This window comes from Heterocephalus glaber, unplaced genomic scaffold (genome assembly GCF_053883595.1).
Source record: "Heterocephalus glaber isolate CG9 unplaced genomic scaffold, H.glaber_assembly_v1.0 deba00001781, whole genome shotgun sequence".
Taxonomy (NCBI): domain Eukaryota; kingdom Metazoa; phylum Chordata; class Mammalia; order Rodentia; family Bathyergidae; genus Heterocephalus; species Heterocephalus glaber.
The window spans coordinates 11,763,610-11,907,788 of record NW_028258467.1 but is presented as its reverse complement, the minus strand read 5'-3'; the positions used below and the strand labels follow the sequence as shown (position 1 = coordinate 11,907,788).

Below are 144,179 nucleotides of genomic sequence, written 5' to 3'. Positions count from 1 at the left end.
CTTTAAAAGATACTAGGCATTTTTGAAGCCACCCTCTCCTTACAGTGGATATAACATTCAACATAGCAATGGTTTTATTGCTTAGTTGGTTATTTAAAAATGCATAGTAGGTAATCTTGAAAAGCTTTATATGGTTTACTTCTGTGTCCTTAAGTCAACCCTCTGAGGCAGATACATTTATTCTCATTTTGTAAATGAAGAAACAAAACCTTGATGTGACAGGATTGACAAAAGTACACATAATTATTAGTGATAATCAAATGTCATTTAGAAAGATAAAATAGATTTACCAACTAATTTCTCAACCAAGGTAAGTTGAAAGCTGGCATACCTGATCACATCATTTTTCTGCTTTATATCTGTACAACTGTGAAAAGTTTAAAAAGCACTCAGACATCTGTTTCGTTTGTTTTGATGATCTGTAAGACAGATACTTGGAATACTCGATACAAATATGAGTTACAGAGGACACAAGTCTGATGGACCTTCTTTAGACTGTACTTGCCTGAGAACTTAAGACGTGGAATTTCATCTGATAATGTCTTCATTTATTTAGTGTACGTATGAAGCAGAGAGAGAGAGACGGACAGACGACTGACAGCGACTCTTTCTTTAAATCTTACAGCTATCAAGTGAGAGAGGCAGGAAACACATCTTCTTCCAGGGTGTCTCTCATGTTATTTGGTCAAGTTGTGAGAAGCAGTTCAACCTTATCTAAAGCAATTTGCTATTTGTTTTATAATTTTTTCTACAGAATCTGAAGCATCTATAAGAAAGCTCTACAAATTCTTTGATAGTAATACTGTAGGACAGTTACAGGGGACAAGCTTACTTTAATACTGATTGGGTTTTTTTAGATCCTATTTGTTTTAGCACCTAAAAATTGAAATTTCTGCATGTGAAAAATGAATGTACAAAAAACATACACAATTATAGCAAGTCTAAGATTTACTGAAAATATTTTTAAAATATATCATTTGTACTTTCTACTCTGAAAAAATAAGTGCCCCAATTCTAGTTTAGCAACATTATTCTTATTGCTTCAGTTGAAAAAAATTACAATAGCTGAGTACAGTGGCACATACCTGTAATCCCAGCTACTTAGGAAGCTAAAGCAGCAGTACTGCAAGTTTGAGGCCAGGCTAGGAAACATAGTGAGACCCTGGCTCAAAATTTTAAATGAATGAATAAATGAATAAATCAATGACTGAATGCATGAAAAATTGAAAAAAAAGTTTAAAAAGTAAACTACTTCCTGAAAGAAAAGAAAATAAATTTAATGTATTGCATTATGTAATTTCTTAACATTAGATATTAGGAATTAAAGTTTGTAAACAGTAGAACTGAATACCAAGTAAAATAAAAATACAGTTAATTTCAAGCATTTCAAAGAACCAAATATTGTATCCCTTTTAGACTGCCTATTTTACTGTGGCTTAAAATAAACATACTAGATAACCATCACTGCCCTGTTTGTACTATTCTATGCAGAATAATAGAGCCCAGTGCAAATAAACCCTCCTTGAATTCTCAATACTGCCAAATCTATTTTCTTTTAATTTTTGATAGAAATATAAACCCTATCAAAATAGGAATGATGAAGCATTTCCCTTAATCATAGGATATTTAAATCTATCTTTCCTATGATACTGAATTTCAATTATGGCCTGTTTTCTATTTCATCTGTTTATTAACTAATTCTTACTAGAAGCTTAATGCCTTGTGCTCATAGTATGGAACATACTACATTAAAACTTGACTAGATATCTCTTATTTGCTAATTCAAATTCAATCCTAGGATCACAATTTTGCTTTTTTGTTTGTTTCTTTGTTTTATAGCTATATCCTTAGTACTTAATGTGAGACAGAGTAAATAGCTAATAAAAATAGCTGAACAAATTTAATTTAACTTATAGTGATGCTTGTGTATGATTCTAAGATCACAAAAGTGATCACTAAAAATAAATTTTATTCCAGTCAAAATTTTAATTTTGAAATTAACAGTTTATATAGTTAGAATATAATTTTTGTTTTCAAAAGATTTCTCATCCTTATGGACTACTGTTAAAAATGCACAGTATTTTTTGAAAGGCCCACAGCAGTGTCAGAATTATAATCAGACTATAATTATACATGTAGATAGTGGTCCATTTTCCTCAGAGTTTTGTATTTTTAAGGAAAAACAAAAAATTAATAAAGTCAGTAGTGTTCACATAATATTCTGATTTTGCTTGGCAGGTTGGTTCATTTGAACATAATCTCACAACTGATCTTCTAAGCCACTTGCTATTTGTACAGAAAGTGTTCATGAAAGCACTTAATGAAGTAATACAAAAAGTCTCTGGTAAGATGACTTATTTCCTTGTAGTATAGGTACAAGATTTTATTTTCACTGGCTACATGATGTTCCATAATGAAAAGTACAACTTGATTGACATAAAAGTAGCAAAATCAGATTAGACATATCAATTGATCATAAAGTAGGTTGAGATTTTTTCAGATTTATTTTTATTCTTATTATTTACATAGGAAAAGTACCAGTTAATTATAATTTACTTGAGCCAACAGAAAAGATGGTCAACTTCAAAATAAGAATCATATACTTCTTATTTAGTCCTACATGGTGTTATGTTTGTTATGCCTCATAAATACTCTTGAATCTCCTGAAGTGTACTCTTGCCTATAGAGCCATGGGAGGTAGAAAGAACTCTTTTGGCTTAATTTCACCCATCCTGTTAAACAATCTTTACTAGCAGTATACTAAAAAATCCTCAAAATGAAGTCATTATTTTCTGTAATATTTTTCTCTCTACAACAAAATTTATATTTCCAAGTAGAAGTTATATCTCTATATAAATTATCTTTATGAAGTATACTTTTATATGAAAGAAATATTATGGGGACAAGGAATTAGCTCAGTGGCAAAATGCCTGCCTCACAAGCACAAGGTCCTGAGTTCGATCCCTGATACCAGAAAAAAGAAATATTATAAATCTATTCAGTAATCATTTATTCACAACATAAAAATCATGTGACACCAAGCTAGATAATGAGAAAGCCACAAAGACGTGTGAATATAACAATTATCAGGCTTAGGGAACTTAACATTTTCATTGAGAAGGTTAGAAATTTGTACCTATAGTAATAGAAATTTTACAAAAGTGTGAATGAGTAAGCTAAAGGTTATGAAGAAGAGAAAATATTTCATGGATAGGATTACATTTATGATCTGGGAATGATTTGAACTGAGGCTTGAATACATTCTATTTTTGATGGTTGAGTGCATTTCAAAAGAAAAGGACAGTTTGAGAAAAGAAAATAGCAAGAAACTGGGAGAAAAAGACATATTTGTTCATCAAGAATGAGATATAACTTGTGGGAGTAAGGAGAAAATTATGAAGACTTGCCATAGGTGTTTTGAAGAGTGTTTTGGAGAAATGACAAAAGATGAAGAATTAGATTAGCAAGCAACATAGATACCTAATTGCATTCAGGAAAACACTAACGGTCCACTAAGTTACTGCTTGCTAGAATATGAAGATATTGTGGTTTCTGCCCTTAGGAATTCAGTCTAATCAGAGAGATAGATGATTATTACAGATAAGTAAAAATATATATACTTTATAGTAAATATCACCTGGGAAAGAAGGGATAAATTCTGGTAAGGATGCATCAGAAAGGGTTTGAATAAGCTTATATAATTAAAAAGTGAGTAGAACACTTGGCACATAGTAAGCATTCAGATATTAATTCAGTCTCCTTATGTGTTGGGATTGACACATTTTTTTTTAGTTGAGAAGGTAGGAAATGAATAAGAATAAAACATAAGTGAAGGTCCACAGTCCTTTAGAAAAGGGAGTTTAGAGAACAGGGATGTAGGAGGGCTATGGCTTAGAATTCAAAGGATGAAAAGCAGAAGTAGTGATTTGATGTTTCAGAAATAGCACTGACAAGTAAGGTAAACACTGTCTACTGGGAGAGTGAGTGTGAGAATTCCAAATGATGTGACAAAGAAAGTCATGTTGGTACAAAGTTAGGGAATCTGAGAAACATAATTTAAAACACCAAAGGCTTTTTTATTTGGTGGCAGTTGGACAGACACAACAGGAGCCAGATACCTGGGTATCGATAAGGTAATTATCCATGTAGTTTAGATAAGAGAGATGATTATGGACTTGAAATAGGATGTAGGGAGAAAAAATATATGCTTACAAATAGAAGAGAAGAAAAATAACCTGCATACTATGCATTTTAGAGTAGAATAATTGAAATAAGGTTCAAAAACACGGGTAAATTACTGAGCGTACATGGATGCATACAGTCTATACAGACACATGTTGTCTACCCATTCTTCCAAAATGTGAATATAAATATGAATATATTAAACAATGTGTTTTGGTTTTTTTGATCCCTGAATCTTGAATACTTTAGTTTCTGTCTCTTCATCCATATCTTCTTTCTCTTTCCTGTGTATTTATTCATCTTTATGTACATATGTCTTTTTCTTTTCTAAGGTCAAGTTTTATGTCCCTTTCCCAAAGAAAGGGTTTTCTTTGTCTTACTTTGAGTGTAACTTCTCTTAATTAGTGCCACTTTTTATAACTCTTTACCTGTTTTTTTTCTTTTTCTGTTGTGGTATAAAACTTAGAAGTGTATTTTTACCTAGTACTAACAATAAATTTTTGATTCCAATCAAAAATTTCAAGAGCCCATAAAAGACTCATTTCTTTCTCAAAAGAAACAAAACCTGTTTTTTAATCTTCGGTTCTTAGTTGTTTTTATACATTTGTGGTTCGTAATAGAAAAATAATTTTCATTCCATTCCACATATACAGGCTCCTTGAGTGATGCTAAACTCAACACATGGTGCAAGATTAATCACATTAAAAAGATGGAATATTTGAAAGATAAACACTCAAGAATGTTTTCAAATCAGGGGAAGAGAAATTATAGCTTAAAGCATTAGAACATTATTTCTCAAATACCACATTGCATGGGCAAAAAAATGTTGTGTTGACAGGAACTTTATCATCAAGGACACCTGCCACCAATATGTTTTAGTCCGCAGAACAAATATGTGCTGTTACACTGCTTATTAGCATATATTACATTTTTGTCATATTTTCACCTTTATTTTTCTTCCATTCTCGTTTGTACCATATTTAAATATGACCCAAAAAGTTCACATCATTACTTGCACAAGTTAGTCAAGTTTACATTTTTGTCTCAAATATATATTCTATAATGTCTAAGCACATATTTGGTTTAATTATGTGTATAATTTTTAAGTCTTTATAAAATGTTTTTGATAAATGTTTAAATACGCAGAATTATCTCTGTTGTATATACACCTATCTCGGTGAAATGTAACTTGGCTAAAGATCACAGTTGAAGATTGGATTGCCAGTATAAAGGAAATGTCTGTTTTAATGGGGATTTTTTTAAATGAACAAAATAATTTTTCTTTTAAAGAAATTTTCCCAAGCCCTCAGTTATTTAACCTCTTTTAGGTGGGGAGCTGCCTAATCCTCTCTGGAATGAACGTGATGGAACAGCAGATGAGGATAAACCTAAAATTCTCCTCTCTTCCTTGAACTTGCAGCTTAAGGTAACATTTAAATAATAATGATAATTTTGGAAGTATCTTCCTAATTGATTAATCTATGCTTGTCAAAATATTCATATAGCATGTGAATTATGAAATAGAAAAAAATAAAAATAAATTATAATCATATCAACTTAGGAAAAAGCTTTAACAATTGTTTATTCTTTAGGGCTTTTTTTCTGTTATGTTTTCTATCTTTCTTTGTTTTGTGGTACTGTGGGTAAAACCCAGGACCTCATACATGCTAGCAACACTCTTATCACTGAGCTACATCCCCAACCCCTCTGTCAGAATTTTTAAATGTGATATATTTATGCATTTTCATTTTTATATACCTTTCCATATCAGAATATTTAGATCAATTTTATTTCCTTGAACAGCTGTATCATATGTACTATTTAACTACTGTCTTCTGATAAACATTTGATTTTCCCAATTGCTTCTGTAATACTATGTACTGGAAACATGTACTAATAAAAATTTTCAAATTTACTCTGCAAGAAATATTTTGTATATTTGTCCAGTTAACAATATTTTAAAGGCTAGGAGTATAGCTCAGTGGTAGAGTGTTTACCAAGCATCCCAGGGGTCCTTGGGTTCAATTCCCAGTGTGCAGGAAAAAAAAACTGTACTTGAAACTTTAGGGTTCCCAATAATTAAAATATTAGTGTTCTTGAAAATAAAAATCAGCTAGGCATGGTGTCACATCCCTATAATCCCAGTCCTCAGAAACAGTCTGGGGATTATTGTGGGTTTGAGGCTATTGTAGACTACTTAGTTCATCCCTGGGAGACTCTGTCTCAAAAAACAAAAAAAGTAAAAATAATTGTTACAAAATAATTAACAGTTTTAAAAATTACAATTAGCATCCATTTTAGATATAAAAAACTAAAGTGAAATTTTATAGCTAAAAATGCTCTGCTAACATGAAAAGAATGCTGTCAGGTTAATCAGCCCTTTAGATGTACCCTATTGCTATACATGTGTAAAACATCAATATTGTATTTATGATATGTTGAAAGAAGATTGAATTTGAGTAAGTCTACATTATATTGATTGAAGATTCTTTTTCTTTTCTCCTAACATATCTACTAGGGTATTCAAGTAACAGCCACAACTCCATCCATGAGAGCTGTGAGATTTGAAACTGGGTTGATTGAACTGGAACTTTCTAATCTACTTCAGACCAAAGCATCACCAGGAAGTAGCAGCTATCTGAAATTATTTGGCAAATGCCAAGTGGATTTAAATTTGGCATTAGGACAAATTGTCAAACATCAGGTGTGTACAGAATATATTGATATTAGAATTGTTGCTTTTGAATTTTCATATTAATTTGAGCTACTTTAACTTACTTACATATTACTAGATTTACAAAAGTATTTGTATCTAAAATTTCTGATTTTAAATTCTGATGAAAACTCATTTTAAAAGACCTTTACATTTTAACATTTCATTGAGTATTGTAGCAGAATATTATTGTAGTTTAGTGCAACCACATGAAACTTCATCCAGTATGTTCACAAGTATTTGCTTGCAATTTTTTTTAGTTTTTTGAACACATTTTTATTGCAGTGCTTTCTACTAACATTAGTGAACACCTAAAATGTTAACTAATTTTATAGCTTAACTATAAAATATTTGCAAGTGTTACATATGATAATATGAAATATGTAAAAGACAGCAGTTAATGAGATTCTCTATTTTATAAAATTGAATTCAATTGTTTATTGGGAATTTTTAAATTTATTTTTTCTTTCAGTTTTCTTTTGCTAAAAATCTGTAAATTTTAGCTTTTTCCGCTCTTTGATTTGAAGAACCAATGTTTAAAATGCCAGTTACACTTTAAAAATTAAATGGGTACATTAAGATTATGTATAGAAAAAAATGAACAAAAATTTCTTGTTTTCTCTAAAAAAATGTTATTTTTTCAAATGGAAGCATGTTTTGAGAGGAGAGAGGATCGAATTGTTTTGACACATGTAATACATTGCCATTCAGAATAGAAACCTCATCCTAGCTTTTGTATGAACTTTATAATTTTATATTCACCTCTTGTTTGTTTATTGGAATTCTGGGGCTTGAACCTAGAGCTTCGTACAAGTTGAGGCAGGTGTTCTCCACTGAGCTACGTTCCCAGTGCAATATTTAACTCTCATCTAGCTTCACATTGTGTATTCATTTCAAGCATTTATGGTATAAAATATAAGGAATTTCACTGAGTTAAAATGGTCTGTAGTTCTTTGGGTGAACAATATAATTAGTCATAGTTAGTTTTTCTAATTAAAACATTTTCTGTTATTTGACTGATCTTTAAATTTCATTCTAGGTTTATGAGGAAGCTGGTTCTGATTTTGATCAAGTTGCTTCTTTTAAAACAAGGATTGGATTAAGGAATGCCCTTCGAGAAGAAATCAGTGGTTCTGCAGATAGAGAAGCTGTGCTTATTACCTTGAATAGGCCAATTGTTTACCCACAACCTGTGGCCTTTGATAGAGGTAAAATCAAGTTCATAACTGTTTTCTAGGATTTAGAAAAGCTTTGATAATGCTTAGTAAAAATTATTTGTAGTTTAATAATGTATGTGTTTGACAGGCAAATGTCTCCTAAACCTAAAATGTGAGCATTGCAAAACAACTTCCTGCTCAGGAACTTTATAAGTTATTTATATTCGAAAGTTATTTTGTTATCTACATGGGTGAATAGGAGTGTCAGATTCCAAATTTTAATTTTAATACTAAAGTTTTTGGTTTGGCTAATTTTCTTGTGTTTTGGCACTGTGTTTATATATTCATTCTATAACCATTAATTGTATACAGCCTAGAGTGGAATATAGAAATGGACAACAGAATCCTTACCCTCAGAGAACCTAGTCCAGGGGAAAAGAGACCAAAGTATAATATGAAGTGGAGTTAGAGATCCATATTCTGGAATATGAGGGAGTCTTTTAATTTCCTGTTCTTTTTAGAGGACAGATTCTTCATTTTGAGTTAGGACTTCACCAGAGAGACAATGAAATGAAAGCTTCTCTTATGTACCTGTGTATTTTAAGTGCCTAGAACAGTCCTGGGAATACAGTAAGAACTAACTAAACGTTTGTGAAATGAGAGAGAATATGAATAAATGTGTGTCAGTAATGATCTAAGAAAATATAGCAGCAGCTTTCATTATAGAAAATACTGGGACAGAAAACTGTATTAGATGGCTTTCCCCTGTAGTACAGTACCTGAAACCCACAGTATAAAGGAGGAGAAATAGCCAGGCATAGAGGTGTGTGCCTGTAACCCCAGCACTGAAGGAGCCTGGGGCAGGAGGATAACAAGTTCTAGTCCTGCCTAGACAACTTAGTGAGACCTTGTTTCAAAAAAAAAAAAATGCTGAGGGCTGAGGATGTTGCTCAGTGGTAGCGAGATACAGGGTTCAGTGTCCAGTACCACCAAAAGAAAATTAAAAGAGAAGTTTAATTTGGCAGAGGTTCAAGGGATTCAGTCCATGGACAACTGGCTCTAAAACAGAAACATCATGGCAGAAGGGCATGGCAGTGCAAAGCTGCTTAGTTTGTGGTGGCCAGGAAGAAGAGCAAGGGAACAAGAGTACCAGCGAGGAAGGGGCAAGGGACCAGAGACAGACTCCAAGGTCATGCCTCTTTGTCCCAGCCAGACACACTGAGAAGTGTGGTTTGCTAATTGCCCCAGGCAAATCCCAAGTGAAGCAAGTTGACATTCCACACTAACCATCACAAAGATGGGACAGATAGTCTAAGTAATATGCATTAAGCAAATCAGGCTAAGTCATTTTTTGAAGAAATTTAAAATTTGAATTGATAATAGACTTAGGCTGATGATTAGATGATAAGATTTTTTGTTAGAAAATTACTCTTTTAGCAATGTTTTGGATAATACTTAATTTTGCTATTTCCCGTGCATGATTTTCATTTTCATTTTACCAATGTTCATCAGCTTTCACAAGCTCCTTTTTATATTTTATTCAGTACTGGCAGCTGAACACAGGCCCCCCACACACACGTTAGGCAGGTGCTCAGTCACTGAGCTACATCCTCAGACCTTTTTCTTTTTTCTTCTTCAATAGGGCCTCACTAATTGCCCAGACAGGTCTCAGATTTACCATGTTCTTGCCTTAGCCTCCTGAGTAGCTGGGAGTACAAGAATGGACCACTGTGCCCAGCTCTCCTGCAGTTTTACTGAAACATGCTTTTACAGAAGAACTTTCTACTCCTGTTGTCTGTGACACAGTTCTTGCTTTTCCTCCTACTGCACTGAAACTTCCACTTTTATTTTCTTTTTAGGCTTCTCCTTCTATTGCTGCCAGGAAATGATAATGTTTTTTTAAGATTTCTTTCTTGTTAAGAAACTCATGTCTTTGGCCTCATTTTGTAACTCAGATTCTTTTAATATATATTCCTAACATTATGTACCTCTCCCTTATTATTCTTTTTTTAGTAGTACATGTTTGTAGTACATGCATTTTACAGTCATCTTGGGGAGTGAAAGTGGTAATAGTAAGCTCTATAAATAAGGCCAGGACCATGTCTGTTTTCATTTGTTATTCTCTTGTAGTGCTTAGCATATAATAGGCATTCTAAAAGTACTGATTGAATAAATGAACCTGGATTTTCTTCTTCCTATTGTCATTGTGCCATCACCTGTTTTCTGCTTCATTTTTCATTTGTTGATGAAAAATGTTGACTGTGTTCCCATAGATCTAATTGTAGTGCTATGGTTTTCTGGAAGTAATTTTTATTAATAAACAGTATTTTGCAGCTATTGAGGTTTGCTTACCATGGTAAACCATTTACAGTATTGGTTTTAATTTTCTTTCTACCCTGACTTAATTCTCAAAAGCTGTGCTATTTTGCCTGAATTATAAGGCTGCCTATGACAATTGGAATGAACAACGAATGGCTTTACATAAGGATATTCATATGGCAACAAGGGAAGTAGTAGATATGCTACCTGGTATCCAGCAAACATCAGCCCAGGCCTTTGGGACTCTCTTCCTCCAGCTGAATGTGAATGATCTGGGAATTTGCCTCCCTATTGCAAATACTGCACAGGTGTAAAAAAATCAAGTCATATTCCTTTTATTCCAGGATTAAAAGCAGACATTTCTACTAAGCATTTCTAAGGGTTTAAAGTATAGCAATAAACTTTTCGGGAAAAGAGTTTATAGCTTGAGTTTAGTAGATGGAGAGTAAGGTTGAACTCCTTCAGTGATTATCCATCTATAATTGACTCACATGTGACTCTTCTCTGACACACTATGATTCCTAATGGTGATAACAAGGGCTCCAAGGGCACACAGACGAGGTGAGGAGGAGGAGGCAGAGGGAAATAAGCAGGATAAGGATGTGCCGGGTATGGGACCTGATAGCTTGGATGGATGCAAATGAAATTGGGATGGGGAGTCAGAGGAGGAAGGATGGAGGGTGGAGGGCAAGGGGTTAAAAAAAGAAACAAGCTGTGGGATATACTCCCACTCCCCAAAACGATTGTAAACTGCATGTATTGCAAGCATGTACTAAGAAAATTTAAAAGTAAAAAAAATAAGCTTAGTGTTCAGAATCTTTTTGTTTTCTGTTTATTTTTTTGCACAATCATCTCTGGATTGGACGTGCTTTTATACTGTAACAGTGACAATGAAACTCTAAGTTATATGTATACCTAGATGCAGTAAGAATAGTTTCTTGATAGTTTAGGATGAATTCTCCAGAATTGCATGCACATGTGTACGAGCAAGAAAATTCTATGAACACCTTTCAGGTGAAAAAGTAACTGTTACGATAATCAAATACAGAAATTTATAATGTTATAATTTACCTTAAACAGCCTCTGACCAGTTAGGTGAATTTATTTTTTAGGCGAAGTTCTGTTAAGAAAAACTACTTTGAGGATGGACAACATCGGATGTGTTTATGTTTCAAGAATTAAAATGCGGTAGTTTTTAATGGCGGATAGGACTAAGAAGGTCATTACACACCAGGAGTGGGTGTGTAATCAGAGTGCCCCCCACAGCTAAAGCAGAGGCTAACTATAGAAAAAGAGATAATTAGCTCTTTGTAAGTTAAGAAAAAATGGACATGGCAAGTGCATTTCACTTGAGCAATTTAATTTTTAAAACTATCTTTGTAGGGGCCGGGGATTTAGCTCAGTGGTTCCAATTCTTACCGCGCAAGCACAAGGACCCAAGTTCGATCCCCGGTACCAAAAACAAAAACAACAACAACAAAAAAAACTATCTTTGTAAGCTATTCTATAATAAGGATATCAAAGTTTTACTCTTTTAAGACATTTGTTCCCATGAGTCCTATGAAAATTTCTAAATTTAAAATTTGACACCATTTGTTTTTCTGCTTTTTACTGTATTTTGCACTCTAATCACACTGGAGACCTTGACACTGGTTCTGCTTTGGTATTGACCATGGAAAGTACTCTCATCTCTGCTTGTTCTTCGGAGTCTCTGGTTAGCAAAGGACATTTCAAAGACTTTTGTATCCATTTTTCTGATGTCTTTGAGACATCATGGGATGACTGGAAACCTGAAATTCATGGAGATCTTGTGACAAATGCCTGTGAGTGTCTTTTATTTTCTGTATTGTGGTTTAGAATTTAAAAAAAACAAACCTTCATTTGTAAAACTGAAGGATATACAGATATAGGACTATGTTTACACTTTATGAAATACAGGCTGTTTTTTCTACCTAAAGGTAAAAAAGCATATTTCAGCAGATTGGGTAAGTAAACCAACAAGGCATTCTTTTTGGTGATAAAACCCTTAAAATTTTGCTTACTGTCACATTTTTTTCTATAATGGATTCATAAATGACTAGATAAAGTATCATTGTTCTATAAGGATCTTGAAAGAAAGGAATAAATAAATATATAAACCTAACTCAGGTTAAACATAGACTAGATTATAAATTTCCAGGACCAGGAACTCCAGCCTTAAAGTTGATGTGAATAAAACCATATATACAAATTTGTAGGAATACACAGTATAATGGGCAAATTCCTTGAATACTATATTCCTTAAGGATTGAAGATAACTGAAGCTGTGTTTATGTGCTACTTTGAAGGTAAAATGGTTTGTTTTTAATATTTAAAATGTATAACAGATTTGGTAATGCATCATTAATCTTAACATTAAAAAATCATTTGAGGAATTAAAAAGCTTGTGAACTCTCAGCCAAATTTGAAATCAAACACAGTAATAATTACTTTTTTAGAAGGTGGTATGCCATTGTTTATACAATTTTTTTCCTATTAGTAAAGGAAAATCTTTTTTACTTCTCGGCTTTCTTTGGGAACGTTCCGTTATTTTCATAATACAAATTGCACTTTGCGCATTCAGTGTTGACAAAACTTAAATGAAATTGTAGGTGAAATTCTTGGTTTCCATCTGTAGGGAAAGAAAAAAAATATCTTTTCCTTTTACCTTTTTACATTCTCTGTTAGGCCCCTGTAATAAAAGACAGAATAATGAGGAAAAAACATACAAATTTATTTGATACAAAGTGTGTGTGTGTGTGTGTGTGTGTGTGTGTGTGACATAGGACCCTTCATGAGGAAATGAAGACCCAAATAAATGGTTAAACCCGAGGTTTTACACTAGGTTTGATGAATAATAGTGAAGTCATAGTAAAATGTGAACAAAAAAAGGTTTGAACTAAGGGTAGTAAACTGAGGAAAACTTAGCAGGCCTGTTTGTTCGGGTTTTTTTCAGTGTCCCTTCCTTTCTCTTTAGAAACAAAGGTTCTTTCCTTTGGGGATAGAAAGGGCACCACTCACAGGAGTCTAATCTCCTTCAGAGGAAATTCAGAGTCCTTTCTTCATCTTCCGTTTCTCAGATTCTATCAGCTTAAAATATTCAGTATGCTAAAATGCTGTATTTTGGGGATTTATGTTGTGAACCCCATCAGATGCTTTGCATTTTAGATAATTCATAGGCAATACAGAATTTTTCTGAAATATCTTGTTACTAAAAAGATTAATACCTAAGTATTTGACTGTTATCAAAAGAAACAGCCTTCGTCAGAAATCATTTTACACAATAGTTATACATGTTTTTAAAAATCATTATATTTATATCTTTTTTCTTAATTAGAGGCAAAAAGGCAGAAGTTAATTTAAACATACTGAATTTTGAGGTAATGTCTTTTACATCATTGCATTAAAATAAATAGAATATAATTGGAAGGAAAAGAAATATGCCCTTTTCTTAATAGTTTATCTTAAATGAAAAGATACATAAGATGTAGGAAATAAAAAGTATGTCTCAGACTCAAAATCGAAAAGATGTATTAAAAGTGAATAAATAACACTCCAATGTACATTCTGCCAACAATGCAAAATGCTAACATGCTGATAGTTTTGACAATAAAAATAATTTATTTGAGCTTCAGAGAATACTAAACTGCCTACTTTTGTAACCTATTTATTTGAATTTCTTAGGGAGATCAGAAGAAAGATGGCAGAATAGTTATTTTACTGACATATTATATAAGAATTCTAGGGCCAGGGATTTAGCTCAGTGGCACCAGGCCTGCCTTGCGAGCACAAGGTCGTGAGTTCAATCCCCAGTACCAAAAAAACCAAAAACAATTCTAAATGATGAAATGAGCAAATTAGTTTACTAGTTTTTACTTTTAAATAGTAGTAAATTTACTTGGATATAGCCTACATTTAATACTTTTGACAGTAAGTATAGGGCAGAAAAATAAGGAATGATCAGATTATTCCTTAAAATTATTTTTTTGCAGTCATTTTAAAAATATGCCTTAGGGTTCCGGTGCCTGCCTCTGAAGCACAAGGTCCGGAGTTCGATCCCTGGTACCAAATATATATATATATATATATATATATATATATATATATATGCCTTAGGAAAAAGATGACTTCATGAAATTTCCTCTCTAGGCGATAATGCCTTTGGGGAAATGCAGTAAAAATTAGAAAAGATAGGTGTAGGAGCAGTTCAAAGGACGATGTAAATAGTAAAATTAGCCCCATTTCATCAACATGTTGACAGGCAAGCTATATAAACCATCAGAAGTTTGAGGGACTCCAAACTGTCTGTTAAAACCTGGGTAGCACTTGGTTATCAGAGCAGGAAAACTGCCATCCTGGATTTAGACCACTGGTTGGTCCACATCAGCCTTCTGTCTCATGTAGAGAACAGAAAGAGCCTAGCTCCTTTCCTAACCCTCATCTTCAAAGTCCAGATCTCCCAAAGATCTTAATCATGGCTCTTACTTCAGCATGGCTCTGTATTCTGTGGATTTATGTAATGATTTTTAATCTTGTGATATAATAATCTGTCATTTCTTGGGATGGAAAATAATGATTTTCTTTCCCCTTTTTACTTACTTCTTACTTGTTTTACTTGGCTTCGGAAGGTTTGTTTTTCATTCTGGCATTCCTCAATTCAAAAGACTAAATAAGCTTTATTTGTTGTAATTTATAACCACAATTATAAAGGTAAATTGAGGGTATCTTTACCCTAGAATCAGATCTGTTTTTTTTTAAATTTAGAACTTATATGTGGGACACAAGTACTATATAATTCAAAAATATAATTTAGATTTTAAAGTAATTGGTAATATCATTTTTATGAAAATACACATTAGAAATTATCACTTAATAACAAATACATCCTCACAAACTAAACTGTAGTATGTTTACATTGGAAGGATTTTTCTTTTCTGAAAAATTTCAAAGAAAAACAGATTTAACATCAAAGTAGCTAAAAAATGAATGGCAAGCCCAAACTTTACATTTGAATAACAATTTAGGAATCAGAGGAAGCTGTGAAAGGACATTTTCCTTTTAAGACTATATATTGTCAGATTTAGACTCACATTTTAATTTCCAGTATTACTAAGAAAAGTCTTAATTCTCTTTACATTTACTTTGTTTAAAAGTTATTTCAAGAATTTATTGGGTAGAAGTGCTGAATTCTATTAACCTCTTTTTGGAAGCTTAAATTAGCAGATTAAACTAGATGATATTACAATTTTCAAATCTAAAATGAGTAAACTATTCTAGGATAGATTCATGACCTTGAGATGCATGTGCCATTTTTTTCTCATAAAATGTTCTTAGTCAAGGAAAAGACAAAACTGATGGATCAGGTCTCTGACATAATGTAGTAGTTCTTAGTTAAAAGTTATTTTTAATATTTGCATTCTGAAAGTAGTACATTCATGATAGCACAAGTTGTCATAGTATCTCAAATGTTCATGGAAAACCATCTAGAATTTCAGTCAATCAGATGTTGTGACTCTGATAAGAAAACCACGTGGAAAAAGTAAACTAAAACTGCAGATTGCCAAGTTAAGGAATTTAGACTTGATTTTCCGGCAGAGGGAAGAACATTGAATGTTTTTGAGCAAGAAAGCAAATAGTGACACTATCAAGCAGACACCTTCAAGGATTAGTGAGGGGAAAGAAAAGAACCTAGGAAGCCAGTTAGGAGATAACTGTGGAAGTGATATCTTAACTGAGATGATAGCAAACAAATATTTAGTGTTCTTTTGTTATAAAATTGGGCAAGGTAAGCTAAAGCCAGGCTGTTAAGCACTCTTAAAACATTGAAAAGAGAGCTTCTTTTTCTCCTTACTGTTTGTTCACTGTTACTCTCTCCAATCTTAGCCTCAGTGCTCATCTAAGTAAGTTATCACAGAAAGCACCAAGGCCTACAGTCCCCAGTGATAGAAAATTGAAAAAGTTAGGAAACTTCCAGCAACACTATTAGAAAGAAAGGGTGGTACTGAAACAAATATCCATGTTGAGAAAGAGTTCATATGTCTCTGTCAGGGCTCTTTATTTGTAAGTGACAACAACCCAATGAAACTAGCTTAACCAAAAGGGGAAAGTTTTTAAAGGATATTTGTAGATTACAGTAAAGTTTAGGACTTGCTGTCTCAGGGAAAAGAAGGAGCCAGGTTATCCAGAAGCCCTCAGTGACTGGAGGAGTCAACGTCTCAGTTGTCAGCAGGATTCTTTCTAGCTCTTGCTTGTGCTCCTTCCTGGCTGCCTCATTATTCTTAACTATCTGACTAATTAATTAATTTTGACTGATGAGCTTCTTCCACATGGCAGGACACATGGCAGTCAAGAACTCAGAGCCTTATTTACCCACTCTCAGTTATCAGAGAAGGACTAACTTTTCTCAAATTCAGAGATGGATTTTTATTTTTCCAGCTTTGATTTTCACTTGAACTAGTTACATAATTAATTCTGGCTAATGAGCCAGGGCCATGGAATTTCTATTATAACCATGAGAAAGTAGATTAGTAGACTAGAGTAGGAGAGGAAATATGTAGTTCTTGGGATAAACAAGGGTGCTATATGGAAAAAAAACTATAGATGCCCAGTATACACATACAGAAATCATGCTCATTGCCTAATGTTTCTGACAGATCTAGCTGCAAAAATGTTAGTTGTTACATATGCCCATCGTACACTTTATCGTAATAATGTAAGATTATTTAAATTTCTAAACTCAGGACTATCCACTAAAGCCATGTCTTTATTTAAACAGAAAGTAGTAGTGCTGGAACCTGGATACTCAATGTGTTGTGGAGAATGTGTGGGATTGATGTCCACATGGATCCTAACATTGGCAAAAGGCTTAATTCCCTGGTAAATACCCTTACAATAGTCACAGGAGAGGAGTACATAGATGACATTGCTGACTTAAATTCAGTAAACATAGCTGACCTGATGAGGATGAAGTTGACACTATGTCTCCCACTATCCATACTGCAAGTAGCTCCCAATTGAAAGTTCTCTGGGCTGGCTTTTGTCCAGTCAGGGGTATAGTTAATTCAGTGTGATGTTATTTAGTATGTTCAGTCGCTATTGTGGAGGAAGGGGAAGGAGTAGTGTGGTTCCTTGGGTGTGCATTTCATGGTGTACTGTCTTCTAATTGAGCTCTGTGTGCGAGACCACTGCTAGCCAACTTAGCCCTTGACTAATAGATAATGAAATGATGCTAAAACTGGAGGGCAGTCATAGCTACCGACAGAGCCTATGCATGGGCGGATGGGGAGCGTGGTGGAAAGAGGAATAGGAAGAGGCTACTATGAAAATATTCTCAACTGAGGGTGTGATTATGATTGTGTAACTTTGAGAATATGCTAAAAAGCATTGAACTTTAAATTTTAAGTGGATGAATTTTATGATCTCTGAATCATATCTAAGAGATAATTAAAAATGAATCCTGAAAAAGCAAAGTATATATGCAAAATAAAGATCTATACTTTAAAAAGAAAGCTAATCTCTGCTTTTATTATGGTATTGATTTTTGAAAAGTTATTGTATACATTTTTAACTGTTGTACCATGAAATTGTCTTGCAGTTGAAAAGACATTTTTTAAAAATAGTAATATTACCGTTTATTATTTAGAATTCAGATGGAAGTTCAGTGAGTGGAGAAGGCCACAAGCTCACCTTTGGGCAGCGACTTATAAACCACCTGCTAGGGCTGAGGCACCCAAATCAATGCTACTCTGCTCCTACAGAGTATCTGTGTGGCTCAGAGATATGGGGTACCCCTCAGGCTAGCCAGTACCATTTGAAAGTATACAGAGCACACTCATGGGGAAACGTAGGTAGCAACTAATTAGATTCTGTATGAAAATGAAGGGATTTGAATCAATGGAGAATTCCAATCATCTTACTTAACATAGATGGCTTTGATTCCTGCATATTCTTTTTTTTTTGATTTAAGGTGTTAATTTTGTAGACTACATTTATTGTGTGAACTGACAATGGTATTAACAGATATGATTTCTGATTTTTCAGGAAGCTGTAGATTATCGCAGACAAGGAGCATCTTCTAGCCAGCCAGGAGAAGAACTTAGAGGAAGAAAAATTATGAAACATTTAGCAGATATCAGAGAACTAAATGAACAGGCCAAAGTAATAGATGATCTTAAGTATGTGTAACTTTTAGATATAATATAGTAATCTCTAAGCACTAAAATTATAGGGTGCTAAAATTGGATCTGGGGTAATATAAACTCTTTAGTAGGTCAAGGTCCAAAGAAATTTAATCATGTACCTGAGATCATAAGTTCATTAGTGGTAGTTAAGCCTAAAACCCTACTCCACCGTTCTTCACAGCTCCTCATTTCTGAGCAGTTTATGACCGACCTTATACCATATATGTAGTATGTATATATATATATATATATATATATATATATATATACACACACACATACTATATATATAAATATCTCTACTTGTGTAAATACATTTATACATATTGGCATAGGCTTATATAAATGTATGCATTAGCTTCCTAACAGTGTTTTTGAAATGAAATTTTTTAGAAGAGAAATAAGCATTTTGAGTTTGATGTTATCTCAATTTAATCCTTATATTTCTGTGAGGTAAGATGATATTATCCAAATGTGTTAGTTAATTTTCTCTCATTGTTGGGACAAAATACCCAACACCCAAAGTTAAAGGGGGAAATGTTTACTTAGCTTACATTTCTTAGAGGTTTCAGTCTATAATGGGCTGGCTCTGAGGCAGGGTGGTATGGCGTACAGGCAGCCTTGCAGAGGAGAAACAGTTCACGGAGCCAGAAGGTAACAAAAGCTACAAGAGCAATGGGAGGGGAGTTGCAGAGGAGAAACAGTTTCTGGTGCCCACAGGGTAGCAAAGGCACCAAGGCCTTAACAGCTTCTTTCTGCCCCTATTATTCAGTCTACTTAGGGCAGGTAGCACTCAACACTCTTCATCTTAGTGCCCTCAGGCCTTGCCACACCATAAATAAACTACACATTCCAAATTCAGGCATGTCTGAAGAAGAAAGCCCCATCTGGTCCACATGAGGCAGGGTGGGGGTGAGGGGTGGGGTGGATCTAAACACAAGCCATAACACCAAAGTCATTGATGAGAAAACTGGCTCAGAATAAACAGTTGAAATTGGAACTATGTGTCTGAATTCAAAGTTCATGCACCCTCTTCCATACCTGCCTGTCTCTTAGTAATTCTCCAGGACTGAAATAGGGGTAGAAGACAGTAGGTGGTGATCTTTTTTCTCTATCTGCTGCCTGCTCACTAATACTAATATGACCTTTGTAAGAATACTTCACAAGAATAAATATTCTTTTTCTAATCTTGGGAACTTCTATTTTCCCCAAAAGTTGATGATTATGTCTCATCTTTTTTGTTGTTGTCTTTTGTTTTTCTTGATTCTAATGATTGAACCCAGGGCCTTTGTACTAAGCTATGTACATCCCCAGTCCTATTTTTAATTTTGAGACAAGGTCTTTCTAAGTTATGCAGATTGAGCTTACACTTCTAATCCTCCTGCCTTATATTTTGTAATCTTCATACACCTATACCTGTGTCTTTGCATTCAAGGACTTTTTATAAATTCACGTACTTTCTACAGTGAAAAGTATTGCCTAAAAACTTGCCTATAAATTATCATACAGTGGTTTACATTTTCCTTTGGACTTACGCTACAATTTTCATTTTGTTCTGAGAGGAAAAGTGACTTTTAAAATGTATTGCTTGTGGCTTGTATTATGTTGAATTTAACATAAAGATATTTTTCTATACGCTATGTCTATGGTTTTCTTGAGATGGCTAGAGACACTTGATACAGAAATGGGTAAAGCATTTCCTCAAATACTGGGGTTTTTTGTTTGTTTTGTTTTTTAGAGTTTGACATACAGATAAGTGAGGCATACAGGACTCCAGCTAGCCTTGATCAAAAAAATCCCACACATAGGCATATAATAGTTAGGATTCCAGAAATCCAACAGAAGAACAAAATTCTACCAGAAGTGAGAGAAAAGAAACAAATCACATACAAAGGAAAGCCCATCTGAATCACAGCAGACTTCTCAATGCAAACCCTCAAGGCAAGAAGAGCTTGGAGGGATGTATTTCAAGCCCTAAAGGAAAACAGCCTCCAACCCAGATTGATGTACGCTGCAAAACTATCTTTCAAAATTGATGGAGAAATAAGATACTTTCACGATAAAGAGCACCTCGGGAACTTCATGAATATCAAACCGGCACTCCAAAAAATTTTAGACAATACCCTAGGAAAAGACAATGAGGATCACAACCCCAGGAAATCCAGCAGAATGAATTCACTGGGTGTGACAAATTAAACACAAAGGGGGAGAATCCAACAAAAAGGAAAGTCATGACAAAGCTTTTAAAACTTTTAACTTCATCTCCCTAATGAGTGTATAATTCAATCTTCTTATTGCACTGATTAGTATTTTTCTGATTCTAGAGTTGCACACCTTTCCTTGTGCTGTACTGGCTATTTATCATCTTCTTATGTCTACTTTTTAATTGGGTTGTCTATTAATGAGATCTAAGAATTCTTTATATATTCTGGTCATAGGTTATATGCATTGTAAATATGGTCTGTTTAAGGACTAATTTTCATTTTAATGATGTCATTTAAAGTTCTAAATTTTGAATCTCATTTATCAATTTTTTTCTTTTATTCATCATGTCTTTTGTATACTAGGTAGTTCTTGCCTACCCTGAATTCATAAACATTTTCCCTTATAGTTTCTTCTTAAAGTTTTATACATTTAGGCTTTCATATTTAGGTTCATAGATCCCTTCAAGTTATTTTCATGTATGGAAATAAAGGGTTGAGATTAGTTTTTTATATATGGGTACCAGGTGTTCTAGTGCCATTTGCTGAAAACACTCTCTCTCAGCTCTTGAATTGAGTTTATAATCTATAAAATGCTAATGTTAAATAATCTTTCAAAACTCAGTGCACCATATATGTGTGGTTCTATTTCTAGATTCTCTGTTTTATTCAAATTATCTATATGTCTTTCCTTACAACAACACTGCCTTGATTACTGTAGCTTTAGAAGTCTTAAAATTAGGTACTAAACATCTTCCAACCCTGTTTTTGCTTTTGTTTTTTTTTAAACTTTTCTAGGTCCTTTGTACTCCTACATAACTTTTAAATTTCAATAACCAATTCTTCACTTATAGTAAGTATACACAAACCTGAATTTTTATATATACCTTGTGTTTTTGAATCCTGCTAAATTCAAACACAAGATCTAGGGGCTCCTAGAGATTTCTTAGTATTTTCTCTGTAGATGATCATTTCATCTACATATAAAGATTTTGCTTCTACCTTGCCAATCCTATCCTAATTGTGTCATTTTATTGCCAGATTATTTTGGTGGGGCCTAGGTTTTAAAGTTTAATGGACAGATAAAGAGTAAGCATATCTGCCCTTGTTCCCCACCTTAGGGAGAAAGCATTGTATCTTCTCCATTCATATAAGGAGGCATTTTTTTCTGGAAGTATGGAGTACATGTCTTTAATCTGTTGAGAAGGTTCTGTTCTACTTCTAGTCTCCTGATAGCTTTTACCATGAACTGCTGTAGAATTTACTCCAATACTTTTTCTCCAACTAGTGACAGGATCTTATGGCTTTCTCCTTTCCTCTGTTAAAATGATGACTTTTGGGGGTGGATCTTCCAATGCTGAACCAACACTGCCATCCCTATAACAAAACCACCTTCTACATACTGCCAGATTTGACTTCTAATAGTTTGTTTTGTTAAACAAATTTCTATATATGTTCATACATTTTTCTTCTATTATCTTTATCCAGTTTTAGGATTAGCACAATGTTGATTTCCTAAAATGAGGGGAGAAGTGTTCCTTCTTTTTTCTGCTTTAATTGTTTGGTATAATTTATCAGTTAAAATGTATATGAGCCTGCTGTTGTCATATAGGTAGGTTTTCAAGCTAGGAATATACTTTCTTTAATAGGTGCTATTCAAATTTTATATTTCCTCCAGAGTTAGTTTCATTAATTTGTCTTCCAAGGCACTTCTTAGAAGTTGTCAAATTTATTTCAAAACAGATTTTTGAAATATGCTTTCTATATCCTTTAAATTCTGTAAAATCTGTGGTAATGTCTCCTAGATCTTGATATTGTAATTTTAAAAATATATAACTGATACTGTGTAACAGGAAGAAAAGGTCTAAAGGTGCAGAGGATGTTGGAGGGGTAGGGGAAAGGAAAAAAGAGAAAAGAAAAAATATGAGAAAAGGTAAAAAATGGAAACAAAATCTTTGCAAATAGGGAAGGGTGGAGGGTGAAGGGAGGGCAGCAGAAGGGGAGAAAAAAAAGAACCAAGAAACTCATGTAATGGTACAAGATCCCAATGATGAATGTAACTGTATTTTATACTGAGAATGTACCAATAAACTTAATGGGATAAAAGAAATTTTTTTTTAAAAAAGAAATTTTAAAAAATCTGACCTCCCAAATTTAAACACCCAATCCAAAAGTGGGCATCTGAAATGAACAGACATTTCTCAGACAAAGAAGTAAAAGCAGCAAATAAACATTTGAAAAAATTTTCAACATCACTGGTCATTCGAGAGATGCAGATGAAAACAACACTGAGATTCCACCTCACCCCAGAAAGAATGGCTGCTATCATGAAATCAACCAATACCAAATGCTGGTGGGGCTGTGGGGAAAGAGGAACACTGCTCCACTGCTGGTGGGAATGTAGACTGGTGCAACCACTGTGGAAATCAGTATGGAGATACCTCAAAGAACTAGGACTGGAAGTCCCATTTGACCCCGCTATTCCACTGCTGGGTATCTTCCCCAAAGAATTAAAAGAATCATACCACAGTGATATATGTGTACCCATGTTCATAGTAGCACAATTTGTAATAGCTAAAACTTGGAAGCAGCCCAATTATCCATCAACTGGAGACTTTTATAAAACAGAGTACTACTCTGACATAAAAAATGAGAAATTAGAGACATTTATAGCTAAACGGATGCACATTGAGGCAATACTCTAAAGTGAAATAAATAGGACACACGTGTAAATACCAAATAGTTTCTCTGGTGTGAGAAACTGAAAGTGTAAATAAGGACTAAGAGGTATAATAGATAATGTGAAATAGGAAGAAAAGGGGCAAAGGGGAAGGGGAAGTGGGAGGGGTATGAGAAAGGAAAGAAGGGAATGGAATTAATATGAGAAAATGAAAAAATGGAAACAAAGTCTTTATAAATAGGGAGGAATGGAGGGGTTGAAGGGAGGGCAGGGGAAGGGGGAAAATAAGAAACAAGTGAGATTATATGAAGGTGCAAATTTACAATGATGAATGCCATTATATTGTATACCTAAAATGTACCAATAAAATTAATTTGAAAAAAATTTTAAAAAAATAATTATTCTTACGGTTCTGATTTATAATGATCACATTTCTTTTGTTTCTACATATTTAACTTCTGCTTTAAAGAATGACAGTGTTTACTAATCAATATGATGATATATGTTCCTATTCGGTAAGGTTTCACTCTGAGTTTTAAAGTGTCAGTGATGGGACTTTCTGTGGTTTGACCTTTCACTTCCTTCCTTGTTGTGCCATTTCATATGTTCCTATGACCTTTCTTTCAGTTCAAAGTGAGGAAATTCAATTCAGAGAATTTAAAAATATTTAAAGTTATTTCTTTTTTTAATTGAGGGGGAAGTTGAAATATAAATCTCATTCATGTGTTCTCCTTTTACAACCAGTTTCCAAGGAGACAGAACTGGACCATTTGTCAGTAACTATTGAAGGTCCATCTCATTACTCATCAAATAGCGAAGGATTGTGTTCTGTGTTCAGTTCTCCCAAAACTCCTGGAAGCTTTTCATTAAACATTCCTTCCAACCTGAAGAAGCCAGGCGAGATGACAGTTTGTCTTCTACCAGTGAAGACTCTGAGAAGGATGAAAAGGATGAAGACCATGAGAGGGAAAGGTTTTATATTTACAGGAAACCCTCGTGAGTAACCTTTTTATTTTAAGATTCTTAGGTACTATTTCAGAAGCTAGAACTGAGCCTAAAGCTCTATCTGATTTATTATGTACAAAAATTTCTCTAAGTATGCCTATTTGAGTGAAAGAAAGTAAGAGACATCTCCATGATTTACTAATGTAATTTATATTCATATGGTATTATTATTTTTTAATTTAAATAGGTTTATTCAAAACACATTAGTTATTTCCCCAAGATAATCCTGGTTGAGAGAATGGAAATAAAGATGGGTTATAAGTTAAGATACAGAGAAGGCTGTATTCTTTTTTACCTTAAAATGTAACATATTGCAAGGAGACACAGGATAGTATAAGAAAAATAGTAAAGGAAAAGTGTTTAGCTGTAGATGAAGAATTTCAACAAACTCTTGAAAAAAAGAAGATGAGATGGTATTAAAAAAATAAGGAACATAAATGAAATCTTGCTCAGAATTTGCCCTCAAGAAAACCTGAAAACCTTTAAAAGAAATCTACTTAAGTGCTATTGTGACAATAACAGTAATATTCTAGCTATGGTAATGATGGGAAATTGGCTGACATGAGAATAGGAACTGAAAATTAGTCTATGAGAAACTGTCCTTGTCTTCAATCTTCTTCATTCTGAGCCGTGAGGATTCTTTCCTCCTTTTCTGAAACTGAAGCCCCTCACCTCTTGAATCTCTTACAGCAGCAAATTTTGATTTATTCCCTCATTTTTCTGGAATATATCCTCAAATGACTTTCTAAGAAACTTGGTGATACAAACCTTTTATTTTTTTAATCTCTAAATTTACTGTTCTCATTTTTGATTGAGCACATAATTCTAATCTAATAATCATTTCTTCTAATAAAGACTATTGCATTATCTTCCAGCATGAATATTTAGCATATCATGGTTATTCTTTTTAGTTCTGTAAATGTGACTTGCTTGCTTTTTTTTTTTTTTTGAATATTTTATGTCTGTTTCTACCTGACAATTTTTAGGGTTTTTAAAGTTATATTTATGTTCCTTAGTTTCACAGTGGTGTGTCTAGGTTTGGATCTTTTTTGAACAATTTTTCTAGGTAATAAAATGCCCAAACTGTTTTATTTGGCTATAGGAAATGTTGTTTTATAGTTATTCCAATAAATTCTCATAGTTTCTTCTTTTAATAGTAATCCCAAAAGTGAGACGTTTGCCCTCCTGGACAGATACTCTATCTATTTTTCTTATGTGTTCTACATTTCCTTTTTTTAAAAAAATTAAGTCTTGTTTATTGAGATAGAATTTACATTAGTGTAGCCTTCTTTTTCAAATGTACAATTTGATAATTTTTTTAATTTTAAAATTTTAAAAAGTTTTGATAAGAATATTTAGCATGCAGTCGTCCTTTTTACAGATACTTAAGTGGGTGATACAATATTATTATCTGTAGGCACAATATTTTATAGCAAATCACTAGAATTTATCCATCTTGCATAACTGGAACTTAATACCTATTTATTAGCAACCTCCCATGACAACTATGAATGTATTCTTTGCTTCTATGATTCTGACTATCTTAGCTACCCCATATAAGTAGAATAATGTATTTGTCTATCTCTGCCTTTTTAACCTTAGTATAATGTCCTTAGGCTCATTCATGTTAGCACACAGTACAGAATTTTTTCTTTTTAAAAGTTGAATAGATTTTCATTGTATGCATATACCATTTTTGGCCATTCATCTTTTGATAGATATTTAAATTTCTCCACACATTTTGTATATAATGGAAAGTGGGTAGAATGAATAAGGAAGTGCTGTCTTTAAGATCCTGATTTCATTGGTTAAATGCTATAAGTAGGGTTGTTGAATAATATAATTCTATTTGTAATTTTTTTGAGGAACATCTATATTGTTTTCCCTAGTGACTGCACCATTTTGGATTCCTACCAACAACAGACAGGGGTTCCATAATCTCCACATCTTTGCCAATACTTTTAAAAATAAATAATAGCTATTCCATTGTGTGTGAATCAAATGTGACTCCATTAGGCTTAGCATAAGGATCAGTTAGTATGAGCTAGTTGAATAATTTATGTGAATTTATATATTGAGAAAATTTATTCAACTTTCCATTTTACTACAAGATAATGATCAGTTGTGTTTTCTGTAGACATACATCTCATAAAAAAGCAACAGGCTTTGCTGCTGTTCATCAGCTATTTACAGATCGCTGGCCAACAACACCAGTCAACCAAAGTCTTACTGGCACAGCTACTGAGAAAAATGTTGATTTTGAACTTGATATATGGGTTGAAATTGATAATGGAAAATGTGTACACCACCCAACCATCCTTCTACAAGAACATGATATAAGTTTGAGAAGGTAAGAAATTGGTTGAAAAAGAACATATAAAAATATAGAACTTCATCTTTTAGAAATACTTATTCATATGTCTCTGAATTATAATAATCTTTTTCCGAATCCCAAAATGCAGTTTAAAAGGTATTTGTAGTCATCTAGTGATTATTTATATAACCTCAAATTAAAAAAAATAAATGCATAGTATTTTTGGTAACTATAAATGAATATCTGATGTAGATGTGGTAAATTTATTAATTAAAATAGTTATATCTTTGGAATTCTTTCAACAAACATAAATTGCTCGGGCTCTACCATTGTGTATGTTTCTGTTTTAAAGATTGTACAATTCTCTTGGTTATTGAGAGTTTTGATGAGATCTTAATGAAATAAGAAAGATTGAGAAACATTAGAATAAAATGATTTCTGGATGTAATTTATAACTTACCATCTGTTTCCATCATTAATTATACAGTGATATAAGCAGGTTTAATACTGGGTTATTTTTTTCCTTGAATTTTTGTTTTTCTTTCCTGATGAATGTAACAAAAAGTCATAGTTACAATTGAATGAGTGTGTGGAAATATAGGTAAAACAAGAATGGCAGAATGCTAGCAATTGTGGAAGCAGGGTAGTGAGTACAGGGGAATTCATTATACTATACTATTTACATTCTATTTACTTTTTATGATTGAAATACTTCATAATAAAGAGTTTTAAATGGTCTATTTGTCTTACACAGCTTTTATACAATGAGACAGAAATAAGACTAAAACTGTTGAAAAAATCTTTTACAAATGTAATAGTGTTGATAAAAATAATGACTATGAGGTTATAGTTAAAGCATAATAATCCATAACTGTTGGTAATTAGCTGGTGTTCTACCTATATAAAAGGTAGTTTCATTTGATGCAACCTACTATGTTCAGGTGAAACAGTTGGGACCTAAGGAAAGAATAAAGGTTGCTACCCTACATAGTTAAAAAACATCCAGCATTAGTATCACTTCTGCAAAGCATTAACCAGTCTAGATAGAAACACTGATAAGATTTTTTCAATTTTTTAAATGAAGGATTACTTTCTATTTATTGTATAAGCAAAAGTTTGCTGTTAAGAAGAGAGAAAGGGATCTGGGGAAGGAAGAAAAGGGAAGGTTGAGGGAAGAGGGAATAAAAATAATCAAGATATGTGATGAATGCAATTATTATGTATTGCAACCATATCTAAATAAAAAAACAAATAAAACATTTTTCTCTTCATAGGAGTTATGATCAAAGTTCCAGGAGCTTAGATCAAGATTCTCCTTCATAAAAGAAGAAATTCCAAACTAATTATGCTTCTACCACCCATTTAATGACTGGCAAGAAAGTGCCATCATCTCTACAGACAAAACCTAGTGACCTAGAAACAACAGTATTTTATATGCCTGGAGTTGATGTAAATGTAAATACCTAATTGTCTAGGATTAGTGTATCAATAATGGTGATTTTTATTTCTTATCATATATGTTCTTCTTTTGCTCCTTATACTATGAAACTTTCTAGGTTTTTTTGGTCTATGTAGCCATATTCTGAACATAAGAATATATATAGGTTGTCACTTCATTTATACAGCTTTTCCCTTGAAATCTGGCAAAAAGAAGTTAAGTGTTTTATATATGTGTGCATAGATGTGTATAGATGTGTGTCCAGAGTATACTTGTTAAAGCTGGCTTAGTGCAACTTCATTAAACAACCATTTTTTAAATTCTAGAATTATAAAACCTTGGGCTATTAATAGAGACAGTAGAAATGGATGCCGCCTGAATTACTGGAGCTGTATGGTGCCAGCCCTGAAACCTCCCCCATGGCCATAGATGTGATATGGTGGATCGACCCCATGTTAATTATTCCTGTTAGTGATTTTGAGCCATTTCAGATGAATCTCATTGGTCGGGTGCAGCCGTAACACAGACGGGATGCCGCCTCCATTACCAGAGCGGCATGGTGCCATCAAAGAATCATCCCCGGCGGGAATAGATGTGACATGGTGTATCAATCACATGTCATTTTGTCCTGTGAATGTTTTTGAGCAATATCAGAAGCATCCAATTAGCTGGGACGATCTGTAACACAGACTGGATGCTGCCTCCATTACTGGAGATGTATAGGGTCAGCCTTGAAACCTCCCCCGTGGCCATAGATGTGATATGGTGGATCGATCGCATGTTATTTTTTCCGGTTAGTGCTTTTGAGCCATTTCAGAAGCATCCCTTTGGTTGGGTACAGCCATAACACAGATGGGATGCTGCCTCCAATACCCGAGTGGCATGGTGCCATCAAAGAATCATCCCTGGTGGCAATAGATGTGATATGGTGTATCAATCACATATCATTTTTACTTGTGAGTGCTTTTGAGGCATTTTGGAAACATCACATTAGCTGGAGGTGGCCGTTCCACAGACACGATGAAACCGCCATTACCTGAGTGACATTGTGCCAGCCCAGAATTCTCACATGTGGCATTATATAAGATATGGTGGATCAAAAGCATGTTATTTTTTTCTGTGAGTTCTTTTGAGCTATTTCAGAATCAGCACTTAGCTGGGAGCGGATGTAGCACAGACCAGATGCCACCTCCATAACGTGAGTGGCATAGTGTAAGCCCGGAATCCTCCACCATGTCAATCGATGTGATATGGTGGTTGGAACGCATGTTATTTTTCCTGTGAGTGCTTTTGAGCAATTTTAGAAGCATCCCAGTAGCTGAGAGCAGCCATACAACAGACTGGGTGCTGCTTCCATTACCGGAGTGGCATGGTGACAGACTGGAATCCTCCACCATGGCAATCAATGTGATATGGATTGAACCCATGTTATTTTGTTATTTTTTTACTATGAGTGCTTTTACCCCATTTCGAAAGCATTCCATCATATGGGAATGGCCATACCACAGATCAGTTACCGCCTCCTTTGACCGAGTGGCATGGTGCCAGCCCAGAATCCTCCACTGTGGCAAGAGATGTGATTTGTTGGATTGATCTCATGTTATACTTTCCTGTGAGTCTATTTGAGCCATTTCAGAAGCATCTTATTAGCTGGGAGCGGCCGTCAATCAGACCTGGTGTCACCACCATTACTGGAGCGGCATGGTGCCAAACCAGGATCCTCTCCTTGGCAATAGATGTGATATGGTGGATCGAATGCATGCTGTTTTATCCTGTAAGTACTTCTGAGCTGTTTTCATAGAATCCCATTAGCTTAGAGAAGACGAATGACAGAGTGCTTGCTGCCTCTATCACCGCAGTTGCATGGTGCCAGTCCAGAATAATCCCCCGTGTCAGCAGATGTGATATGGTGTATCAATCGCATGTCATTTTGTTCTGTGAGTGATTTTGAGCCATTTCGGAAGCATCCAATTAGCTGGGACGATCCATACCACAGAATGGATGCCACCACCATTACTGGAACTGTATGTTGGCATCCCAGAAACCTGCCCCATAGACGTGCTATAGACTTGATATGGTGGATTGATCACATGCTATATTTTCCTTTTAGTGCTTTTGCGCCATTTCAGATGCATCCCATTTGTTGGATGAGGCCGTAACACAGACGTGATGCCACCTCCTTCACCGGAGCGACATGGTGCTATCCTGGAATCATCCCCGGTGGCAATAGGTGTGATATGGTGTACCAATTGCATATCATTTTTTTCCTGTGAGTGCTTTTGAACAATGTTGGAAGCATCACATTAGATATAAGCGGCCATAGCACAGACCTGGTGGCACCACCCTTAGTGGAGCAGCATGGTGCCAGATCAGAATACACCGCAGTGTCAATAGATGTGATATGGTGTATCAGTCGCATCTCATTTTGTCCTGTAAGTGTTTTTGAGCCCTTTTGGAACCATCCAATTAGCTGGTAAGATACATATCTCAGACAGGATACCCCCTCCATTACTGGAAGTGTATGGTGCCAGCCCAGTAACCTCCCCCATAGACGTGCCATAGAGGTTATATGGTGGATTGATCACAGGTTATTTTTTCCTTTAATGCTTTGGAGCCATTTTGGATCCATCCCATTTGTGGGGTGTGGCTGTAACAAAGACGTGATGCCGCCTCCATTAGCGGAACAGCATGGTGCCATAATGAAATCATCCCGAGTCAATAGGTGTGATATCGTGTATCAGTCGCATATCATTATTTCCTGTGAGTGCTTTTGAACAATATTGGAAGCATCAAAGTAGCTACAGGCAGCCATTCCACAGACCGGATGCCACTTCCATTACCTGAGTGGCATGGTCGAGTCCAGAATTATCACATGTGTCATTATATGAGATATAGTGGATCAAAAGCATTTTATTTATTTCTGTGAGTTCTTTTGAGCTATTTCAGTACCATCATTTTAACTGGGAATGGACGTTGCACAGAACAGATGCCACCTCCATAACCTGAGTGTCAAGGTGTAAGATTGGAAAACTCCACCGTGGCAATCTAGGTGATATTCTGGATGGAAAACGTTTTTTTTTCCTGTGATTGCTTTTGAGCATCTTTGGAAGCATCCCAGAAGCTGAAAGCGGCCATACGACAGACCGAGTGCTGCTTCCATAACCGGAGCAGCGTGGTGATTTACTACAATACTCCACCATGACAATTGATGTGATATAGTGGATTGAACACATGTTATTTTTCCTCTACATGCATTTCAGACATTTCAGATGCATCACCTTAAGTGGAAGCAGCTGTATCACAGAACAGATGCCGCCTCCATTAGCAGAGTGACAAGATGAGAGCCAAAAATCCTCTATCATTGAAATACATGTGGTATGGTATATGCATCGGGTGTTATTTTTTCCTTTGAGAGATTTTGAGCCATTTCAAAAGCAACCCATTAGCTGGGAGCGGCCTTACACCAGACCAGATGTCGCCATCATTACCAGAGTGGCATGGTGCCATCCCCAAATCCTCCAACGTGTCAATAGATGTCATATGCTATATCAAAAGCTGGTTATTTTTATCCTATGTGTGCTTCTGAGCCATTTCAGAAGCATCCAATTATCCGGGAGCCGCTGTACAGCAGACTGGATGTGGCCAACATTACTGGAGTGGCATGGTGATAGCCCAGAATTCTCAAACGTGGTGACAGATGTGATATGGTGGATAGAACGCATGTTATTATTACCTGTGATTTCTTTTCATTCATTTTGGAAGCATAAAATTAGCTGGGAGTGGCTGTACCATTCACTGGATGCCACCTCCATAACCAGAGCACTATGATGTTAGCCCAGAATACACCACCATGGCAATAGATGAAATATGGTGGATCAATCACATGTAATATATTCCTATGGGTGCTTTTACGCCATTTTGGAAGCATTCCATCATCTGAGAACTGCCATACCGCAGACCAGATGCCGCCTCCATTTCTGGAGTGGCATGGTGCCAGCCCAGAAACCTCCATTGTGGCAATAGATGTGATTTGCTGGATCGATCTCATTTTATATTTTCCTGTGAGTGTATTTGAACCATTTCAGAAGCATCCTATTAGCTGGGAGTGGCCGTCAATCAGACCTGGTGCGACCTCCATTACTGCGGGGCATGGTGCCAAGCCAGGATCCTCCCTCTTGGCAATAGATGTGATATGGTGGATCAAATGCATGCCATTTTATCCTGTGAGTGCTTCTGAGCTGTTTTGGAAGAATCCCACTAGCTTGGAGAAGCTGAATGACAGAGCACTTGCCACCTCTATTACCATAGAGGCATGGTGCCAGCCCGGAATACTCCCCCTTGTCAATAGATGTGACAATGTGTATCAATCTCATGTCATTTTGTTCTGTGAGTGCTTTTGATCCATTTTGGAAGCATTCAATTAGCTGGCACGATCCATACCACAGAATGGATGCCGCCTCCATTACTGGAAATGTATAATGCCATCCCAGAAACCTTCCCTGTAGACGTGCCATAGACTTGATATGCTGGATTGATCGCATGTTATATTTTACTTTTAGTGCTTTTGCGCCATTTCGGATGCATCCCATTTGTTGGTTGCAGCCGTAAATCATACATGATGCCACCTCCACTAGCAGAGCGGCATGGTGCTATCCTGGAATCATCTCCGGTGGCAATAGGTGTGATATGGTGTATCAATCGCATATCATTTTTTTCCTGCGAGTGCATTTGAACAATGTGGGGAGCAACACATTAGATGGGAGCGGCCATACCACAGACCTGGTGGCACCACCATTAGTGGAGCAGCATGGTGCCAGACTGGAATACACTGCCGTGTCAATAGATGTGATGTGGTGTATCAGTCGCATGCCATTTTGTCCTGTGAGTGTTTTTGAACCCTTTTGGAACCATCCAATTAGCTGGTAAGATGCGTACCTCAGACAGGATACCACCTCCATTACTGGAGCTGTATGGTGCCAACCCAGTAACCTCCCCCATAGACGTGCAATAGAGGTTATATGGTGGATTGATCACAGGTTATTTTTTCCTTTTAGTGCTTTGGAGCCATTTTGGATGCATCACATTTGTCTGGTGAGGCCGTAACACAGTGATTCCACCTCCATTAGCCGAGCAGCATGGTGCCATTCTGGAATCATCCCCAGAGGCAATAGGTGTGATGTGGTGTATCAATCGCATATCATTTTTTCCTCTGAGAGCTTTTGAACAATATTGGAAGCATCAAAGTAGCTACAGGCAGCCATCAACAGACCGGATGCCCCCTCCATTACCTGAATGTCATGGTGCAAGTCTGGAATTATCACACGTGTCATTATATGAGATATGGTGGATCAAAAGGATGTTGTTTTCTGTGAGTTCTTTTGAGCTATTTCAGTATCATCACTTTAGCTCGGGGCGGATGTAGCACAGACCAGATGCCACCTCCATAACCTGAGTGGCATGGTGTAAGATCGGAAACCTCCACCATGGCAATCGAGGAGATATGTTGGATGGAAAACTTGTTATTTTTCCTGTGATTGCTTTTGAGCAATTTTGGAAGCATCGCAGGAGCAGAGAGCGGCCATACGACAGACCAGGTGCTGCTTCCATAACTTGTGCAGCATCGTGCCAGACTGGAATACACCACCATGGCAATCGATGTGATATAGTGGATTGAATACGTGTTATTTTCCTCTACATGGGTTTGAGACATAACTGACGCATCCCATTAACTGGGAACAGCTGTTTCACAGACCAGATGCTGCCTCCACTGGCAGAGTGGCAAGATGAGAGCTGAAAATCCTCTATCATTGCAGTACATGTGGTATGGTAGATGGATCGTGTGTTATTTTTTCCATTGAGAGTTTTGAGCCATTTTGGAAGCATCCCATTAGCTGGGAACGGGTGTACAACAGACCAGATGCTGCCTCCATTACCGGAGTGGCATGGTGCCAGGCCCAAATCCTCCAAAGTGTCAATAGATGTCATATGGTATATCAAACGCTGGTTATTCTTTTCCTTTGTGTGCTATGTGAGCCATTTCAGAAGCATCCAATTATCTTTGAGCTGCTGTTCAGCAGACTGCATGTTGCAACCATTGCTGGAGTGGCATGGTGCTAGCCCAGAATCCTCAAACGTGGTGACAGATGTTATATGGTGAGTAGAACCCATGTTATTATTTCCTGTGATTGCTTTTCATTCATTTTGGAAGAATAACATTAGTTGGGAGTGGGCGTACCATTAACTAGATGCCACCTCCATAACCAGAGCACCATGGGGTCAGCCCAGAATACTCCACCATGGCAATAGATGAGATATGGTGGACCGATCGCATGTAATTTTTTCCTATGAGTGCTATTACACCATTTTGGAAGCATTACGTTATCTTGGAATGGCCATACCCCAGACCAGTTGAAACCTCCATTTCTGGAGTGGCATGGTGCCAGCCCAGAATCCTCCACTATGGCAATAGATGTGATTTGTTGGATTGATCTCATGTTATATATTCCTGTGAGTGGTTTTGAGCCATTTTGGAAGCATTCCATTAGCTTCGAGAGGGTGTATGACAGCCCTGGTGCCATCTCCATTAAATGAGCAGCATTTTGCCAAACCAGAATCCTCCCCTGTGGCAATAGATGTGATGTGGTGGATTGAATGCATGCTTTTTTTTCCTGTGTTTCTGATCTCTTTTGGTAGCATGCCAGTAGCTTGGAGCAGCCGAATGACAGACTTGTTGCCGCCTGTATTACCACAGTGGCACGGTGCCAGCCTGGAATACACACCCGTGTCAATAGATATGATATGGTGTATCAGTCACATGTCATTTTGCCTGTGTTTTTGAGCCATTTCAGAAGTATCCGATTAGCTGGGACAATCTGTACCACAGACTGGATGCAGCCTGCCTTACTGGAGCTGTATGGTGCCAGCCCAGAAACCTCCCCCATGGCCATAGATGTTATATGGTTTATTGATCACAATTTTTTTTTCCTTTTAGTGCTTTTGAGCAATTTCAGAAGCATCCCATTCTTCAGAGGTGGCTGTAACACAGATGTGATGCCGGATCTATTACAAGAAGGGCATGGTACCATCCTGGAATCATCTATGGTGGCAATAGTTGTGATATGGTGTATCAGTCGCATATCATTTTTTCTATGAGTGCTTTGAACAATTTTGGAAGCATCACATTAGCTGGAGGCGGCCATTCCACAGACTGGATGAAACCGCCAATACCTGAGTGAGATTGTGCTAGCCCAGAATTATCATACGTGGAAATTTATGAGATTTGGTGGATCAAGAGCACGGTATTTTTATCTGTGAGTTCTTTTGAGGTATTTCGGAATCATCGCTTTAGCTGGGAGCAGAGGTAGCACAGACCAGATGCCACCTCCATAACCTGAGAGGCATGGTGTAAGCCCAGAATCCTCCACCATGGCAATCGAGGTGATATGGTGGATGGAATGCATTTTATATTTTCCTGTACATGCATTTGAGGCATTTCAGAAGCATCCCATTTACTGGGAGTAGCTGTATCACAGACCAGATGCCACCTCCATTAGCAGAGCGGGAAGATGAGAGTCCAAAATCCTCTGTCATGGCAATACATGTGGTATGGTGGATGGATCACATGTTATTTTTTCAGTTGAGAGATTTTGAACCATTACAGAAGCATTGAATTAGCTGGGAGCTGCCATACAACAGACCAGGATCCATCGCCATTGCCGGCATGGCATGGTGCCAGGCCCAAATCCTCCTAAAGTGTCAATTGATGTCATATGGTATAACAAACGCTGGTTATTTCTTTCCTATGAGTGCATTTGAGCCATTTCAGAATCATCCAATTATCTGGGAGCTGCCGTACAACAGACTGAATGCTGCCATCATTACTGGAGAGGCATGGTGCTAGCCCAGAATCCTCAAACGTGGTGATAGATGTGATATGGTGGATAGAACAGATGTCATTTTTTCCTGTGATTGCTTTTCCTTCATTTTGGAAGCATAACCTTAGTGGGGAGTACCCGTACCATTGACTGGATACCACCTCCATAACCAGAGCCACATGGTGTCCAACCAGAATACTCCAACGTGGCAATAGATGAGTTATGGTGGATTGATCCCATGTAATTTTTTCCTATGAGTGCCTTTATACCATTTTGGAAGCATTCCATCATCTGACAACAGACATGCCACAGACAGGTTGCCGCCCCTGTTTTCAGAGTGGCAAGGGGCCAGCACAGAATCCACCATTGTGGCAATAGATGTGATTTGTTGGAATGATCTCATGTTATATTTACCTATGACGATTTTTCAGCCATTTCGGAAGCATCCCATTAGCTGGGAGGGGCCGTACCATGGACAGGGTGCTACCTCCAGTACTTGAGCAGAATGGTGCCAAACCAGAATCCGCCCCTGTGGACATAGATGTGTTATGGTGGATCGAATGCATGCTATTTTATCCTGTGAGTGCTTCTGAGCTGTTTTGGAAGAACTCCATTAGCTTGGAGTAGCCGAATGACAGAGCATTTGCCGCCCATGTTACTGCAGTGGCATGGAGCCAACCTGGAATACTCCCTCGTGTCAATAGATGTGATATGGTGCATCTATTGCATGTCATTTTGTCCTGGGTGTGTTTTAGAGCCATTTCGGAATCATCTAGCTGGGTGGGTCCATAACTCAGAGTGGATGCCGTCTCCATTAGTGGAGCTGAAAAGTGCTATCCCTGAAACCTCCCCCGTTTCCATAGATGTGATATGGTGGATGGATCAGATGTTATTTTCTCCTTTTAGTGCTTTTGAGCCATTTCAGAAGCATCCCATTCAATGGGTGCGGCTGTACCACAGACGTGATGCCCCCTCATTTACCAGAATGGCATGGTGCCAAACCGGAATCATCCCCGGTGGCAAGAGGTGTGATATGGTGTATCAATCACATATCATTTTTTCCTGTGAGTGCTTTTGAACAATTTTGGAAGCATCACATTTGCTACAGGTTGGGGTTCCACAGACCGGATGCCAACTCCATTACCTGAGTGGCACTGTGCCAGCCCTGAATTATCACACATGGCATTATATGAGATATGGTGGATTGAAAGCATGTTATTTTCTTCTGTGTGTTCTTTTGAGATATTTCAGACTCATCACTTTAGCTGGGAGTGGACGTAACACAGACTGGATGCCACTGCCCTAACCTGAGTAGCATGGTGTAAGCCCAGAATCCTCCCCCATGGCAATCGAGGTGATATGGTGGATAGAATGCTTGTTATTTGTCCTGTGATTGCTTTTGAGCAATTTTGGAAGCATCCCAGTAGCAGAGAGTGGCCATAGGACAGAACGGGTGCCCCTTCTATTACTGGAGTGGCATGGTGGTGGACTGGAATCATCCAACATGGCAATCGATGTGATATGGTAGATCAAACGCATGTTATTTTTTCCTGTACATGCGTTTGAGACATTTCAGAAGCATCCCATTAAGTGGGGGCAGCTGTATCACAGACCAGATGCCGAATCCATTATCAGAGTGGCAATATGAAACCCCAAAATCCTCTACTAGTGCAATACATGTGGTATGGTGGATGAGTTGCACATTACTTTTTCCATTGAGAGATTTTGAGCCTTTTCAGAAGCATCGAATAAGCTGGGAGCGGCCATACAACAGACCAGAATCCATCTCCTTTACCGGCGTGTCATGGTGAGATGCCCAAATCCCCCAAAGTGTCAATAGATGTCATATGATATAAAAAACGCTGGTTATTTTTTTCCTATGATAGATTTTGAGCAATTTCAGAAGCATCCAATTTTCTGGGAGCCACCATACAACAGACTGGATGCTGCCACCATTAGTGGAGTGGCATGGTGCTAGCCCAGAATCCTCAAACGGGGTGATAGATGTGATATGGTGGATAGAACTCATGTTATTTTTCCTGTGATTGCTTTTCATTCATTTTGGAAGCATACCATTAGCTGGGAGTGGCCGTACCATTGACTGGATGCCACCTCCTTAAGCAGAGCCACATGGTGTCAGACCAGAATACTCCACCATGGCAATAGATGAGATATGGTGGATCGATCACATGTAATTGTTTCCTATGAGCACTTTAACACCATTTTGGAAGCATTCCATCGTCTGGGGATGGACATACCACAGACCGGTTGCCACCTCCACTTTCGGAGTGGAAAGGAGCCAGCACAAAATCCTCCACCGTGGCAATAGATGTGATTTGTTGGATCGATCTCATGTTATATTTAGCTGTGAGTGTTTTTGAGAAATTTCAGTAGCATACCATTATCTAGGAGTGGCCGTACCAGAGACCTGATGCTACCTCCATTACTGGAGCAGCATGGTGCCAAATCAGAATCCTCCCTGGTGGCTATAGATGTGATATGGTGGATCGAATGCATGCTATTTTATCCTGTGAGTGCTTCTGAGCTGTTTGGGAAAAATTCCATTAACTTGGAGCAGCCGAATGACAGAGCGGTTGCTGCCATTATTACTGCAGTGGCATGCAGTCAGCCCGGAATTCTCCCACGTGTCAATAGATGTGATATGGTGCATCTATTGCATGTCATTTTGTCCTCTGTGTGTTTTTGAGCCTTTTTGGAAGCATCCAATTTGCTGTTTTGGTCCATACCGCAGATTGTGTGCGGCCTCCATTACTGGAGGTGAATGGTGCTATCCCTGGAACCTTCCCCGTGGCCACAGATGTGTTATGGTGGATTGATCATATGTTGTTTTTTACTTTTAGTGCTTTTGAGCGATCTGGGATGCATCCCATTTGTTGCGTGTGGCCGTAACACAGACGTGATGTCCCCTCCTTTACCGTAATGGCATGGTGCCATCCTGGAATCATCCCCAGTGGCAATAGGTGTGATATGATGTATCAATCACATATCTTTTTTTCTGGTGAGTTCTTTTGAACAATTTTGGAAGCATCACATTGGATACAGGTGGGGCTTCCACAGAACGGATGCCAACTCCACTGCCTGAGTGGCACGGTGCCAGCCCTGAATTATCACACGTGGCATTATATGAGATATGGGGGATTGAAAGCATGGAATTTTTTCTGTGAGTTCTTTTGAGCCATTTCAGACTCATCACATTACCTGGGATCGGTCGTAGCACAGACCAGATGCCACCGCCCTAACCAGAGTTCCATGGTATAAGCCCAGAATCCTCCACCATGGCATTCGAAGTGATATGGTGCATAGAACGCTTTTTATTTTTCCTGTGCATGCTTTTGAGCAATTTTGGATGCATCACAGTAGCTGAGAGCGACCCTACAACAGACCGGGTGCCGCTTCCATTACTGAAGCGGCATGATGTCAGCCTGTAATACTCCACCATGGCAATCTATGTGATATGCTGGATAGAACGCATGATATTTTTTCCTGTATATGCGTTTGAGACATTTCAGAAGTATCCCGTTAACTGAGAGCAGCTGTATCACAGACCAGATGCCGTCTCCATTAGCAGAGTGGCAAGATGAGTGACCAAAATCCTCTAGCATTGCAATACATGTGGTATGGTGGGTGGATCGCATGTTATTTTTTCCCATGTGAGATTTTGAGCCATTTCGGAAGCATCAAATAAGCTGGGAGTGGCCATACAACAGACCGCAGTCCATCTCCACTACTGGGATGGCACGATGCCAGGCCCAAATACTCCAAAGTGTCAATTGATGTCCTATGGTATAACAAACGCTGGTTATTTCTTTCCTATGAGAGCTTTTGAGCCTTTTTAGAATCATCAAATTATCTGGGAGCTGCCATACAACAGACTGGATGCTACCACCATTACTGGAGAGGCATTGTGGTAGCCCAGAATCCTCAAACGTGGTGATAGATGTGATACGGTGGATAGAACGCATATTATTTTTTCCTGTGATTGCTTTACATTCATTTTGGAAGCACAACATTAGCTGGGAGTGGCCGTACAATTGACTGGATGTCACCCCCATAAACAGAGCCCTATGGGGTCAAACCAGAGTACTCCACCATGGCAATAGTTGAGATATGGTGGATCGATCCAATGTAATATATTCCTATGAGTGCTTTTATGCCATTTCAGAAGCATTCCATCATCTGGGAATGGACATGCCACAGACAGGTTGCCACCTCCATTTTCGGAGTGGAAAGGAGCCAGCACAGAATCCTCCACTGTGGCAATAGATGTGATTTGTTGGATTGACCTCATGTTATATTTGGCTGTGAGTGTTTTTGAGAAATTTCAGGAGCATACCATTAGCTGGGAGCGGCCGTACCAGAGACCTGATGCTACCTCCATAACTGGAGCAGCATGGTGCCAAATCAGAATCCTACCCCATGGCTATAGGTGTGATATGGTGGATCGAATGCATGCTATTTTATCCTGTGAGTGCTTCTGAGCTGTTTTGGAACAATTCCATTAGCTTGGAGTAGCCGAATGACAGAGCGTTTGCCGCCCATGTTACTGCAGTGGCATGGAGCCAGCCCGGAATACACCCTCATGTCAATAGATGTGATATGGTGCATCTATTGCATGTCATTTTGTCCTGGGTGTGTTTTAGAGCCATTTCAGAATCATCTAATTAGGTGGGTCGGTCCGTAACTCGGAGTGGATGCCGCCTCCATTAGTGGAGCTGAAAAGTGCTATCCCTGAAACCTCCCCTGTTTCCATAGACATGATGTGGTGGATGGATCACATGTTATTTTTCCTTTTAGTGCTTTTGAGCCATTTCAGAAGCATCCCATTCAATGGGTGCGGCCATACCACAGGCGTGATGCCCCCTCATTTACCAGAATGGCATGGTGCCAAACCGGAATCATCCCCGGTGGCAAGAGGTGTGATATGGTGTATCAATCACATATCATTTTTTCCTGTGAGTGCTTTTGAACAATTTTGGAAGCATCACATTTGCTACAGGTTGGGGTTCCACAGACCGGATGCCAACTCCATTACCTGAGTGGCACTGTGCCAGCCCTGAATTATCACACATGGCATTATATGAGATATGGTGGATTGAAAGCATGTTATTTTCTTCTGTGTGTTCTTTTGAGCTATTTCAGACTCATCACTTTAGCTGGGAGTGGACGTAACACAGACCGGATGCCACTGCCCTAACCTGAGTAGCATGGTGTAAGCCCAGAATCCTCCCCCATGGCAATCGAGGTGATATGGTGGATAGAACGCTTGTTTTTTTCCTGTGATTGCATTTGAGCAATTTTGGAAGCATCTTAGTAGCTGACAGTGGCCATATGAGGGACTGGGTGCTGCTTCCATTACCGGAGCTGCATGGTGTCAGACTGGAATCCACCCCAATGGCAATCGATGTGATATGGTCAATCAAACACATGTTATTTTTCCTGTGATTGCTTTTGAGCAGTTTTGGAAGCATCACAGTAGCTGAGAGCGGCCATAGGACCGACCGGGTGCTGCTTAAATTACCAGAGCATTGTGTTGCCAGACTTGAATACCCCACCATGGCAACCTATGTGATATGGTGGATCGAACACATGTTAGTTTTTCCTGTACTTGCATTTGAGACATTTCAGAAGCATTTCATTAACTGCGAGCAGCTGTATCACAGACCAGATGCCGCCTCCATTAGTAGAGTGGCAGGATGAGAGCTCAAAATCCTCTACCATTGCAATACATGTGATCAAGTGGATGGATCGCATGTTATTTATTCTGTTGTGAGATTTTGAGCCATTTTGGAAACATCGAATTAACAGGGTTGGTCCATACCTCAGGTTGGATGCTGCCTCCGTTACTGGAGCTGAATGGTGCTATCATTGAAACCTTCCCCGTGGCCATAGATGTGATATGGTGGATTGATTGCATGTTATTTTTTCCTTTTAGTGCTTTTGACCCATTTCAGAAGCATCCCATTGGTTGGGGGTGCTCATAACACAGACATGATACTGCCTTTGTTTTCGGAGCAGCATGGTGCCATCCTGGAATCATCCCCGGTGGCAAAAGGTGTGATATGGTGTATCAATTGCATATCATTTTTCCTGTGAGTGCTTTTGAACAATTGTGGAAGCATCACAGTTGCTACAGGTGAGGATTCCACAGACTGGATGCCAACTCCATTACCTGAGTGGCAAGGTGCCAGCCCCGAATTATCACATGTATCATTATATTAGATATGGTGGATCAAAAGCATGTTATTTTTTTCTGTGAGTTCTTTTGAGCTATTTTGGAATCATCACTTTATCTGGGAGCAGACATAGCACACACCAGACACAACCACCCTAACTTGAGTGGCCTAGTGTAATCCCTGAATCCTGCACCATGGCAATCGAGGTGATATGGTGGATGGAATGCTTGTTATTTGTCCTGTGATTGCTTTTGAGCAATTTTGGAAGCATCCCAGTAGCAGAGAGTGGCCATAGGACAGAACGGGTGCCCCTTCTATTACTGGAGTGGCATGGTGGTGGACTGGAATCATCCAACATGGCAATCGATGTGATATGGTAGATCAAACGCATGTTATTTTTTCCTGTACATGCGTTTGAGACATTTCAGAAGCATCCCATTAACTGGGAGAAGCTGTATCACAGTTCAGATTCCTCCTCCATTAACAGAGTGACAAGATGAGAGCCCAAAATCCTCTACCATTGCAATACATGTGATATGGTGGATGGATCACATGTTATTATTCCATTGAGAGATTTTGAACCATTTTGGAAGCATCAAATTAGCTGGGAGTGGACATACAACAGACCAGATGCCGTCTCGATTACAGGCATGGCATGTTGCCAATCCCAAATCTTCCAAAGTGTCAATAGATGTCATATGGTGTAACAAATCCTGTTTTTTTCTTTCCTATGAGTACTTTTGAGCCATTTCAGAATCATCCAATTATCTGGGAGCTGCCGTACATCAGACTGGATGCTGCCACCATTACTGGAGTGGCATGGTGCTAGCCCAGAATCCTCACACTTGGTGATAGATGCAAAATGGTGGGTAGAACGCATGTTATTTTTTCCTGTGATTGTTTTTAATTCATGTGGAAGCATGACATTAGCTGGGAGTAGCCGTACCATTGATTGGATGCCACCTCCATAACTGGAGTGCCATGGTGTCTGCCCAGAATACTCCACCATGGCAATAGATGATATACGGTGGTTTGATCACAAGTAATTTTTCCTATGAGTACTTTTATGCCATTTTGGAAGCATTCCACCATCTGGGAATGGACATAGCACAGACCCGTTGCCGCCTCCATTTCCGGAGTGTCAAGGTGACATCACAGAATCCACCACTGTGGCAATAGATGTGATTTGTTGGATTGATCTCATGTTATAATTAACTGTGAGTGTTTTGGAGCCATTTCGGAAGCATCTCATTAGATGGAAGCAGCCATACCACAGACCTGGTGCAACCTCCATTACTGGAGCACCATAAGGCCTAACCGGAATCCTCCCCCATAGCAATAGATGTGATATGGTGGATCGAATGCATGCTAATTTATCCTGTGAGTGCTTCTGAGCTGTTTTGAAAGAATTCCATTAGCCTGGAGGAGCCAAACGACAGACTCGTTCCTGCCTCTATTACCACAGTGGCATGGAGCCAGCCCAGAATACTCCACCGTGTCAATAGATGTGATATGGTGCATCAATCGCATGTCATTTTCTCCTGTGAGTGTTTCTGAGCCATTTCAGATGCATCCAATTAGCTGGGTCAGTCCGAACCTCAGACTGGATGCCGCCTCCATTACTGGAGCTGTATGGTGCCAGGCCCGAATCATCCCCCATGGCCATAGATGTGATATGGTCGATTGATCACAAGTTATTTTTTCGTTTGAGTGCTTTTGAGCCATTTCGGATGCATCCCATTGGACCTATGCGGCCGTAACACAGACGTGATGCCGCCTCCATTAACGGAGTGGGATGGTGCCATTCTATAATTATCCCCGGTGGCAATAGGTGTGATAAGGTGTATCAATCGCATATCATTTTTTCCTGTGATTGCTTTTGAACAGTTTTGGAAGCATCATATTAGCTACAGGTGGGCATTCCATGGACTGGATGACAACTCCGGTACCTGAGTGACACAGTGCCACCCCTGAATTATCACACGTGGCATTATATGAGATAAGGTTAATTGAAAGCATGTTATTTTTTATATGAGTTCTTTTGAGCTATTTCAGACCCATCACTTTAGCTAGGAGCGGATGTAGCCCAGACCAGATGCCACCACCCTAACCTGAGTGGCATGGTGTAAGCCCGGAATCCTCCACCCTGGCAATCTATGTGATATCGTGGATGGAACACATCTCATTTTTTCCTGTACATGCATTTCAGATATTTCAGAAGAATCCCAATACCTGGGAGCAGCTGTACCCCAGCCCATATGCCTCCTCCATTAGCAGAGTGGCAAGATGAGACCCCAAAATCCTCAACCACTGCAATGCATGTGGTATGGTGGATGGATCGCATGTTATTATTTCCATTGAGAGATTTTGAGCAATTTCAGAAGCATGCAAATCGCTGGGATGATCCATCACACAGACTGGATGCTGCCTTCATTACTGGAGCTGTATGGTGCCAGCCCTGAAACCTCAACAGTGGCTATAGATGAGATATGGTGGATTGGTCGCATGTTATTTTTTCCTGTTAGTGCTTTTGAGCCATTTCAGAAGCACCTCATTTGTCGGGTGAGGCCGTAACACAGATGTGATGCCGCCTCCATTACTGAAGCAGCATGATGACATTCTGGAATCATCCCTGGGGGCAATGGGTGTGATATTTTGTATAAATCACATATCATTTCTTCCTGTGAGTGCTTGTGAACAATTTTGGAAACATGACATTAGCTGGAGGCGGCCGTTCCACAGACCAGATGCCACTGCCCTAACCTGAGTGGCATGGTGTAAGCACAGAATCCTCCACCATGGCAATCGATGTGATATGGTGGGTGGAATGCTTGTTATTTTTCCTGTGATTGCTTTTGAGCAATTTTGTATGCATTCCAGTAGTTGAGAGTGGCCATACGACAGACCTGGTGCCACTTTCATTACAGTAGTGGCGTGGTGTCAGAGTGGAATCCTCAACCATGGCAATCAATGAGATATGCTGGATTGAACGCATGTTATTTTTTCCTATACATGCATTTGAGACATTTCAGAAGCATCCCATTAAGTGGGAGCAGCTGTATCACAGACCAGATGGTAACTCCATTACCAGAGTTGTAAGATGAGAGGCCAAAATCCTCTACCATTGCAATACATGTGGTATGGGGGATGGATCACATGTTGTTTCTTCCATTGAGAGATTTTGAGCCATTTCGGAAGCATCCCTTTGGAGTGGCTGTAAAACAGACGGTGTGCCACCTCCATTACTGGAGTTCCATGGTGCCAAACCAGAATCCTTCCCCGTGGCAATAGATGTGATATGGTGGATAGAATGCATGCTATTTTTTCCTGTGAGTGCTTCCAGGCTCTTTTGGAAGCATCCCAGTAGCTTGGAGCAGCCGAATGACAGAGCATTTGCCACCTCTATTAACGCAGTGTCATGGTGCCAGCCTGGAATAGTCCCCCTTGTCAATAGATGTGATACGGTGGATCAATCGCATGTCATATTGTCCTGTGAGTGTTTTTGAGCCATTTTGGAAGCATCCAATTAGCTGGTATGATCCATACCACAGACTGGATGCTGCCTCCATTACTGGAACTGTATGATGCCAGCCCGGAGACCTCCCCCATAGACGTGCCATAGATGTGATATGGTGGGTTGATTGCATGTTATTTTTTCCTTTAATGCATTTGAGGCATTTTGGATGTACCCCATTCATCGTGTGCAGCCTTAACACAGACATGATGCAACCTCCATTACCGGAGCGGCATGGTGCCATCCTGGAATCATTCCCGTTGGCAATAGGTGTGATATGGTGTATCAGTCGCCTATCATTTTTTCCTGTGAGTGCTTTTGAACAATTTTGGAAGCATCACATTTGCTGGGAGTGGCTGTACCACAGACCTGGTGGCACCACCATTAATGGAGCAGCAAGGTGCCATACCAGAATACTCCCCCATGGCAATAAATGTAACATGGTGGGTCGAATGCCACCAATTTTATCCTCTGAGTACTTCTGAGCTGTTTTGGAAGCATCCCATTAGCTTGGAGCACTCGAATAACAGAGCGGTTGCCGCCTTTATTACCTCAGTGGCATGGTGCCAGATCAAAATACACCCCCATGTCAATAGATGTGATAGGCCATATCAATCACATGTCATTTTGTCCCGTGAGTGTTTTTGAGCCATTTCAGAGGCATCCAATTAGCTGGGAAGATGCTTACCACAGACAGGCTGCCACCTCCATTAGTGGAGCTGTATGGTGAAAGCCCAGTAACTTCCCACATAGACGTGCCATAGACATGATATGGTGGATTGATCAGATGTTATTTTTTCCTTTTAGTGCATTTGAGCCATTTCAGAAGCATCCCATTGGTCAGGTACAGACGCAACACAGATGGGATGACACCTCCATTACTGGAGCGACATGGTAGCATCCCAGAATCATCCCCGGTGGCAAAAGATGTGATATGGTGTATCAATCACATATCATTTTTTCATGTGAGTGCTTTTGAGCCATTTTGGAAACATCACATTAGGTGGAGGTGGCTGTTCTGCAGACTGGATTCCAACTCCATTACCTGAGTGGCACAGTGCAAGACCGGAATTCTCACACGTGGCATTATATGAGATATGGTGAATCAAAATCATGTTTTTCTTCTGTGAGTCCTTTTGAGCTATTTTGGAAGCATCACTTAGCTGGGAGAGGATGTAGCACAGACCAGATGCCACCTATATAACGTGAGTGACATGGTGTAATCCTGGAATCCTCCACCATGTCAATCGATGTGATATGGTGGGTGGAACGCATGTTATTTTTCCTTTGTGTGCTTTTGAGAAATTTTGGAAGCATCCCAGTTGCTGAGAGAAGCTGTACAACAAACCGGGAGACACTTCCTTTACAGGAGCAGAGTGGTGCCAGACCGGAATCCTCCACCATGGCAACCGATGTGATACTGTGGATTGAACACATGTTATTTTTTCCTGTGCATGCATTTCAGACATTTCAGAAGAATCCCATTACCTGGGAGCAGCTGTACCCCAGCCCATATGCCTCCTCCATTAGCAGAGTGGCAAGATGAGACCCCAAAATCCTCAACCACTGCAATGCATGTGGTATGGTAGATGGATCGCATGTTATTCTTTCCACTGAGAGATTTTGAGCAATGTTGAAAGCATCCAAATAGCTGGGAAGATCCGTACCACACACTGGATGCCCCCGCCATTACTGGAGCTATATGGTGCCAGCCCTGAAACCACCCCCAGGGCCATAGATGAGATATGGTGGATTGATCACGTTATTTTTTCCTGTTAGTGCTTTTGAGCCATTTCGGAATCATACCATTGGTCGGGTGAGGCTCTAACACAGACATGATGCCACCTCATTTACTGGAGCAGCATGGTGCCATCCTGGAATCATTCCCAGTGGGAAAACGTGTGATATTGTGTATCAATCGCATATCATTTTTTTCCTGTGAGTGCCTTTGAACAATTTTGGAAGCATCACATTAGCTGGAGGTGGCCATTCCTCAGACCTGATGCCACCTCCATTAACTGAGTGGCATGGTACAAGCCCGGAACTATCACATGTGGCATTATATGAGATAAGGTGGATAAACAGCATGTTATTTTTTTCTGTGAGTTCTTTTGAGCTATTTTGGAATCATCACTTTACGCGGGAGTGGACATAGCACAAACCAGATGCCTGCTCCATAACCTGAGTGGCATGGTGTAAGAGCGGAATCATCCACCATGGCAATTGTTGTGATATGGTGGATGGAACACATGTTATTTTTCCTGTGATTGCTTGTGAGCAATTTTGGAAGCATCCCAGTAGCTGAGAGTGGCCACATGACAGACCATGTGCCGCTTCCATTAGTGGAGCTATGTGATGCCAGAGTTGAATCCTCCACTATGGCAATCGATGCGATATGGTGGAACGAATGCATGTTATTTTTTCCTGTACATGCATTTGAGACATTTCAGAAGCATCCCATTAACTGCGAGCAGGTATATCACAGACCAGATGCCGCCTCCATTAGCAGAGTGGCCATATGAGAGCCGAAAATCCTCTACCATTGCAATACATGTGGTATGGTTGATTGGTCTCATGTTATTTTTTCCATTGAGAGATTTTTCAGCCAATTCAGAAGCATCGAATTTGCTGGGAACCACCATACAAGAGACCAGATGCCATCTCCATTACTGGTGTGGCATGGTGCCATCCCTAAATTCTTCAAAGTGCCAATAGATGTCATATGGTATATCAAACGCTGGTTATTTTATTCCTATGACTGCTTTTGAGCCATTTCAGAAGCATCCAAGTATCTGGGACCCGCCGTACAACAGAATGGATGCTGCCACCTTTACTGGAGTGGCATGGTGCTAGCCCAGAATCCTCAAACGTGGTGATAGATGTGATATGGTGGATAGAATGCATGTTATTTTTCCTGTGATTGCTTTTCATTCATTTTGGAATGATCATATTAGCTGGGTGCGGCTGTCCCATTGACTGGATGCCACCTCCATAACCAGAGACCCATGGTGTCAAACCAGAATACTCCACCATGGCAATAGATGAGATATGGTGGATGGATCACATGTAATTTTTTCCTATGAGTGCTTTTATGCAATTTCGGTAGCATTCCATCATCTGGGAACAGACATGCCACAGACCGGTTCCCACCCCCTTTTCCGGAGTGGCAAGGTGCCAGCACAGAATCCTCCACTGTGGCAATAGATGTGATTTTTTGGATCTCATGTTATATTTACCTGTGTGAGTTAGTGAGCCATTTCGGAACCATCCCATTAGTTTGGAGTGGCTGTACCACAGACCTGGTGCTACTTGCATTACTGCAGTTGCATGGTGCCAAACAAGAATCCTCCCTCGTGTCAATCAATGTGATATGGAGGATTGAATGCATGCTATGTTATCCTGTGATTGCTTCTCAGCAGTTTTGGAAGAATTCCATTAGCTGGGAGAAGCTGAAGGATAGAGCGGTTGCTGCCTATATTACCCCAGTGTCATGGAGCCAGCCCGGAAATCTCCCCAGTGTCAATAGATGTGATATGGTGTATCAATCACATGTCATTTTGTTCTGTGTTTTTGAGCAATTTCAGAAGCATCCAATTAGCTTCGGCTGTGCATACCTCAGAATGGTTGCCACTAGCATTACTGGAGCTGTATGGTGCCCTCCCAGAAACATCCCCAGTGGCTATAGACGTGATATGGTGGATTGATCGCATATTATTTTTTCCTTTAAGCGCTTTTCAACCATTTCAGAAGTATCACATTTTGCAGGGGGGACCTAACACAGACTTGGTGCATCCTCCTTTGCTGGAGCTGCATGGTGCCATCCCTAATAATCCACCATGGCAATAGGTGGATCAATCGCATAAAATTTTTCTGGTGAGTACTTTTGAACAACTTTGGAAGCATCATATTAGCACACCATAGCAAAGAATAGAACATGCATAGAAACAGACAAATTGCCTAAAAAAAAAACATGGCATGCAATAGAAGTTGCATAGTAACAGGCACAATGGCCAACACAACACTATGTCAAGGAATAGAACATAAATAGAAACAGACACATTGTCTAATAAAACACCATGCCATGAAATAGAACTTGCATAGTAGCAGGCAGAATATTCAACAGAACACTAAGGTGTGGAATAGAAGACGCATAGAAACAGGCACATTGGCCAACAGAACACCACGGTATGGAATAAAAGATGCATAGAAACAGGCACATTGGCTAGTAGAACACAAAGACAGACAATAGAAGATGCATACGAACAGGCACATTGGCTAGTAGAACACAGTGACAGACAATAGAAGATGCATACAAACAGGCACCTTGGCCGAGAAAACTTCATCGCCCCTAAGAGAACAGGTATAGAAACAGGCACCTTGGTCAATAGAACACCATTGCATGAAATAGTAGAGGCATACGAACAGGCACATTAGCAAATCCAAAACTGTAGCATGAAATAGAAGATGCATAGAAGCAGACACAGTGGAGACTAGAACACTGTAGCATGCAAAGGAAGATGCATAGAAACAGATATATTGTCAAAAAGAACGCCAAGGCATGGAGTAGAAGATGCAAAGAAACAGGTCGGCTTGCCGATATCACACCCTAGCATGGAATGGTATGTGCATAGAAAGAGGGACGTTGCCAAATAGAACACAACAACATGGACTAGAAGATGTTGGAGTCAGACACTTTGGCCAGTAGAACACCGGTGCATGGAATAGAAGATGCATAGAAACGGGCACATTGGCCAAGAGAACTCAATGGCACCGACGAGAAGTTGCATAGGAACAGACACCTGGGCTAACAGAACACCACGGCATGCAATAGACGATGCCTAGAAACAGGCACATTGGCCAAAAGAACATCATGGCACGGAATAGAAGATGCAAAGAAACAGCCACCTTGGCTAATAGAATAGCATGGCATGCCATAGAAGATGCATAGAAACAGACATATTGACCAGAAGAACGCCATGGCATGGACTTGATGATGCAAAGTAACAGGTACGTTTTCCAACAGATCAACATAGCAAGGAATAGAACATGCATACAAGTACGCACACTGCCCCAAAGAACACCATGACATGGATTAGAAGATGCACGGTAACGGACAATTTGGCCTATAGAACATCATGGCATGGAATCCAAGATGCGTAGGCAAAGGAATTTGGGCCAACAAAACACAATGTCTCGGGATAGATGATGCATAGAAACAGGCACCTTGGTCAATAGAACACCACGTCATGCGATAGAAGATGCATACAAACAGGCACATTGGACAGCAGAACACCACAGCATCGAATCGTACATTCATAGAAACAGACCCGTTGTCCAATAGCACACCAGGACATGGACTAGAAGATGTATAGAAACGGACACGTTGGCCAAGAGACTGCCGTGGCATGGAGTAGAAGATGGAAAGGAACATTTACATTGACCAGTAGAACACCCTACCGTGGAATAGAAGATGCGTACTCACAGGGACCTTGCCCAATAGAACGCAATGTCATGGATTAGAAGATGCATAGTAACAGACCCTTTGGCCAATAGAACACCATGGCATGGGATAGAAGATGCATAATAACAGACACTTTGGCCAAGAGATCCCATGGAATGGAATAGATGATGCATAGAAACTGGCAAATTGGAAAATCAAAAACCATAGCGTGGAAAAGTGTATGCATAGAAGTAGACACACTGGGCAATGGAACACTATAGCCTGGAGTAGAAGATGCAAAGAAACAGGAAATTTGGCAAACAGAACACCACATCGTGGAATAGATGTTGAATAGCAATAGGCACCCTGGCCAATAGAACACCGTGCGATGGATTAGAAGATGCATACAAACAGGCATGTTGGGAAAGAGAGCACCAGAGCATGGAACAGAAGATGCATAGAGACAGGCACATTGGCCAATAGAGCACGATAGCATGGAAGAGAAGACGAATGGAAACAGGCACTTTGGAGAAAACAACACAATAGCATGGAATAGACGATGCATAGAAATAGGAATACTGGCCGATAGACTATAGTAGCATGGAATAGAAGATACATAGAAACAATCCCTTTGGCATGTATAACACGACAGCATGGATTAGAATATACATACAAACAGGCATATTGTCCAGTAGAAAACCATACCATGGAATAGAAGATGCATAGGGATAGGCACGTTGGCGAGGAGAACACCACTGCATGGATTACACGATGCATAGAAACAGGTATATTGGACAGAAGCACACAGTGGCATGGAGTAGAAGATGCATAGAAACAGGCACTTTGGCCAATAGAACACAATAAAATGGATTAGACCATGCATAGCAACAGGCACCCTGGCCAGTAGAACACGGTGGCATGGATTAGAAGATGAATACAAACAGGACTATTGGCCCATAGAACACCATGGCAGGGAGCAGAAGTTGCATGGAAACAGGCACATTTCCAATAGAACATCATAGCATGGAAGAGAAGCCGAAAAGAAACAGGCATGTAGGCTAAACTATCAGCATAGCATGATATAGAAGATGCACAGAGATAGGCACAATGGCCAAGAGAATAGCATAGCATGGAAGAAAAGATTCACAGACACATTCACATTCTCCAGTAGAACACCACAGCATGGATGAGAAGACTAGAAACTGGCATATGGACCCAAAGAACTCCATGGCACTGGAAAAGAAGATGCATACAAACAGGCACATTGGCTAGTAGAACACAGTGACAGACAATAGAAGATGCATACAAACAGGCACCTTGGCCGAGAAAACTTCATCGCACCTAAGAGAACAGGTATAGAAACAGGCACCTTGGTCAATGGAACACCATTGCATGAAATAGAAGAGGCATACGAACAGGCACATTGGCAAATCCAAAACTGTAGCATGAAATAGAAGATGCATAGAAGCAGACACATTGGAGAATAGAACACTGTAGCATGCAAAGGAAGATGCATAGAAACAGATATATTGTCAAAAAGAATGCCAAGGCATGGAGTAGAAGATGCAAAGAAACAGGTCAGCTTGCCGATATCACACCCTAACATGGAATGGTATGTGTATAGAAAGAGGGACGTTGCCAAATAGAACACAACAACATGGACTAGAAGATGTTGGAGTCAGACACTTTGGCCAGTAGAACACCGGTGCATGGAATAGAAGATGCATAGAAACGGGCACATTGGCCAAGAGAACTCAATGGCACCGACGAGAAGTTGCATAGGAACAGACACCTGGGCTAACAGAACACCACGGCATGCAATAGACGATGCCTAGAAACAGGCACATTGGCCAAAAGAACATCATGGCACGGAATAGAAGATGCAAAGAAACAGCCACCTTGGCTAATAGAATAGCATGGCATGCCATAGAAGATGCATAGAAACAGACATATTGACCAGAAGAACGCCATGGCATGGACTTGATGATGCAAAGTAACAGGTACGTTTTCCAACAGATCAACATAGCAAGGAATAGAACATGCATACAAGTACGCACACTGCCCCAAAGAACACCATGACATGGATTAGAAGATGCACGGTAACGGACAATTTGGCCTATAGAACATCATGGCATGGAATCCAAGATGCGTAGGCAAAGGAATTTGGGCCAACAAAACACAATGTCTCGGGATAGATGATGCATAGAAACAGGCACCTTGGTCAATAGAACACCACGTCATGCGATAGAAGATGCATACAAACAGGCACATTGGACAGCAGAACACCACAGCATCGAATCGTACATTCATAGAAACAGACCCGTTGTCCAATAGCACACCAGAACATGGACTAGAAGATGTATAGAAACGGACACGTTGGCCAAGAGACTGCCGTGGCATGGAGTAGAAGATGGAAAGGAACATTTACATTGACCAGTAGAACACCCTACCGTGGAATAGAAGATGCGTACTCACAGGGACCTTGCCCAATAGAACGCAATGTCATGGATTAGAAGATGCATAGTAACAGACCCTTTGGCCAATAGAACACCATGGCATGGGATAGAAGATGCATAATAACAGACACTTTGGCCAAGAGATCCCATGGAATGGAATAGATGATGCATAGAAACTGGCAAATTGGAAAATCGAAAACCATAGCGTGGAAAAGTGTATGCATAGAAGTAGACACACTGGGCAATGGAACCCTATAGCCTGGAGTAGAAGATGCAAAGAAACAGGAAATTTGGCAAACAGAACACCACATCGTGGAATAGATGTTGAATAGCAATAGGCACCCTGGCCAATAGAACACCGTGCGATGGATTAGAAGATGCATACAAACAGGCATGTTGGGAAAGAGAGCACCAGAGCATGGAACAGAAGATGCATAGAGACAGGCACATTGGCCAATAGAGCACGATAGCATGGAAGAGAAGACGAATGGAAACAGGCACTTTAGAGAAAACAGCACAATAGCATGGAATAGATGATGTATAGAAATAGGAATACTGGCCGATAGACTATAGTAGCATGGAATAGAAGATACATAGAAACAATCCCTTTGGCATGTATAACACGACAGCATGGATTAGAATATACATACAAACAGGCCTATTGTCCAGTAGAAAACCATAGCATGGAATAGAAGATGCATAGGAATAGGCACGTTGGCGAGGAGAACACCACTGCATGGATTACACGATGCATAGAAACAGGTATATTGGACAGAAGCACACAGTGGCATGGAGTAGAAGATGCATAGAAACAGGCACTTTGGCCAATAGAACACAATAAAATGGATTAGACCATGCATAGCAACAGGCACCCTGGCCAGTAGGACACGGTGGCATGGAGTAGAAGATGAACACAAACAGGACTATTGGCCCATAGAACACCATGGCAGGGAGCAGAAGTTGCATGGAAACAGGCACATTTCCAATAGAACATCATAGCATGGAAGAGAAGCCGAAAAGAAACAGGCACGTAGGCTAAACTGTCACCATAGCATGATATAGAAGATGCACAGAGATAGGCACAATGGCCAAGAGAATAGCATAGCATGGAAGAAAAGATTCACAGACACATTCACATTCTCCAGTAGAACACCACAGCATGGATGAGAAGCCTGGAAACTGGCATATTGGCCAAAAGAACTCCAGGGCATTGGAAAAGAAGATGCATACAAACAGGCACATTGGCTAGTAGAACACAGTGACAGACAATAGAAGATGCATACAAACAGGCACCTTGGCCGAGAAAACTTCATCGCCCCTAAGAGAACAGGTATAGAAACAGGCACCTTGGTCAATAGAACACCATTGCATGAAATAGTAGAGGCATACGAACAGGCACATTGGCAAATCCAAAACTGTAGCATGAAATAGAAGATGCATAGAAGCAGACACAGTGGAGACTAGAACACTGTAGCATGCAAAGGAAGATGCATAGAAACAGATATATTGTCAAAAAGAACGCCAAGGCATGGAGTAGAAGATGCAAAGAAACAGGTCGGCTTGCCGATATCACACCCTAGCATGGAATGGTATGTGCATAGAAAGAGGGACGTTGCCAAATAGAACACAACAACATGGACTAGAAGATGTTGGAGTCAGACACTTTGGCCAGTAGAACACCGGTGCATGGAATAGAAGATGCATAGAAACGGGCACATTGGCCAAGAGAACTCAATGGCACCGACGAGAAGTTGCATAGGAACAGACACCTGGGCTAACAGAACACCACGGCATGCAATAGACGATGCCTAGAAACAGGCACATTGGCCAAAAGAACATCATGGCACGGAATAGAAGATGCAAAGAAACAGCCACCTTGGCTAATAGAATAGCATGGCATGCCATAGAAGATGCATAGAAACAGACATATTGACCAGAAGAACGCCATGGCATGGACTTGATGATGCAAAGTAACAGGTACGTTTTCCAACAGATCAACATAGCAAGGAATAGACCATGCATACAAGTACGCACACTGCCCCAAAGAACACCATGACATGGATTAGAAGATGCACGGTAACGGACAATTTGGCCTATAGAACATCATGGCATGGAATCCAAGATGCGTAGGCAAAGGAATTTGGGCCAACAAAACACAATGTCTCGGAATAGATGATGCATAGAAACAGGCACCTTGGTCAATAGAACACCACGTCATGCGATAGAAGATGCATACAAACAGGCACATTGGACAGCAGAACACCACAGCATCGAATCGAACATTCATAGAAACAGACCCATTGTCCAATAGCACACCAGAACATGGACTAGAAGATGTATAGAAACGGACACGTTGGCCAAGAGACTGCCGTGGCATGGAGTAGAAGATGGAAAGGAACATTTACATTGACCAGTAGAACACCCTACCGTGGAATAGAAGATGCGTACTCACAGGGACCTTGCCCAATAGAACGCAATGTCATGGATTAGAAGATGCATAGTAACAGACCCTTTGGCCAATAGAACACCATGGCATGGGATAGAAGATGCATAATAACAGACACTTTGGCCAAGAGATCCCATGGAATGGAATAGATGATGCATAGAAACTGGCAAATTGGAAAATCGAAAACCATAGCGTGGAAAAGTGTATGCATAGAAGTAGACACACTGGGCAATGGAACCCTATAGCCTGGAGTAGAAGATGCAAAGAAACAGGAAATTTGGCAAACAGAACACCACATCGTGGAATAGATGTTGAATAGCAATAGGCACCCTGGCCAATAGAACACCGTGCGATGGATTAGAAGATGCATACAAACAGGCATGTTGGGAAAGAGAGCACCAGAGCATGGAACAGAAGATGCATAGAGACAGGCACATTGGCCAATAGAGCACGATAGCATGGAAGAGAAGACGAATGGAAACAGGCACTTTGGAGAAAACAACACAATAGCATGGAATAGATGATGCATAGAAATAGGAATACTGGCCGATAGACTATAGTAGCATGGAATAGAAGATACATAGAAACAATCCCTTTGGCATGTATAACACGACAGCATGGATTAGAATATACATACAAACAGGCCTATTGTCCAGTAGAAAACCATAGCATGGAATAGAAGATGCATAGGAATAGGCACGTTGGCGAGGAGAACACCACTGCATGGATTACACGATGCATAGAAACAGGTATATTGGACAGAAGCACACAGTGGCATGGAGTAGAAGATGCATAGAAACAGGCACTTTGGCCAATAGAACACAATAAAATGGATTAGACCATGCATAGCAACAGGCACCCTGGCCAGTAGGACACGGTGGCATGGAGTAGAAGATGAACACAAACAGGACTATTGGCCCATAGAACACCATGGCAGGGAGCAGAAGTTGCATGGAAACAGGCACATTTCCAATAGAACACCATAGCATGGAAGAGAAGCCGAAAAGAAACAGGCACGTAGGCTAAACTGTCACCATAGCATGATATAGAAGATGCACAGAGATAGGCACAATGGCCAAGAGAATAGCATAGCATGGAAGAAAAGATTCACAGACACATTCACATTCTCCAGTAGAACACCACAGCATGGATGAGAAGCCTGGAAACTGGCATATTGGCCAAAAGAACTCCAGGGCATTGGAAAAGAAGATGCATACAAACAGGCACATTGGCTAGTAGAACACAGTGACAGACAATAGAAGATGCATACAAACAGGCACCTTGGCCGAGAAAACTTCATCGCCCCTAAGAGAACAGGTATAGAAACAGGCACCTTGGTCAATAGAACACCATTGCATGAAATAGTAGAGGCATACGAACAGGCACATTGGCAAATCCAAAACTGTAGCATGCAATAGAAGATGCATAGAAGCAGACACAGTGGAGACTAGAACACTGTAGCATGCAAAGGAAGATGCATAGAAACAGATATATTGTCAAAAAGAACGCCAAGGCATGGAGTAGAAGATGCAAAGAAACAGGTCGGCTTGCCGATATCACACCCTAGCATGGAATGGTATGTGCATAGAAAGAGGGACGTTGCCAAATAGAACACAACAACATGGACTAGAAGATGTTGGAGTCAGACACTTTGGCCAGTAGAACACCGGTGCATGGAATAGAAGATGCATAGAAACGGGCACATTGGCCAAGAGAACTCAATGGCACCGACGAGAAGTTGCATAGGAACAGACACCTGGGCTAACAGAACACCACGGCATGCAATAGACGATGCCTAGAAACAGGCACATTGGCCAAAAGAACATCATGGCACGGAATAGAAGATGCAAAGAAACAGCCACCTTGGCTAATAGAATAGCATGGCATGCCATAGAAGATGCATAGAAACAGACATATTGACCAGAAGAACGCCATGGCATGGACTTGATGATGCAAAGTAACAGGTACGTTTTCCAACAGATCAACATAGCAAGGAATAGACCATGCATACAAGTACGCACACTGCCCCAAAGAACACCATGACATGGATTAGAAGATGCACGGTAACGGACAATTTGGCCTATAGAACATCATGGCATGGAATCCAAGATGCGTAGGCAAAGGAATTTGGGCCAACAAAACAGAATGTCTCGGGATAGATGATGCATAGAAACAGGCACCTTGGTCAATAGAACACCACGTCATGCGATAGAAGATGCATACAAACAGGCACATTGGACAGCAGAACACCACAGCATCAAATCGTACATTCATAGAAACAGACCCGTTGTCCAATAGCACACCAGAACATGGACTAGAAGATGTATAGAAACGGACACGTTGGCCAAGAGACTGCCGTGGCATGGAGTAGAAGATGGAAAGGAACATTTACATTGACCAGTAGAACACCCTACCGTGGAATAGAAGATGCGTACTCACAGGGACCTTGCCCAATAGAACGCAATGTCATGGATTAGAAGATGCATAGTAACAGACCCTTTGGCCAATAGAACACCATGGCATGGGATAGAAGATGCATAATAACAGACACTTTGGCCAAGAGATCCCATGGAATGGAATAGATGATGCATAGAAACTGGCAAATTGGAAAATCGAAAACCATAGCGTGGAAAAGTGTATGCATAGAAGTAGACACACTGGGCAATGGAACCCTATAGCCTGGAGTAGAAGATGCAAAGAAACAGGAAATTTGGCAAACAGAACACCACATCGTGGAATAGATGTTGAATAGCAATAGGCACCCTGGCCAATAGAACACCGTGCGATGGATTAGAAGATGCATACAAACAGGCATGTTGGGAAAGAGAGCACCAGAGCATGGAACAGAAGATGCATAGAGACAGGCACATTGGCCAATAGAGCACGATAGCATGGAAGAGAAGACGAATGGAAACAGGCACTTTGGAGAAAACAGCACAATAGCATGGAATAGATGATGTATAGAAATAGGAATACTGGCCGATAGACTATAGTAGCATGGAATAGAAGATACATAGAAACAATCCCTTTGGCATGTATAACATGACAGCATGGATTAGAATATACATACAAACAGGCCTATTGTCCAGTAGAAAACCATAGCATGGAATAGAAGATGCATAGGAATAGGCACGTTGGCGAGGAGAACACCACTGCATGGATTACACGATGCATAGAAACAGGTATATTGGACAGAAGCACACAGTGGCATGGAGTAGAAGATGCATAGAAACAGGCACTTTGGCCAATAGAACACAATAAAATGGATTAGACCATGCATAGCAACAGGCACCCTGGCCAGTAGGACACGGTGGCATGGAGTAGAAGATGAACACAAACAGGACTATTGGCCCATAGAACACCATGGCAGGGAGCAGAAGTTGCATGGAAACAGGCACATTTCCAATAGAACATCATAGCATGGAAGAGAAGCCGAAAAGAAACAGGCACGTAGGCTAAACTATCAGCATAGCATGATATAGAAGATGCACAGAGATAGGCACAATGGCCAAGAGAATAGCATAGCATGGAAGAAAAGATTCACAGACACATTCACATTCTCCAGTAGAACACCACAGCATGGATGAGAAGCCTGGAAACTGGCATATTGGCCAAAAGAACTCCAGGGCATTGGAAAAGAAGATGCATACAAACAGGCACATTGGCTAGTAGAACACAGTGACAGACAATAGAAGATGCATACAAACAGGCACCTTGGCCGAGAAAACTTCATCGCCCCTAAGAGAACAGGTATAGAAACAGGCACCTTGGTCAATAGAACACCATTGCATGAAATAGTAGAGGCATACGAACAGGCACATTGGCAAATCCAAAACTGTAGCATGAAATAGAAGATGCATAGAAGCAGACACAGTGGAGACTAGAACACTGTAGCATGCAAAGGAAGATGCATAGAAACAGATATATTGTCAAAAAGAACGCCAAGGCATGGAGTAGAAGATGCAAAGAAACAGGTCGGCTTGCCGATATCACACCCTAGCATGGAATGGTATGTGCATAGAAAGAGGGACGTTGCCAAATAGAACACAACAACATGGACTAGAAGATGTTGGAGTCAGACACTTTGGCCAGTAGAACACCGGTGCATGGAATAGAAGATGCATAGAAACGGGCACATTGGCCAAGAGAACTCAATGGCACCGACGAGAAGTTGCATAGGAACAGACACCTGGGCTAACAGAACACCACGGCATGCAATAGACGATGCCTAGAAACAGGCACATTGGCCAAAAGAACATCATGGCACGGAATAGAAGATGCAAAGAAACAGCCACCTTGGCTAATAGAATAGCATGGCATGCCATAGAAGATGCATAGAAACAGACATATTGACCAGAAGAACGCCATGGCATGGACTTGATGATGCAAAGTAACAGGTACGTTTTCCAACAGATCAACATAGCAAGGAATAGACCATGCATACAAGTACGCACACTGCCCCAAAGAACACCATGACATGGATTAGAAGATGCACGGTAACGGACAATTTGGCCTATAGAACATCATGGCATGGAATCCAAGATGCGTAGGCAAAGGAATTTGGGCCAACAAAACACAATGTCTCGGTATAGATGATGCATAGAAACAGGCACCTTGGTCAATAGAACACCACGTCATGCGATAGAAGATGCATACAAACAGGCACATTGGACAGCAGAACACCACAGCATCGAATCGTACATTCATAGAAACAGACCCGTTGTCCAATAGCACACCAGAACATGGACTAGAAGATGTATAGAAACGGACACGTTGGCCAAGAGACTGCCGTGGCATGGAGTAGAAGATGGAAAGGAACATTTACATTGACCAGTAGAACACCCTACCGTGGAATAGAAGATGCGTACTCACAGGGACCTTGCCCAATAGAACGCAATGTCATGGATTAGAAGATGCATAGTAACAGACCCTTTGGCCAATAGAACACCATGGCATGGGATAGAAGATGCATAATAACAGACACTTTGGCCAAGAGATCCCATGGAATGGAATAGATGATGCATAGAAACTGGCAAATTGGAAAATCGAAAACCATAGCGTGGAAAAGTGTATGCATAGAAGTAGACACACTGGGCAATGGAACCCTATAGCCTGGAGTAGAAGATGCAAAGAAACAGGAAATTTGGCAAACAGAACACCACATCGTGGAATAGATGTTGAATAGCAATAGGCACCCTGGCCAATAGAACACCGTGCGATGGATTAGAAGATGCATACAAACAGGCATGTTGGGAAAGAGAGCACCAGAGCATGGAACAGAAGATGCATAGAGACAGGCACATTGGCCAATAGAGCACGATAGCATGGAAGAGAAGACGAATGGAAACAGGCACTTTGGAGAAAACAACACAATAGCATGGAATAGATGATGCATAGAAATAGGAATACTGGCCGATAGACTATAGTAGCATGGAATAGAAGATACATAGAAACAATCCCTTTGGCATGTATAACACGACAGCATGGATTAGAATATACATACAAACAGGCCTATTGTCCAGTAGAAAACCATAGCATGGAATAGAAGATGCATAGGAATAGGCACGTTGGCGAGGAGAACACCACTGCATGGATTACACGATGCATAGAAACAGGTATATTGGACAGAAGCACACAGTGGCATGGAGTAGAAGATGCATAGAAACAGGCACTTTGGCCAATAGAACACAATAAAATGGATTAGACCATGCATAGCAACAGGCACCCTGGCCAGTAGGACACGGTGGCATGGAGTAGAAGATGAACACAAACAGGACTATTGGCCCATAGAACACCATGGCAGGGAGCAGAAGTTGCATGGAAACAGGCACATTTCCAATAGAACACCATAGCATGGAAGAGAAGCCGAAAAGAAACAGGCACGTAGGCTAAACTATCAGCATAGCATGATATAGAAGATGCACAGAGATAGGCACAATGGCCAAGAGAATAGCATAGCATGGAAGAAAAGATTCACAGACACATTCACATTCTCCAGTAGAACACCACAGCATGGATGAGAAGCCTGGAAACTGGCATATTGGCCAAAAGAACTCCAGGGCATTGGAAAAGAAGATGCATACAAACAGGCACATTGGCTAGTAGAACACAGTGACAGACAATAGAAGATGCATACAAACAGGCACCTTGGCCGAGAAAACTTCATCGCCCCTAAGAGAACAGGTATAGAAACAGGCACCTTGGTCAATAGAACACCATTGCATGAAATAGTAGAGGCATACGAACAGGCACATTGGCAAATCCAAAACTGTAGCATGCAATAGAAGATGCATAGAAGCAGACACAGTGGAGACTAGAACACTGTAGCATGCAAAGGAAGATGCATAGAAACAGATATATTGTCAAAAAGAACGCCAAGGCATGGAGTAGAAGATGCAAAGAAACAGGTCGGCTTGCCGATATCACACCCTAGCATGGAATGGTATGTGCATAGAAAGAGGGACGTTGCCAAATAGAACACAACAACATGGACTAGAAGATGTTGGAGTCAGACACTTTGGCCAGTAGAACACCGGTGCATGGAATAGAAGATGCATAGAAACGGGCACATTGGCCAAGAGAACTCAATGGCACCGACGAGAAGTTGCATAGGAACAGACACCTGGGCTAACAGAACACCACGGCATGCAATAGACGATGCCTAGAAACAGGCACATTGGCCAAAAGAACATCATGGCACGGAATAGAAGATGCAAAGAAACAGCCACCTTGGCTAATAGAATAGCATGGCATGCCATAGAAGATGCATAGAAACAGACATATTGACCAGAAGAACGCCATGGCATGGACTTGATGATGCAAAGTAACAGGTACGTTTTCCAACAGATCAACATAGCAAGGAATAGAACATGCATACAAGTACGCACACTGCCCCAAAGAACACCATGACATGGATTAGAAGATGCACGGTAACGGACAATTTGGCCTATAGAACATCATGGCATGGAATCCAAGATGCGTAGGCAAAGGAATTTGGGCCAACAAAACACAATGTCTCGGGATAGATGATGCATAGAAACAGGCACCTTGGTCAATAGAACACCACGTCATGCGATAGAAGATGCATACAAACAGGCACATTGGACAGCAGAACACCACAGCATCGAATCGTACATTCATAGAAACAGACCCGTTGTCCAATAGCACACCAGGACATGGACTAGAAGATGTATAGAATCGGACACGTTGGCCAAGAGACTGCCGTGGCATGGAGTAGAAGATGGAAAGGAACATTTACATTGACCAGTAGAACACCCTACCGTGGAATCGAAGATGCGTACTCACAGGGACCTTGCCCAATAGAACGCAATGTCATGGATTAGAAGATGCATACTAACAGACCCTTTGGCCAATAGAACGCCATGGCATGGGATAGAAGATGCATAATAACAGACACTTTGGCCAAGAGATCCCATGGAATGGAATAGATGATGCATAGAAACTGGCAAATTGGAAAATCGAAAACCATAGCGTGGAAAAGTGTATGCATAGAAATAGACACACTGGGCAATGGAACCCTATAGCCTGGAGTCGAAGATGCAAAGAAACAGGAAATTTGGCAAACAGAACACCACATCGTGGAATAGATGTTGAATAGCAATAGGCACCCTGGCCAATAGAACACCGTGCGATGGATTAGAAGATGCATACAAACAGGCATGTTGGGAAAGAGAGCACCAGAGCATGGAACAGAAGATGCATAGAGACAGGCACATTGGCCAATAGAGCACGATAGCATGGAAGAGAAGACGAATGGAAACAGGCACTTTGGAGAAAACAACACAATAGCATGGAATAGATGCATAGAAATAGGAATACTGGCCGATAGACTATAGTAGCATGGAATAGAAGATACATAGAAACAATCCCTTTGGCATGTATAACACGACAGCATGGATTAGAATATACATACAAACAGGCCTATTGTCCAGTAGAAAACCATAGCATGGAATAGAAGATGCATAGGAATAGGCACGTTGGCGAGGAGAACACCACTGCATGGATTACACGATGCATAGAAACAGGTATATTGGACAGAAGAACACAGTGGCATGGAGTAGAAGATGCATAGAAACAGGCACTTTGGCCAATAGAACACAATAAAATGGATTAGACCATGCATAGCAACAGGCACCCTGGCCAGTAGAACACGGTGGCATGGATTAGAAGATGAATACAATCAGGACTATTGGCCCATAGAACACCATAGTATGGAGCAGAAGTTGCATGGAAACAGGCACATTTCCAATAGAACATCATAGCATGGAAGAGAAGCCGAAAAGAAACAGGCACGTAGGCTAAACTATCACCATAGCATGATATAGAAGATGCATAGAGATAGGCACAGTGGCCAAGAGAATAGCATAGCATGGAATAAAAGATTCATAGACACATTCACATTCTCCAGTAGAACAGCACAGCATTGATTAGAAGAAGCCTACAAAAAGGCATATTGGCCAATAGAACACCATTTCATGGAAAAGAAGATGCATAGAAAAAGGAACATTCGCCGAATATATACCATAGCATGGAAGAGAAGATTCATAGAAACAGGCCCATTGGCTTATAAAACGCCACAGCATGAAAATGAAGATTCATAAGACGAAATATTGCCCAGTAGAACACCACAGCATGGAATAGAAAAGCAGAGGAACAGGCACGTTGTCCACAAGAACACCGTAGGCCGGAATAGAAGATATATATGAACAGGCTCATTGGTCAGTAGAACACCCCAGCATGGAACAGAAGATGCACAGAAACACACATTAGCCAATAGAACATCATAGCATAGAATAGAAGATGCATAGAAATAGACATATTGGCCAATATAACAATATAGCGTGTAATACAATAAGCTTAGAAACAGGCACATTTGCCAATAGAACACCACAGCATGGAAAAGCATATGCATAGAAACTGACACATTGGGCAATGGAACACCATACCCTGGAATGGAAGATGCATTGAAACAGGCACTTTGGCCAATAGAACACAATAAAATGGACTAGACGATGCATAGCAACAGGCACCCTAGCCAGTAGAACACGGTGGCATGGGTTAGAAGATGAATACACACAGGCATATTGGTCAATAGAACACCATAGCATGGAGCAGAAGTTGCATGGAAACAGGCACATTTCCAATAGAACATCATAGCATGGAAGAGAAGCCAAAAAGAAACAGGCACGTAGGCTAAACTGTCACCATAGCATGATATAGAAGATGCATAGAGATAGGCACAATGGCCAAGAGAATAGCATAGCATGGAAGAAAAGGTTCATAGACACATTCACATTCTCCAGTAGAACACCACAGCATGGATGAGAAGCCTAGAAACTGGCATATTGGCCCAAAGAACTCCAGGGCATTGGAAAAGAAGATGCATACAAACAGGCACATTGGCTAGTAGAACACAGTGACAGACAATAGAAGATGCATACAAACAGGCACCTTGGCCGAGAAAACTTCATCGCCCCTTAGAGAACAGGTATAGAAACAGGCACCTTGGTCAATAGAACACCATTGCATGAAATAGAAGAGGCATACGAACAGGCACATTGGCAAATCCAAAACTGTAGCATGAAATAGAAGATGCATAGAAGCAGACACAGTGGAGACTAGAACACTGTAGCATGCAAAGGAAGATGCATAGAAACAGATATATTGTCAAAAAGAACGCCAAGGCATGGAGTAGAAGATGCAAAGAAACAGGTCGGCTTGCCGATATCACACCCTAGCATGGAATGGTATGTGCATAGAAAGAGGGACGTTGCCAAATAGAACACAACAACATGGACTAGAAGATGTTGGAGTCAGACACTTTGGCCAGTAGAACACCGGTGCATGGAATAGAAGATGCATAGAAACGGGCACATTGGCCAAGAGAACTCAATGGCACCGACGAGAAGTTGCATAGGAACAGACACCTGGGCTAACAGAACACCACGGCATGCAATAGACGATGCCTAGAAACAGGCACATTGGCCAAAAGAACATCATGGCACGGAATAGAAGATGCAAAGAAACAGCCACCTTGGCTAATAGAATAGCATGGCATGCCATAGAAGATGCATAGAAACAGACATATTGACCAGAAGAACGCCATGGCATGGACTTGATGATGCAAAGTAACAGGTACGTTTTCCAACAGATCAACATAGCAAGGAATAGAACATGCATACAAGTACGCACACTGCCCCAAAGAACACCATGACATGGATTAGAAGATGCACGGTAACGGACAATTTGGCCTATAGAACATCATGGCATGGAATCCAAGATGCGTAGGCAAAGGAATTTGGGCCAACAAAACACAATGTCTCGGAATAGATGATGCATAGAAACAGGCACCTTGCTCAATAGAACACCATGTCATGCAATAGAAGATGCATACAAACAGGCACATTGGACAGCAGAACACCACAGCATCGAATTGTACATTCATAGAAACAGACCCGTTGTCCAATAGCACACCAGAACATGGACTAGAAGATGTATAGAAACGGACACGTTGGCCAAGAGACTGCCGTGGCATGGAGTAGAAGATGGAAAGGAACATTTACATTGACCAATAGAACACCCTACCGTGGAATAGAAGATGCGTACTCACAGGGACCTTGCCCAATAGAACGCAATGTCATGGATTAGAAGATGCATAGTAACAGACCCTTTGGCCAATAGAACACCATGGCATGGGATAGAAGATGCATAATAACAGACACTTTGGCCAAGAGATCCCATGGAATGGAATAGATGATGCATAGAAACTGACAAATTGGAAAATCGAAAACCATAGCGTGGAAAAGTGTATGCATAGAAATAAACACACTGGGCAATGGAACCCTATAGCCTGGAATAGAAGATGCATAGAAACAGGAAATTTGGCAAACAGAACACCACATCATGGAATAGATGTTGAATAGCAATAGGCGCCCTGGCCAATAGAACACCGTGCGATGGATTAGAAGATGCATACAAACAGGCATGTTGGGAAAGAGAACACCAGAGCATGGAACAGAAGATGCATAGAGACAGGCACATTGGCCAATAGAGCACGATAGCATGGAAGAGAAGACGAATAGAAACAGGCACTTTGGAGAAAACAACACAATAGCATGGAATAGACGATGCATAGAAATAGGAATACTGGCCGATAGACTATAGTAGCATGGAATAGAAGATACATAGAAACAATCCCTTTGGCATGTATAACACGACAGCATGGATTAGAATATACATACAAACAGGCCTATTGTCCAGTAGAAAACCATAGCATGGAATAGAAGATGCATAGGAATAGGCACGTTGGCGAGGAGAACACCACTGCATGGATTACACGATGCATAGAAACAGGTATATTGGACAGAAGCACACAGTGGCATGGAGTAGAAGATGCATAGAAACAGGCACTTTGGCCAATAGAACACAATAAAATGGATTAGACCATGCATAGCAACAGGCACCCTGGCCAGTAGAACACGGTGGCATGGATTAGAAGATGAATACAATCAGGACTATTGGCCCATAGAACACCATAGTATGGAGCAGAAGTTGCATGGAAACAGGCACATTTCCAATAGAACATCATAGCATGGAAGAGAAGCCGAAAAGAAACAGGCACGTAGGCTAAACTATCACCATAGCATGATATAGAAGATGCATAGAGATAGGCACAGTGGCCAAGAGAACAGCATAGCATGGAATAAAAGATTCATAGACACATTCACATTCTCCAGTAGAACAGCACAGCATTGATTAGAAGAAGCATACAAAAAGGCATATTGGCCAATAGAACACCATTTCATGGAAAAGAAGATGCATAGAAAAAGGAACATTCGCCGAATATATACCATAGCATGGAAGAGAAGATTCATAGAAACAGGCCCATTGGCTTATAAAACGCCACAGCATGAAAATGAAGATTCATAGGACGAAATATTGCCCAGTAGAACACCACAGCATGGAATAGAAAAGCAGAGGAACAGGCACGTTGTCCACAAGAACACCGTAGGCCGGAATAGAAGATATATATGAACAGGCTCATTGGTCAGTAGAACACCCCAGCATGGAACAGAAGATGCACAGAAACACACATTAGCCAATAGAACATCATAGCATAGAATAGAAGATGCATAGAAATAGACATATTGGCCAATATAACAATATAGCGTGTAATACAATAAGCTTAGAAACAGGCACATTTGCCAATAGAACACCACAGCATGGAAAAGCATATGCATAGAAACTGACACATTGGGCAATGGAACACCATACCCTGGAATGGAAGATGCATTGAAACAGGCACTTTGGCCAATAGAACACAATAAAATGGACTAGACGATGCATAGCAACAGGCACCCTAGCCAGTAGAACACGGTGGCATGGGTTAGAAGATGAATACACACAGGCATATTGGTCAATAGAACACCATAGCATGGAGCAGAAGTTGCATGGAAACAGGCACATTTCCAATAGAACATCATAGCATGGAAGAGAAGCCAAAAAGAAACAGGCACGTAGGCTAAACTGTCACCATAGCATGATATAGAAGATGCATAGAGATAGGCACAATGGCCAAGAGAATAGCATAGCATGGAAGAAAAGGTTCATAGACACATTCACATTCTCCAGTAGAACACCACAGCATGGATGAGAAGCCTGGAAACTGGCATATTGGCCCAAAGAACTCCATGGCATTGGAAAAGAAGATGCATACAAACAGGCACATTGGCTAGTAGAACACAGTGACAGACAATAGAAGATGCATACAAACAGGCACCTTGGCCGAGAAAACTTCATCGCACCTAAGAGAACAGGTATAGAAACAGGCACCTTGGTCAATAGAACACCATTGCATGAAATAGAAGAGGCATACGAACAGGCACATTGGCAAATCCAAAACTGTAGCATGCAATAGAAGATGCATAGAAGCAGACACATTGGAGAATAGAACACTGTAGCATGCAAAGGAAGATGCATAGAAACAGATATATTGTCAAAAAGAACGCCAAGGCATGGAGTAGAAGATGCAAAGAAACAGGTCCGCTTGCTGATATCACACCCTAGCATGGAATAGTATATGCATAGAAAGAGGGACGTTGCCAAATAGAACACAACAACATGGACTAAAATATGTTTGAATCAGACACTTTGGCCAGTAGAACACCGGTGCATGGAATAGAAGATGCGTAGAAACACGCACTTTCACTAGTAGACACCATGGTAGAGATTAGAAGATGCATAGAAACAGGCACATTGGCCAACAGAACACCACGGCATGCAATAGAAGATGCATAGAAACAGGCACATTGGCCAAAAGAACATCATGGCACGGAATAGAAGATGCAAAGAAACAGCCACCTTGGCTAATAGAATACCATGGCATGCAATAGAAGATGCATTGAAGCAGACATATTGACCAGAAGAACGCCATGGCATGGACTTGATGATGCAAAGTAACAGGTACCTTTTCCAATAAATCAACATAGCAAGGAATAGAACATGCATACAAATACGCACACTGCCCCAAAGAACACCATGACATGGATTAGAAGATGCATGGTAACGGACAATTTGGCCTATAGAACATCATGGCATGGAATCGAAGATGCATAGAAACAGCGATTCTGCCTAATATAACACCGTTACATGGAATCCATGTGGCAAAGCAACAGATACAGTGGCCTAGAAAACACCATTGCACGGAGTAATAGATGCAAAGAAACAGGCTTATTGACCAATAGGACACCATAGCATTGAATAGTAGATGCATACAAATAGGCATATTGGCCAATATGACAACATTGCATGGAATAGAAGATGCATAGAAATATGCACATTGGTATGAGTACACCATAGCATGGATTAGAAGATGCATAAAAACAGAAACTTTTGCCAATACAACACCATGACATGGAGTAGAGGTTGCATAGCAACAGGCAAACTGGCCAATAGAACACCATGTCCTGGACTAGAAGATGCCTACCAACAGGCATATTGGCCAATGGAACACCGTGGCATGTATTAGAAGATGTTTAAATACATGCATATTGGCCAGTGGAACAGAGTACCATGGAACTCAAGATGCATAGAAACGTATATTTGCCAAAAGAACATCATAGTATGGAATGGAAGATGCATAGAAACACATATTCTCCAATAGAACACCATAGCGTGGAGTAGAATATCCATAGAAACGGGCATATTGGCCAAGATAACACCATGACATTGAGAATATGCATAGAAACAGTCACATTGGCCGATATAGTACCACAGTATGGAATAGATGATGCATAGAAACGCATAATAGAAAAAAGAACACCATAGCATGGACTAGAAAAAGCATAGAATCAGGCACATAGGCCAATACAACAACATTGCTTGGAAGAGAAGATTCATAGAACAAAGCTCATTGGCCAATAGAAAAACATAGCATGGAAGAGAAGATGCATAGAAACAGGCAACTTGGCCAAGAGAACACCATGGCATGCAATAGATGATGCAGAGAAACAGACACATTGGCCAGTAGAAAACCATAGCATGGAAAAAAAGAGGCCCAGAAATAGACACATTAGCTAATCGGACACCATATCATGGATTTAAAGACGCATAGAAATAAGCATATTGGTCCATAGAACACCATAGCATGGAACACAAATGCATAGAAAGATGCACTTTGGCCTATAGAACACCATAACATGGAACAGAAGATGCATAGAAACAGGCACTTTTGCCAAAAGAACACCGTAACATGGAATAGAGGTTGCAAAGCAACTGGCACACTGGCCAATAGAACACATTGGCATGGATTAGAAGATGCATACTAAAAGGCATATTGGTCAATAGAACACCTTGTCATGGATTAGAAGATGCATACAAACATGCATGTTGGCAAATAGAACACTTTACCATGGAATAGAAGATGCATAGAAACAAGTACACTGGTCAAGAGAAAACCACCGCATGGAATAGAAGATTCAGAGAAACAGGCACATTGGCCAGTAGAACACCATAGCATGTAATAGAAGCATAGAAACACATACTGGCCAATAGGACACCATATCATGGATTAGAAGATGAATAGAAACAGGCACATTGGCCAATAGAACACAATAGCATGGCAGAGAAGACGAATAGATACAGGCATACTGGCCTAAAGAAACACATAGCATTGAATGGAGGATGCATAGAAATAGGCATATTGGTCAATAGAACACCATAACATAGAATAGAAGATGCATAGAAACACGCATTTTGTCCAAAAGAACACCATAACATGAAATACAGGTTGCATAGCAACAGGCACACTGACCAATAGAACACCATGTCATGGATTAGAAGATGCATAGAAACAGGCCTATTGGCTCATAGAATACACTGGGTTGGATTAGAAGATGCATAAAAACATACATATTGGCCAGTAGAACAGAGTACGATGGAATTGATGCATAGATACATATATTCGCCAAAAGAACATCATAGCATGGAATAGAAGATGCATAGAAACACATATTCGCCAATAGTACACCATAGCATGGAGTAGAAGTTCCATAGAAACAGGCATATTACCCAACAGAGCATCATTGCATGGAAAAAGTCCATAGAAAGGCACATTGGCTGATAGAATACCACAACATCCATTAGAAGATGCATAGAAACAGGCAGCTTGGCTAATAGAACACCATGTCATGCAATAGAAGATGCATAGAAACAGGCACATTGTCCAGTAGAACACCACAGCAACTAATAGTAGATGAATAGAAACAGACACATTGTCCGAGAGAACAACAGAGCATGGTATAGTCAATGCATAGAAAGAGACACATTGGCCAATAGAACGCCATGGCATGGAATAGTACATGAAAAGCAAAAATTACATTGGCTAATAGAACACCCTAGCATGGAATAGAAGATGCATACAAACAGGCACATTGCCCCAAAGAACACAATTTCATGGGTTAGGAGATGCATAGTAACAGGAATTTTGGCCAATAGAACACAATGCAGTGGAATAGACGATGCATAGAAACAGTCACGTTTGCCAGTAGAAAATCATAGCATGGAAAAACTTATGCAGAGAAACAGACACATTGGGAAATAGAACACAATATCATGGAATAGAAGAAGCAGAGAAACAGGCACTTTGCTAATATAACACCGTAACATCAATTACATGTTGCATAGCAACAGGCACACTGGCCAATAGACAACCGTGGCATGGATTAGAAGATTCATACAAACAGGCATATTGTTCAATAGAACACCGTGAGATGTACTAGAAGATGCATAAAAACATGCATATTGGCCAGTAGAACAGAGTACCATGGAAGTGAAGATGCATAGAGAGATATATTTGCTAAAGAATATCATAGCATGGAATACACGATGCACAGAAACACATATTCGCCAATAGAACACCATAGCATGGAGTAGAAGATCCATAGAAACAGGCTTATTGGCAAAGAGAACACCATGGCATGGAAAAATAATGCAAAGAAACAGGCACATTGCCTGATGGAATACCACAGCATGGGATACTAGATGCATAGAAACACCTAAAGGAAAAAAGAACATCATAGCATGGAATAGACAACGCATAGAAACAGGCACATAGGCCAATAGAACAACATAGCTTGGAATAGAAGATCCACAGAACGAAGCTCATTGGCCAATAGAACAACATAGAATGGAATAGAAGATGCATAGAAACAGGCAACTTGGCCAAGAGAACACCATGGCATGCAATAGATGATGCAGGGAAACTGGCACATTGGCCAGTAGAAAACCAGAGCATGGAAAAGAAGATGCCCCGAAACAGACACATTGGCTAATAGAACACCATAGCATGGATTAAAAGATGCATAGAAACAGGCATATTGGCCCATAGGAAACCATAGCATGGACTAGAAGATGCAAAGAAACAGGCACTTTGGCCAGAAGAACACCATAACATGAAAGAGAGGTTGCATAGCAACTGGCACACTGGCCAAAAGAAGACCTTGGCATGGATTAGCAGATGCATGCATATTGGCCAATAGAACACCATACCATGGAATAGAAGGTTCATAGAGACAAGCACGCTGGCCAATAGGAAACCATACAATGGAAGAGAAGACGAATAGTTACAAGCAGACTGGCCAAAAGAATGCCATAGCATGGAATAGAGGATGCATAAAAATAAGCATATTGGCGAATAAAATAAAACAGCATGAAATAGATGATTCAGAGAAACACGCCCATTGGCCAATAGAATACCACAGCATGGATTAGAACATCTATAGAAAGAGGCATATTGGCCAATAGAACACCACGGCATGGAAAACAAAATGCACAGAAACAGGCCCATTGGCTGACAGAATACCACAACAGGGAATAGAAGATTCATAGAAAAAGGCACATTGGCCAGTAGAACACCACAGCATGGAATAGAAGATGCATAGAAACACATATTGGCCAATAGAACACCATAACATGGATTAGAAGATGAATAGAAACAGGCACATTGGACAATAGAACACAATAACATGGCACAGAAGATGAATAGATACAGGCATATTCCCCTAAAGAACATCATAACATTGAATGGAGGATGCATAGAAATAGGCACATTGGGCAATAGAACACAGTGGATTGGATTAGATGATGCCTATAAACAGACATATTGCCCAATAAAACACCATAGCACATAATAGAAAGTGCATAGAAAGAGGCACTTTGGCCAACAGAACACCATAGCATGGAATAGAGGTTCCATAGCAACAAGCACATGGACCAATAGAGCACCATGTCATGGATTAGAAGATTCATAAAATCGGGCATATTGGTCAAAAGAAAACCATGGCATGGATCAGAAAACGCATAGAAACAGGCACCTTGGCTAATGGAACACCATGTCATGCAATAGAAGATGCATAGAAACAGGCACATTGGCCAATAGAACACCACAGCAGCTAATAGTAGATGAATAGAAACAGACACATTGTCCAAGAGAACACCAGAGCATGGTATAGATGATGCAAAGAAACAGAAACATGGGCCAATATAACGCCATGGCATGGACTAGAAGATGCAAAGTAACACTAACATTGGCCAATAGAACACCCTAGCATGGAATAGAAGATGCATACAAACAGGCACATTGCCCAATAGAACACCATGCCATGGGTTAGGAGATGCAGAGTAATAGACACTTTGGCCAATAGAACACCATGGCATGGAACAGAAGATGCATAGTAACAGACACATTGGCCAATAGAACACCATGGAATGGAATAGAAGATGCATAGAGACAGTCACATTGGCCAATAGAACACCATAGCATATAAGAGAAGACGAATAATAACAGGGACTTTGGATAAAACAACACCAGAGCGTGGAATAGATGATGCATAGAAACGATCACATTGGCCAGTAGATCACCACAGCATCATCACCACACACCTAGACTACCCACACCGCACACCTAAATAGCCGTCACCACACACCTAAACTACCATCTCCCCAAACCTAGACTACACACACCACACACCTAAACTACTGTTGCTGCACACCTAGACTACCCACACATCACACCCAAACTACAGTTGCCACACACCTAGACTACCGACACCACACACCTAAACTAGCATCACCACACACCTAGAATACAGACACCGCACACCTAAGCTAACATCGTCGCACACCTAGACTACACACAGCACACACCTAAACTACCATTGCCACACACCTAGAGTACCCACACCACACACCTAAACTATCATCGTTGCACACCTAGAATACCCACAGAGCACACCTAAACTACCGTCGTCGCACACCTAGACTGCCCATACATCACACCCAAATTACCATCACCACACACCAGGACTACCGACACTGTACACCCAAACTACATTCGCAGCACACCTAAACTACCGACACCACACACCTAAACTACAGTCCCCGCACACCTAGACTGACACTGCACACTTAAACTATCGTCATAGCACACTTGGACTACCCACATTGCACACCTAAACTACAGTTGCTGCACATGTAGACTCCCCACATCGCACACCTAAAATATCTTCGCCGCACACCTATACCATCCACATTGTTCACCTAAACTACCGTTGCCACACACTGAGTCTACCTACCCACACTGCAACCCTTAACTACCGAAGCCGCACACCTAGACTACCCACACCACACACCTAGGCTACCCACACCACACACCTAAACTGCCATCACCACACAACTAGACAACACACACTGCACACATAAACATCGCCGCACTCCCAGTATACCCACACCGCACACCTAAACTACCATCATCGCACAACTAGAATACCCACATCGCACATCTAAACTACCGTTGCCCCACACCTAGACTACCCACACCGCACACCTAAAATACCATTGCCACACACCTATACAACCCGCACTGCACAACTACCATTGCCACACACCTAACTACCCACACCACACAACTAAACTACCATGGGCACACACCTAGACTACCCACACAGCACACCTAAATTATCTTCACCACACACCCAAACTGTCGCCTCACACTGAGACTACCCATGCAGTACACCTAAAATACCATCGCTCCACACCTAGAATACCCACACCGCACCCCTAAACTACCTTCACTGCACACCTAGAATGCCCACACTGCACACCTAAACTACAGTGGCTGCACACCTATACTACCCACACTGCTCCGCTAAACTACTGTCGCCACACACCTGGACTACTGACACCGCACCCCTATAAATCCCTTGCAGAACACCTAGACTACCGACACTGCACTCCTTAACTAGAGTCTCTGCACACCTAGACTATGCGCAATGCACCATAATAACTGTCACTGAACACCTAGACTACCCACACCACACACCTAAACTACCCACACTGCACACCTAAAGTGTTGCCACACACTTTGACTACCCACACTGCACACCTAAACTACCCACACCATACACCTAAAGTACTGTTGCCGCACACCTAGACTACCCACAATGCACACCTAAACAACCATCTCCACACACCTAGACTACTCACACCGCACAAAAACTACCATTGTTGCACACCTAGACTAGGCACACCTCACACCTAAACTACCATCACTGCACACCTAGACTACCCACACTGCACACCTAAAGTGCTGTCACTGCACACCCAAACTACCCACACCTCACACCGAAACTACCATCGCCACACCCCTAGTCTACCCACAGTGCATACTAAACTACCGCCTCCACACACCTAGACTGCCCACACCTCACACCTAAAATATCATCACCACACTCCTATACTACCCACATCGCACACCTAAACTACCATCACCACACACCTAGACTACTCACACTGCACACCTAAACTACCATCACCGCACACCTACACTACCCACACTGCACACCTAAACTACCATTGCCTCACACCAAACTACCTACACCGCACAACTAAACTACCATTGGCACACACCTAGACTACCCACACAGCACACCTAAATTACCTTCACCGCACACCTAGACGGCACACACCGCACACCCAAACAACCATCGCCGTACACCGAGACTACCCACGCAGCACATCTAAAATACTGTTGCTGCACACCTAGAATACCCACACCGCACCCCTAACCTACCTTCACTGCACACCTAGAATACCCACACTGCGCACCTAAACTACCATGGCTGCACACCTAGACTACCCACACTGCACCGCTAAACTACCATCGCCACACACCTGGACTACCGACACCGCACCCCTATACAACCATTGCCGAATACCTAGACTTCCCACACAGCACTCCTAAACTTGAGTCACCACACACTTAGACTATGCACAACACACCATAACTGTCATCGCACACCTAGACTACCCACACCGCACTCCTAAACTACCATCGCCACACACATATACTACCCACACCGCACACCTAAAGTACTGTTGCCACACACTTTGACCACCCACACTGCACACCTAAACTACTGATGCGGCACACCTAGACTACCCACACTGTACACCTAAAAGACCATCGCCACATCCCTAGACTACACACACTGCACAAAAACCATCGCCACACACCTAGACTATGCACACCTCACACCTAAACTACCATCACCACACACCTAGACTACCCACACTGCACCCCTAAACTGCCATCACTGCACACCCAAAGTATCCACACCGCACTCCTTAACTTCCATCTCTGCACACCTAGACTACACACACCACACACCTAAACTATCATCGCCACAACCTAGACTCCCCACACCACACAACTAAACTACTGTCGTCACACACCTAGACAACCCACACAGCACACCTAAATTAACTTCTCTGCACATCTATACTACCAACATCGCACACCTAAACTACCATCACTGCACACCTAGACTACCCACCACACATATAAACTACCATCGCCACACAACCAAACAACCCACACTGCACTCCTAAACTACCCTCACCAAACACCTAGACTACACACACCACCTCCTAAACTACCTTCACCGTACTCCTAGACTACCCACACCACACACTGAAACTACCATTGCCACACACCTAGTCTACCCAAACTGCACACCTAAACTGCAGTTGCCCCACACCTAGACTCCCCACACCACACACCTAAACTCATCCCTTCACGGAGTGGATTGTTGGATGGGATGCAGACCCTCCCCAGCCAGAGCCCTCCTGGCCACAGCTCTTTGTGGAGCAGCCCGCAGCTGATGCCCCTGTGAGCTTATCTCCTGGCCTCCCTGGGAAAGTTTGGCGGTGGCTGGGGCCTTGGCTCTTTGAGCAGAGCGGGAGCCATGGTTGCCTGTGGGGAGCACTTGGGGTGCTTGGGCTGAGCCACTGCCTGCCCGTGCATGCCATGTCCCAGCTGCTGCTGCTGAGGCACTGGCTGGTGCACAGCCTGTGTCCTGGCCCAGCCGCTGGTGCCCTCGCACCCTGCCCTCCACCCTGTGGCGGCACCTGGCAGCTGGGCACACACGCCAAGATGGAGCTGATGGAGGTGCTGAACAGGGCACAGGGCTCTCATGACCTCCTCTACAGCCTGCAGTCCACCTAGTGCAGCTGCCTGCTCAGGGAGCTGCACCGCTTCAAGTCCATCGCCATCGCCCTAGAAAAATTGGAAGCTCAACCACCTACCCCAGGACAGCTATGTATTCTTCCACAATACAATACCTTTTGTTGTGTTTGGCTTTTTGGATAATGCAATTATGATTGTTGCAGGAAGCCAGATTGAGTTGTCTATTGGAATTATTTTGGGAATTTCAATGATGGCAGTTGCTGCTTTGGGAAATCTTGTGTCAGATTTAGCTGGACTTGGACTTGCAGGCTATGTTGAAGCTTTGGCTTCCAGGTTAGGCTTATCAATTCCTGATCTTACACCAAAGCAAGTTGACATGTGGCAGACACATCTTAGTACGCATTTGGGCAATGCTGTTGGAGTGACTATTGGCTGCATTCTAGGAATGTTCCCTTTGATATTCTTTGGAGGAGGTGAAGATGAAAAACTGGAAGAGAAAAATTAGTCCTCTTAGAATACCTATAAAAAGATGTAAACTAATGTACCTCCGTTATTAAACATGCTGTTGCAACATTTAAGAATTAAGACAGAAACCTTGTAGAGATATAGGATCAAATAATTCAGCATGTATTATGGAAAACACTAACTTATTGTGGCTTGGTCTTCTTAGGACATCTTTTTTTAAAAAACTAGTATTGTTTTGTGTAAATTGTTGAAATGCTTTTTCATCGATGGCAGTCCACATTTTATCTTTTCCTTCTCTTTATACAGCAAAATACTATTTAAATTTCAGTCGTTGATGTACTGTACTGACTTGGGGTTTGCTTGTTGTTACTTAACATGTGTACATACACTAAACCATTTGTGTTGTTATTCCCTGATAGTTACAATTGAAACTTAAGATTTTCCCAAATTTTTTTTTTTTGGTACTGGGGATTGAACTTGGGTCCTTGCACTTGTGCAGCAGGAGGTGAAACCACTGAGCTAAATCCCTGGCCCTTTCCCAAATTTCTTAAGGTTAATATCAGAGATTTTTTTACTCTCTTTTCAGCAGCATCAATTTTGTACTGTTTCACAATAAACATTTACAATCATGTAATTTCAGTAATTTTCTTATCTCTCATCTGTTCAAAACAAATTCAGATGTTAAGTATATATTACTCATTTTGATTAACCAGAAAGAGCAATTACAGTCTCCTTCTTACATACAACCATATATGTATGCTAACAAGTGTACTTATTTCCAGTTGATTTTTAATCTTTAATTTCCCCCAAATAAATAATGACATGGTGGATTTTGACTCCTGATAGAAAATGGTTATTTAATAGTCTTTTAAAATAAATATTATAGAATTAGGGGGATCTAAGGAATTGGACGTAACACTTGCAATCTAAGAGGCTAAACTCTTTTTTTAGAGAGGTAGAATTGGAAACTGTCAAGAAGCCTTATGGTATAGGTAGTAAAGTTGAAGTGGTGTTTGGAAGGTAAATGAGATACAAATTATCTTCCATCTGAATAGAATGAATCTGAATACTCCACACTTATCTAATGTTTAGTGAATTTCATTTCTGGATAATTTCTTTTGAAGTGAAAATTAAATATCTTGTATTTTGCTTTTCTGCAATAAAATTTAGTCAAAAGTTACATAAGGAGAAATATTTTCTCCCATTTTTGGCCTTTTTCTTTTGTGCAAGTGCTTAAGGCATATGCTTGCTTAAAGTTGTTCATTTCCAGTCTGTGCATGTAATCATATATGACTCATAGATTTTAAATCTTTTAAGTTTTTTAGCGTTTTATCTATACACATGCTAAAAAATTACTTCTGTTTTTAACAGAGTAGACATATCATGGAAAAGAAAAATTAAAAGTTACTATTTTGGTTATTGAAATTGTGTTGCCAAGTAGATGCATGAGAAGACAAACTTGTAGGGTTACTATCTTTACAGGAGCATTACTTTGAAGTTTCATTTACACATAGTTACTTTGAGCTCTTCAGAGGAGATTTTCTTTCATGAGAACATATGTCATAAATTCTCTGCATTTCAGAATGATTTAATGATATCCATTAGTCATGACTTTTGAGAGAAAAGGAAAATACTCTATAAAATAAAAATATAAAATTCTTATTATACACATATTATAATAGTGTGACATTCTCATTTGATTAAGATTAGCTAACTTAAGGTCTTAAAATTGTGTTTTATATCTTCCCTATATCACATACAAACATCAAAAATATATATCTTATACTTCAGATTATCTATCAAATTATCAATTATTGATCCTATTAAGATTAGAATGCTTAAATTTTTTTGGTAAATGTATAAATGCTTTTGTTCTCAACTTTCTGTTTAAAAAAATTTTTTTTTAAATTTTGGTGCTTAAGTCCCATATCCAGAAACTTGGCCTATAAGTTTAGAAAGAACTTTTGTTTTCTATTTTTATTCTTAAAAATAATCCAGTTCTACTATTAATGGAATTTATATTATTTACAGAATAGTTATCAGAATCTGTCAATTTAATTGAAAATCTGCAGAATTATTTAAGTTGCTGAAATATGGACTATAGAACCTTCATACTGAAAGATACTTTATTTTACAGTCACAATAAAAAATTTGAATCATAGAGAATTAATTTTCAAAAGAAGCCCTTCTGTCATTAACGTGGAGGTGGACATTTTTCAGGGTCTTGTCCTGCTCTAACATGGTGCTGTGCACAAGCGATTTCTGAAGAATGGTTCTTTTTCGGCAAATGATCTGTAGCCATTGTTTCATGTTACTTACACAAAGAATCTTATTTCAGACTGAAACTGGAACTCCTTGTTTCTCATATTTGCAATTCCTACCACTTTAGTACTGTTTGAAATTCGTGTTGTCCATGTATTACCATTTATTGACTTGATGCATGTAAACTGGGTGCATTTTGTTGCTGCTGTATGTTAAATGGTGACCAATGTTTTTACAAAAGAATTAAACAAAAAATATCTTTTAAGAAATTTGGAATGTGGTTTTGATTTTAACATTCGATTTTTAAACTAATCTGAGGGCCTTGCTTATTCTGTTCCCAAAGGAAGTTAGGTTTAATAAAGACAGACTTGTTACAAGGTGGTAGCAGTGTCATTGAGACAGTGCATGGAACTGTTAGCTGCTTTCCTGAAATCCACACTTGGCATAGAGACTTGAGGGAAGAATGATCTCACCAAAAACAGCAAACATGGCTGTAGGGAGACTGGGTATTTACAGCAGAGGTGTCCAGGCCACTCACATAATATGGCTCATTTACTTTTTCTTGTTTCTCTAAAAGGTAAACTCTGAAGGAAAGGAAAGGTTCTTTTTAATCCAAAAGATTGCATAAATTTTGAAGTTAACGTACCTAATTTTACAATTATATTTTCTTGCCATCTTCAAACAGTATATTAGATGTGACTGAGCCTTTTTCTTGAGGCCAGGTGTCTTCATGGACTGGTGCAAGCTGTGATGCAGAACCTTGGAAATCTGGTTTTTACAATTTTTCATTTTCTTCCTTTTTTGCTGTTCTTGTTTATGGCAGCATTTTATTTCTTCCATCTGCTTCTTTCTCAGTTGTATGGACTTAGTAGATAACCAGTCTCAGCACAAATTATTTGGGAGATACTAGGAAGTAAGCTATGGAGCCTAAGTGTGATGAGTGTAGCAGTAGTGATGGTGTTTGTTCAGGTGTGTAAACACTTTGCTATATACTGTAGTATTTCACATGCATTGCCACATTTAATAACACTGTTAGTGCTGTTATCATCTCTGTTTCATAGTGGTAAACTGAGGCGTGGAGAGGCGATTTTGCCCATGTTGTCACTAATAAGTGATCTGGAATCCAGCTTTGTCCATGTGTATGGCCTGTGTTCGACACTACTATGCAGCAGAGACATCAGTTGCAAGGACCTTGTAAGGTCCATTCTCTTTAGTTTGCTTTATTCCTTCAGATTCCCTTAGATGAATTATTTTCGCATCTATGGGCCTGGGGAATTGTGCTTACAGCCTCAAGGTTCATTAGCAAATTCTGTGATTTGGAATGTATATCATGTGCTAGGCACTAATATCTCATCTTCATGGGGGAAGAAAACACAGAAAAGCAACTCTGTACTTAATTTTTTTGTTTTTATGTTGGATAGTGAGTTCAGAGATGATAAATGAAACAGGTAAGGTGGATAAGAAGTAGGAGTGGTCATAGATGGGGCTGTTCAGTAGATCTGAAGAAGCAAGAGCATGAACAGTGAAGATACCAAAGATGAGAAGTGTCACTGCCTTCTAAGGAACTGATATTTAGAAAATAGACCCACGGACTGTCTCACTTTGGGATCCCTTGTGTATGTTTTCTTATTTTATGTTGCTAATGTTTTCTGGTGAAGCCTAAAGACTACTGTTTCAATGTCAAGATTAACACTCTGTGGCTGTGTACTGATAGCAGTAGAAGGAAGTGGTCCAGAAGCCTGGAAAGGTGATCTTGGAATCTGGTGGATTCATCAGAAAATAATGTAGGGTATGTTGTGTGCTCACAGTGAAATCTTACTAACATTGCTTGTTTTTACCAAAACAAAAGATGCTATTGGTATATGAAAAAAAAGAAAATTGACTTGGGAAGTTGATAGAAACTAGGAAAAAGGTAAAACTGGACTTGTACTGCCATTATAGACAACCATACAACAATCAAGCACTGGGAGATCTAGAAATGAAAAATAAAGTCACAAAATCTGTAGAAAAAAAGCATTGAGGGAAATGTCCCCTTAACTGTGTCTTAAAATACAGAATTATAAAATACATGCAACTGATTTTATTTTGGACACTAGATCTTACTATTTAGATCAGGCTGACTTTCAACTCACTTATGTAGCCCAAGCAGGCTTCTAACTCATGGTGAATCTCCTGCCTTAGCCTCCCAAGTGTTGAGATTACAGCCATGCACCACCATGCCAGGATCAAAATTAAGTTTTGCATAGCAAAATAGTAAAACTGAAGTCCAAAGAAATTTTGGGGACAATTTTTTTAATCTGCAGCACAGAAATGGCAAATGTTCTTAATGTATCTATAATGCTCCTAAAAACATAGAAACTGGGGCCTAGAAAAGGGCCACCTCACTGGACCAAGGGATCTTAGACTCCCTAGCATATCTCATTGAGGACTAGGTGTATTATAAACACCTTAGACCCTGGGCAATGATTCTACTGTAGTAATGGGCCACGCCAAAGATTGAGATAATGTAGTCTTGGGGAAGGGCTCATACCAAAAGTACTGTGTGCTGTATTCCCATGGGGGCACGCTGAGGATTCAAGATACTGCAGTTCATTGGTGTGTGCATGTGTGTTTGCTGAAATCACACCAGGGATTTTTCATACCATAGTTCTGGGGCATGTCTCAGGAATTTGGGTATATTAGTTCTTGAGGGAACCTGCTGAGGATTCAGGGTACCTTCTTCTTTAAGGGGGTACACTGAGGATTCTGTGTACTGAAATTTTGTGGGCTATGGAAGGTTCTAGGTATCATATTTCTCAGGACAGTCATGCTGAGGCTTCTGGTTATTGCTGTATTTACAGTGAGGTTTACACTGAGGATTCTGTGTAGCAGAGTCCTTGGGTATCATTCTGGGTAGTCCTTGCAGAGCACCCAGAGGATTCTGGGTCCTGTTGTTGGGGGCATTGTGTTTGTGTGTGTGTGTGTGTGTGTGTGTGTGTGTGTGTGTGTGTGAGCTTCTGGGTACTGTAGTCCCTGTTACACCCAGTGAGAGAGAACCAACCAGAGACTGATATTAAATCCACACAGGAGTTTATTCCTGGCAGGGACTCGAGCTGAGCATCAGACTCAAGCCTCGACTGGGGGAAGATTAACATATTTTATACACCTTTGAGGCCAGCAGTTTCTAGCCCCCCCCCCATGGGATAGAACTAGTAAAGCAAGCAAAAGGTACAGAAGAGGAACATCCTGCTGTTAGAACATTTGTAAAACAATAGTTGATTAATTGTTGTTTCTAAGAGACTCTCTAATGGGAGGAGGTTTCTAAGCTTCCTCCTTTTGAGTTCATCTAAAGGGCAGGCAGGTGGGTCATTCAGCAGCAATATAGAGTCTGTCTTGCTAACTAGGGTCCTTCAGTCCCAGATGTGGAATTGTCTGGTATTCTGGGGGGTGGGGGGAACAGTGATACTTAAGGCTACTGCAGTACAGGTGTGTGCATGCAGAAGCTTTTGGGTACTGTGGTTAATTGACTAACAGTTAACTTAAGTGGAATGCCCAGCTGAACTAAATAAGAGTGGTTGTGGGCATGGAAGACCCACCTGAGGATTGTTGCCAATGGCACAAAAGGAGCATAGGAGGGGAAGGGGCATGCTGTTGTTTTTCCTAGAGAAGCTTGCCCATGCGACTTGTTTTCCTGATAGAAGGAGGTCAGTCCTTGCCATTACTGGGGATAGCTGCTGTTCTCTTGGTGGCGGGGGTGGTGGGGAGAGCTCTGGTCTTCACCTTGACTGTTGCTTCATGGCTCCAGTGTAGATCCTTTAGCCTTCTGGCACAGCTCTTTGACCTGGCCAGCGTAGACTTTCTAAAATCCACCACTAGCCTTTTTGGGCTTCCCAGTGAAGACCCTTGATGTGGGCTCATGGAGGACATTTCTGTGGGCTCTAAGCCTTTGGCTGGAATTGTGCAGGACATTGCTGTGGCCTCCATGCCTTGGCTGGACTCTTTATGTCTGTAGCACACAGATCTTTTGCACTCCTGCATTTGACTTTTTGTGTAAATATTATAAAATAATCCTATAAATTACATGTGTCCCCTATTAAATCTATTCCCTTGCAAATCACTGACTACAACAGATACCTTGATCCTTGTGGTGGGAGGCAGAGGGAGCCTTCCAGGTACCATAGTCATGGAGGAAGTGGTGTCCTGGGGAGGATACTCTGAACCATGATGGGAGGTGGGATGCTAGTTTCTGGGTACTGTAGTTCTGGGAGAGTCACACTGAGGATTATGGATACCATAATGGGGGAGGGGTGGGCTAATGGTTCTGCCTTTGGTGGGCATGCATAATCTTCTGGGTAACTTAGTTGGCCGGGTGCACGCCAAGGATTCTGGGTAGTGTAGTTCTTGATTGGGGCACACAGCGTCTTCTGGGTACTGTACTCCTGGGTGTGGCCTGTCAGGCCAAGAATTCTGGGTACTGTAGTTGCGGGTGGACACCCCCAAGGCTCCCCTTCTTCATAGCCTCTCTTCAGTGGGACAAAAGGGCTGAGAAGGCCAGGCTGGTAGGGCATTGCTGCTTGATCAGAGATGGACACTACTGCGACTGGCCCCAGGGCGCCCACACCTGAGAGGTGCCCAGACCAGGCTCCTTCTCCCATGACCCAGCTTGCTGTGCCCAATCCTGCCTCACCCAGGCCACACTGCTCCTCCTCCAGAACCCAGGCCCCACCCCTCTCATTACAGCCCAAGAATACACACAGCTGAGGTGTCCTGGCTCCACCCTCTGCCATGACCCACCAAGCTGTGCCCAATCAAGGCACTTCAGTGCTACACACCTCCTCCTCCTGAACCAAGGCCTGTCTCCTGGTGTGACCAGCCCCACTCCTCCCATGATCCAGCACCAGGACACCAAAAATGAGGTGTCCTGGTCATGCCTCTCCTGTAAACAGGCTCCACCCCCTCCAATAACCCGCCCTGTTGTGTCCAATCCTAGTGCTCTTGGACTACACTGCTTCTCTTCTTGAACCCAAGTCCTGCACCTCCCATGAGAGCCCCAGGATGCCCAAGGCTGAAGAGTCTGGCCATGCCCCTCCTCATCCTGTAGCCAGGCTCACCCCCCTTCTGGTGACTCACCCTGTTGTGCCCAATCCTGGTGCTCCTGAGCTATGCCCCTCCTCTTCATGAACTCACCCACTGCTGTGGCCCCACCCCTCCCATGACCCCCTCCAGGGCACCCACAGCTGAGGAGCCTGGCCATGCCCCTCCTCATCCTGTAGCCAGGCTCTGCCTGCTCCCACGACCTTACCAGCTGCACACCCTCATTTCTGGATCCTTCCAGCCTCCTAAGGAGGGCACTGCAGTCAGCCATGCTTTATGTCCAGCAGAGGGCCTTCCAGAGGGGTCACCACAGAGCACTGCTCATCTCTCTCCACAGCAGGTGAGGAGCCTCCTATCATGAGCTTGGCCCTCCTCCCCTGGGCAGGTTCAGGTGTGAGCACCTGCCAGCCTCACCAACCCCAGGCCTCACCTTCCCCCCATACTGGTGCCAGGCTTCACCAGTCCCAGGCCTCACATTCCCACCAAGCCCACCCCAGCTGCACAAACCCCAGGCCTCACCTTCCCACCAAACCTATCCCAGGCCTCACCAATCCTAGACCTCCCCTTCTGCCCAAGCCCGTGCTAAGCCTCTCAAGTCCCAGGCCTCACCTTCCCATCAAGCCTGCCCAGGTCTCACCAGTCCCAAGCCTCACCTTCCCACCAAGCCTGCCCCAGCTGCACAAACCCCAAGCCTCATTTCCCACTAAACCCCTGCCCCAGCCTCACCAACCCAGACATCACCTTCCTGCCAAGTCTTTCCCAGGCTTCACCAACCCCAGGCCTCACCTTGCTGCCAAGCTCATGCTAGGCCTCATCTTCCAGCAAGCCCACTCCAGCCTCACCAATTCCAGGCATCACCTTCCCGCAAAGCCTGACCTAGGCATCCCTCATGCTGAGCAGCAGGAGTGTGAGGTGCAGCAAGTAAGGAGGGGTCTGGATGTGTGGGGAGGGGCTAGCACAGACAGGGAGGCTGGTGGAAAAAGGGCAGCCCACAATTAGGAGCCAGGATTAGGTTAGGGTTAGCACTGGTGTTGGTTAGTTTCAAGCTACTTTTATATTAATCTCAAGGTGGTGAGGAACTATTTATGTTGGCATTTGTATTACTGCTTGGCATATTAGGTTTATCACTTACAATTAGGTTAGCTCTGTGTGGAAATTTTACAAGATAATATATTTCTTAGGCCTACTTCACTTTCACCACCTACCCTGCCTGGGAGAAAACTTTTAATTCATGAATTGCAGGCTCAGGCTATTTCTTTACATTCCTCTGTTTTGACAAAAAAACTTCAATTAGTTATTTCAGGAATTTATCAACTTTTTTGTCTGAATTTTTACAACTGGCATATGTCACAATAAGCCAATGTAATTATTGCCCCTGAAAGTCAGTAGTATTTTATCATGAAATATAACTATAGAGTTGCTAATTTTTCAGGAAATATTGTTAGCAAAATGCAGGTGGTATATCATCATGAAAATTATGTATCTACAAATTTCTTTAGCATACTTATTTGCAAATTTATTTATTTATAATCTCTGTTTACATAAATACCTCAGAACCATATTTCCCTCAGTGTAAATTGCTGTTAAAATGTATTTTCAGTTATTTTAGTGACACCACTTCAGTTAAATTGTTTTTGTTTTGTTTTGTCTTTGAGACAGAATTCACTCTGTAATTCCAGCTTGCCTTGAACTCACTATGTAGTCTCAGCTGGCCTTGAACTTATGGTTGTCCTCCTGCCTCAGCCTCCTAAGAGCTGGGATTACAGGCATGTGGCACCATTATTGGTTTAAACTCCTTGTTTACCAGTCTCTGCAGGATTGGTGTCTTCCACATTTCCCCAATTAGGTCAGAGATGAGAGGAGGAAACACTTTTGACTAAGATGGGTTGGGAGAGTGAAAGAATTTTTCATAGACATTACCCTTTTGCAAATATTATAAATGGGGAGTACAAAGTAGAAAAAGTATACAGTAGTTAAAACATTTGCTCTGTAAATTGTTAACCTTTAGAGATAGAATGGCTGCTAAAAATAGAGTCCTTAAAGGAAAATTTATGCCATTTTGAAAATAAGATCTTGTTCCATAAATCCAGCCCAACTAAATATTAATGATAGCTCACAAATCAGTGCTTTCAGGGGAATGAGTAAGATAGAAAAATGTTCACCTAGTGATTTTCCATTCTAAATTATGTAGTGTAATCAAACATGGTCATACAGAACTTTTATATTTTTCTCTGTACAGAGCTTATGTATTCTGGGTACATTTTTTTTTTAAAGGAAACATTTTAAATCCCACAAATCAACATTTTACATCATTCATAAATGAACTAAAATTTTCTCAGTACTCTGAAATTTCTTTGAATTATATGCTTAACAGCAGAGAATCTGGGTTGTTTTTTGTATATATGTCTGTTTCCACCTGAAATGCTATCACAAGTACTAAAAGGGGACTTTATCTTGTACATGATATTTTTAGAGTTAATAATGCTTTAACTTATTTTATAAAGCCCTAGACTATGTATTTGGCCTGTAAAATGTACAGTTTAATGTCAGATATCTATAAGTACTGTTGTCTAATTTTCTTTGGTCAGAAACATTTGGACACGTAGTGCCACTTAGGTCAGGATTTTCTTCAGTGCCATTTATTTAGCAAACCAACTACCTTTGGTGTATGCAACTAGCAAAAATTTTTATGATACAATAGAATATAGTTCTCACACTTAACTTTCACATGACGAGTTCTTCTGGAAACCAGTCTAGCACAATTGAGGGAAAGTTCTAAAAATATTTAAGAGAAAAATTCAACATTTTTAGGCAAAATAGTTGAACCTACTTAAGATAACAAATAATGTCTACTATCTGAACTCTCCAAAGTTTGGGGTTAGTGTTGAACTCTCATTTGAGCTTATTTGTGAGGTAGCTGAATAAAAGTAGGCAGCTAAATTTTAGTTTCATGTTCCTCCTGTATAACAGAAAATAAGCAGTTATTATCAACTGACTTGCAGAAAAAGGAGGAGCTGCCCTGCATAATATTTAAGGAAAATGAACTTTTAAAAACTTATTTATTTAAGCATTTAATTTTAACAAAACAGTAGAGAACACAAGAAATTATTTTGACAAATCTGTAGCCTTTAAAAATGGTTTTCCTTTAACTTTTATTAAGAACAGATCTCTATCTTAAGCTTTATACTTTTAAACAGATTTTGACATTGTTTTTGTGTATTACAATTTTTAGAAATATTTTAACAAACTGTCTCTGGAAACATTTTATTCAAAGATTATACTGTTAACAAATATGATCAATTTATAACAGAAACAGAACTTTTATATTATAAAATTATGCCACTGGATCATTAGTATTTGAAAATTGTTATTGGATCATATTTGTGTCTCAAACTGTCATATGCTGATGTAAGCACTAGATGTCTAAAAAAGAACACACATATATAACATATTTGAGGTTGGAAACACCCAAAATCATTGCTTTTGAACTTATAAGGAGTTTGAGTAAAAACAAAGAGATTTCAAAATAAAAACTCATTTTAAGTACTAAATTTAAACAAAGACTAGATAGACAAATAACATTTTACTTATTATAGAGAAGCAAGCCAGCCTTTTACTGTCTCTTAAAACTATTAGCATTAGGCAGCATAAACAAACTCATTAACAGACCAGTTGGCAAAGGGCACACAGGTAATGGGAGAAAAAATAAAAACTAAGATACATCATGTTCTGGTACAAACACCCAATGATAAATGTAAATGCATTTTATACCTAATATGTACCAATAAATATATATATAAATTTTAAAAAACAGACCAGGTAACTTGGAGCTATTAGATCTTTATATCAAAAGAGGGGCCGGTGATTTAGCTCAGTGGATCTGCCACCTTCCTCTCAAGCAAAACATCCTGAGTTCGATCCCTGGTACACCCCCACCCCAAATCTTTATATCAAAAGACTTTTTAAGACTTTAAAAACTGTTATTAAAATATGAAATATATTGTGCTCACACAAATAACTTAAAATGATGAAAAGATATAATGCTTAATCACTTTGAGACATTTTCTTAAACTCATTTTCACTAGTTGAGCTGCATTTTGATAAAACTCTACTTTTAGATATTTGAGCTTATGTTAGTGATATATATCAGACATATATCAACAACTTATGAAATATATGTAATATTTAAATGTTAACATTTATAAATATTTTATCTTTTTTTAAATACTGGGGATCAAATTTGGGTCCTTGCACTTTCGAGACAGGCAGTGGAACCATTGAGCTAAATCCCCAGCATCATCTATAAATATTTTTTTGGTATAGGGGATCAAACTTGCATCCTTGTGCTTGTGAGGCAGGTGACAGAACCACTGAGCTAAATCCCCGGCCCCTATCATTTATAAATTTTAAACAAAGAATATATGAACTTATATTTAACAAATGTCTTTAGTATTTTAACTTAATTGTAAATAACCTCGAGCTTTTATTTATCTGTTTAATTTTTTTTTTTGGTACCAGGCATCGAACTTGGCACCTTGCACTTTCAAGGCAGGCAGTGGAACCACTGAGCTAAATCCCCAGGTGCTATCCTTCATAAGCTTTAAACAAAGAATATATGAATTCATATTTAACAAATGTCTTTAGTATTTTAACTTAATTGTAAATAATTTCGAGCTTTTATTTATCTATTTAAAAAATTTTTTTTGGTACTGGGCATTGAACATGGGACCTTGAGCTTTTGAGGCAGTCAGTGGGACCATTGAGGTAAATCACTGGCCCCACAAGTAATTATCTAACTTTTTTTGGGAAAAAAAATTTAAATTTGTCAATATCTCAAATTTCCCTTTGCATACACTATAACAGAATATTATTTAAACTTTTGAATAGTTTTTTGGGGGCCTTTGAACTTGAATCTTTATATTGCTCACAATGAATTATTCATAATCACATTTTTTATGCTACTCAAAGCAAACTATTTTGGGAAACAAGGATACCCATAAGTGAATCTACTTGGAAGACCATAAAGTGAACTTTATTAATTGTGGTCATTGGAAATGGAATAGGTCAGAAAATCTGGAAACTCCTAAGAACTGTAGGGAGAAATATTTATTTTGTATCATCATTTTAGAGTTGAGTGAGTTAATAACTATGTAAATGTGGACTCAGCTTTTTCAGGAAATTAGGAAGAAGTACAGCATGGCTGGACAGTGCTTATTTAGACACACGTTAGTGCATAAGACAAAGTTGCCTGTTTTTTATACAGACTTAGAAAGCTCTCATAGATTTTTATTAGATAATGTCTAATGAATAGAAACATTTAAATGTGTTTCCATTTTTTAATCTTAATAAACCATAGGGGAGGCCTCTTATCTAACTCATTCTCTGCTGAGTAGAATAAACAAGTAGAAGCTGTCAGGCTCCATAAACCTTTCTTGGTTAAGAAAACAGTCTTGAGAACATTTTGGAAGAAGTGAATCCTGAAACTATGGTAGTCATGGCATGCAGACCATTATACAGGTGAGAAATAGGTAGACCTGGGCCTTTACTTGCTATTTATTAAAAGACATGATTTTCATTTTGTTATCAGGGACTCGGCCATTATTGCTATAAACTTTTTAATGTCTAGGAAAATATTGATAGATTTCAGGCTGGTGATTTAGCTCAGTGGTTTTGCCACCTGCAGCTCAAGCTCAAGGACCCGAGTTCAATCACCAGTACCAAAAAAATAATAATAATAATACCTCAAACACACAAACATTTTAAACTACTGTCTTTCAAAAAATAGGACCCCGGTACAAATTTAGAAGAATTCTTTTTATTGACTAGTGCTATGTCATTGTTTGAGAAGCTAAATAATTTAAATTTTGACATAAAGGAATGCCCAGACTTTGGTATATTTATATTGTCTCAATGTTTAACTGACTCTGATTTCTTAGATCTGAACAAACTCAAAAATTTTAATTATATTTTGTATCCTCTTTAATTTATTATTTGAGATAGGGTTTCACAATGTAATTCAGGCTGGCCTTGAACTGATTATGTATCCCAGGATGGCCTCAAACTCACAGCTCCTGCTCCTGGAGTGCTAGTATTATGGGTGTATGAACCACACCCAGCCATTAGTATTTTTAACATTTGTGAAACTGAAACTTTTTCTAAAGTTAAAACATCTCAAATATAAATTTGATTAGCTAATGCAGGGAAAATTTACATTAGCAGTTGATATAACCTTTGTTATATCCTTTAAAACTTTTTTGGGGGGGAGTACTGTGGATAGAACTCATTACCTTGCACTTTTGAGACAGACAAGGTGCCACTGAGCTAAATCCCTAGCCCATGTGTTATATCCTCTAAAACTGCTTTTTTTGAGACAGGGTCTCAGTATGTAGCCCAGGGTGGCCTTGAACTCATGGCAGTCTTACTGTGTCATCCTTTTGCACTCTGAGATTACAGGAATTCATCACAATGCTTGACCTTTTTAAAAGCATTTTTAAAAAGTCATGTGAACAGGTGCCGGGTATTTAACTCAGTGCTTCCTCCACCTGCCTCTCAAGTGTAAGGTCCCAAGTTCAATCCCTGGTACCAAAAAAAAAGTCACGTGAACAAATAGGTATTTGGGTTAATGTTTTTAAGTTATTGAGCACTTTAAAAAAAAAGGAATTTGGTACGATCTCAACAATATATACATACAAGTACACAGTTAGGCATAACATAATATGTGCATTTATGCCAACACACATAAAGCAATGACTTAAAATTATAATTTATCAGCTTTTAAAAAGTTATATTATTGTCATGTTTTCCATTAGTCTTATGCAATATTTAATCTTCTATTTGCATATCTGAAGGTAGGATTGAGGTTGTAACCAGGTTGGAAATATATATCTCAAAGCAGATAATTTGCCTAATTAAACTGAATTTGAATTTTTTGAAGCTTTTATTCTTTACCTTAATTTATTATAGATCTTAGAAAATTTAAGACATTTTATTGTGTTGGCATTTACATATAGATGGTCAAAAATTTGTGTCTTATCTAATATGAAAAATAATCCAATTTAGAAACAATATTCCCTACAAATAAAAACACAAAGGCAAAATATCTGTATCTTAGCCAATCTTATTTTAATGAAACTTTTTTTTTTTGGTACCAGGGATCGAACTCGGGTCCTTGCACTTGTGCAGCAGGTGGCTAATCCACTGAGCTAAATCCCAAGCCCTAATGAATCTTTTAAAAGACATCCCTATGAAATCAGCATGCTTTCATATATATGGTGTATCACAATAAATTCACCCCACCCCTTTCTTTAAAGTTCTTGAAAGTATTTTATTTCAGGTTGAAAAATGAACAGCTTCCACACTATTCATTGCAAGATACACAGTATTCATGAATGCAATGCTAGTCATTTGAGGACATACTCTATACATACCTCAATTTCTCCTTCATGCTTTTTCTTTTAGAAAGATGCTGTTTACCAAAAAGAAACTTCAGCAGTACAGGAAAATCTATTTTCCCAATAAAATTATGAAAACCTGTTTCCCAATGGAATCAAGATTATCTTCCCACTACCACTACCTTAATATAATCATATGCTTATTGAGACACTAGTATTGGCACCCTAAAAGTACATTTACTTTCAACAATGAGGGAATAAACACCCCTTTTAAGTTATAGATAACTAAAGCTTTATTAGGGAGCTGCAAAGTGGCATGAGCATTTTCATTTTTGACCAGTTTATAACAGAGCTTTTTAAACACACTAGCAGGGTTCTTTTTATATTTTAAAAATTTTATTCTAATATTTTGTGGACAAATGACTCAAGAACCTTGAATTCCATATTGGCTCAGAAAGAAACCTCAGAATGACTTGAAACCAAAATGGCTGATATAATTTTAGGTGGTACTGAATGAAATCCTGCTGCTCATCCTAGAATAAAAATGCTTATAAGAAGAGAAAAATATGCTGGGGATTTACCTCAATGGTGCAAGTGCAAAAGCAAATAAAAGCATATCAAAGTGGACCAAAGCAAAGGAATATTCTAAACCAAATGAAACCAAAACAAATGTCTGGAAATTTTTTTCTTTATCCTCTGAATCTCTCCTCACGCCAATCTCTTCTCACACCAAAATGACCTGCAATAGATCTGAATGGCCCCAAAGAGTGAAGGTCCTTGCCCCACCCAATTGGCACTGCTGAATGACCTAAAATAGGTCCAAACTTGCAGAGAGTAGATCCTTGGAGCACACTTTCAGGGGGAAACCAGGCAGAGCCCATCAGCTCTGAATAGGATGGAACCTGGAACTTGTACTAGATTGAGCTTCCAAAACCATTTTTTTATTAATGAACAAAAGCATTTATAGGCAGATTTATGCAGAAGATGGGAAAAGGGAGAATTTTCAGGGTTTGAAGGTGTTCCTGGCAGGTAGGTGCCGGCATGTCTCTGAAGTCCCAAGAGCAGGTTGAGCTAGCCATGAGCAAGCAGTCTCTTTCCCAAGTGATTGCTAGGATGCATGGCTCTCAGGAGCAGGGACAAATGTTGCTTTGTGGTCACCCAAAGTTTTACCAGCCACTTAGGCTTATAGGGTGCTTGTCACTGAGCACACCAAAGGAGGGCATATAATTGGGTAAGAAGGATTTATTTAAAGCTAGCTTCAAGGTGTTAGAGTGACCCATTTTCCTCACATCATCTGTTTACAGATGGGCAAGGGTGTTTTATAATAAGGAAAGGTGGCAGAGAGAGGATGCAGCTCTTCATACTTGCTTTATCACTTTCAGCCATATATTTTACCTTTTTTGGGAAAAGAATCCAGACCTCTGTCCTTCTTGGGCTATCAGTATATTTTGTCACTTTCTAAGGATCATTGGTGGTGAGGGAAGCTGTTCATACCCTAGGCCTCAAAGGGAAAAAAGGTTTTTTCAGCACTGTTTATAAATCTATACTTATTTCCCCCCCAAAAAAATGCCTAAGTATTTCACATAGATCCTGTACCATGTGTATATGTTCCAGGTTTTCTGTAGCCTTAACACTTGTTTCCTTAAATTGTACTGATAATAGGTGCCATAGCGGGAGTGAAGGAAAATCTCACTGCTTTTGTAGATCATATTTCCTTAATGGCTGAGATGTTAAGCATCTCATTCCCAGTTCACATGAAGAGGGGGAAGAGGGAGTAATTTTGATAGAGGGATGAAATCAGGACCTCCAAATAGGATATAAGGGAAATATAATTCCCAACCTGTTAGGTGTTTGATACACTGAATTCATGTTCTCTACAACTGAAGAATGAATTCTAGAAACAACAGAGGTTAAGAGTAGGAAAGGTTTATTGAGAGGATGGCTCCTGAGAGGTAGGAGGGGTCCTGAATGGGTAGCCAAGGATCCCACTTTACAGCCAAGTTTTATAGAGCACAAACCATGTGGGTACAACATGGGTTAAAGCTATAATTAGCCAATATGGTTACAAGTATAGTTGCTTAGGTAATAATGAGGCAATAGGGGAACAAGTTACAAAACAAGTGTGCGTGGAAAGAATAAAGAACTTGGATAGGTGATGGATCTCGAGGTCTTGGTTGCCCACTGAGGTGACTGATGCCTATCTAGAGTTTATTAGACCAGGTGTTATCACTTATCCCTTGGGAAAGTATGTAGGCCTGGTCCTTTTATTATTATCTTGAGGTCTGGCCTCCGACTGATTCATCTCTGATCACAGTTGTAGTATGTTTTCACCTTGTGTCTTGACTCTCTGCTGAGGGCCCACCCCTATCTGACTTCCTATAAAACTTCTGACTAACATAGCTGTCTATAATAATTTCACATTCTAGCATTCTATCTCAGTTGTCAGTTCTCATTGCCAGCATTCAATGAGATTGTAATTGGGACCACAAAAGGCAACTTAAGTTGAATTTTCCCCCTAAAATTTCTCCTGCCTAGAGCATAAACATCAGCCCTGATGAATGGATGGAATATGCAGATCTTGGCATCTGGATGTCAAACCCCATTCCATTCCCCTAGGCATGGGAGGTCCTGGAAAGGATAGAAGTCTGAACTTTTCTACTGTTCCATTATATTCCCTCCCTTACTGTTCCTTTATAGTAAAGTCTCCAATAAATGCTAAGAATGGTGAGATGGTGATTTAAGGAAAATGCCCCCTCTCATCTTTTTGGAGTTAGCTTTTGGTAAATCTTTTTTATTTTTTCCAAAATGAATGGCCTCCTTTGATTTGTTCATTGTTGAGAAAATGCACCTGAGCTTGTAAACCTAAGTAGCCAGTAACAAGCTGATGGGCCACAGGATCACAGACATTCAGATAAGAGATGAGATGTCACATTCAGCTGGTGGGTTCTCTCATGTCTCTCTGCAAAAGCTGTGTCTGCTTACAGCACTCCTCATCTTTACCCACACCATGCAAACAGTAATAGTTTCTTGTCCTGAATGGCTGCTATGGGGCAACAAATCCCATTTTTTTCAGCTCTCTGCTCAGAGCTCGGTCACTGCAAGTCATGCTTCAGGAGATTCTGTTGCATGGAAGGAGGGTGGAGCAGCAAAGGGTGTTGGAAGCCCATGGACACTTTGAACTCTACTCCAACTGTCTCATCTTCACTGTGACCTGGACACAGAGCCTCTGAGCCAAGGCCACTCAGGTGAGTGTACACTGGTTTGTATGGCACAATGCCATGTCTGCCTACACCCTCATGCCTGTGGGATCTGTGGACACTGCACAGCTCCTTGCTTGATTCCTGGATTTGTTGACTCCAGTTAAATCATCTGAGGTCTCCTCACCTGGGGTCTCTTGCTCTGGGTCTCCTCAGGCCATCCTTCAATCTCCACTGACCATGTGGATTCTCTCCCTTCCTCACTCACCCTCTTGCTGCTCAAGGCAGCTATGAGTTCTGTCAAAAACAGTCCTCCCCTGAGCCCTCTCCACCTGCTTGTCCCTTCCCATCCCCACCTTAGCAGGCCCCTCAGTCCCTTCGAGAATTTGCATGGTACATCTGTTCATGCATTCTAAATCCTATATTACTGACTATAACTGCTGGTGTGTTTGACCCTGATGATCCACTGGGAATTGAGCTCTTCTGACAGGGGTATCTTGATTCCATCCCTGTGTACCTGGAGGGAGAAAGGAGTTGAGGAGAGACCAAGAGAGAAAGCAGGAAAGTAAAGTGGAGTATAAGATATGTAACTAGACAGGATCTTCTGACTGAGAAAGAATAGAAATGAGACCCAGCAGTCAGAGGATATGCTGCCAGAGGTGGAATGAGGTGTGAGTTAACATCTATTATCTGACCCCCTCCTTTTCCTTGCAAAGAGGGTGCATTATCACAGAGGGAGGTGAAGTTATCTTGGTGAACAGAAAATCTGGTAGGGAGAGATCAACTTCATTGGAAGATGTGCTTGAGGTGGAATGGAGTCAGGCTCAACTTCTCTTGTGTCAGCTTGCTGATGTACTACTTTGGATGAAATGCATGCTGCCACTCTGGGAGGTGGTTCTATCTCAGTGGGTGGAGACTCAGCTGGCTAGAGATCACAGCAGCCAGAAGATATGCTGTCAGAGGTGGAATGGCATCAGGCTGTACTACTTCTGAGTCGGGTGGTTTCTGGTGATTTTGGAAACAGGTTCTGCTACCACACTGGGAGGTGACTGCATCTCAGTGAAAGGATAATCAGTGACTAGAGATCCATCACTGCTGGAAGATGTGTTGATAGGATTGGAATGGGTTGAGATTTTGCCTCTGCTGAATCCAATCACTGCCGGTACACCTTGGTTGGAACACCTGTTGCCAGTTGAGGAGTTTGTTCTCACTCAGTGGATGAGAATCCAGTGTTCAGAGCTCCTACCCAGTGACTCTCAGCCAAGACCACTCAACCCATGCCCTCAGACACACCTCCCAGGCCTCCTCATCCTCAGGCTTGGCCTCACTAGTCACTAGGTTCTCCAGCTGGGTCAGGAATGTGTACATTTGTGGAGAAGTCAGCCCAGCATGCTGATCAGGATGTAGGAAATAGCTAGTTAGTCTGGCCAGGTCTGGGATTGGACAGAACTCTTCAGGGTAGTGTCCACCCCACATCCAGATGGGCACTGCACAAATATATGAGGCTCATGTGAGCAGTATGCTTCTCAATGCTTCTCTACAGCCTTCATACAGAATCATGTGTGCATGTCTGACTGGGATGGTCTGCGGTAGAGAGTCTATCTTCACAGGGACCTGCTCTTCACAGCCCCCAGCAGCCCCTTTGCTGCCTGCTTGCCTGTCTTCCTCCTCCTGAAGGCAAAGCCCTAGCCCCCATCCCTCTACTAGCAGTCAACAACACTTTGGAATCTGGGATTTCCCAGCCCCCCTCAAACTCAGTTCCTCAAATGTCCCCTACTCTGGAGACAGAAGCCTTCTGTCTTGGCTCTAAGCCCATTCACTTCTTGATTTCCTCATCCTCCTCACAGTTGGGGTGAAGGAATTCAGGCATAGAGGTCAGGAGAGGGTGGCCTCCACATCCTCTTGTAGCCCCCACCTGCCAGGCAGTCTAGGGGGACTGTCTCCTTCTCTGATGAGAATGGAGGCAGGAAAAGGCTGAGTGTTTTGCCTGTTTTTCTCCCTAAATTAGTTGCTAAGTGACTGGAAACATGCCTGCACAAAATAGGTGTTTCATTTACATGTGTTCATGAATTAATCCTGCCATCTCCTACCTAGATATCTCAGTGGGACCAGGGCCTCTCACTCTACTCTGATGGGGAGTCCCCACTCTAACTATATTTAGGTAGGGAACTACAGAGTTGGGATTGATTCAAAAATGAGGAAATTACATTGCCTGAGTAATCAGTTAAGTGAGGCACAGAGAGCTTCTTCATGGTAGAGGGGAGGTTCCATAGCCCTGGGTCACTGACCCTGATAGACCCTGGCCTGGAGCAGGTGCTTCTAACTCTCAGCTCTCTTGGTCCCAAATACATGCTCTGATGGTGATTCTCCGATCACCCCAGCTTTCACAGACCAAATTGAGACACAGAAAGGTGCAGAGCATTAAAAGGGTCTGCCATGAGGTAGCCAGAATCCTCCCCCGTGGCTGGCAATATGTTATGGCAGACCATTAATAATCTCTTTTTTTCTGTGATTGTTTCTGAGCCATTTTGGAAGCATCCCATTAGGTGCAAACATCCATACAGTTGCCTGGAATGTGCCTCCAGTTCTGGAGTGGAGTAGTGTCATCCCAAAATATACCCCTGTGGCAGGAGATGTAGTAATGTTGATGGAATGCAATCTCTTTTTTCATGTGATTGGTTCTGAACCATTTTGGAAGCATCCCATTAGATTTGAAGTGCTGTATGTTGGCCCAGAGGCTGCCTCCAGTGTGGGAGATTCCAGGTGCCAGGCCAGAATGCTCAATGTGGCAGGAGATATGTTATGGCAGCTCAAACACAATGGCTTTTTTCATGTGATTTTTTCTGATCCATTTTGGAAGCATCCCATTAGCTGGGAGCAGCTGAACAGTGGCTAGCATGCCACCTCCTCCATGGGAGTGGCATTGTGCCATCCTAAAATATTCCATGGTGGCAGGAGACTTGGAAAGGTGGATGGAATGCATTCTCTTCTTTCATGTGAATGGTTCTGAGACATTTCAAAGGCATCTAATTTTCTGGGAGTGGCTGTACAGTGGACTGGAATCCGCATCCACTACCAGAGTAGGGTTGTGCTAGGGCAGAATCCTCCCCCGTGGCTGGAGATGTGTTATCGCAGATCATAAGTAATCTCTTTTTTTCTGTGACCGTTTCTGAGCCATTTCAGAAACACCCCATTTGCTTGGAACTACCTTACAGTGGTCTGAAAGCCCCATCCAATTCTGGAGTGGGTTAGTGCCATCCCAAAAATATTCGCCTGAAGCAGGAGATGTGGTAAGGTGGATGCAATGCAATCTCTTTTTTCCTGTGATTGCTTCTGAGCCATTTCAGAAGCATCCCACTAGCTGGGAGCAGCCATAGAGTGTCTAGGATATGGCCTCCTCTATGGGCGAGGCATTGTGCCATCCCAAAATAATCCCCCATGGCAGGAGATGATGTTAGAAGGATCACACACATTCTCATCTTTCTTTTGAGCAGTTCTGATCCATTTCAGAGGCATCTAATTTGCTGGGAGAGGCCTTAGACTAGCCCAGAATCTGCCTCCACCACTGGAGTGGGGTTGTGCCAGGCCAGAATCCTCCCCCGTGGCTAGAGATGTGTTCTGGCAAATTCTAGGTAATCTCTTTTTTCTGGGATTATTTCTGAGCCATTTCATAAGGATCCTCTTTGCTTGGAACAGCTTTACAGTGGCCTGAAATCTGCCTAAATTTCTGGAGTGGAGTAGTGCCATCCCAAAATATTCACGCTTGGCAGGACATGTGGTAAGGTGTTTGGAATGGAATTTCTTTTTTCCTGTTATTGATTCTGAGCCATTTTGGAAGCATCCAATTAGCTGGGATCGGCCATCTGGTGACCCAAATCCACTTCCACTATAGGAGCAGGGTTGTGAAAGGCCAGGATCCTCCCCCATGGCAGGAAATGTGGTAAGGTGCATCAAATTCATTCTCCTTTTCCTGTGAGTGGTTCTTAGAGGTTTGGGAAGCAAGCAATTAGCTAGCAGCAGTGGTACATTTGCCCGGAATCCCCCATGTCTACAGCAGTGGAATTTTGTTATCCTGCAATATTCCCTCATTGCAGGAGATGAGGAAAAATGGATGGAATGCCTTCTCTTTATTCCTGTGCATGTTTCTGAGCCATTTCAATAGCACCCCATTAGATTTGAAGGGCAGTATGGTGGCTGGGAATCCACCTCCATTATTGGAGCTGCCTGGTGCCAGGCCAGAATCCTCAACATGGTAGGAGATGTATTATGGCAGATGGAAGGCAGTGGCTTTTTTCGTGTGATGTTTCCTGATCCATTTTGGAAGCATCCCATTAGCTGGGAGCAGCCATAGCATGGCTAGGATTTGGCCTGCTCTATGTGCACAGCATTGTGCCATCCCAAAATATTTCCCGGTGGTAGGAGATGTGGTAAGGTGGATCGCACACATGCTCTTCATTCCTTTGAGCAGTTCTGAGCAATTTCAGAGGCATCCAATTTGCTGGGAGAGGCCGTAGAGTAGCCCAGAAACCTCCTCCACTACTGGAGTGGGGTTGTGCCAGGCCAGAATCCTCACCCGTGGCTGGAGATGTGTTCTGGAAAATTACGGGTAATCTCTTTTATTGTGTGATTGTTTCTGAGCCATTTCATAAGCATAAAATTTGCTTGGAATTGCCATACAGTGGCCTGAATGCTGCCTCCACTTCTGGAGTAGGGTAGTGCCATCCCAAAATATTCCTCTGTGGCAGGAGATGTGGTAAGGTGGATGAAATGCAATGTCTTTTTTCCTGTGATTGGTTCTGAGCCATTTCAGAAGCATCTCATTGGCTGGGAGAAGCCATACATTGGCCAGGACTCTGCCTCCTTTTCTGGAGTGGGATAGTGCAATCCCAAAATGTTACCCCATTTCAGAAGATGTGATAAGTTGGATGAAACACAATCTCCTTTTTTTGTGATTGGTTCTGAGCCATACTGTAAGCATTCCATTGGCTGTGAATGGTGGTACAGTGGCCAGGAAACCACCACCCCTATGGGAGTGGAATTGTCCAATCCTGTAATATTCCCCCATTGCATCAGATGAGGGAAATTGGATGGAACACATTCACCATATTCCTCTGAATGGTTCTGAGCCATTACAGAAGCACCCGATTAGATTTGAAATTCCATAAGATGGAACAGAATCTGCCTCCACTATGGGAGCTGGGTTGTGCCAGGCCACAATTCTCAATGTGGCAGGAGATGTGATATGGCAGATTGAATGCAATGGCTTTTTTCATGTGATTTTTTTCTGATCCATTTTGGAAGCATCCCATTAGCTGGGAGCAGCTGAACAGTGGCTACCATGCCACCTCCTCCATGGGAGCAGCATTGTGCCATCCCAAAATATTCCCCTGTAGCAGGAGATGTAGGTATTTGGATCGCACAAATTCTCATCTTTACTTTGAGCAGTGCTGAGCAATTTCAGAGGCATCCAATTTGCTGGGAGATGCCATTGAGTGGCCCTGAAGCCACCTCCACTACTGGAGTGTAGTTGTGGCAGGACAGAATCCTCCCCCGTGGCTGGAAATGTGTTCTGGCAGAATATAGGTAATCTGTCTTTTTCTGCAAAAACTTTCTGAGCCATTTCAGAAGCATCCCATTTGCTTGGAACAGCCTTACAGAAGCCTGATAGCCAGCTCCACATATGTAAGGGGTAGTGCCATCCCAAAATATTCCCATATGGCAGGAGATGTGGTAAGGTGAATGGAACACAATCTCTTTTCTCCTATGATTGGTTCTGAGAAATTTTGGAAGCATCCCATTGTCTGGGTGTGGCCATCTGCTGGCCCAAATCCACCTCCACTATAGGAGTGTAATTGTACCAGGCGAGTTTCCTCCCCCGTGGCTGGAAATGTGGTAAGATGCATCAAACGCATTCTCTTTTTTCCTGTGAGTGGTTCTAAGCTGTAGGGAACAGGGGAAGGGGACGTTACCAGAACCTCTGGAGTAAGTCCTAGTCTCCTGAGAGCCATGGCAGCACATGGTGAATTACAGGAAAGGTAGACAAAGGAGACTGAGAAGAAGCTGAGCTTTGGGTCTGATCAGTGCTGCTCTGGGCGGCAAAGACAAGAAGCCCTAGCTTGCAGCACCTTTTATTTAGTACATCCGAAGAAACAAATGTAACAAATGAATAATGTAGATTTCAGGATCGCATTGGGATGAACAAAGTGTAACAAAAGACTGGGTGGGGGAGGCAGAAATCTAAGAACAATGAGGAACTATGCAGATGAAGATTTAGTTCCTCCCAGGAACTACACAGATGAAGATTTAGTTCCTCCCAGGGTGTCTCCCACAGGTGTGGTCTTGTCCTGGAGCATTACAGCATCATGGGATCATTGAGATCTCCCTTGTGACCTGAGGCCAAAATGGAATTATGTCTTGGAGTGTTATAGCTGGCCTGTAGGCTGGAGAACTAGGCCTACTCAAATGATTTTTCCCTAGAATTATGTAGCATTGCTCCCAACATATCTCCCTTTCTTTTTGTTTTATATGAAGGTGTTTTTAGGAAAAGTGAGCACACCCAACAATACCTTGACCCTATATATTGTGAGGATCTATAGTGTGTTTGACTGGCTTAGCTGTCTATAAGCATAATTTCTATTAATTGGGGCTGTAAAAGGATGAAAAATCAAATAATAAATTTATTTTTTTATTTTTTTATTTTTAAACAATGTTGGCTTAAAAAACTTAAAACTTTTGCTGAACTCAAATAGCTATTGTCTTATATAGTTATACTTTTCTACAGGATGTTCTAGACCAAGTTACAGTGAGACCTATATTAAATAAAGTCAATCTCTTGTTATCTAACAAGGTCAATTAAGTCTCCACAGGCACTGTCTTGGAACCATGCATAGAGCCTCTTAGCTCTTCTGTCAGTGTCAGCCATCAGGATATGTCATGGCCTTGCTTGACCATGTTGCTTCCTGCGAAAGCATGGGAGATTTTTTCCTCCAGGTGACATTCCTTTGGCACACTTTTTGTTGGATCATTACTGTTTTGGTGTTCAGCAACCTCCCTGCTCAGGAGGTTGGGTGACTCACCAAAAATGCAGGATCTTGGAGATGGTTCCCTCATGTTCTGGATCTTATTGTTATAGTTGACCTTGGAGGGCCAGGGCCAAAATATTGGCTGCCTTCTTAGCCCAGATACCTCTTCAGTTTTGGTCTCTAAACTTTGGTTGTTGAACACCCAGAAGAGAAGATCAATAACATTAGCATTGTAAGAGGAGTAGTGAACTCAAATATTATAATTTTACCTGGATATTAAGCATTTTGGAATAAAAATATAGTTAAACTGTTATTATTGCCAATCATGGTTGTTCTTGTGGTTGAATCCCTAAGTAGCTATCCTTTTTATAGGATGTCATCTAAGGAAAATAAATCAGCCTACAACTGTGCTTATTATCATAGGGGGCTGGAGCATAAGAGAAAGGCAAATATCTGAATCAAAAGGTTATTACCATAAACAATGTTAGAAGACCCATACAATTAGGGGGTATGAATACATTTTGTACACCAGAAAAGGAGTGGTAATAAATATTATAGTTATATAAAACATTATGTTCTTCAATGTAGTTTGGTACCAAAAGCATCTTTCCCAATAACACTCTTTTGTTTATACCACAGAAATTAATCTTTTGAGGATGACCAATGTAGACATATCACAATAACATATTGAGTGTTTAAACATTAATGATAACCAATGTAATCAATTTATAACATATTTAGAATTTAAATTTCAATGATAACCAATGTAATCAATTTATAACATATTTAGAATTTAAACTTCAATGATAAACAATGTAATCAATTTATAACATATTTAGAATTTAAACTTCAATGATAATGTAATCAATTTATAATAACATTGAGACAATATTTGTTGTGGTGTGTTTCCCATAAGATTATGAAAATTACTAGGGGGTCCCTTTAGTGAATTAAGACCAGAATGATTATTTTCTGGGTGGCCACTTCTTTATTCACCAAAGGGAGTACCCACAGTCTCTATTTACTTTGACAAACAAATAATATGAATATATATATCTTCTTATTTTACAACTGATTATTGCAATTATTGCAACTGATTATTCCATGTAGATGACAATACACATTACTTTTATAAAATAAATCTCGGTGGCACTTTGATCAGTTAGCAACTTGGGGAAAGAAAGGCATGCCTTTAATTTAATAATATTTATCTGTAAGCCAATCCAATAATAAGTGAATATCTTTTAAGGAAAAAAAATTTTTTTCAAAAGGTGAAAAGGAAAAGAGAAAAAAAATTTTGAGCTCAACTGTACAAACAAATAGACAACAGACAAACATATAAGACAATTTATAAAATTAGAGTGCACTCAAATATATTTGGCCAAATTGAATTATAATATCCTTTTTATGATTATTAGATTTATAATTGTATGACTGGTCAAAAACTTTGGAATAGTCAATTAACAGAAATCTCTTGAGATTAGAATCAGAAGGAATGAAAGTGCTGTTATACCTGTAAATATAAAAAGAGCATTTTGAAGTTGTCCCCCACCTTTATAAATTTTTTACTATAAATCTATAATTATCATTCCTCTGGGGGCATCATCTCAGTCCTGGACCCTGCCATGGATTTGTTGGTTGTCGCTGATGAGGTGGGTCCCTGAGGTGCAGCTGGCTCATCACTTTCAGCCAGGGTGCTATCACTCATTCTTCGAGATGTTGGTGGTTCCACCAGCGTGACCTCACGTTCCAGGAGGGCAGCCACAAGTTTTTCTCATTATCTGTTAGGACACAGGCGAAACCTCTCCCCCAAGTTATTAAGGCAGCCGGGCCATTCCACTTACCTGTTTGGATATCTTTCCAAAGGACTTGTGTTTTTTGAGTCTTAACCATGCCATCCATTTGCCAATGGAGCATAGCAGGTGGTTGTGTGGAACCTGCTACAGGATTCAAAAAATTGAGTACAAAAACAGCTAGATCTAAATGAGCTTGTGGAGGCAGCTGATTTCCTTTTGATTGTTTAAGCAATTGATGTTTGAGGGTGGCATGGGCCCTTTCTACTATGGCTTGTCCTTGTGGATTATACGGGATACCAGTACTATGCTTAACATGCCAAATAAGAAAGAATTTTTGGATAAATTTATTAACATATGATGGACCATTGTCAGTTTTAATATTTTTGGGCACTTCCAATGGCAGCAAAGGCAGACAAGCAGTGTTGTTGAACATGGTGACCTTTCTCACCAAAATGACATGTGGCATGTATCATGTGTGAAAATGTATCTATAGAGACATGTACAAATCGAGACTTTCCAAAAGAGGGGACATGTGTCACATCCATCTGCCAAATCATATTGGCGGCTAGGCCTTGAGGGTTAGTTCCCTCAGGGGGAATGGGCCATGGAATCTGCTGGCAACTAGGACAAGCCATAACTATCTGTCATGCCTGAGCTTGAGATAGCTGAAAATCATGTTGCAATGACTTGGAGTTCTGATGGAAATAACTATGTGATTCCTTAGCCTGATCAAAAGCAGCAAGGAATCCTATAAGCTGATCTGCTTGTGCATTGCCATAGGAAAGTGGCCCAGGAAGGTTCATATGTGATTGAATATGTCCAATATAAAAGGGAGCAGTTCTTTGATGTATGGCCTTTTGTAATCTTAAAAACAAGTTTAATAATTTGGGTTCTAAGGTAGAGCAGACCATAGCTCCTTTCAGTCTTTGAGTCAAACAAACTGCATAAAAGGAATCACTTAAAATATTGAGAGGTTGGGAGGGAAAGTTTTTAATCACAAATAAAATGGCTAGCAACTCTGACCTCTGAGCAGAGAGACCAGGTGTAGGCAACACATAACTAAAGGAAGAGCTCCAAATTGCTGCTTGGCCCTTAGAGGAGCCATCAGTGAAATAGGTTGAGGCACCTTGCAATGGCTGAAATTGAGTAATCTTGGGGAGAGTAAACTCATGTCGTGAAAAAAGCTGAAACAGAGGATCACTAGGGTAATGATTATCTATGTGTCCAATGAAATCTGTAAAGGCTACTTGCCAATATAAAGGAGTCTGTAGCAGCATCTGCATTTGATCCTTATCAATTGGGATAATGATGAAATGAGGGTCAGCACCAAATAATTGTCGCGTAAGATTACGTCCCAAGGAAACTATTTTTGCAATTTGTTCTAGATATAATTGTAGAGATTTCACTAACTGGTTAGATAAAAACAACCATTCCATGGGAAAGACCCGTTTCTCATACCATTGCCCTATTAAGCCTGTAGGTGAGTGGGGGATGTTAAGCACAAACAAATGAACTGGATAATTAGAGTTGATATGAAAAACCTGACGGTTATGTATGCTTTGTTCTATTAATTGTAACTTCTTTTGTGCCTCCAGAGTTAATTTTCGAGGGGAATTAAGATCAGAATCTCCCTGTAATATTTTGTACAAATTCTGCAATTGAAAAGTTGCTATCCCTATCTTAGGCCTAATCCAATTAATATCACCTAATAATTTTTGAAAATCATTTAATGTTTTTAATTTGTCCTAAATTGTATCTTTTGTGACTTAACCGATAGTTCTGATAACAAGGTACCCAGGTAAATATAAGGCTCAGATAATTGAACTTTTTCAGGTGCTATGCACAATCCAAAATGCACTAAATCCTTCTTTGCAACAACAAAGGCCTGTAAAAGTAGCTGTTGTGTATTTGCAGAGATTAGTATGTCATCCATATAATGTGTTAAATAGACAGTAGGGAATAATTTATGAGTAGCTTGAAGAGCCTGTGCTACAAAAAGCTGACACAATGTGGGGCTGTTAGCCATTCCTTGAGGCAACACAGTCCACTGAAAGCGCTTCATTGGTTCTTTAAAATTAGTGCTAGGTACCGAAAAGGCAAATCAAGGTCAGTCACTTGGCCACAAAGGAATGTTAAAGAAGCAGTCTTTTAAATCTATAATTATAAGCGGCCACTTCTGGGGGATTGCCACTGGGTTCGGTAAGCCACGTTGCAGTGTCCCCATTGGAATGAGGCTAGCATTAACTGCACATAAGTCCTGAACCAAACGCCATTTGCCTGACCTTTTAGGAATAACAAAGATAGGTGTGTTCCAAGGGCTCACAGATGGTTCTAAATGCCCCTTGTTAACTTGGTCTAATATGAGTTGTTGTAGCATGGTTAGTTTCTCCTGTGGTAGGGGCCATTGATTAACCCAAATAGGATCATTTGATTTCCATTGTAAAGGCAAGGCTGCCTTGGGTGGAGAAACTTCTTCAATAGCCCCAACTAAAAATTTTTGATCATATCCAATTCCAAAGCAATTATTTTTTTGTTTCTGTTCTATAGGCTGTGTTGTTCCCTGAAATTGCTTGCCCAATCCTTTTCCTGGTTCATATCCCATTTTAGACATCATCTGTTGGCCTGGTGAAGTTTCAGGTGCAAAGTAGTCACTACAACTCTCCATTCTTTCAACAAATCTCTGCCCCATAGGTTTACAGGTATGGGAGCTATGTAAGGACAAATATATCCCAGTTGGCCATCAGGCCCTTCATAAGGCAGAGGAATGGAGCTTTGTAAAACTTGTTGGGGGGCGCCAAGGCCTACCAGAGATGTTTTAGTTGGTTTTATCCCCCAAGATGATGGCCAAAAACATGTGCCAATCATGGACACATCCACGCCTGTGTCTATCAGCCCTGTAAAGAATTTGCCATTCAATTTAATTTTGCACATGGGGTGGTTTTTGGAAATCTCTTGGGTGAAATAAATCTCTTCTTGAGGAATTTCTGGCTGAGGATCCTCTTGGGAATTTTTAAGGCTAACATTATTTAATTGTGGTTTAGGCAAGAGCAACAATTGTGCAATTATAATCTCCTTGTTCTATTACCCAAAGTCCTGTGGAACTAACAGGAATACATAATTCAGAGGTACAATCAGAATCAACAATAGCTGGAATAACAGTAATGCCTTTCAAAGTTAGAGAGAATTTTCCAAGTATCAAGCCAATGGTTCCAGGGGGTGGAGGTCCATGAATTCCTGTGGGGACAGATACCGGAGTCTCACCTCCCAGTAGGTGAACTCTCTGAGCAGCAGGAAGATCTATTCCTGAGCTCCCCAGTGTCCCCTGATGAGGGAAGAAATGTCCCTCCGGACACCCATGCTGTCTGATTTTGTACTTGTGCATGGGTCTGAACCAGGTACTGCTGATTCAGGGGGACTGGAGCCTCCTGGCCCTGATCTCCTATAGTTTTCTGGGCCCAAGTTCCATTTTCCTCACAGCAGTGTGCCATCCTTATCATATTTGGAGTGGCAGGCTTTAGCCCAGTGAATGCCTTTTTGACAGTGAAGGCAAAAGCCAGGTGGTAACTTATTTTCTCTGGATGTCTGACCTAGTGGCTCTGGGTCAGCTTGTAAAGCCCCTTTCATCTTGCAGTTTTTTCTGAGATGCCCCAATTTTCCACAGTTAAAACATTTTAAATCACTGTGTGTACCATGTAAATGTTGGGAGATGGCTTGAGCCATCAGAGCCACATTGTATGAAGGAGACCCAACATTTTGGCATGCCTTAATATATGCTCCAAGATCTTTAGAGGAATGAACAGGATTTATTGCCTGTTTGCAATCCATATTAGCATTTTCATAGGCTAGCTGTAAGACCAGGATGTCTGCTGCCTGGGAATTAGAAATCTGTCTCCTAACAGTTTGTTGTAATCTTGCTACAAATTCTGTGTAAGTCTCCACCGGCCCTTGCATAATTTGAGTAAAAGATCCCGTTGGCGCACCCTCAACTGGCACAGAACCCCAAGCCCTCTGCAGGAGGTCCTCTAGCTGGTGGAAGAGTAACACTGGGCAACAGGCCTGCCTGCTTAAATCTGAAAAGTCACCTGTGCCCAATAACATGTCGATAGTAACTTCTCTCGACTGAGCATCTCCCTGAACATTTTTTTTTTTTTTTTTTTTTTTTTTTTTTGGTACCAGGGATTGAACTCGGGTCCTTGCACTTGCAAGGCAGGCAGTGGAACCATTGAGCTAAATCCCCGGCCCAATCTCCCTGAGCATTTTTATGAGCCTGTTCCCTGATTAAAGAACGAAATTCCACCTCAAAGTGGAGATACTGAGCTGGGGATAGGCATGTTTTTGCAAGGTGAAAAACATCATGAGGAACCAGAGAATAAGTCTGAAGTACATTGTCCAACAAACCCACTGTATAGGGGCTTTGGACACCATTAGTTAGCACACCCTGCCTGAGGTCCTTCAGGATGATAAAATCAAATGAGGCATGAACATACATGTCCACCTCTGAGTTGTCAGGATCAGGCAAAACTGAGACAGGACAGCACAAAGGGTCTCCCACTGCCTTGCTCCATGTCACAGCCTTTTGCAGGGTACGGTGATAGGGAGTGGCCCCAGAAGAGGGCTTCACAAGAGGGGCAGCTAGACCTTTGAGAGATGGCTGGGGGGCTAGAGAGTTAGGGTCTTCCTCAGCACACTGTGGTGGTGAAGCAGAAGCCGCAGTGAGATGAAAGCAAACCGGAGAAGAAGCCGAACAAGGGGAAACCTGGACAGAAGAGTTGGTGGGGGGAGGGGTAGCCAAGGTTTCCTGAACTGACTGAGAGAATTTGAGAGCAGAGTGGACTGAGGCCCAAGTGGGGAGCGTTCTGGGGGAGAGACGATCACCCCTTCCCCGGGCCTCATGGAGAACAGTACTTACATGTTCCCATGTTATTAAGTTAGTTGTCCCTTCCTGGGGAAAAGATGGGACATACATTTGTATGTCTTTTAACAAATCTATCACAGCATCTTTAGGTACTGGGTACATAGCTTGCTTTAACAGCAACTTAAGTAATTTGGCAAAGTTATGCTGTTCTGTTGACAGAGACTGACCCATAGTTATAACTCAGCAAAGATAGAAAATTACCCCCATCTGGACACTCTTACCACCAGTGTCCCTCATCCGGGTCCGGAAATCGTCCTGGGAGATCTGTGTGTTGTCTCTTTTACTCCGAGTTTGTCTCACAGGCGAGTTCACTTGTGGATCTGATTCACATCCACGTTGGGAGCCAAATGTAGGGAACAGGGGAAGGAGACGTTACCAGAACCTCTGCAGTAAGTCCTAGTCTCCTGAGAGCCATGGCAGCACATGGTGAATTACAGGAAAGGTAGACAAAGGAGACTGAGAAGAAGCTGAGCTTTGGGTCTGATCAGTGCTGCTCTGGGTGGCAAAGACAAGAAGCCCTAGCTTGCAGCACCTTTTATTTAGTACATCCGAAGAAACAAATGTAACAAATGAATAATGTAGATTTCAGGATCGCATTGGGATGAACAAAGTGTAACAAAAGACTGGGTGGGGGAGGCAGAAATCTAAGAACAATGAGGAACTATGCAGATGAAGATTTAGTTCCTCCCAGGAACTACACAGATGAAGATTTAGTTCCTCCCAGGGTGTCTCCCACAGGTGTGGTCTTGTCCTGGAGCATTACAGCATCATGGGATCATTGAGATCTCCCTTGTGACCTGAGGCCAAAATGGAATTATGTCTTGGAGTGTTATAGCTGGCCTGTAGGCTGGAGAACTAGGCCTACTCAAATGATTTTTCCCTAGAATTATGTAGCATTGCTCCCAACACTAAGCCATTTTGGAAGCAAGCAATTAGCTGGGAGCAGTGGTAAGTTGGCCTGGAAACTGCCATGCCAACAGCAGTTGCATGGTGTTACCCTGTAATGTTCCCCCATTGCAGGAGATGAGGTAAAATGGGTGGAACACATTCTCTTTATTCCTGTGAATGGTTCTGAGCCATTTCAAAAGCACCTCATTAGATTTGAATGGCCATATGGTGGCCGGATACCACCTCCATTATGGGAGCTCCCTTGTGCCAGGTCAGAATCCTCAATGAGGTAGATGTATTTTGACAGATGTAAGGCAGTGGCATTTTCATGTGATATTTCCTGATCCATTTTGGAAGCATCCCATTAGCTGGGAGCATCCATAGTGTGGCTAGGATAAGGCCTCCTCTATGGGTATGGGGCATTTTGCCATGCCAAAATATTCCTCTGTGGCAGGGGATATGGTTAGGTGGATGGCATGCATTCTCATTTTTTTTAGCAATTTGAGCTATTTCAGGGTCATCCAATTTGCTGGGAGGGGCCGTAGAGTAGCCTGGAAGCCGCCTCCACTACTGGATTGCAGTTGTGAAAGGCCAGAATCCACCCCCTTGTTTATAGATGTATTCTGGCAAATTATAGGTAATCTCTTTTGTTCTGTGATTGTTTCTGAGCCATTTCATAAGCATAAAATTTGCTTGGAACACCTGTACATTGGACTGGAAGCCACCTCAACATCTGGACGGGGTAGTGCCATCCCACAATATTCGCCTGTGGCAGGAGATATGGTAAGGTGGATGGAACACAATCTGTTTTTTAATAGGATTGGTTCTGAGCCATTTTGGAAGCATCTCATTAGCTGGGAGCAGCCATCATGTGGCCTAAATCCACCTCATCTATAGGAGCAGGGTTATGCCATGCCAGGATCCTTCCCTGTGGTAGGAAATATGGTAAACTGTCTCAAACACATTCTCTTTTCTCCTGTGAGTGGTTCTGAGCCATTTAGAAGCAACTAGTTACCAGGGAGAAGTGCTACCTGGGTCAGAAAGCCACCACCCCTATGGGGGTGGTATTGTGCCATCCTGTAATATTCCCGAGTCTCAGCAGATGAGGTAAATTAGATGGAATGCATACTCTTTTTTTCCTATGAATGTTTCTGATCCACTTCAAAAGCAGCCCAATAGATTTGAAGGGTCATTATGTTGCCTTCATTCCACCTCCACTATGGGAGCTGCTTTGTGCCAGGCCAGAATACTTAAAGTGGCATTAGATGTATTATGTCAGATTGAATGCAAAGGCTGTTTTCGAGTGAGTATTTCTGATCCATTTTAGAAGCATTCCATTAGCTGGGAGCAGCCAGAGTGGCTAGGGTGCAGCCTCCTCTATGGGAGCGGCATTGTGCCATCCCAAAATATTCCAGTGTGTGAGGAGATGTGGAAAGGTGGATTTGGCACATTCTTTTCTTTGGTGTGAGCAGTTCTGAGCCATTTCAGAGGCATCAAATTAGATGGGAGCAGCCATAAAGTGGCTAGGATGTGGCCTCCTCTATGGACCCTGCATTGTGCCATCCCAAAATATTCCTCTGTGGCAAGAGGTGTGGTTAGGTGGATTGCACACATTCTCATCTTTCTTTTGAACAGTTCTGAGCCATTTCAGAGGCACCCAATATGCTGGGAGAGGCCGTTGAGTGGCCCCTAAGAAGCCTCCACTACTGGATTGGGGTTGTGCCAGGCCAGAATCCTCCCCCATGGCTGGAGATGTGTTCTGGCAGAATATACATAATCTCTTTTTTATGTGATTCTTTCTCAGCAATTTCAGAAGCATCCCATTTGCTTGGAACAGCCTCAAAGTGGCCTGAAACCCACCTCCACTTTTGAAGTTGAGTAGTGCCATCCCAAAATGTTCCCACATGGCAGAAGATGTGGTAAGGTGAATGGAATGCAATCTCTTTTCTCCTGTGATTGGTTCTGAGCCATTTTGGAAGCATCCCATTAGCTGGGAGCAGCTGTCTGGTGGCCCAAAGCCACCTCCACTATAGGAGTAGGATTGTGCCAGGCCAGGTTCCTCCCCGTGGCAGGAAATATGGTAAGGTGCATTGAACGCATTCTCTTTTTTCCTCTGAGTCATAAAAAGCCATTTTGGAAGCAAGCAATTAGCTGGGAGCACAGGTAAGTTGGCCTAGAATCCCCCACACTTACAGCACTGGCATGATGGAATCCAGTAATATTCCCCGATTGCAGGAGATGATGAAAGATGTATGGAATGCATTCTCTTTATTCCTGTGAATGGTTCTGAGCCATTTCAAAAACACCCCCATTAGATTTGAATGGCCATATTTTATCCCGGATACCACCTCCATTATGGGAGCTGCCTTGTGCCACGCTAGAATCCTCAATGTGGTAGGAGATGTATTATGACAGATGTAAGGCAGTAGCTTTTTTCGTGTGATATTTCCTGATCCAATTTGGAAGCATCCTTTTAGCTGGGAGCATCCATAGCATGGCTAGGATAACACCTCCTCTATCAGTACGGCATTGTGTCATCCCAAAATATTCCCCAGTGGCAGATGTGGTAGGTGGATCGCACACATTCTCATCTTTGAGCAGTTCTGAACAATTTCTGAGAAATCCAATTTGTTGGGTGAGGCCGTAGAGTAGCCCAGAAGCCACCTCCAGTACTTGAGTGGGGTTGTACCAGGCCAAAATTCTCCCCTGTGGCTGGAGATGTGTTCTGGCAAATTATAAGTAATCTCTATTATTGTGTGATTGTTTCTCAGCCATTTCATAAGCATAAAATTTGCTTGGAACAGCCATCCAGTGGCCTGAATGCCACCTCCACTTCCATAGTAGGGTTGTGCCATCACAAAATATTCCCCTGTGGCAGGAAATGTGGTAAGGTGGATGGATTGCAATCTCTTTTTTCCTGTGATTAGTTCTGAGCCATTTTGGAAGCTTCCAATTAGCTGAGAGCAGCCATAGAATGTCTAGGATGCGGTCTCCTGTATGTGTGAGCCATTGTGCCATCTCAAAATAAACCCCCATGGCAGGAGATGTGATTAGGTGGATTTCACACATTCTCCTCTTTCTTTTGAGCAGTTCTGAGCCATTTCAGAGGCATCCAATATGCTGGGAGAGGCTGTAGAATAACCAGGAAGCCACCTCTACTACTGTAGTTGGTTTGAGCCAGGCCAGAATCCTCACCCATGGCTGGAGATGTGTTCCAGGAAATTATAGGTAATCTGTTTTTTCTGTGATAGTTTCTGATCCATTTCATAAGCTTCGCATTTGCTTGGAACAGCCATACAGTTGCCTGAAATCCACCTCCATTTCTGGAGTGGGGTTGTGCCATCCCAAAATATTCGCCCTATTAGATTTAAAGGGCCTTGTGTTGGCCCGGAATCCACCTCTACTATGGGAGCTGCCTGGTGCCAGACTAGAATCCTCAACGTGGTAGATGTGTTTAGAAGGATTGCATGCATTCTCCTCTTTCTTTTGAGCAGTTCTGTCCCATTTCAGAGCCATCTAATTTGCTGGGAGAGGCCATAGAGTTGCTGGGAAGCCTACTCCACTACTGGAGATGGGTTGTGCCAGACCAGAATCCTCCCCTGTGGCTGGAGATGTGTTCTGAAATATTAAAGGTAATCTCTTTTTTTCTGTGATTGTTTCTGAGCCTTTTCATAAGCATCCCATTTGCTTGGAACAGCTGTAGAGTGGCCTGAATGCTGCCTCCACTTCTGGAGTGGGGTAGTGCCATCCCAAAATATTCCCCAGTGGCAGGAGATGAGGTAAGGTGGATGGAATGCAATCTATTTTTTCCTGTGATTGGTTCTGAGCCATTTTGTGAGCATCCCATTGGCTTGCAGCAGTGGTATGCTGGCCAGGATGTCGCCACCCCTATGGGAGTGGAAATGTGCCAACCTGTAATACTCCCAAATTTCATCAGATGAGGGAAATTGGACGGAATGCATTCTCCTTATTCCTGTGAATGGTTCTAAGCCATTTGAGATGCTTCCCATTAGATTGGAAGTGCCATAGGGCAGCGCAGAAGCCGTCTCCACTACGGGAGCTGGGTTGAGCCAGGCCAGAATGCTCAATGTGGCAGGAGATGTGTTATGGCAGATTGAATGCAATGGCTTTTTTCATGTGATTTTTTCTGATCCATTTTGGAAGCATCCCATTAGCTGAGAGGAGCCATAAAGTGGCTACCATGATGATTCCTCCATGGGAGTGGCATTGTGCCATCCAAAAATATTCCCTCATGGCAGCAGATGTGGTTATGTGGACTGCATGCATTCTCATCTTTGTTGTGAGCAGTTCTGTGCCATTTCAGAGGCATCAAAGTTGCTGGGAGAGGCCGATGAGTAGCTCTGAAACCGCCTCCACTACTGGAGTGGGGTTGTGGAGGACAGAATCCTCCCCTGTGGCTGGGAGTGTGTTCTAGATGAAATTATGCAATATCTTTTAACTGTGAGTCTTTATGAGCCATTTCCAAAGCATCCCATTAGCTTGGAACAGCCGTACAGTGGCCTGAAATCCACCTCCACTTCTGGAATGGGGTAGTGCCATCCCAAAATATTCCCCCATGGCAGGAGATGTGGTAAGGTGAATGGAACAAAATCTCTTTTCTCCTGTGATGGGTTCTGAGCCATTTTGGAAGCTTCCTATTAGCTGAGAGCAGCCACAGTATGTCTAGGAGGCGGTCTCCTCTATGTGTGAGCCATTGTGCCATCCCAAAATGAACCCCCATGGCAGGAGATGTGTTTAGGTGTATTGAATGCATTCTCCTCTTTATTTTGAGGAGTTCTGAGCTATTTCAGAGGTATGCAATATGCTGGGAGAGGCCGTAGAATAAACAGAAAGCCGCCTCTACAACTGGAATGGGTTTGTGCCAGGCCAGAATCCCCACCCGTGGCTGGAGATGCATTTGAGCAAACTATAGGAAATCTCTTTTTTCTGTGATAGTTTCTGATCCATTTCATAAGCTTCCCTTTTGCTTGGAACAGCCATACAGTTGCCTGAAATCCACCTCCATTTCTGGAGTGGGGTTGTGCCATCCCAAAATATTCCCCTGTGGCAAGAGATGTGGTAAGGTGGATAGAATGCAATCTCTTTTTTCCTGTGATTGATTCTGAGACATTTTGGAAGCATCCCATTAGCTGAGAGAGGCTGGCTGGTGGACCAAAAACACCTCCTCTATAGGACCAATTTTGTGCCATGCCAGGATCTTCCCCTGTGGCAGGAAATGTGGTAAGGCATCAAACGCATTCTCTTTTTCCCTCTGAGTGGTTCTGAGCTGTTTTTGAAGCAATCAATTAGCCTGCAGCAGTGGTTCAGTGGCCTGGAAGCTGCCACCCTTATAGCAGTGGCATTGTGCTAAACTGTAATGTTCCCCCATTTGCAGAGATCAGGTAAAATTGATGGATTGCATTCTCTTTACTCCTGTGAATGGTTGTGAGCCATTTCAAAACACCCCATGAGATTTGAAGGGCCTTGTGGTGGCCCGGAATACACCTCTACTATGGGAGCTGCCTGGTGCCAGGCTAGACTCCTCAATGTTGTAGAGGATATATTATGGCAGATGTAATACAATAGATTTTTTCATATGATAGTTCCTGACCCATTTTGGAAGCATCCCATTAGTTGGGAGCAGCCATAGATTGGCTCGGATTCAGCCTCCACTATAGGCATGGCATTGTGCCTTTCAAAAATATCCCCTGTGGCAGAAGATGATGTTAGAAGGATCACACGCATTCTCATCTTTCTTTTGAGCAGTTCTGATCCATTTCAGAGGCATTTAATTTGCTGGGAGAGGCCGTAGAGTAGCCCGGAAGGAGACTCCGCTGCTGGAGTTGGGTTATGCCAGCCCAGAATCCTCCCCCATGACTGGAGATGTGTTCTGGCAAATTAAAGGTAGTCTCTTTTTTTCTGTGATTGTTTCTGAGCCATTTCAAAAGCATTCCATTTGCTTGGAACAGCTGTAGAGTGGCCTGAATGCTGCCTCCACTTCTGGAGTGGGGTAGTGCCATCCCAAAATATTCCCCAGTGGCAGGAGATGAGGTAAGGTGGATGGAATGCAATCTATTTTTTCCTGTGATTGGTTCTGAGCCATTTCATAGGCATCCCATTAGCTGGGAGAAGCTGTATATCGGCCAGGACTCTGACTCCTTTTCTGGAGTAGGGAAATGCAATCCCAAAATTTTACCCCATTTCAGGAGATGTGGAAAGGGGTTGAAACTCAATCTCTTTTATTTTTTTTTTTATTGGTTCTGAGTCATTTTGTAAGCATCCCATTACCTTGTAGCGGTGGTATATTGGCCTGGATGTCGCTACCCCCACGGGAGTGGAAATGTGCCAACCTGTAATACTCCCGAATTTCATCAGATGAGGGAAATTGGATGGAATGCATTTGCCTTATTCCTGTGAGTGGTTCTGAGCCATTTCAGATGCATCCCATTAGATTGGAAGTGCCATAGGTTGGTGCACAATCCGCTTCCACTACGGGAGCTGGGTTGTGCCAGGCCAGAATGCTCAATGTGGCAGGAGATGTGTTATGGCAGATCGAACGCAATGGCTTTTGTCATGTGATTTTTTCTGATCCATTTTGGAAGCATCCCATTAGCTGAGAGCAGCCTTAAAGTGGCTACCATGCTGATTCCTCCATGGGAATGGCATTGTGCCATCCAAAAATATTCTCTCATGGGAGCAGATGTGTTTATGTGGATCGCATGCATTCTCATCTTTGTTGTGAGCAGTTCTGTGCCATTTCAGAGGCATCAAATTTGCTGTGAGAAGCTGTTGACTGGCCCTGATGCTGCCTCAACTCCTGGAGTGTGGTTGTGCCAGGACAGAATCCTTCCTCGTGGCTGGAGATGTGTTCTGGATGAATGTAAATAATATCTTTTATCTGTAATTCTTTATGAGCCATTTCTGAAGCATCCAATTTGCTTGGAACAGCCGTACAGTGGCCTGAAATCTTCCTACACTTCTGGAGTGGGGTAGTACCATCCCAAAATATTCCCTCATGACAGGAGATGTGGTAAGGTGAATGGAACACAGTCTTTTTTCTCCTGTGATTGGTTCTGAAACATTTTGGAAGCATCCCATTAGCTGGGAGCGGCTGTCTGGTGGCCCAAATCCACAACCATTATATGAGTAGGATTGTGCCAGGCCAGTTTCAACCCCCGTGGCAGGAAATGTGGTAAGGTGCATCAAATGCATTCACTGTTTTTCTGTGAGTAGTTCTAAGCCATTTTTGAACATGCATTTATCCTGGAGCAGTGTTACGTTGGCCTGGAATCCGCCACACCCATGGCAGTGGCATGGTGTAATCCTGTAATGTTCCCTGATTGCAGGAGATGAGGAAAAATGGATGGAACACATTCTCTTTATTCCTGTGAATGGCTCTGAGCCATTTCAAATGCACCACAATAGATATGAAGGGCGGTTAGGTTGTCCTGAACCCGCCTTCACTATGGGAGCTGCTTTGGGTCAGGCCAGCATCCTCAAAGTGGCATATGATGTATTATGGCAGATTGAACACAAAGGCAGTTTTTGTGTATTTCTGATCCATTTTAGAAGCATTCCATTAGCTGGGAACAGCCATAGAGTGTTGGTTCATGATAATTTTATAGATCAAAATTTTATTTTCAACACATAAAATGTCCATCATATATTAGGTGTTTATCTTTGAATTTCAGTCAGTTCATGTTCTTTTACCATATACCACCATATGACCTTGACAATTATGATTTGAAATCTCAGTATTTTTATAAAGATACCTTCTTTTAGAAATTATGAAAGAAATTAATGTACATAAAGCTACTTTGAAAAGTAAAGCAGAATACAATATGGTATACTATAAAAATATTGGTATACTTAATTTTATGTTTAACAAAAGTTAGACCATTATATTTCTCTGACAAGAAGATTGTCTAATCAAAAAATGTATAAAGGATTCTTTTTATACAGGATACTTTATGTTGAAAATAATTTTAACAACTGTATTTTTGGAGTCATTAGTAGTTATACCTTTTAGTATTGCTTTTTAAGAGCCACTCTTATCATTGAAAATATTTAAAAAGAGCATAATATAACCATATGGACTTTCAACTAGCTATGAGCTAATACTTATGTATATTGAGTTGATCCATAGGGGATTGCCAGAATTCAACATATTTTACCTACAAAAAGTGAACGATATTTATCAGTTCTTTTTTCTTTTTTTTTTCAGGTGACAGGGATCAACCTTGAGAACTTGCGCTTGTGAGACAGGCGCTAGAACCACTGAGCTAAATCACCGGTCCCATTAATTATCATATTGCCAAATATAAAATTGTAAAAGTGAATAAGAAAATAAAATTAATGTTCCATGGAAATAGCTGAATGACATAAACTGTTGATTTATAAGACAAATGAGAATGCACATTACCTCAAAATTAGAAGGAAAATTTAGAAATGATTTTATTCTGCAATGCAAATTTTAAAATATTTGTTCAAAAATATTAGTGTGATTTTTTTTTGTGCTGTTATCAATGAGTACATGTTACTTTTCAAAACACAACATTAAATATACAGTAGTTTGAAAGTAAAAGAATGCGTTTTATCTATAAATTACAACTCAGGTCCCAAAATGAGCTTCTCAAATCACTAACGTTTTTATGAAGGCATTTCTAGTTTGATACTGCCTATATCTTGCACCACAAAGGCCTCAGGGTGATGTCACCATGGCATGTCAACTCTTTGACAGTCAATGTCTTCAGTAAAACCCTCTGTGTCTTTCTCTGCCCCCATCTGAACAATAGTCCTATCTTCTTGCCCTATCTAAAATCCTGCTCTATCACAAAGTATACTGCTTTTTTAGCCTTCTAGGTCAAGTGCTGTTTTCCTTCCCACATTCCCTCCTCCTACTAGACCTAGAAGTGCAATAGCTGTTGGAGTTTTTTCCTCAGTGGCCACTTCTGGGTCCTTTTCCTGCCCAACTTTCATAAAATAACTCACCTTTTAATCTTCTGTCATTAGATTATATCACCTATTAATTTTCCTTGTTTTATCATATAACTAATTCTCTGGTAACTTTAATCTGCTATTATTTTCCATTTGTCCCACTCGCTTTTCATTCAACAGGACACTTGTCTTAATTCCTGATGACTTTACAATATGGGTGATCATTTTTATATCGAACATTTAAAATCTGTGATCTCCTTTTCAGTTTTACTCCAACTTTAGTAGATAATTTAAATATACACCTCTCCAAAACCTCAATTTCAAAATGTTCACTATTTAAGCCACTATTCAGGTATGTTTTGCAGCACTACTCCAACATATTTTCCACTCTCCTAAACCTCTAAGACAAATAGTGAATTCAACTACTTTTCATTGTCATAGGAATCCCTTATCCATGGCATTGCTGCAGTTTTATTTTATATTGGATTCTGAAAGATTCATGATGTATCAGCAAAATTATTCTCATATTATTTCTCATTTCCTGTTGTACAATGTTCATTTTGACATCTATGCTGATTTTAAAAGACCATTAAATAAATCTAAATCTCCAGTTAATCGACACAATTATACAAGAAGAGTCTTGGGGAGGGGCGGGGATTTAGCTCAGTGGTTTCGCTGCCTGCTGCGCAAGCACAAGGACCCGAATTTGAAACCAAGGACAAAAAAAAAAAAAAAAAAAAAAGACAAAAAACAAAACAAAACAAAAGAGTCAAAGAGTCTTGGGGAAAATATGTGACCAAGACAGTTAGCTTTAGATTAAATCTCAGAAGATAAGCATGGTCTCTTAATGCTATATGGAAATAGCATTACATTTATCAAGTCTGTTGAATATTCTTTTATTATCAAACATGAGGATTCATGCTTTTTCCGCTGTCCTCAAATCCAAAATATTTTCTAATTTCTCCTATTCCCACCTCAGAAAAACAAATATGAAAAAATGAGTATTCTCACAAGTGAATACAATAGTCTAGGTGTATACTTACCCTTATTGCATGCCTTCCTTCCTTTTAGAACATATGTTCTCTTCTTTTTGCTATCTTAGTTTAATTCTTATAATTGGGCACATTAGTTCCATCAACTACAATGACCAACTGGGAGGGTTAAAAACCTGTAGGTATATTAGAAAAGAGTTACAGAGAATAGAAATCCAAAATCAAGTTTTCAAAAGAATTGTTTTCCTCTGGAGCCTCAGAGAAGTATATGCTATATGACTCTCAATCATATCTTCTGGCAGTTTCTTGCAATTCTTATCATTTGGCTTATGGATTCATCATTCCAATCTCTGCCTCATTCTCTCTTAGTCTGTGTCTGTATTCAAATTTCCCTTTCCTTATAAAGCACCGCTAATTGGATGAAGATATAACATAAGGCAAGTATCACAACATTTTATTTGATTATATATTTATTTATTTATGTCTTTATTTTTTTTGGTACTGGCGATCAAACTCGGGCCTTTCTGCTTGCAAGGCAGGCGGCAGAACCACTGAGCTAAATCCCCGGCCCATGACCTCATTTTAAATTGATTACATTTTTCAAGATTTAAAGACACTCTTTCCAAATAAGGCCACGTTCAATGATGTAAGAAAAATGAAAATACTACAGGTTCTTACTCATTTGTGGGAGCAAAGATGAAAGTTTGATCCTATAGAAGTAAAGAGGAGAATAAAGTTCAATATAAAATAAGAAGTCAGAAAAATTAAGAGTGGTTGGAGACTGGGTATACAATACATTTACATTGCGAGGAATAGTTATGTCAGTTGTGTTGTGGTTAGAACTCTAGACTAAATATTTTATTATCTGTTAAAAACAACTAAAAGATAAGCTCAAGTATCATATCACGTAGAAATGATAAATATATGAAGAATAGAAATGCTAATTACTCTGATTTGTTGTTATATATTGTATGCATATAGCACATTATTATTTTGTATTCTATAAACATATCCAAACATTTTGTGTCCATTAAAACTTTCTTTAAAATATTGAATGATATGCAAGATAAAACAAAGACAGTTGGCTTTCAGAAAGGCATACTAAATGCTTTCAAAGATTTGTTTCAGAAGAAACTGGGTAAGGAGAAATTAAAGTAGATATGTACACAGGAAATAAGGTGAATATGGGATACTTCCATCTAGATTATTGGGCACATTTTAAATAACATCATCTGGTAAAAAGCAAAGCCAAGGAAACCGTATTTATTTCTCACACCGCTACTCATAGGAAATCCATAGAACTCTTTCAGGGTTTTGCTGAGTAGGCTATTTTGGGAATCAAGAAATAAGGAAATGATAAAATTTTGATTGCCAAAACCTGTGCTTAGAAATTTGAAAGTATTTCTTTACTAAAATTATAAATTATCATGTCATATATATATATATCATAAAATAAAACATATGCTAGAAAAATTATTCAATGAGATTTGAGTTTAAAAGAGTGTAGTACTTTTCAATTTAAAATGTGATAAAATCTCAGTGACATTAACGAATGAATTCTAATGATTTATTTCTTCTGGGGTCTGAAAGTTGCACTGTGAGAGGTCACATGGTACACATATAAAGAAAAATTGCTGTCTATCTGCCAGAAGAGTTTTCCTTTCCACAATGAAAATATTCACTTTTACAAATTCCAGCCAGGCAGAATTTGATAATTTGTTCTAGCTCAGCTCTGTCTCTATAACTTTATATAACTATATATAGCTAGATAATAAATCTAAATATTAGTTTAATAGACACTTTTGCTTTATTCAATTTACATATCAGACAATATGACACATTCAAATGATCTTGGGAAAATATTACTAAAAACATATGCAATATTTTAGGGGAAAAGCCTGAATGTGAAGAAAACGTACTGGATGAAAGCTGTTCTTTGTAAGGGAGCTATTTATAGTATTCTAGTTTCCTTATATCTCATAAATTTTCACATTCACCAAGGCCCATACATGTACACATACCTGTGGACAAACATACGCACCAAAAACTCATGTAAAAATAGGGTGACATAAAATAAATAATTACTCTTATCAGTTAAGCCAAAAAATAATTGCCAGAATCTCTCAGAACAAGATTTTACAACATAAACACATCCACACTAAAATGTAACTGCTCTGTGTTGCCCTTTAAATTTTGTACTTCACAATCTCTTTATGACATCATACCTCAACATCACCAGGGTGGACATATAATGCTGAAGTTCTGGCCACATGTAAGAAGAGGAAACGTCCCTTCCACTGCTGTAAGTCTTCTGTGTAATACCTTTTAGTATTTCTAATGACTACCAGCTCTATTTAGTTATATATTTATATATTTTAATATACAGAATGTTGGTTCATGATAACTTTAGAGCTCATAGAGATCAAAATTTTATTTTAAACATATAGTATGCCCATCATATATTAGATGTTTTTCTGTGAATTTCAGTCAGTTTGTGTTCTTTTACCGGACAATGCCATATGACCTTGACCACTATCTTTTTGAATCTCAGTATTTTTATAAGGATATCTTCTTTTAAAAATTATGAAAGCAATTAATGTACATAAAGCTACTTTGAAATGTAAAGCAGAATACAATATAGTAAGATTGTGGTATCCTATAAAAATGTTGGTATACTTTATATTATGTGTAACGAAAGTTCGACCGTTATAATTTTCTGACAAGAAGACTTGTCTAATCCAAAAATGTATAATGCGTTCCTTTTGTATAGGATCCTTTATGTTGAAAATAATGTCAAAAACTGTTTTTGTGGAGTCACTAAAGGTTAGACCTATCAGTATTGCTTTGAAAGAGCCACTCTTATCATTGAGCATATTCAAAAATAGCAAAAGGTAACCCACACAGACTTTGAGCTAGCTACCAGCTACTACTCTTGTATATTGAGTTGATCCATAGGTGATAGCCAGAATTCAACACCTTTTACCTAGAAAAAGTGAAGCCAAATTGGCCCGGGGATTTAGCTCAGCTCTTTTTACCAAAAAAAAAAGAAGTCCAAGTCCAAATCTACATCTCCAGATGTGGATATAGATATGTATCCAGATATTGTACAGCTCCACTTGAATGACTGTCCCAGAAATACCTCAAGTGTAGTGTCTTTCCTCTGAAACCAACTTCTGTATTTCCCACCAACTTCTGTATTTAGCACCTCTGTTTCAACCAGCTGTTCAAACCAGGAAATTAGTATTTTGACTTACAGATCTCGATGATATTGCATAGGTAAATTTAAATTTACTTATAATCTATCCCGTACTCCCTGCTACCATTGAACTAACTTGGGTTCCAAATCTGTCTCCCTTAGACAATGAAATTTTCATTTTAAGCCAATGGGCTCTTCCACAGATATTGTGATCATCTGGACTGTCCAGAGACTGTGCTGGGTGTCACAGCTGACCCATGCAAATCGCGTTACTTAGGAGCTGCGGGCTGATGTAGGGGTCACTGCGCAGTGATCCCCCCTGAGGATCTGTTACAAATATTAACATCTTAGAAGCTTTGAGCCTTGCTCAGCTCTGTGTCCCCCACACTTCTTTGAACAGAGAGCCCTCTTCTTAGATGACAGCTACTAAATCCTTAGCTCCATATTCTACAAAACACACAGGGAAATCCTCATGAGAAGGCATGTAAAGGTTTCTTCCAAGGATTTCTTATATTTATTTCTCTGGGGATGCCCTATTTTGCTAGACTCTGTCTATGAATAAGCTGTATTTATTAATATAAGACTATTAATACCTGATTTCCCCCATTTGAGTCATCAAAGATGCATATAACAATACAGTGTCTGTGAAAAGTGCTGTGGTAGGGGTAACAAATGCCAAGAAGCACTGATTTAGATGAGGGTGACAGTTAGGCCTCCTAGAGGAGGTGATATCTGAGCTAGGTTCTGAGGGATGAATAGGAGTTTCTCAGGTAAAAGGTTTCCTGGCAGCTGGGATAGCAGGTGGAAAGGCACAAATGTATGAATCTGATGGCTTTGAGAAGTGCGGTGATAATGGCTGTTTCATTTAGATTTTGTTCTTTGCCAGGCACTGTGCACATGACAAGCCTATGAGATAATTTCCATTATCCTTCCTTTACCCCAGTGTTTTGTTTTGCTATCACAGATGAAGACACAGCCCCAGTGAGATCTAGTGACACTGCCACAGTCACACTGCAGCTGGAGCTGGGTATTCAAGCAAGCCTGTACGACACAAAGGCCCATGTGCCCAACCCCTGAGCTACCCTGCAGTGAAGTGCAGAATAGGTACATATCAAGGGCCAGCAGAGGTGGGCTGCCAGGTGGAAATACTTGCCTTTTGATCTAAGGAGTTTGAAGATTATCCAAAGGCCTCAGGGAACTACTAGAGGATTTTAAGTAAGATGGGGACGGTGCATCTGAAAGATCAGAGATGGTACAGGGGAGGATGGAAGTAGACTAAAACTAGAGGCAGGGGGATCAGCTGGAAGATTCCAATGGGAAAATACACCAGTGTTTCTCAAAAAAAAAATTTTTTTTGTTTTGTACCGGGGATCGAACTTGGGATCTTGCGCTCTGCGAGACAGGCAGCGGCACCACTGAGCTAAATCCCCAGCCTAGTTTCTCAAATTTTAATGTGTTAAAATGTACTTTCTGCTCTAGGTGGTCTGGGGCAGGAGCCTGAGATTCTTGGATGTTTCCAAGTGATGCTGAGGCTGCTTCCATGGACCACACTTTGAGTAATAAGTTTCTGCATGAGAAACTATGGGGGCCTGGAACGACCAAGGGCAAAGGAATCCGAAGGATGGCCTGAGGTTGTTCTGTGGCTCAGTGGCAAAGCACTACCTAGTGCACGAGGCCCTGGGCTTGATTCCCAGAATGCCATCACAGGCAAACAAACAAAACAAAAAAGGAAGGGATTGACTATATAGGTATAAAAGTGATGAGACTTATTGAGAACGCATCATACACAGCCACACTGAGTTGATATACTCCTGTCATCAGCCATAAAGAAGGAATGATTGAATTAATGTGTGCAACTCTGTTTTACAATAGCTTTTTTTTTTTTTTTTGGTACCAGGGATCAAACTCAGGACTTTGCACTTGTGAGGCAGGCAGCAGAACCACTGAGCTAAATCCCCAGCCCTTACAATAGCTTTTTGAAGGTAACTCTTGGTCTCTTCTATTACTTTTGAGGACCTACAGAGATATTAAGACCTTCCGATTAAGAGCACAGTAAATTTGTTTGTTTGTTTATATATTTATTCATTTATTTATTTTTGGAGACAAGGTCTCGCTTTATGGTTCAGGCTGACTTTGATCACTACATATCCCAGGCTGGCCTTGATCTCACAGCAATCCTTTTGCCTCAGCCTCCTGAGTGCTGGGATTACAGATGAGTGTCATTACACCTAGCTCAAACACAGCAAATGTTTAGAAGCATAAAGTAAAATAAAATGTAACCTTTATTTGGCATATACCAGTTACTCCATGCTTCAGTACATGTTATTCCTTCTCCTGGAATAGCTTTACACACACACACACACACACACACACACACAATGTGAGTTGATCATGTCTTCTTTTGTAGCACTATTACATCTTTTGTATGCCTCTTATTATACTGCACTGGGAATCTCAGAAGCTCAATCATACACAGAGTGTGAATTTTGGAGTCAACAAATCACCTCAAATCATCAGCTCTGTCACATATTGGCTTGATGATGAAAGCAAAGACATTTGTTTCTCAGTTATAAAAACAGTGATGAGCTGTGTGAACCCTTTAAGATGCTTTCCAAGCCAGGTGTGGTGGTCCATGCCTGTCATCCCAGCACTCGGAGGCTGAGGCAGGAGGATCGCTGCAAGTTGGAGGCCAGCCTGGGCTACATAATGAGTTCAAGGCCAGCCTAAACTACAAAGTAAGACCCTGTCTCAAAAAAAAAAAAAAAAAAAAAAGCTTTCCTTCAAGTAACTAAAAACCTACCTTACAGTGGCTTAAACAATAAAGGGAAACCATCAGTTCCTGCAATAGAAATGTCCAGAAGTACATCAGACTTTGGGCACAGGCTGGTCTATAAGTTATGAAATCATCAGGGTTTCTCTAAGGTATTTTCAGTGATATTCGCCATGACTTTTATGGCAACAAACATGGTTACAACAGTTCTGAGCCTTACATTTATATTAATGCCTCTAATCAGAAAATAAGAGGTGACCTTTGTCCTCATTTCCCAAGCACAAATTAAGAGATTCACTCTAATTGGACACATGTCGATCACCTGACCATTGCTGAACCAATCACTGTAGCCAGGGTTGTGAAATGCACTGATTGGCTTAACTTTTGTCATGTGCTCCACACCTTGGGACCAGGGTAGAGTCTCAGGTTCAGGAAGATTCTCTCCAAACAGTAACTGGGAGCAGTATGGAAGTGGGTGGAGAAACTGATGCCAGGAAGCCATCCAACAGCTACTCACTATGCCACATCAATTACATTATGTAAAGGGCGTGGCACGGGACCTTGCCCAGAGATAATGGGCACACAGTCAGTAGGAGCTGTAATTATAAGTCTGTCAAGTAGATCATAAGGAAACTGGAGAGCACCTGCTTGGTCTTATTCACTTGGGAGTCACTGCTGCCAAGCACGGCACCTGAAATGGCTTAAGTGTTCATTTGCTGGTGATTGAAATAAAAAGTGACAAGGTTTTGATACTTCTTTCAACAACAGCAAGAGGACTGCATGGCTTCAGCTAATATGAAAACAACAATAATACAATAAATAATCTGGATGTAGCTAAATTATAGCCTAGGGCTAAAAATTGGGGTATATTCCAGTACATATTTTAGGAATCTGCTATAATTTTCAGCCAATTCAGAAAAAAAAATTGTTGTGTAAAATGGCATGGTCTATTTTGCCTGAGAGCAGAAAAGAACAAAACTGTCTTTTTCTTCCTCCTACCTTAAAACTATTTAAGAAATAGCCTCTGGAAATGCAATATAAGTGTTCCATACTAGATAGACAAATAAATAACAAGAGTGAAGTTTTCATTTTGTGGATCTTAAGAATCAGTCTCTATTAAGAAGATACAGTCAGTATTTTGTATGCACAGGGTCTACGTTCATAGATTCAGCCAACAGAAGGTGGAAACTATTCCAAAAAGAATTGCATCTGTACTGAACATGCACAGGCTTTTATTATTCCCTCAACAAGAAAGTATAATAATTATTTAGCATGTATACTGTATTGGATAGTATAATTAATCTGGACATGATTAATGTATATAGGAGGATATCCATGGGTTATATCCAAACATTACACCATTTTATAAAAGGATGTTGGGCATTTTTGGATTTTGTTATCTATGGGGGAGTCATCCTAGAACCAACCACCAGGGACATTTGTACTATAATTGGTCCTATTATGTGCCAGGCACTGTCCTTCAAGCTTTCACATATTTTATTTTATTTTATCCTGACAAAATTGAGGCTGAGAAAAGTTAAACTCCTAAACTGCATTATAACAGCAGACTTACAGTCCACGGTGTGGCCTCTCTTAGTGGTGTGGCAAGATCAGGCCAAGAAGAATCGAGAATGCACCCTGAGGTTGGAGGCAAGTTTATTATGTGGGTGGACTGATCGGGGATTTCTCCACAAAGCGATCAGCCCAGAGCTGGCAGTGAACAGGGTTTATATGGATTAAGGGAAGGCGGGTGGGGATACAGAAGCAAGGCATTTATCATCAGTTCATTGGTTGAGGAAGTTACATTTATTGATGATTTGATACATGATTTGATAGAAAAGTACACTGGATACAGACACTTCCTGAGAACAAAGGACAGTAAAAGAGGACATGTGTTAGGTGTGGGAGGGGGTATGAGTTGGGGTGGCTCTTTGTCAGTTAGTTAGGTCAGCTAGTGGTAGGAGAAACCTTTTTTGCTCAAAAATCATTTTCCGGCTCAGTATACACTTGTAATCCCTGCCATGTGGGAGCCCGGGGCAGGAGGATCTCAAGTTGGAGGCTACCATGGGTAACTTAGAAAGATCCTATCTAAAAATAAATTTTTTGAAAAAGAAAGTGGGTGGTAGGGGCTAAGGTGTCACTCAGCACTCCCTGGATTCAAAACAAAACAAACAAACAAAAACCTAAGGTCCTCAACCAGATGATACAACTGGTAAACAAAGACCAACGCACTAAGAAGCACATGCCTCAGAATCACTTTTCTTGTTATTAGTAAAGATTTCCTTGTGTAAACCTTGGGGACTCTACAAGGGAAATATTGGATTACTGTAATATGACTCATCAGCCCAATTTAATATTATCTATTCATTATAACATAATGATGCTTGCACAACTGAGAAAATGCCATTGCATTTCTCCCTCTGGTTCTGAAGCAGCTGCACATACATCACAGAACTACAGACTTGGCTAATACGTGACCTATATACGCAATCGACATTAAGAAATTTTTTAATCACTCAGTATTTTGGGGTTGAAAATGCGTGATCTTATTTTGGTCAGCGCTAGCATCTAGGTAATGCTGACTCAGAGGGAAAACATGCAAAGTGGAATAGAAATCTAGCTGAATCACTCTACAACATCAAATGTTACTACTATTAATATAATGTGCTAAATAATAAGACAGAATTAGACCATCTCTGACCAACAGGTTCATGATTACACAAGCACACAGATGTAAGGAATATCATCGTGCGGCAGATGGCGCCACCACTGAGCTAAATCCCAGGCCCAGGAATATCATTGCAGTATGCATTACCACCACCACTTCCTCTTCCTCCTCCTCCTTTTCTTCCTCTTCCTCCTCTTCTTCCTCTTCCTCTTCTTCTGCCTCCTCTTCCTCTTCCTCTTCCTCTTTTTTGGATGGAAGCCAGGGCCTATGCAGGCTAAGTGCATGCTCTAAGGCTAAACTATACCTCCAGCCTCATTCTGTTATAAAACATAAATTATTGCTAGTCATTATCAGCCAAGCTTATTAGTAGATGTGTAATCATTTGTTCAATGCCACCAGCATACCAAGGGTTGCAAACTCAGATGTCTACAAGGGAGATAACAGAAATGAGTATGCTGGGTAGACAATGGGAGGTAAAATCAGAACTGTCGTGGAGGCAGCAGATTCATGTCAGATACTGTAATACAGGACATAATGGAAGACTACAGCAACTAGATGGCCTGATCTTCCCAGTTTTGAGATGACACAGACTCTAGTTTTTAATATAAAATTTCCCAAGCCTTCAAACCTTGTGAATGTCATAAAAAACACACTGTGGATTGTTAGTTTACAACTACGAATCTAAAATGTCAGAGCAATTTCATTGTTTTGGCCATAAAAAGGATATAATGTAGACAAAGGAAGCACCCAAACCTAGCTTATTCTGTATATGAGAGTTCACATCTCACTGACATCCAAAATGATACCCAGAACACTAGTTTTCATGAAATTGTTGATCCTCACACCTCATAGTCTCACACCTAGCCCAGCAATGTGAGCTACCTTCTTAAGAAGCATTTGCTTGGGGCCAGGGATTTAGCCCAGTGGTTCCACCGCCTGCCTTGCAAGTGCAAGGACCCAAGTTCGATCCCTGGTAGCAAAAAAAAAAAAAAAGCATTTGCTCCTCGAGTTTATATAAATAAAAATAAATAGAAATCTTAACAAATGTTCCATTAAGAAAATATTTAGCTCAGGAGGCTCCAATCCTTGAATTACCAGGGACTATTTTTGTCATTTTCCTCCAGTAAAAGCTCTGTTTTGAGAGACTTATCCTTCTAAATGAATGTATTCAGTAATATTTACTTTTAATTAGACTAAGACAAGGGTTACTCCTGAGTTGCTATGGCTCCAGCTGGAGGTCTACACCATCATATCATGGGTAAATATTTGCTTCAAAATGTTGAAAATATAGCAGTTCTGGAATCACTATTTTCACAAACCTCCAAAGGGTCTGGAAATCTCACCAATTCATTTCTTCAGTGTAAATTTCAGGGAGGCTGTTTTATTATTACCTGTTCAGCACATATTCAGTCCAAGCCACTCTTCTCACCTGCTGTACTACCACGGGGATTGTCTCTGCTTGCACTCTCGCCACATTCTCTGTTCTATAGTTTAAAGAAAAATAACAGAAGGGCGTTGTTTTGGACCAAGCTCCCACACAGCGCGGCATAAAAATCGAAAAGGAGCCATTCATGCTAATGTTCCACTTCACCAAGCTGAAACTAAGCTGTTTATCTGACCTTCTAGAAAATCAGGATTATAGAGAGAACAGCCAAATTTCCCAAGCAGGTCAGTTTCAATTGGCATGATAATGAAGTTCCCTCTGCCTTGATCCTTACACAAAAGAAGTAACCTGAAATAACTGGATTCTAACGAATCCATTATTTTCCTATTATACTGTTTCCTTATCTGCACCTCTCAAAGAAAGTAACTTTAAAATGACCACTCTACTCTTTGTTTTTGTTTCTGTTTTCTTCAAGCCCTTTACTTGGACTATGAGAACACTTACAGTATTTTGTTTTATGAAATCAAGTGTTGCCTGATTCTAGAATTTAAAATAAAGCCAAAAAAAGAAAAAAAGTTATCCAAATCATAAACCACTGCAGAGGCTAGAGATGTAGCTCGGTAGTAGAGCACATGTTAAAATCCACCTACATCCCACATTACATTTAATATGGGGGATAACATAATTGTATGTATTGGGCAACAGGTGATTGGCTGATACCATATTGTCATCTAAAAATTTGTTTTGAGACAGGGTCTCACTATGTGGGTCAGGCTGGCCTTGAACTCACTATGTAGTTCAGGTTGGCCTCAAATTCATGAAGATATTCCTGCCTCAGTATTCCAAGTACTGGGATTACAGGCATGTACCACCACAGCTGGCTAAGACATTTAAATTTTATTTTGATTTTTGAGGACTTTTTTTTGTATTTTGAACACATACTCTTGCATGTATATGTATATACCAGTGTGTATATATGTGTGTGTGTGTGTATATATATATACACACACATTACAAGTTTCAAACTTTTTATAAACCCTTAAAAAGGTCAAAGACTTCTACTAAGTATGGTGGCACACACTTGTAATCCCAGCTACTTTAGGCTGAGGCAGAAAAATAACGAGCTTAAGGCCAGCATGGGCAACTCAGCAAGACTCTGTCTCAAAATAATACATGCATGCATACATAGTACATACACATACACACACACACACACATACATACATACATAAGCAAGCCAGCTGTGGATGTAGCTCAGCACTCTCTGGGTTTGATCCTCAGTGTCAGAAAACAAAGGAGGTGTGGGTGGCAAAAACCCAGAGTGCTCTACTCACAGTTCCCAAAAGATAAAATAGCCTTGGCCTATGGTCAACTTGTCATGATTCTATTTTGAACTGTATAATTCTTTGACATGGTAGGCCATGCTGTGCACTGTAGGATGTTTAGCAGCATCCCTAGCCTCTTCTCCCTAGATGTGTAGCATCCCCTAGTTATTACCATGAAAAAAATGCCAAATGTCCCCTGGGAGTAGCATTGCAAGCTAAAATATGGAACTCCCAGTTCAATGTGAAGTTCAGATAAACAACAAATAATGTCTAACAAAAGACAAAATTACAACAGTTTAGTTTAAAGGCTATAATTGGCTTTTATTTTTAATTCTGGAATCAGGGAATTAGTAATCTGATGGGCCAAGCAGAAGAGGTTGGTTTTATAGACTGAGGAGGGGTGAAGAAAGAACAACAAAGAACAAAAAATGGACTGGTCATTTTAAAGTTACTTTCTGTGTATAAGGCAGGAACAGAAAAACAGACCAATAAAAAGAAACTAATTGGTAAAAAAACAAACAAACAACTGACTGGTTAACATCAGGTTAGTTTTGGGCTGGGGATTTAGCTCAGTGGCACCGTGTCTGCCTCACAAGTGCAAGGTCCTGAGTTTGATCCCCGGTACCAAAAGAAATAAAAAAATAAAAGAAATGAAAAACTACTCAGCCTCAAAGTGAGCGCTGGACAAGCCACCAGCATGAGGGCGAGGAAGCTGGAGGCTCAGAGATTGTCCAAGTCACAGTTCTTATTGTCTGTGTGTTCATTTTCCACAAAGACACACCCACGGGCCCCAGATCAGCACTAAGTTACCAGATCCAGAAAGCCCTGCTTTCCTTAACCCTGGAGGAAGGAAGAGAAAGCCCATGAAGCAGGCTACAGAATACCTCTTCAGGGTTGGGGAGGAATGAAACAGTAACCTGGCAGCAGCAGCAACAAAAGTTTGGTCCACAAAATAGGAGGCAAGAATATGAGCAAAAAGTGCCCAGGGCTCCAATGGGACCGGAAGTAGCTAGTTACAGCAGGGAAAGCGTAGTGGGAATAGCAAGTAAGTTGCTGATTTTAGCTGTTCACGTTTATCTGAATTTTTGTCTCCCCCCCCCCTTCTGGTGCTGGTAATTGAACTAGCTCTCATACTTGGCCACTGAGCTATACCCCAAGTATATGGTTCATTATTCTTTCTCCATACTCACATTTAAAGACAACTTCCTCCTCGCAAGCACAAGGTCCTGAGTTCAATCCCCAGTAGCGGGAGGAAAAAATAAAAGAAAACTTCCTCTATCAGTTGCATTACAGTTTACTATTTTATATACCTACTTTTAAAATATGGTGGAATATTTTTCATTTCTTCAAACAGAAGTGTAAGGGCTCCAAACTGTTGAGAAATGACTCAGGATGTTCATATTACTTTTTATAGGAGGTGGGGGTTTTTGGGTACCAAGGATCAAACTCGGGTCCTTGCGCTTACCAGGCAGGCAGCATAACCAATGAGCTAAATCCCCAGCCCCTTTGTTTATATTACTTTTTAAAATTTCTCCCAGGTGGTTAAATTAATTACTTGCAGTTATTAGCTCTATTCAAAAATCTTCACCTGCAGGAAATTCTCTAATATTTAATTCTCACAAATTCATTATTGGACAAAAGCCTAGAAATATTAGTTCACTTTAGTATTATTTATCATTGTGGAACAAAAACAATCTGCAAAAGTCTGACAGTATTATTTCTGCCCGGTAGGTTTATATCTTCCTTTTCAGTCTATTAATTTAATACTCCATAACCCTTTATTAAGTCTTCTAAGAATTATTAAGCATTTTCCCTGGCATTCAATCCAAGTATAAACTCATCTTTTTCCCACTTTTCTTTAGTAGCAAAAAAATTAAAATAGACTATCCAGATCTTCAAGAACCTTTATTGACACAATAAGAACATTCTAATATTCAGTTTAGATACCTGCTATTGAAGAAATTAAGTGAACAGGGAATATTTTCCCTTTGGTTTAGTAGTTTGTTTCAATTTTAAAATCTATAACCCTTAAGCAGAAAGCATTCAGATAGAATGATGCATGAAAATTTCACAATGAAACCTGAGCTCTACACATAACTTTATTTCATTTGTTCCATCTCTGTTCAAATTATAGACTTAAAAGCTAAGTATTATTCACAAGGAAAGGAATCTCATCTTTCACACTCCAAATTAATTTCCCAACAGCTACTTACTACTCCCATTACAGCCTCAAAAGTTCAATTACAATAAGCTGTTATAACAACAGAGCTATAGAACAATGGAAAGAGACCTAAAATACAGATGCAATAAAATCAGAAAGGGTGCATGTAGTCTCAGCATTCTGGGAGGCTGGGGAAGAAGTATTACAAGTCCAAGCCCAGCCTGGGCAACTAATGACTTATCATGACCTTGTCTCAAAATTTAAAGGAAAAAAAAATTTTTTTAAAGGACAGGGATGTAGCTCAGGGCAAAGGCCCTGGGTTCCACTCACAATACCACAAGCAAAACAAAAAACAACAACCAAAGAAAGAAGGGGTAGTGAACAAATTCGTTCTGATCCCTGAGCTCCAGAAAGACCTTTAGGCCCAGGAGTACACACAGTCACTAGCCACATGACATCTCATCTGTGACAGACTTTGTGGTAGTGGTCCCATAAGATTATAAAGAAGCTGAAATTTTTCTATTACCTTTTGATGTCATAATGTCATAGCAAAAACACTACTCATGTGTTTGTGATGATGCTAGTGTAAGACAAAGTATTGTGCTGCTAGTCTCATAAAGAATAACTGCCCATAAAATTATTGACAGTGCATAATACTTGATAATAAACAACTGTGTTACTGGTTTATATATTTACTCTAACTATACTTCTTTTTTTCAGTATTGGGGATTGAATTGAGGGCCTTGCCACTGAGCTACATCCCTAGCTCATTCGTTCATTCATTCATTCATTCATTCATGAGACAGTCTCAACTAACTTGATAAATTGCCTGGGCTGGGTTCGAACTTGCTATCCTTTGCCTCTGCCTTCCTGAGTTCTGGGATTACAGGCATGCACCGCCACACCCAGTTTACTCTACTATGCTTTTTATCGTTATCTTAGAATGTACTCCTACTTTTAAAAACAAGTTTATTTTTTATTAGTGTATGTTTATGCTCCTTGTGTGGAGTTGGTATGTGTAGTCAACACATCTTACTCTTTTAATTCACTTTTCCTCCCCTCCCTTCATCTTTTGATTCCCTTCCCATTTGAGAAAGATCTACCTCCCTACTTCCTATTATCGTTTATTTTGTTCTTTATTTAAAATTTGGGTTTCCCATATAACAGTAACAATGTGATATTTAAGCTTGTGTGTCTGATTTATTTCACAACTTTATGGTTTCAAGGAGCATACATTTACCTACAAATAACTAGTTTATTTTTCTATACATCAGAGTAGAATTGTCTGTGTGTAAATGCCACCTTTTCTTTATCCATTCCATCTGTTGATGGACATATAGACTGCTTCCAAGATTTAGCTATTATGAATCGTGCTGCTATAAACATGGGTAGTATGCATGTAACCCTGTAATATGATGTCTTTAACTCTTCTGGGATGATTACTAGAAAGGGAATATCTGGGTCAAAGGGAATTTTTGCTTTTAGTTTTTTGAGGACTCTCCATACTGAGTTCTAGTGGTTGTACTAGTTTACATTCTCACCATCAATACAGAAGAGTTCCTTTCCTCCCAGAAAGTGGAAAGTTGGTATTTTGATTGGGATTGCATTTAAATCTGTATATCAATCTTGGAAATATGGCCATTTTGACTCTGTTGGGGGATATTTTTCCACTTTCTGATGTTCTCTCTGATCTTTTTCAGACTACTGTAGTTTTCTTTGTAGAGATCTTTCACTTCCTTAGTTAGGTTAATTTCCTTTTTTTTTTTTTTTTTTTTTTTTTTTTTTTTGGTACTGGGGATCAAACTCAGGACCTTGCACTTGCGAGGCAGGCTCCGGAACCACTGAGCTAAATCCCTGGCCCCAGTTAGGTTAATTTCTAAGTATTTAGTTTTCTTTGTTTTTCTTAGTATTTTTTCCTAATTTCCCTATCAGTGAGTTCATTAATAGTGTACAGGAACACTACTGTTTGTTTTTTGAGACAGAGTCTAATTACAGAGTTCAGGTTGGCCTTGAACTCACTATGTAGTCCAGGCTGGCCTCAAACTCACAGCAATCTTCCTGCCTCAGCCAACATACCAGGCTAATGCTACTGATTTTTGTGTTGATTTTGTATCCTGCTGCATTACTGAATTTGGTTATTAATATTAAGTCTTCTGGTGGATTTTTTTGTTTTTTGTTTAATTTTTGTTTTCTGAGGCAGAGTCTCACTATGTAGTTCAGGCTGGCCTTGAACTCACTCTGTAGTCCAGGAAGACCTCGAACTCTCAGCAATCTTCCTGCCTTAGCTTCCCAAGTGCTGGGATTATAAGTGAGTACCATCATGCGGCTGGGTCTTCTATGTTGAGGATCATGTCATCTACAAATAATGATAATTTGACTTCTTCCTTTCCTATACATATCCCTTTTGTTTTTCCGTGCCTCATTACTTATGCTAATATTGTGAGTACTATGTTGGACAGGAGTGGTGATAGTGGACATCCTTGTCTTGTTCCTGCTGTTTTTTTTTAAATTGTATTTTATTGGCACATTTTAGGTATACAATATAATGACATTCAGCATTGGAAATTTGCACCTTTACATAATCTCTCTTGGTTCTTATTTTTCCCCCTTCCCCTGCCCTCCCTTCAACCCCTCCATCCCTCCCTATTTACAAAGACTTTGTTTCCATTTTTTCATTTTCTCATATTAATTCCATTCCCTTCTTTCCTTGCCCCTACTCCTCCCACTTCCCCTTCCCCTTTGCCCCTTTTCTTCCTACTTCACATTATTTGTTCCTGCTGTTAGAGGGAAAGCTTTTCATTTTCTCCATTTGATATGATGTTGGCAGTAGGTTTGTCATAAATGACTTTTATTAGATTGAGATATACCTATTTTCTTCAGTGTTTTCATCATGAAAGTGTTGGATTTTCCCCGAGGATTTTTCTGGATCTCTTGAGATGATCACGTGATTTCGGTCCTTGCTTCTGTTTCTGTGATGTGTTACCTTTATTGACTTGTGTATGTTGACATCTTTGCATCTTTGGTAATCCATGAAATATACTTGGTCATGATGTCTGATCTTTTTGATGATTGGTTGCCTTCTGTTGAGGATTTGTGTATCTATATTAATTAGAGAGATTGGTCTATAGTTGTTTTTGGTGATTTTTTTGGTTGGATCCTTGTCTAGTTTTGGAATCAGGTAATGCTAGCTTCCAGGAATTACTTTGGGAGTATTTCTTCACTTTCAATTTCATTAAGGAGTTTGAAGAGTACTGGTGTTAGACCCTCCCTGAAGTTATGTAGAATTTAGCAGTAAATCCAGACCTGGGCTTTGCTTAATTGGTAAGTTGTCTTTTTTTTTTTTTTAAATCACTGCTTAAATTTAATTGCTTGTTATTGGATTAAGGATTTTTAAATCTTCTTGATTCGGTGTTGGTAGTTCACATGTATCTAGGAATCTATCTATTTCTCCTGAATTCTCCAGTTTATTGGTGTACAGGTTTGTGAAGTAGTTGTTAATAATCTTTTGGATTTTGCCAGGGTCCACTGTGATTTTCACTTTTCTCATTTCTAATTGTATTAATTTGGGTCTTTCTTTTTTCTTTTTTTGTTAGATTGGCTAAAGCTTTGTTTATATTTTTTATAGAAGCAACTCTTCGACTGATTCTTTGTATTGATTTTTTGGTCTCAATTTCATTGATTTCTGCTCTGATCTTAAAAATGTCCTTCCTTATACTAGGTTGGGGTTTGGATTTTATTTTTCTAGGACCTTGAGGTAATTGTTAGGTTATTTATTTGGGCTTGTGTTGTTTTTGTGATGTGGGCATTCACAGCTATAAACTTTCATCTTATGTCTGCTTTCATTGTGTTCCATAAGTTCTGTTATATTGTATTGGCACTATAACAAGTTTTTGTAAAACAATATGCCAGGTTAACTGACAGCAGCTTCATAATATATTTTGTGTTTACTGTGTTTCTTGACTGAATCATTTTCTTGTGTGCTCGATTCTCATGTTTTCTCCATCACAGCCTCTAAGCAGTATGTTATGCCATCTCATACACTATCTAGCCCAGGTAGGTAACAGGCTATATCATCTAGGTTTGTGTAAGCACACTCTATGGTGTGGACACAACAAAACTGCCTAACGACTTATTTCTCAACCTATCCCTGTTAAGCAAGGTGTGACTGCACATTCTTAAAACAAATGTATAAATGCTTGCTGATCGCTTCTCAGCCTTTTGGCTAAGATCAAGTGTAAATGCTTGCTGAACTCAACTACGGACCAATTCAACATATTTTTCAAATTTATATTCTTAATTCCTTCATTGACTGTATCCAGGCAAATTTATTTCAGTCAGGACAGGAACAAGTTTAAATCCACAAGAAGAAATTAGTGGACTTCAGATCAAATAAGCCACATGAGCCCCAGATAGCAAAAACACAACTTTAATAATTTGAAATTTAGTTTTAAGCTTGCTTACTCAGTATTAATAAATCTTAACTGTAAGACAGGATCTTGCTAAGTTATCCAGGCTGGGCTCAAACTTGTGATCTTCCTATCTCAGCCTCCCAAATAGCTGTGGTCACAGACGTGCACCAGCACTCCTGAGGTGAATCTTAATGTTGCCCCCCCTTTTTTCACTTATGCTACAAAAATAATGAGAAGTCACTTGGTTAATGATCTCAACAACAAACTTTCAGCCCTCTGACTATACATGCATACATGCTTAGAAAATGAGGCAATATTTAGAATTCAGTAAGTGATGAACACACATAAACAGATAAGGACAATTTGTATCTCAATCCACATACAATGGACCCCTGATTCACAAACTCAATCAGTTCCCAAGATCTGGTTGTAACTCAAGTTGGCTGTAAGTCAATACAGCTGTGATCTGGATGTTTACCTGGGTACGTGCTATAGATAAAAAGAGGCAAATGAATCTTCCATTAACCTAATTAACCCAAGTTGTTCGCATGTCAGGTGGGTCGTAACTTGAGGGTCCACCATAAAAGTACAAATCTTAGATTTTCAAGCTGGATATGGTGACACACTCCCAGAAGTCCAAGCTGCTTAGTGGGCTGAGATGTGAGGATCACTGAGCACGCAGGTTTGAGATAAGCCTAGGGCAACATGGGGAAACCTTGTCTCAAAAAAATTTTTTAGCCAGGGATTTAGCTCAGTGGTTCTGCCACCTGCCTCGCAAGCACAAGGACCCGAGTTCGATCCCAGTAACCCCCCCAAAATTTTTTTTTAAATCTTATATTTGCAATAAAGACTTAACTAGATAGAAAAGATTACAGGATATAAATCTCATTACCCTGATATATTTCTCACAATAATCCCATTCCACCAATAACAGATCAGCCAGAGACATTTGCTGCACTTAATTAAAAGCCATTTATTTTTCATACATACTAACTCATATCACATCAAAAATTTTATATATACATACAAAATTTAAAGACATAAACATTTAAACACATAAAATTTGCACTTATAAATGAAGCAACTAGTGTTGCTTTTACAACACTTTCCACCCAAAATATGAAAAGAGCATTTTGGTCCCATGGCTTAGAGGAATAAGACAGTGACAGAATTAGAAAATGAACAAATAGAGCTTTTCATCAAGAATATTAAAATGGCAATGTTCAGGCATGGCAGGCTCTTGACCAAGTATTGGACTGCAGTATAGAAATAAATAAGAGCACTACAATAATCTCAGCTCCAGCAGGCCTTTGCCACTTACAGAAACCAACACTTGGCCCCCAAACATTGGTAGAAAGCATAACATACACATCCCAGCAATTAGCAACCTGAGGAAAAGGAAGTCAATTTTCCTGCTATTTGGCAATTATTTGGCAACTGGATGGATGAATTTGCATTTTGGGATTGTATAGGGTTTCATGTCCTATGGAGTAGACAGAGAGGAGGAGGAACAAGTCTTCCCTCACATATGATTTCAGGAGTCTGAGAAAGGAATATTCACTGCAAGTCTAGAACAGATGTGAACAGGTAGACTCTCAGACTTCCTCACTGTATGCACCATGAAGAATTCACATATGTGCGGTCTATCCAGTGGCTTGAGGAAGGCCCAGCTACCATGATTCCACCCAAGTCTTAAAGACCAATACCATGGTCTTGTAAAGCTGGGGAGAGGCATGAAATGATGTTCTTCTGAGGGCAATATGCAAAAGCCAGGGAACCAAAGCTAAGTTAGAGCTGTGAAAAGCTCAAGACAGGACAGCTGCCTGCACACAGGGATGACAGAGATCAAAGGGGGATCAGTCCATACTTCGCAGAACCAGTCAGAGACAAAAGGTGACAGGCAAAAAATCCACAAACTACTCTAACTCATTCAACAATGTTCTTGAGTTTCTGCTCTGTGCTAATACTGTGCCAGACACCTCGGATACAAACATGAATAAAAAACGTTCTTCCCTCAAGGAGCTCACAGTGGCTAGGCACGGTACCGCATGCCTATAATCCCAGCTACTCGGGAGCTGAGGCAGAAGAAGTGCAAGTCTGAGGCCAACCTGGGCAGCCTACTAGTGACTCAGTGAGGCCCTGTCTCAGAAAAAAGACTGGTAAAGTAGCTCTTTACCAAATCTGCCAAGGCTCTGAGGTCAATCTCCAGTATACTGAAAAGTGGACAACATAATCCAAGGTGAATTGGAAGTCTTCTGCCAAAAATATAACCTCCTCTTTCCACAAGAACTCCAGAAAAATCCACCCAGAGATAAGTTTTCATTAGCAAGTACAAAAAAACAAAAACAAAAACAAAAAAACTAGAAAGGCTGTCCTTCACATCACAGTAAATTAGCTTAATAAGCCTACTTTTCTAACACTTAGCTGAAATCAGCCAGATGAAAATAGGATTTGTAAGAGGCAAAGAAAAGAAATGAAAACTCATTTGGAAAATAGAGCACTACTGCCAGAGAGAACAAAGGCCAGGACACTCACAAGAAGGAGAGGAAAAGGGGAGGCACCATCTTCTCTACAGTGAGGCTGAACAGGTTGAGGACTCTGATCTCTAACCCATAACCATTATTCTGCCTCCCTGCAGTGTCTGGGTGATCCAGGTACAGCCAGTGGGGAAGGGGTGGAAGACCTAGGTTTTATTTTTGTTTGGGGGCTTTATTGTTGCTGTCTGTATGTTGGACAGTGAACCCAGGGCTACCATGCTCTAATGTGCAGTGACATCCCCAGCCTCAGAGAAGGAGGTTTTGCTTGGGAGTTGACAGAGGAAGAAGGAAGAAATGGATGAAGGAAGATTCAGTTAAGGAAAAACTTATAAAGAACTAGAAAGACAAGCTCTTATGCACATATGCCAAAAATATTGCTCAGTTATTAATAACTCATCTGTTTTCTTAGCTAGCTACTGTTCACATCTCTTTACATGTTCTTCATCTTTAAAACTCAAGTACATTCTTTGTCTTTAAACATGAGATTTTTCTTTTCACTTAGGAGCTGCTGACAATATTAAAAGAAAAAATTTCCAATAGTTTGGGTCACATTTTCAGCAATTTAGTTCCCTTAGACTCTGAGACTCAGAAGTAAAACTGGATTAAATGTAGCCAGTACAAGGTCAAAATCTTCAGGCACAGAAATCCATTAACTTTTTAATACTCTCAGAAGATGGACCTAATTTCAAATGAAAGTTGCCTCCAGAATATATTGGTAAAGCATGTTCTAGACATAATTTGTTATGGCAAACACTCTGTAGAAATTCACACAAAATTCCACTGAACTTTTTAAAAGTAAATTGCCCATGTAACAAAAATTTTTCTTTAGTTTTTGGTACCAGAGATTGAACTCACAACCCTGCACTTGCAAGGCAGGTGTGGTGCCACTGAGCTAAATCCCTGGCCCACAAAAAAAATATATATATATATATTTTTTGGTACTGGGGACCGAACTCGGGTCCTTCCGCTTGCAAGGCAGGCGGCGGAACCACTGAGCTAAATCCCCGGCCATAAAAAATATTTTTGATAGCTATGAATAAATCCTAAAGCATGATTATCTTTGGAAGAAAAACTGTAATCAAATGAAGCACATAGCAATGATGTATGACTTAGGACCTGTAGTTCCGGGTAATCCAACTCTATTAAAGACACTATCCACATTTAATTTGGCCAAGTGTAGTCAACATTGTTGATGCAAAGCCCTATTTAGATGCAACCCAAAATACCAAAGTTAATTTTCTTTATGTATAGTTTTTAATGCAAAGGAAATAAAATTTACTTTCCTTCAAATCATTAAAAAACAAAATTACATTAATGAAGTACTGTAATATGAAAATATTTTCTTCTTTAAACCTTAACTTTTAGTATCTGTAATTTCTTTCATTCATTAAACAGTTTCTTATTCTGATCCAAACAGCATCAATACAAATCAGGTAATAATTAAATTTTCCCAAAGCATCCTTCATTTGTATGAATCCCTAATTGCCCAATTTCACTAATAGTATAGTAGGCAAATGATCAATTACTTTATTTACTAAATCATCCTACTGAACAGATTGAGAAAAATACAAAAGTCTTATAAAAAGGCCCTCCAACTTGGTTCTTAAAAAATTTTAAACATACACTGACTCTCAACCTGCCTAATTCTTTCTCACAAAATAAACTATGATACAGATAAAAGAGAATAACTTTTATTAATTTTCCTACAAATGAAAAAGACTAAGGTGCAAATTATTCACAATTTATAATTACAGGTAAGCCACACAGAAGCAGCTACATTTTTCAAGTTGAGGAATGGTGAGTGGAAATTCTCCTCTAAGGTAAAGCTAAACTGTTTTTTTCTTTTTCTTTTGTTTCTTCTTTTTTGTGTGCTGGAGGTCAAACCCAGGGCATCGCACATGCTAGGCAAACACTCCGCCACTGAGCTACATCCCCAGCACTTAAATACTTTCTCTAGCTCTTTGCTCTCTCCTTCAAAACCTCATCTCGTTTCTGTTGCATCCATTTATAAAGCTGGAAAGATCTCCCCCGAACTGAGAAATCATTTCTCAGCTATCTGAGTAAGGGGTACATCTCTGAAACTGCAAATAGAAACCAGGTGTCCAAAAAAATTGGCGGGTAGTACTTACTGTAATTACCCTGCATAGACATTTTTTTTTTGGTACCAGGGATTGAACTCGGGATCTTGAGCTTGCACAGCAGGCACCGGAACCACTGAGCTAAATCCCCGGGCCTACATAGACTTTTTGATGATAAAATTTGTCTTATGTAGAATAAAATAGCTTTTCTATTGTATTAACTACTTTAAAAATAATGTAAATAACACATTAGAATTCAACATCAAGAAAATTCCTTATTATTGTCCTAACGTAAAATATATTAACATCTATTACATTTAAATAAATTATACTTAGAAGATACATGCTTATGATTTCTATAAATATATTACAAATTATATAAATTACATGCTCAAAAATTTAGATATATATTCTTAAATTGATCTTAAATATAAACTCTCAAGATAAAATAAAGAGTTCAGTGCTTCACATCTTGAAATCTGGAGAAAATGCTATTGGAATTTTGAAGTAATTCTGAGGTGAAATTTGCTGATACTTCTT

At 40.2% G+C, this 144,179-nt stretch overlaps 1 long non-coding RNA gene and 1 pseudogene across 6 annotated transcripts; both read left to right on the top strand.

Moving 5' to 3' along the window:
* Window positions 1-78,014: 78,014 nt before the first annotated feature.
* Window positions 78,015-78,830, top strand: LOC110347199 (transmembrane protein 65 pseudogene; annotated as a pseudogene).
* A 7,282-nt stretch (window positions 78,831-86,112) lies between these two features.
* LOC110345769 (uncharacterized) lies at window positions 86,113-143,434 on the top strand. 6 transcript variants are annotated; one of them, XR_002389371.2, is made up of 7 exons: window positions 86,113-86,313; window positions 96,438-96,609; window positions 112,987-113,106; window positions 117,945-118,062; window positions 119,407-123,413; window positions 125,272-125,411; window positions 143,316-143,434. It is a non-coding gene; the product is annotated as an uncharacterized LOC110345769 (long non-coding RNA). The 6 variants fall into 6 exon arrangements; XR_015447933.1 differs by having other exon boundaries at window positions 114,273-118,062; XR_015447932.1 differs by having other exon boundaries at window positions 112,987-114,814.
* Window positions 143,435-144,179: the final 745 nt, after the last annotated feature.